Source organism: Wolffia australiana, chromosome 5 (genome assembly GCF_029677425.1).
Source record: "Wolffia australiana isolate 7733 chromosome 5, ASM2967742v1".
NCBI classification, from domain to species: Eukaryota; Viridiplantae; Streptophyta; class Magnoliopsida; order Alismatales; family Araceae; genus Wolffia; species Wolffia australiana.
The window spans coordinates 13138951-13280262 of record NC_135839.1 but is presented as its reverse complement, the minus strand read 5'-3'; the positions used below and the strand labels follow the sequence as shown (position 1 = coordinate 13280262).

At 40.0% G+C, this 141312-nt stretch overlaps 12 protein-coding genes and 1 long non-coding RNA gene across 14 annotated transcripts in view; 6 read left to right on the top strand and 7 right to left on the bottom strand.

Annotated features, from left to right (window-relative positions):
* Window positions 1-4993, bottom strand: part of LOC144703272 (28 kDa heat/acid-stable phosphoprotein-like protein) — a 5663-nt gene extending 670 nt beyond the window's left edge. The window contains exons 1-6 of one of the 2 annotated variants that reach the window (XM_078575404.1): window positions 4785-4993; window positions 3826-3863; window positions 1339-1419; window positions 1139-1250; window positions 565-637; window positions 1-65 (exon numbers count right to left, since the gene is read on the bottom strand). The exon at window positions 1-65 is cut by the window's left edge and continues 21 nt beyond it. In XM_078575404.1, coding sequence (XP_078431530.1) covers window positions 1-65; window positions 565-637; window positions 1139-1250; window positions 1339-1419; window positions 3826-3863; window positions 4785-4851 — 436 coding nt within the window. In that variant the 5' untranslated portion in view covers window positions 4852-4993. The remainder of the gene's footprint in view (window positions 66-564; window positions 638-1138; window positions 1251-1338; window positions 1420-3825; window positions 3864-4784) is intronic. The other variant, XM_078575405.1, reaches the window with a different exon arrangement.
* A 35772-nt stretch (window positions 4994-40765) lies between these two features.
* LOC144703672 (Polynucleotidyl transferase, ribonuclease H-like superfamily protein) lies at window positions 40766-43133 on the top strand. The gene is made up of 8 exons (XM_078575898.1): window positions 40766-40971; window positions 41037-41139; window positions 41217-41301; window positions 41492-41600; window positions 41786-41874; window positions 41958-42022; window positions 42705-42786; window positions 42887-43133. Exons 1-8 carry the CDS (start codon window positions 40833-40835, stop codon window positions 42986-42988), a joined length of 774 nt encoding a protein of 257 aa, XP_078432024.1. The 5' UTR covers window positions 40766-40832; the 3' UTR covers window positions 42989-43133.
* A 37678-nt stretch (window positions 43134-80811) lies between these two features.
* LOC144703331 (deneddylase) lies at window positions 80812-84599 on the bottom strand. The gene is made up of 9 exons (XM_078575479.1): window positions 84020-84599; window positions 83744-83947; window positions 83165-83656; window positions 82985-83095; window positions 81988-82167; window positions 81658-81900; window positions 81414-81534; window positions 81186-81322; window positions 80812-81084 (listed from the first exon to the last, which is right to left on the bottom strand). The coding sequence occupies exons 1-8, from the start codon at window positions 84458-84460 to the stop codon at window positions 81198-81200; spliced, it is 1917 nt and encodes a 638-aa protein (XP_078431605.1). The 5' UTR covers window positions 84461-84599; the 3' UTR covers window positions 80812-81084; window positions 81186-81197.
* A 747-nt stretch (window positions 84600-85346) lies between these two features.
* Window positions 85347-87236, top strand: LOC144703268 (phosphorelay protein). Its single transcript, XM_078575394.1, has 4 exons — window positions 85347-85812; window positions 86164-86261; window positions 86356-86448; window positions 86933-87236. The coding sequence occupies exons 1-4, from the start codon at window positions 85374-85376 to the stop codon at window positions 87182-87184; spliced, it is 882 nt and encodes a 293-aa protein (XP_078431520.1). The 5' UTR covers window positions 85347-85373; the 3' UTR covers window positions 87185-87236.
* Window positions 87177-87767, bottom strand: GRX480 (Thioredoxin superfamily protein). The gene has a single exon (XM_078575395.1). The coding sequence runs from the start codon at window positions 87720-87722 to the stop codon at window positions 87411-87413; it is 312 nt and encodes a 103-aa protein (XP_078431521.1). The 5' UTR covers window positions 87723-87767; the 3' UTR covers window positions 87177-87410.
* Window positions 87768-88749: 982 nt separating this feature from the next.
* On the bottom strand, window positions 88750-92546 carry LOC144703264 (auxin response factor 3-like). Its single transcript, XM_078575392.1, has 11 exons — window positions 92399-92546; window positions 91851-92306; window positions 91705-91761; window positions 91363-91548; window positions 91180-91264; window positions 91014-91104; window positions 90773-90922; window positions 90049-90168; window positions 89890-89965; window positions 89623-89788; window positions 88750-89542 (listed from the first exon to the last, which is right to left on the bottom strand). The coding sequence occupies exons 2-11, from the start codon at window positions 92094-92096 to the stop codon at window positions 88872-88874; spliced, it is 1848 nt and encodes a 615-aa protein (XP_078431518.1). The 5' UTR covers window positions 92097-92306; window positions 92399-92546; the 3' UTR covers window positions 88750-88871.
* Window positions 92547-93040: 494 nt separating this feature from the next.
* On the top strand, window positions 93041-97770 carry LOC144703267 (uncharacterized). Its single transcript, XR_013581513.1, has 3 exons — window positions 93041-93092; window positions 97569-97651; window positions 97730-97770. It is a non-coding gene; the product is annotated as an uncharacterized LOC144703267 (long non-coding RNA).
* On the top strand, window positions 93886-95218 carry LOC144703265 (uncharacterized). Its single transcript, XM_078575393.1, has 3 exons — window positions 93886-94347; window positions 94409-94656; window positions 94741-95218. Exons 1-3 carry the CDS (start codon window positions 93901-93903, stop codon window positions 94940-94942), a joined length of 897 nt encoding a protein of 298 aa, XP_078431519.1. The 5' UTR covers window positions 93886-93900; the 3' UTR covers window positions 94943-95218.
* Window positions 97771-106220: 8450 nt separating the features above from the next.
* Window positions 106221-113062, top strand: LOC144703262 (Guanylate-binding family protein). The gene is made up of 13 exons (XM_078575390.1): window positions 106221-106650; window positions 106798-106959; window positions 108185-108250; window positions 108412-108555; window positions 108670-108783; window positions 108899-109000; window positions 109085-109270; window positions 110041-110130; window positions 110211-110345; window positions 110504-110626; window positions 110745-110830; window positions 110916-111528; window positions 111602-113062. The coding sequence occupies exons 1-13, from the start codon at window positions 106390-106392 to the stop codon at window positions 112655-112657; spliced, it is 3138 nt and encodes a 1045-aa protein (XP_078431516.1). The 5' UTR covers window positions 106221-106389; the 3' UTR covers window positions 112658-113062.
* On the bottom strand, window positions 112655-114421 carry LOC144703263 (NAC domain-containing protein 73-like). Its single transcript, XM_078575391.1, has 3 exons — window positions 114228-114421; window positions 113969-114158; window positions 112655-113067 (listed from the first exon to the last, which is right to left on the bottom strand). The coding sequence occupies exons 1-3, from the start codon at window positions 114348-114350 to the stop codon at window positions 112715-112717; spliced, it is 666 nt and encodes a 221-aa protein (XP_078431517.1). The 5' UTR covers window positions 114351-114421; the 3' UTR covers window positions 112655-112714.
* Window positions 114422-123684: 9263 nt separating this feature from the next.
* On the bottom strand, window positions 123685-128815 carry LOC144703399 (protein AMEIOTIC 1 homolog). Its single transcript, XM_078575581.1, has 10 exons — window positions 128797-128815; window positions 128477-128553; window positions 128209-128341; window positions 128043-128134; window positions 127468-127973; window positions 126649-127035; window positions 126482-126566; window positions 126336-126419; window positions 125907-126245; window positions 123685-123901 (listed from the first exon to the last, which is right to left on the bottom strand). Exons 1-10 carry the CDS (start codon window positions 128813-128815, stop codon window positions 123809-123811), a joined length of 1815 nt encoding a protein of 604 aa, XP_078431707.1. The 3' UTR covers window positions 123685-123808.
* Window positions 128816-130393: 1578 nt separating this feature from the next.
* Window positions 130394-133060, top strand: LOC144703261 (putative 2-carboxy-D-arabinitol-1-phosphatase). The gene is made up of 7 exons (XM_078575388.1): window positions 130394-130561; window positions 131230-131441; window positions 131526-131645; window positions 131717-131816; window positions 131891-132030; window positions 132109-132188; window positions 132850-133060. Exons 1-7 carry the CDS (start codon window positions 130417-130419, stop codon window positions 132974-132976), a joined length of 924 nt encoding a protein of 307 aa, XP_078431514.1. The 5' UTR covers window positions 130394-130416; the 3' UTR covers window positions 132977-133060.
* On the bottom strand, window positions 133030-136464 carry LOC144703260 (Nucleotidyltransferase family protein). The gene is made up of 13 exons (XM_078575387.1): window positions 136107-136464; window positions 135632-135744; window positions 135487-135543; window positions 135158-135253; window positions 134989-135059; window positions 134826-134868; window positions 134374-134454; window positions 134245-134304; window positions 134069-134134; window positions 133860-133957; window positions 133732-133780; window positions 133588-133632; window positions 133030-133491 (listed from the first exon to the last, which is right to left on the bottom strand). The coding sequence occupies exons 1-13, from the start codon at window positions 136441-136443 to the stop codon at window positions 133159-133161; spliced, it is 1449 nt and encodes a 482-aa protein (XP_078431513.1). The 5' UTR covers window positions 136444-136464; the 3' UTR covers window positions 133030-133158.
* Window positions 136465-141312: the final 4848 nt, after the last annotated feature.

Here is a 141312-nt window from a genome sequence, read left to right as displayed (position 1 = left end):
CAGTTTTCCCTTGTTCCTGCAGTCTCATATAACGCTCGTGAGCTCTTTGTTTCTCCAGTTCTTCCCTGGAAGAGTAAATGGATAACGATACCGTTAGTGTAGTAGATTCATGGTTAAGTGAAGGGTTCAACAGTTAGAAAAAAATGTAGAAAAATGTCCAAAATCCGTTCGATGATAAAAACTGTAATCGACGCGAAATCTAAGGGGAAACAAGGAAAAAGCAACGACACAATTAATCAATCTACGAGGTTCTTGGTTTCGACCTGCGTAGTTGTGATTAATTGTCATTGAATCAAAGACAAGCAAGTCAAATGGCCAGCGAAATGTTTGGTTTGGTAAATTCCAGGTCCCATGGCTTCAAAAAAGGTAGTTCATTGGCGAGAACCAGTGGGACTGTTCCACATGTACCAATTCATCGGCACGAAACAAAGAATCGATTAGATTAACGTTGATTAATATGAGGAAAAGGAAAACATACGAGCACAAATCGACCCTTAAAAGCCATCGAAGTATATCGAGTAATTTATTTTTTTTGAGAAAGAAGATATATCGAATAATATTTACCTTTCACGCCTGGAGAGTTCAGTTGTTTTTTCCAACTGCAATAAGACAGCATGACCAACTTCAGCAAGATGATCTTCACGGTAGTTGGACAATAAATTAAACCGAGTAGCAAATGACATCTAACTAAAGCCTAGATATGGGTTATTATTCAGAACAATAAGAAAATGCGAAAACTAAATAGGGAAATAAATATCTCAAGCTCTTTAGACTCCAAAGATGTTAAGGAACTAATTCACATCCAAGCGAGTTTCTGCATCTCTTCCACGCTTGACTAAGAGTCAAAATGAGTTAGTTTCTTTCTTTATTTTGTAGAATGATAAAGCAGAATAACCAAAATCAGCTTGATATAATATTCGCGGCATAAAAAGATGAGAAGACATCTTGTGACCCCCCCATAGTATGAGAAAATCCAAAAAGCAAAGTTTGAAAATTACGATTAAAAGAAGTCAAAACTATTTTAGATATATCAGTTGAATTAACCATGGATATGTTTCTAGATATAGCGCGGTTTATAAGTTGAAAATCGACGCGACGTTTCTTCGAATCTGGACGTTGTACTTCTATTGGTAGGTACCAGTTACAGCAAAAAAGAGCGAACTCACATCAGCATCCTTAGCTTTCAGCGTCTTCGGTTTCACCAAATTAGGGTTTTCAATCTGAATGACTCCCTGTGCACCTTTCTTCTTCTGCGAGCACATGAGAGTTGCCCACATTATTCGACACATCAAAACAAAGAAAAAGAGGTAAGAGTCAAAAACAGCTGAGAGAAATTACGGCCGACTCGTCTTCATCAGAGTCTTCTCCAGATTCCTCTCCACTATCTTTTTGAGTTTCCTCCTCTTCTTCAACTTCTTCCTGAGAAAAAAATGCACTCTTATTAAATGACAACGGTTCAATTTTCGCCAAACTTTTAAATAAAATAAAACCCTAGTAAAGTATTTTCAGAGACCTGAAACACCAAATGTTTGCCAAGCTTAGAAAACTTGAACAGAAATTACGTGGTCAACGTTATACCTGAGAAATGTATCGGCAGCACCTACCAGAGTACTATCCCCATCGTCTCTATGGGAATTCCTATCGTTTACCGTCAATCTATTTAAAATATAAGTAGTCCTCCTCTGAGAATGGCTGCTTGCAGTTAATTGAATGATTGGGTTATCACCTCCTCTCTCCCTTGCTGTCATCTCTCTTTTCTCTCTCATCCTCTCGCAGACAAGCCCACCATAAGAATTGGCGACAGCACCGTCCTAGCGTCCTGCTGAAGATTTTACCGGAAGAATTGCCGGTTTCTCTCTTCCCCCCATTCAAATTTCTCATCGATTTCTCTCCCTAACGCTGGAACCCATCAGAAATGTGGTTAAAAGGCATCATTCTGCAGTTCTACTGAGGCTGGGAAATAAATATAAATCAAGATCATTGATATGACAATAAGGTACCATACCCCAAATTAATCATCAAATACTATACTCCACGTCATTATTTGGGCAGATCGGTACACATCACAACATAAATGCCTATAACCGGCCAAGAATCAATGATCAAACTTACTAGCGCACTAGCAGACCTAAGAAAGGAGTATACAAAGGATGATGAAATTGATATGATCCACCAGCGCGTCTATGTTCGGAGGAAGGAACGTCAACGACCCAGCCCGGTAATGTCGGCCCAGCCCACGGTTGATCCCATTTAAGGATTCACTCATGCGAGCCAAGAAGAAAGAAGAAGAAACTAACTGTGAGCACTTCCTCCCTACTCTCCTCCTAGCCTCTCCTCCGCTTCCTCTCCCTCTCCCTATCCCTCTCTGTGACATCCACTCGTTCTCGCAGGTGGACGCCACCAGTCTGCTCGCAGAATGCTCTCCATCACCGGCGATCCTTGGCTTCCTCTCCCCTTATCATTCCCATCTTCTCTTACCCCGGGAACACCCTCTTTCACCTTCTCTACTCTCCTTTAAACAACGATATCGAATTTGGATCAATTGCATTTCGATTATGGACGAATCACATTGTGAAGGTTACGGTCTCCGATCGGGATCGTAACAGTCCAAACTTACTAGCGCACTAGCAGACCTAAGAAAGGAGTATAGAAAGGATGATGAAATCCTTAATTGTTCATACACTGAACTTAAGGCCGCCCACTCCTTTCCTGAGCATCATACAAGGACAGAAGTAAACTTTGGAGTTTGATAGACAGCTGAAAACCGAAGCAAGTCAGTACACATGAAATCGTTAGTTGTTCATACATTATTCCTCGAACTCAAGACCGTGATCAAGTTCTGAGATGCTCCCAATCCCAGATATCCATCCTTGGCAAAGGACCCCAGTCAGCTCATTAGCTGAATTCAGATTTCGCCAGTAGATGCCCTTTTCTGGTCAAAATCAAGTCAAGTCTATGGCCACTCTTTATTCCAAGGACATCTCGCTACCCAGTGACACATCTCCTTGCCACCTACAACCTCCCCTGGCGGAAGTCATCCTAGAGTTATACACGATATAGGGTTTGAGGAAACATACAAAAGTCAATTATTTCTCACATGGTCTTCCCCTATATTTATACTCTTAAATATGAGGGTTCTAGAAGATTATAGAATTTTGGGTCTAAGAGGTTCTGGGGGATTCTAGAGGATTCTAGAATTCTTCGGCCCTTATTGGATGCCTCCATGGCACCATACTGAAGTCCTGGCCAACTGTTTCGTTCATAAAGAATCTCATCTAACGGCACATGACATGTTGGTGTTCTTCTTTGTCTGATCCCTTAAATATATGGCCATCGGTACCGTATCAAAGTATCTTAGTAGGGAGTAGACACCGCTGGGCAAAACATTTTTTGTATTTTGATGCTAATCGTCCCAGATTATGCTGATGGAACATCCACTTGCTTGAACTGTTGGGCGAGACCCTGGATTCTTATCCCGTTGTCAGTATTGAACACATCAAGAAGAGAAAATGAATTCCACACTGTGCCCTATAGGTTACCACTTTGAGGAAAATTGTCTCAAATAGATGGGCCAACTGAGACGTTAGTTTCTCAAACGGAACGCAGCTTGGTCTCTGGATGAGAATTGGAGAACTCGGGATTGGAATGCAGCTCAGACGAACACCAAGAATTATCAAAAGAGTGTTTAAGAAAATTAAAATCAAAGTCAAATGGATAACGACGCGGATCAAGCAGTTTCTCTGCTCACCACTCAAAAGAAAAACGAACATCAAACCGAACAACAAAAAACATATCGTGATAGAACCAAGTATGCAAAGAGAGTACCTTCTTAAAAGAACGAGGACGAGTGGAGGTGCCGGCAACTGTTTCATGAAGTTTTGAGAAAAATTGCTCAGGTTAGTTAAGAAAGTAGTACGCCGACAGGAAAATAACTCAATATTGCAGAGAGAACATCAGAGAAAGGAAAGATTAAACAACCCCACAATATATGCAGGAATCCAGCCGACAATCAAAGTGCAAGTTTTAAATAATAGCGTATGCCATTAATACAATTTCTAAATGGTTCAATAGCTTTGTCTTCAAAAAGAAATCATTGATTCCATTCCCCACAAATGAAAGGGAAGAAAAACAAGTTTGAGGTAGTTGGTTTCAAGCAGATACTAGAAAAAATGAAGTAATTTCACTTCACGTGATAAATGGTTGAGAAAAGAATCCAGTTGGAGAGCGCAAATCAGACGATGTCCAAGAGAAAATAATCTACGGATAGAAAAACGGCCGAAAAATTGGAATTTTACTCTGCGAGAAGATTTTAAAATTAAACTAGACACAACAGCTTCAGCTGGAATTTACAACTCGTATTCAAGAAACGGTTAGTTTCTCGAGAAATTTTTGTCTTCTGCCCTTAACCTCGAGGCATTAGGCATGGTATAGCAGCGAGAAATTAAAGGGACGTTTCCGACTATGTTGCCGAAAAAAATCGACTTTTTCAACACCATATCTAATCGAACAACTCTAACTAGAAAACATGAATCAATAATCTTTTTGGTCAGAGGAGACAGCATGAAGCCAATTTTAATAATGGAGGTACATAACGGCTCCCAAGACTCAGATATCATGGATATTTCGTTCAGGAGAGGCAAAAGGATCTTCTTGATCCATACGCGAAAAGTTCGAAAACAGAGCCGAAAAGTTGGTGAAGACACGATTCTAACATAACAAAGAGAGCACAACGACCATGATATTTGGCATCAAAAAATAACAATTAACGAGGAGAAGCCGCCCACCCATTTCTTCCGGCGTGGAAAATTGTCTTCGGCCGGTTGGCTTGCCCTTGAACTTGCCTCTGCCCATCTTCACCCGACGTTAATCGTTTAACAATCGTCTTGAACTTGATCGTTAAACCCGACGAACCCTAGTTTTCAAGACCACGTTCAACTGCTAAGAACTAATGTAATATCGGTAGTGAAGGCAGACGCCGGCTCAAATGAGAAGTTTCCGAGACAAGGGGCTGTAACCTAAGCCCTTTTGTTCTTTTGCTTATCGTGTACCAAATCAATTTTTGTAGGAGAATAAAGTCTGTAGGGTATCCATCTATGTCAAAATTAAATTTTGCTTATAATTACCTCAACTCTGTGATGTGAGAGTAACACTTGCTAACCTAATTTGGGACCTACAAATTTGAGATGACAAATCTAACGAGCCAATACATAACACTTGTAATCAGGCTGTGTATTAGCATTTAGTGTTCGCCCGTCCCGATACCGGTACCGGATGCCGGAAAGGCAATTTCCGGTATCTGGTTTTTTCGATATCTGGATACCGGATAGCAGGGGACAGATGCGGGTATCAGATATTGGATGTGGATATTGAAAACCGATATCCACATCAGATCTAAGCTATTTCTTAAGTTTCGTTAGGTTGACCGTGTACTTTTGATTCAAAATTTTTTAATCGAAAAATACATGGTCATTTGGTCAGAGGCTCAGAGCTTAGACGAAGGTGGACAGCAGAGGACGGCGGAGGACGGCGGAGGCGGAAGATGGCGACTGACGGCTGTGGCTACAGAGGTATGTCTCCTTATCTCTTCTGATTTTTAATTCTATCTTTTGATTTTCTTGCTTTTCTTGTCACTCAGATGTCGCTTTGTATTGCTTTTGATTTTTCTGTCTCCGCTCTTGATATTGAATTTATACCATGACAAATGCATACCAATCTATCTGAATCTTCTTCACTGTTGAGTGTTGAGCGTTGATCTTCTAAGTCTCCCTCTCTCTTCTCGTTCTCTCGTACTCTCCACTCTCCTTTCTTCACTCTCCAGTTTCCAATTCTCCCTCGCCCCTCTCTTCTCACTCGATCATTCTCACTTACCGAATAATTCTCCCTTTCCTTCCCCCAATCGACGTTACAATCTAATTCTCCCTCTATCCCTCATTATTTATTTTTCTCAGTGTTATCTCGTTCACCCTCTCTCTTTATTGTTCTCAGTGTTTCTCTAAATCTCCCTCTCCCCAGCAATTATCTCACTCTCCGGTTCCGTTTATCTTTTTATCTCTAATTCTGAGTCTCTCTCAGTCTCTCTTACTCTCTGATTTTTTCTCTAATTCCTTCTCTCCTTTTTATCTCCTTCACCCTCTCTCTCACTCCGTCAATTTTCCAGTCTCCCTTTCTCTCATTTCATTTCAGTGGATTTCTTTTTTAAGTTCTCCCTTTCTCCTTTAATTCTAACTCACTCTCCGATTCTTTTTATGTTTTTAGTTCACACTCTTCCTTTTTTTCCTTATTCTCTCTTACTCTCCTTTTTCTCTCATTCACCCTCTCACTCACTCTGTCACCCTCCCTTCTCAAATTCCATTTCACTGGGATTCTTTCTCTAATTATCCTCCTCTTCTCTCATTCCATCTCAATCTCCATTTCTTTCTATTTTCTAATCTCTAACTCTTCCTTTCTTCTCTCATTCTCTCCTACTCTCTGATTAATTCTTTAATTCTTTCTCTCAATGTTCTTTCTTTCGCCCTTTCTCTCACTCTGTGACTCTCCCTTTCTCTCATCCAACTCCAGTGTAATTCTTTCTCTAATTCTCCCTTTCTTATCAAATTCTATCGCATTCTCTGTTCCTCTTTATATTTCTATCTCTATAAGTCTCCCTCCCTTCTCTCATTCTCTCTTACTCCCTAATTATTTCTCTCAATTTTCTCTCTTCCACCCTCTCTCTCACTCTGTCACTCACCTTTTCTGTCATTCCATTCAAGTGGAATTCTTTCTCTATTTCTTCCTCTCTCCCCTGATTCTATCTCACTCTCTGAATCTTTCCATGTTTTTATCTCCAACTGTCCCTCTCTTCTTTCATTCTCTCTTAGTTCCTAATTCTGTTTTTTTACTCGTTCACCCTCTCTCTCACTCTGTCACTCTCTCTTTCTGTCATTCCATTCCAATGGAATTCTTTCTCTCCAGCAATTATCTCACTCTCCTGTTCCTTTTACCTTTTTCTCTTTAATTCTGAGTCTCTCATTCTCTGTTACTCTCTGGTTTTTTCTCTAAATGCTTCTCTCCTTTTTATCTCGTTCAATTTCTATCTCACCCCGTCAATTTCCCAGTCTTCTTCTTATTTATTTTCCTATTCTACCTTTTTATTCTGTTCTTTTTTCTCTTCCTCGTTTTTCTCTTCTTTGTTTTTTTTCTCCTCTTCTTCTTTTTTTTTATTTTCCTATTCTACCTCTTTATTATTCTTCTTCGTTTCTCTCTTCTTTGTTTTTCTTCTCTTCTTCTCCATATTCTTCTTCTTCTTATTTCTTCTCTTATGCCCATTAAGTTATCGTCTTCTTCTTTTTTTCTCTTCTTCTTCTTCTTTATTTTCCTATTCTATCGTTTTGTTTTGTTCTTTTCTCTCTTCCTTGTTTTTCTCTTCTTTGTTTTTTTTCTCTTCTTCTTCTTCTTTGTTTTTTTCTCTTTTTCTTCTTCTTTATTTTCCTATTCTACGTTTTTATTCTCTTCTTTTTTCTCCTCCTCGTTTTTCTCTTCTTCTTCTTCTTTAATTTCTTCCTCTACCCTTTTCTTCCCTTCTTCTCCTTATTCTGCTTCTTCTTGTTTCTTCTCTTATGCCCATTAATGTATCGTCTTCTTCTTTTTTCTCTTCTTCTTCTTCTTTATTTTCCTATTCTACCTTTTTATTCTGTTCTTTTTTCTCTTCCTCGTTTTTCTCTTCTTTGTTTTTTTTTCTCTTCTTCTTCTTCTTTGTTTTTTCTCTTCTTGTTCTTCTTTATTTTCCTATTCTACGTTTTTAGTCTCTTCTTTTTTCTCTTCCTCGTTTTTCTCTTCTTTTCTTCTTTAATTTCTTCCTCTACCCTTTTCTTCCCTTCTTCTCCATATTCTTCTTCTTCTTCTTGTTTCTTCTCTTATGCCCATTAATTTATCGTCTTGTTCTTTTTTTCTCTTCTTCTTCTTCTTTATTTTCCTATTCGACGTTTTTATTCTCTTCTTTTTTCTCCTCCTCGTTTTTCTCTTCTTCTTCTTCTTCTTTAATTTCTTCCACTACCCTTTTCTTCCCTTCTTCTCCATATTCTTCTTCTTCTTGTTGTTTCTTCTCTTATGCCCATTAATTTATCGTCTTGTTCTTTTTTTCTCTTTTTCTTCTTGTTTATTTTCCTATTCTACCTTTTTATTCTCTTCTTTTTTCTCTTCCTCGTTTTTCTCTTCTTTGTTTTTTTTCTCTTCTTGTTCTTCTTTATTTTCCTATTCCACGTTTTTATTCTCTTCTTTTTTCTCCTCCTCGTTTTTCTCTTCTTCTTCTTCTTTAATTTCTTCCTCTACCCTTTTCTTCCCTTCTTCTCCATATTCTTCTTCTTCTTCTTGTTTCTTCTCTTATGCCCATTAATTTATCATCTTGTTCTTTTTTTCTCTTCTTCTTCTTCTTTATTTTCCTATTCTACCTTTTTATTCTGTTCTTTTTTCTCTTCCTCGTTTTTCTCTTCTTTGTTTTTTTTTCTCTTCTTCTTCTTCTTCTTTGTTTTCTTTCTCTTCTTCTTCCTCTTCATTTTCCTATTCTACGTTTTTATTCTCTTCTTTTTTCTCCTCCTGGTGTTTCTCTTCTTCTTCTTCTTCTTTAATTTCTTCCTCTACCCTTCGCTCTCTAATTAGTGGTTCCAAACTCCAACTCTCCCTCTCTCTTTTCTCACTATCTTTAACTCTCTACCTCTACATCTCCCATCTCTTTTCTCTCTCTCATTCTAACGTACATTATGATTCTCACCCTCCCTCGCTCAGCATCTCTTACGTTCTCTCCCCCCCTCTTTAATTCTATAATTCTGCATTCTTCCTCTCACCTCAATCTCATTCTCCCTGACTCAATAATTCTTGCTTGTATATCTATCATTCTTCCTTTATCTATATATTCCATTCTCCTTTGATTTACTATTTATTTAATTGTCGTATTCATTGCATCCGTTACTTAATTCGGAGTTTAAATCACAGTTTGGCATCATGATGCCGTTGTATTGCATTTTAGCTTACCAAATTATGACTTCAGAAACATGAACCCACCCGGAGGCAATGACCCAACCCAAGAAAGATCTGGGTCAAGAGCTATAGGCCCCCAACGTACGGACGCAGGAACTTCTCGTGCCGCACAGAGTCAGCCTCGTTCGAATCGTTCAGTCATCATTGACTACTTCGAAAAGATGGAAGATGGATACTACACATGCTTACTGTGCCGGGAGTTGAACCCGCACAGTAAGAGGAAACCAATAAAGAGGCAAGCCGACAAAATCACCAACGTATTTTGGCGACATTTCAAATCCTGCCATCCAGCTCGCCACGCGGAGCTTAAGGGCGAAGCCCTACAAACCCTGATCAGCCACACATCACTGATAGAATGCAGAGCAAACAACAGGGAGAGCCTAGCCGACGGGGGCTGATTAGAGGGCACACTCCAGATGAGATGAAGAATTTCATTGCACGATTCGTATGCCTGACTGGTTCACCCTAGAGCATTGTTGACAATGTCGCCTTCAAGGATATGTGGCGTTACGCGACGCTTATCGACTTGGATCCTCCAAGTGCGAAGGTCATAAAGAAGTGGACCATCCAAATGCACGACCGAATGAAACATGATGTGAGGAAGCTCTAGGACAATGTGGCCCAAGTGTCACTCACCGTAGATGCATGGACTGCGGAGAACAGAACTTGATTGCTAGGCATCACCGTCCACTAGGTGGACGATATATGGGCGTACAGAGAGCGGGTACTTGCCATTCGAGAAATCGTCAGCAAGCACGATGGGGAGAACATGGCGTCCATTGTTCTCCAAGCACTAGATGAATTCTGTTTGTGGACGAAGGTCAGCACTCAGCATCTATCTCAATTTATTAGTTGAACTTGTGCCTTTAAATGTGGAACATAATAATGCAGGTCTACGCCGTGACTACTGACAATGCCACGACGAATAAGAGGATGTTGGCATTGATGGCGAGAAAGATGAAGAGTCTAAACCCGGCGTTTAGCGCCAGGAGGCACGTCCCATGTGTGGCACACATTCTGAACATTGTCATGCAAGCGGCAATAAAAAGCTTATGTATTCCTTCGGCCCAAGCTATGGAACTCGAAGAAGGCGACGTGACACGGATAGCAGAGCACTACGACAGCGACCAAGACAACGAACTCGGTGATATATTCTCAGCATCTGATGACAATGAGGGACCACACAAGCCGTTATGTTTGGGTGATGCACTTGCAAAGGTGCGCACACTAGTGCGGAGTATTCAGAGCTCTACGCAATGGAGAGAACTTTATACACATGCATGTGAAGACGACCCCAAAGTCAAGGACTCCAACATGGTCGTCTTAGACTGTCCAACCCAATGGAACAACACGTACACTATGTTGGCGGCCGCCTTGAAGAAGCGTGATGTACGTTGCCGACGTTGTCGAAGGACGAGTGGGAGTTGGTCAAAGAGTTCTACCGCATCCTTGGCCGTTTCACCGTATCAACTGATCATGTTTGCAAGACAGTGACGCCGGCGATTTGTAATGTTCTATATCTCATAGACGGCCTCAAGGTTCACATGGAGGAAGTGGTCCAACAAATCGAAGATGGCACATTCTTCACATCCGTACGACGGTTGCACGAAGGAGATCGTTCGAACATGGCTCAAGCGTGTAGAGCGATGCATTACAAGCTTGCACAGTATGCTGAGATATTGAGGGCGAATGAGGGGATCACTGCCGCAATATTGATGGATCCATTCCACAAAGGGTCAATGCTATGCCTGGGCATCCGAGAAGCAACCATCGCATACGTACGATCGTTGTTACCAGGTGACTCGTCGAGCTGTGGACCGAGAGGGGTCACTGAGGAGGGGCAGACAAGAGGTAAAGAGTTGGACGAGTGGCTTAAGAGCACTATGCGGCACGTGCAACCGACACCTGTGACAACAAGGTCGGCGTGGGTCAAATTCAATCAATTCCTTACAGAGATTGTGCCTAATGAAGGGTGTGTTCACTCCACTATCTTGGTGGGCCAGCACAGGGGCAAAACATTTCCCCTTACTTGCGGCTGTTGCAAGGGACCTATTATCCGTATGTGCGACGAGCGCCCCTGCCGAGCGCATGTTCTTGGTTGGCAATGCTATTGTCACGTACAAGCGATCGTGTTTGTCGCCAATAAGCATCGAAACACTAATCACTATGAAGTGTTGGCTCCGTGCCGACAACAAACGGTGGTACAATGACATTGAGCTAGATGAGGATGCTGACGACGGAGAAGATGGTGTGGTCGCATGTGCTCGAGGTACACATCACATAAATGAACTAGATTTTCTTACTTCTACATAATGATCGTTACTTATCTCTTATCTTCTGCAACGCAGGTGATGATCAAGTAAGCACAAATCTCTGACAGAGCCGTTGGGAGTTTTCTACGGGAACTGCGTGTTTTTGACAGAGCCACAGTCATATGTATATAGTGAATTTTGCTACAAATGTCGAATTAACGCCGTGTATAGATTCTTTTGAATATCCCTAAATTTTGATACATTTTCCAAAAATTCCTTTGAATATCCCTAAATTTCTATGAAGATTCAAATGAAAGTAAAATATAAAAATTCATATCAATTTAAATAGACCCTTTCAGTTCTTGTTATATTTTATATTTGGCATAATTATATTCCTCCTACTATCCAATAAATAATCTTAGTATCAATCAAAAAAATTAATCCCTTTAATTAAATATCATGCCAAGAAGTATACTTACTCCTCTATTACTCCTATTACTAACTATTTCAAGTATATATACCATATATAAATTATATCATGCACCTTTATTCTCCTATACATTTGCCATGGTATGCATTTCATCCTCTCATATATTTTTAATTCTACTCAAACCTTACATTACCATAAAGACTCAGATTAAAATTTGCACTAGTATCTTACACTCTACCCTTATTATTAAATAAGCAGTTTTATTATTCCTCTTACTAACTGCTTCGCTTATCTATTAAAGATGTTCAATATATTATGTAAAATTATTTTCTTAAAATTATGTTATATTAACTTCTGTCAAAAATTATTTGTAAGTATAAAATAACCATTCCACCAATATCTTATACTCTACCCTTATTATTAAATCGTCAGTTTTATTATTCCTCTTACCAACTGTTTCACTTATCTATTAAAGATGTTCAACATATTATATAATTTTATTTTCTTATCATTACATTATATTAAATTCGTCCAAAAATTATTTGTAAGTCTAAAATCACCATTCCACTAATATCTTACAATATACCCTTATTATTAAATCGTTAGTTTTATTATTCCTCTTACTAACTGCTTCACTTAATTATTTAAGGTGTTCAATATATTATGTAAATTTATTTTCTTAAAAATAATTTATATTAACTTTGTTCAAAAATTATTTGTAATTCTAAAATAACCATTCCACTAATATCTTACACTCTACCCTTATTCTTAAATCGTCAGTTTTGCTATTCCTCTTTTTAACTATTTCACTTACCTATTAAAGGTGTTCAATATATTAAGTAATTTTATTTTCTTCAAATTGCATCATATTAAATTCGTACAGAAAATTGTTGTAAATCAGAAATTACCATCCCACTAATATCTTACGCTCTACCCTTATTTTTTGACCCTCATATTTATTATTCCTCTTACTGAATATTTCACTTATCTATTAAAGGTGTTAAATATATTATGTAATTTTATTTTCTTAAAATTAAATAATATTAAATTCGTTCAAAATTTTGTTGTAAGTCTAAAATAACCACCCCACTAATATCTTACGCTCTACCCTTATTATTAAACCATCATATTCATTATTCCTCTTACTAACTGCTACTACTATCTAGTAAAGGTATTACATATTTTCTGCAATTTTATTCTCATAAAAATACATTGTACTAATTTCGTTAAAACATTAGTTGTCACTTGTCAGTCATTCTCATAACCATTCCACTAATATATTACACTCTACCCTAGTACCCTTATTACCCTCATATTTATTATTAAACTTATTAACTATATTACACAATTTTATTTTCTTAAAATAAAAATATATTTATTTCGTTATAACATTAGTCATTAGTTAAAAAAACAATTCTACAATATGCAATTTTACCCTCGTTATTATGAAGTTTTAGATTTTTTAGATTACAGTAAATTAATTTCAGTCCAACAATAGTTCAGGGCTTCAGGCCCACATAACTGTTGCATTTTTCACAAATAAAATTCGACATAGGACAACATTATGCGAAAAGGCCAAATTATTTTTCATTATGTAGCATCTATGGGCAGCGAGCCGACGTAGATGAGATTCAACTATAAGATGGCTGCGGCAAATATGACGTCCCAGAATAATTAGAAAATTTCCATATGGGATTGCAGATGACTGGAAAAAAATATCCGGATATCGAAAACCGATATCCAGATATCGAAAAACCGGTATCTGGCATCCGATATCCGCCTCGTCCCTCCCCCTTCGATATCTGGTACCGATATCCGTCTAACCCCTGATAGACGGATATCGCCCGATATCCGATATCCGATATCTGGAACCATCCCATTTTTTTCCGGATATTGGATATCGGTTGTCCGATACCAGATATCAGATGGATATTGGGACGGGTGAACCCTAATTAGCAACTTGACAAAAGATGCATGGTCATACTGACATAGAGTAGTCTCGGTATATTATGACTTAACCATAGGTGAGGTAGATTTGGATTGGTGGTGCATGGAAATTCATTTGCATGTATGTCCAGTATGAGGGTAGCAAGAGTAAGGCCTGTGGACGGATGACGAATAATGGTATGGAGTAGATACAATGGTGATGGATGAAGTTTCATTCTATCATCCGCCCATGGGGAAATTAATCAGTCCCATTGGCATTCATCCCCAACTTTATTAGTCTTAAAGATGTTTCATCCATGTTATTGTATCTACTAGAGTACTAGGTGAAGCTTGGCACACCACAGGTTAGAAACTCAACCTATCGATTTGGCTAAATCTATATGATGATATAGTCAAGTAATTTGGAAGTCCAATGATGGTTATTTAGGGTGTTGGAGATGTTAAATAGACACATGGGCCTAGAGGATCACACGCAAATGGTCTTCTAGATGTCAAAAGATGTTCTTAAGTTTTGGGGGGTTTTATGAAAAATAATTACTTAGTATAAATAGGGAAAGGTCCTACATGAAAGTCACCCAAGCCAGAATTGTTTAAGAGTCTTCCCCTTCGTCTCTCTTCTCTCCATAGCTCCACTCCATTCCTGATGCGATCAGGTCAGCGTAAAGACAACGATGGAGGTCCAATGAAGCTCGTCAAAGTAAATGAGGATATTTGACTTGTTGAGGGTCGCGTGCATATGTCTACAGGCTGCACACATGAGCAGCTCAACTTGTCACACTTGAGGATCCAAAAATTCACAAATGTGAACTCTGTAGAGGTTATTTGTTTCATGTTAAATGATGCCATTACGATTCCTTTCAAGTTTTCCACTACGAATCATTGAGTTCTTCATACCATTCCATGCTTTCAGAACCCAACATGTACAATGTGATTTGGAGAACGCATGGAGGTAATGTGATAGCGAGATATGGTATTGAAATCAATCTAAGCAACCGACAATGTCAAGAAGAAAAATTTAGGGAAAATATGCTTACCGTATATCCTTACGTTCCACTGATAAGCCTAGAAATGACGTGTAAATATGTCGTTGTTTGGGCTTTTAGACATATGCAATAAAATTTGTAAATACCCTTAATCACTAAATACAATGTATAGAGCAAGCAAGGGGTCGAACCACAGTGAGGCAACAAGCAAGAATTTGTATCCAATTTTAAATAAATTAATTCAAGAATGGATTAATTTTGCAATTAATAAACCTTAATTATATTTAATTATGTTTTTAATTAATCAAAATTAAGTAAAAACTTAATTTGGATTTTAAATATCTTCGGCCAAAACACTCAAGATAGGATAGTTTTAATTATAAGATCAGATTAATTTGGATAACTATTTCCCAATTATTATAAAATTTTAAGAAAATTTTTATGAATTAAAATTGGGAAATAATAATCAAGAAGGGGGTTCTGAAATCAGACTTCAAGATGGACGAATTTTTGGATAAAATTTTATTATTATGTTTTTTATATATTGAATTAAATTTCCAAATAATCAATTTTGAAATCTAGAGAGAGAAAATAGACGAACCAACCTAGAGAGAGAGTGAAGAATTTGGAGAAAAAGTGAAATCCGACCCTAATTTAAAAACTAAAAATGCAGAATTGTTCCAAATCTATTTAAAACTAAATATTAAAAATCAGATCTCGAATCAAAATCAAAATGCAATGCTAATTTCATTTCAAAACAACTTCAAGGGCATGTATATTTCAGCCATGCCTTCGAGTTTTAGAATCGTTCAAGAAGAAGTTCAAAACACAAATTAGAAACTTACAATTTTCAATGATGAATCCAGATCTGTCGACTTCCAAAGCAACTCATGTGTCCTTCTTGGCCAAATCCTTGGGGAGAGCTTTAAAAAGTGAATTTCTCGTTTTTCCAGACCTCTATTTAAAGATCTTACCGTATGGATCATAGAGGGGTAAAAGACAAGCATGCCCTCAAAATTTTCAATCGGACGTCTATATCTCGAGATATCATCATTTTACTTAGGATTGATCTAGGCCATTGGATCATTTGATTATTTAAAGAAAATGGATTTTTCTGATTGGCTGACACCTTTCCCTTGTTTTCACCACCCTTGGATCACGTTACAACACATGTTTGTGCGCTTCCACAGACCCAACCATTGAACAATCTATGCTCCATTTGAACGGTTAAGAATACGCCACGTCGCCCTCGTTAGCGCCCCAACCTTTAGCGGAGTATTTAAGGTCCTGTAAAAAATATTTCTTCAATGAAATGAGGTTAAATACCATGTAAAAAATAAGAAAAAATTAGAAATAATAATACAATCAAAGTGTAAGTCATTTATCTCCATTTATATATGACCATTAAAATATATGTACTAAAATATTCACCAATTAAACATTATAATTTGCAAGTTATCATCCACCAAGATCATGGCTCTTTGAAACTACACTTAAGCTCCCCCTCTTCTATGTTGCTTCTTCCCACATTCCAAGGCACCAAAACACACTTGGTGGAACTCAAAAACTCACTATCTTTTGATCATCCCACATGAGTACGAAGCAAGTTTAAGGATGAGTTTGACAGAGATTTACACCTTTATTTATAGATTATAGGGTATGGATAGAAAAGGGGTCAAGATGAGCATCCGTAAAAGTTTCAGCTCACTTGGACCTTTGGATCATCAGATATCGTGCTTTGAAGTTGGAGTAATCCTAGCCATCCATTTCTTCTCTCTCCTCATCATTGACGGTGACACTTCCTCGTTTTCTAATCAGTTAAATCGTAAAATCTTTAGTTATTAATCTTTGCCATGATTGCCTCGTCTTCCAAAATTGTGCGCTCTGAGAATGCCATGTGTACTTGTGCAGCGGAAAAGACAAAAAAGTAGATTTTATTATTCAATTATTACATGGTGTGGCTCTACGTTGTGGCGCGCCATGTCACGAGATTCCCCCCTTTCCCCTTTTTCCTAGTGAATGGCGCACAAAAGTGTGTCCAAGGTAGTAAACATATCAGAAAAATAATTTTGTGATGATTTTCTAAACACATAAATTCAGACTAGGATTATTTATTTGGTTTTGACAATTAACCATACCCTTGGTCCATCTAAGAGTTGCATAGTTGAGGGATTATACATGCATTTGTAACTAAGATAGAATGGTTCCATGAAAGAGCTCAGTTGTTGAGTATCTTCTAGATCATGCGATGCATCTTGATACGTAATGTGTTAGTGATTCAACTTATCAATTATGTTAATTCAATTCATGATTAATTAATCGATCTGTTAGATAATTAATTGTGTTGGGCAATAAATAGTTAGTAGGCTTATGAAGTCATCAACTAGACCAATATTGATGACATTATGTGACATAAAAGAATATTACACTTTAGTTGTTAATTTAGTTTAATCAAATGAATCATGTTCATTATCACTCACAAGAAATGTTTCTACAATTTTTATATAATATATTATATGATTAATTACTTATGAATAGGGCATAATATTTCAATCACTTATCTTTAAATTTTTATTATGATCATTCCTAATCATAGGATATTTGAGAAGTATAATAAAATATTTAAATAATGATGGATTTTATGTTGCCTTAAAGTCAATTACACTTTCATGTCATGTTTAAATTTATGAAAATAATTATTTATTCATTATTATTCTTGTGTGATGCTTATAATGAATTCCTTCAAGACATGTAATGGCTTAGTGAATTATGATGATAATATAGTGATCACTAATATTTAAACATGTATTCTAAATATTCTTATTCGAAGGATACTCAAGATGAACATCAACATATCCAGAAATAGTGGCATGATTTAATCATACTTGAACGATAAGATGGATGATATTTAGGCCATTACAGTAGAAGCTTTATGAAAAGTGATAGGTTGTCTTTGTGAAAAGACTCCACTGAATGTAAATGTATAATTTTCTAAATAGTATGATACCTGATTATCAATCAGGTAGGTTCATGTCATGGTCATGTAAGTGATCCTAAGACCTGAGACATCAAAGGCATGTTTTGGATGGAAGGCTATGTTATGACAAAGACTTGTGAGTTCCTAATCATGAGATTCAAGTTAGTGTTTTCTTGGATATAGTAACATGTACGCAAAGATTGTGGATTGGTCTAGATGGGATGTCTGCCCTCGGTATAGGAAGAAATTGGCTCGAGGAAGAAGATGTATTAAACCATGGACAAGGTAGTTGAGATATTGGAGAAAACATTCTTTAATAAATGGATTATATTTTGAAAATTAACCATACCCTAAACCATTAGGGAGACTTGTGTAGATAAAGAATCATATATATCTGGTAACAAATGACAGTAAAGATTTTATGAGACAATTCATTTATACTATATATCTTCTAGAGCACGAGGTGTAGCTTGGTACCCCATGAGCTAGAAACGGAGCCTTTGGATTGGGTTATATCAATCATTATTTAATTAATCTATATGCCCACATATAAATGATTAAAAAGGTTGGTTAGTAAACATCTTGAGCATTAAAGTTAATAACTATATTAACGCATTAGCTTGGAGGGTAACACAAATAAGATCTATCAAAGTTGGTGGATATACTTAAATTATAAGTGCTTTTTAAAAAATTAAAATTAAGCATAATTGATGGGAAGGAGCCATTTTAGGTGCCCATGCTAGCTATATTTGGGTGCCCCCCTTTCGTATTTTTCTCAAATCCCTCCTCTTGCTAGTATGACTTGATTAACAAGAACTTCAATGAGAGTTAGAGAAGTTAAAGAGGATAATCAATGTCACATCATACTTAAGTATTTAGAACACATGTTTAATGAATGATGCTTGCCGCATTACGATATCATCACAATTCTCTTAGTTATTTCATCAATTCATGAACTTCAATTATAAGCATCCAAGTGCATCAAACCCGTTGATATTGTTGGAACTATTTGTATCCTACCAGTCAATCACACATTCCACATCTCATTCCATCTTTATTGATAAAATATTAATGCACATGTGATGCTTATAGTTGAAGCCCATGAAATAAATGCAACAACTAAATGAATTATGTTGAGATCATAATAAGTCAATTACCAATCTTTAAAAACATGTTAAAAAATATTCATATTCGAAGGATAGCCGAGAATGTTATCAAAATATTGGATAGAATAACACTATCCAGTTCCACTCATGTGATGAGTATGGCTGATCCCGTTGCCATTAGTGTGGAGACATCAAGGACATATACTGGGTGTTCTTTGTGAAAATACCTAGTGTATAATATGGTAGATCATGTAGCCATTATTGTTGAGTATGATCAATCAAGTTGATTCATGTCATGGTTATGTAAGTGGTACTTAAATTTGAGACACCAAAAATACCTTTTGGATGGACGGTTTTTGTTTTGACTATGACTAATGAGTAAGCTAGGAACTATCCTTGCCTGGATGCACCAAGAAGTCCATGAAGGTGGTTGTGTGGTCAATATGGGATCATTCACCTTCGGTGTAAAGGAGATTAGCTTGATGAAGATGATGCAGTTACATGTAGTGAAACTATTAGAGAAGGTGTTCTTTGAATATTTCACCACACGTTTTTACTAATCAAAATGACATATTAGGGTTTGATGGTAAACCATACCTTAAGTCATTCAGAACTCTCGTGTGAATGAAGGATTATACATACACAATAACCGATGATGGTAAAGGTTCCATCAGAGAGTTGACATACTACTTAATATCTTCTTGGCAGCCCACAGACCAGCAACTTAAACAATATTTTTGGTTAAATTGATCCTTAATTAGTTAATTAATCTATATGTGATTGATTAATAAGGTCATCCAAATAAAGGTCATTGGGACATTATATTAATTGACTAGACTAATATATGGGCCTAGAAGTTTATTCACACAAGGCTTTGGATGTTGGTGGGTGTACTTTAAAGAACACTTTCACTCATATGATATGTATGAATTAGTAGATGATAATATACCTAGCTGTCTACCATGTCAATTCATGGCATGTTGTTGTATATGGTCCTAGAACCGAGACAACCAAAGATATCTTATGGATAAAAAGTTGTGTTTTGACTGTGATCCATGATTCCCTAATCACTTGAATTTCAATTGTTCCTAGACTAGATGCATCAAAAAGTATATGGAGGTGATTGAGTGGGCAAGTTGGGATTAACCTCTTTCATAATAAGATGAGAAAAATATAAGTAAGATGATGCAATTAAATCCTAAGATGAGATAATATAAATATCTTAGTAGTTCTCTAGTTATTTCCTAATCCTAATTAAAATGTCTGATCAGGGTTTGAACATCGAATCTGCCTAAGTCATTCTAGGTGCAGCGTGTTGATTAAATTAAATGTACATCATTACCAATGATAGTAAAATTTCATGAGAGAATTGATATATTATTGTATCTTCTAAAGTAATAGGTATAGCCTCGTGTCTCACTTACCAGAAACTTGACCTATTGGTGGGATAAATATATCCATGATTAATTAAGATATACATTCGATATCATTAGTTAATTAGGTTAGTCCATACAGAGTTATGGATTTTTAGAGTTATTAACTAGGTTGGAACATGAGTTTTTATATAAAAAGTAGACCCAAAAATTTTTATAAATTCCAATAGAGTGGTGGGGACACTTATTGAGTAGAATATGTCGACATTATTTGTATTGAGGGTCACACATATATGTATGGCGGCAAAAAATTATATGAGTTAAAGAAACACATTCAAAGACTTGTTGATTATGGATTCAACTTCACACAAAAAAATTTTATTTTCAGCATTTTTTATGTTTTATAAAATCCATTTCGCATCTCATTCTTTTTATTGCACAGATCAGTTTAGAATTCCATTCACTACATAAATCCCAAGAACATAAGCCTAGAGAGTCACACGTATAAGGTTTATTTGACATTTGCGGATTACATAAATATACGTATTTTATAAAAAAATCACATCAATTATGAGAGGATGTAAACTTTCAAAATGAAACACACACCCATGCAAGTATTTATTCTCCCTCTCTCCTTGGTTGGCCTTTCTCCTGGTATTACCAGAATGACAATAACATCATCTCGGATTGATGGAGGTACTTGTCGAGTGGAAAAATGAGGAAATTCTTCTTGTTGATGACCAGTGTGGATATATCAAAGATATATGTGCTGCTCAATATGATTCATTCAAGGAACCAGATTTAATTCCTTGAAAAGTGAGTAGATCATTGTGTTTTTGTATGGTTGAAATGGTTTGTTTCAATTCATTTTAGTCTGTAGTGTGAATCAGATTAGATGATCTACCATGGCCTCAAAACTCAACACAAAAGTATAGATTATTCTTTGATCAAATTGTGAATGTATAATACTAATAAACTAGCACTCAAATTGTAATTTTGAACCATTTTTATCTCCAAAGAAAAAATTTTGAAATTCTAAGTGAATACCAATACTCTTTAAGAGGGTTGAGGTAAGAAAGTATGGTACCAATCCCAATGATATCTTAATGTGTCATTGATATCCCTGCACAGTTTAAGCATTCCCATTGTTGGAACACACAAATTAGCTATGTTACCTCTATTTAATATAAGTCAAGACTAGTTGAGTTATATCTGTAAATCATCAATAGACGAGATCAACTATTGTCTCCTAGAGCCCTTGTAGGTCAGGATATTCCACGAGTGTTGTGAATCTAGTGTATAAATATTAAGTTCAGCTCTAGATGTGGAGGTCATATCCTGATCCCAACCATATGTATGGTCATGTGTATGGGATTCATCATTCTCATGAAACATGCCAAGAGAGTATTGGGGGTAGAACTGGTCATCATTATAGAAATGGTCATAGACGGGACTCAGAAAACCTCGTCCTTATATTGAGAGTGTGTGTGATAGTCTAGAGTAAAACCATACCAAGATGAATGATGGATATGATCATATTTGCAATACCCATAATATGTGGAAGAGTTGAGGGTAGGGTTGTGTTGTCAAACGTCTGAATATGTATAGGATGTGATATTTGAGATTCATTTAGTGACGCATACCCATTGATAAGCCAAAAATAGGGGTAAATTTTATGCAATTTTAAACCCCTGTCGTCGTCAATTTTAGCTTATACAATAAAATTTATAAAAACTCTACTTAAAATGTGTAGTGATAAGTACGAGTGTCATCCAAGGGAAGCTAGTAAGGAATCCAATTGGTGTTCTTGTTGAATAATTTGAACCTAATTGGGGTTAATTTAATCTTCAACAGAGATTAAATCACCCTAATTAGATGAGAAATTTGGAAAGGGGGGTAGAAGAGATGAGAGGAGTAGATGAAATAAGGGGCTCTTAAGTTGAATTAATTGATCCAATTGAAAGGATCAAAGAATTCAATTAGAGAGATTAAGAAGAAAATTTAGAAGTGTTTTGGTTGGTTCTTTAGGTTTGACAATCCAGTAATAACTATTTTAGAAATCTCTCAATTTCTCCTCTAAATCCTAGTCAGGGCTTGTACATTCCGCTCAAGCCAAGTGATTTAAAAGTTCAGACAGGGATCAAGAAGAAAGATTAAGAAATTCAACTAACAACATCCAAAATACACCAAAAGTTCAAATACAAAGAAGAAAAAGGGACCAAATAGGTTGATCCAAGCTGGAGCTCATCTCTGTCTTGCAGCTGTAATAGAGCACCATCAAGAATGAGCTCCCCCTCTCGAAATTTAGCTTTTATACTTAGGTTACATGGTCAAAATCACCATTTTACCCTTGTTTAGTAAATGAATTTTAAACCAATTTAAGCCATTGGATTTAAATTCATTTATTTATTCATTTCTTTTTTAACACACCATGACGTGTCGTCCTCTCATTGGCGGGCGCATTTTGAATTCTCCTTTTTGCGGAAAAGTCCGTTAGAAAGCTTGGAATTTCTGCTGAACGCCGCCCAAAAATAATTGTGTATATGGCCCTTGCGCATTCTCTCTCCTCTGATTCATCATAAAACCATTAAAAAATAGTAAATAATTGCAATAAAACCCTGTAAGTGTTTAAATAATTGCGACCGAGAGCTTTTTTGAGGCATAATTGCAACTAAAATTTACGAAAAGCCCCTAGAAGAGTAGAAATTGCTTTAAAACTCATTTTCTCATTATAAATATACCCTTTTCCTCTTTAAAAATTCATTTCTCACTTAAATAAATCTCGAAAAGTCCAATTAAATCCTAAAAAAATTCTATAAAATTCCATGAAATTCTAGAAAATTCAGTATTTCATCCCCATAATAATTAATCTCGAAATTAAATTTTAAACCTGCCATTTTCATTTAAAAATAATTATTTCAAGCTCAAATCAATCTCACAAATTCATAAAATTAACAGAAAATTAGGGAAAAATCAGAAATCACTTGGAAGCATTAAATTTATGTAAATATATGATAACAACACCATTTTAAGCTCTTTAAATGCATAAAATTGTACTAATAGCATGAAATAAAGACCGAATTTAGAGTGTTATCGCCCGTCATGTTGTCACAATGGGTACTCATATCCCCAATCATTTATTGGTTCATGATCAATCATGATGGAGTGAGTAAATATTTTTTAATAAATATATGCAAAAGATGTTTGATAATAAGCATCGTTACAAAAACAAAATTAATATAATTATAAAAAATTAAAATATTCAGAACTAGAAAATAAGGTTTCTACCATACTTTGAATAAGATTATATATTTGGATATAAATGTTCGGAATAACAGTAAGAAATGATAACTCTATGATCTTAACGTAAGTTAGGAATAGTAAGATGTCACCTCAAAGTCCTCCTAACATCAAAGGGTCTTTCCCCTTTGTGATGTTCGTCTCAAGAAATATAGATAGAAACCAGATAACATAAAGGAAAAAATATAACTAAAAAATAAACTACCCCAAGGGTGGCCATCCAAAGAGACAATGCTAATTTGTATGTAATTTTTATGTTGTCTCAACAGAGACTAGTACTGAGAAATAGAACTAATGGATGAATTAAAATGGGTAGAATATGATGGTAATAAGATGATAATGGGAAAGATAATAAGTACAGTATATATGAATAAGCCGAGTAAGATAGTGATAATAAATAGAGCACATGTATAAAAAGAATAACGCCAGAATAATTAGATTCTATATATACGAGATGATCAAGATTTTTTTGTATTTCAGAATAGATAGAGATAGAGGAGACAAAATGATAATACTGGGAATAATATTTTAGGAGATTCAATGTTATATGTTATTTTTATATGATAAGAAATTTATAAGTAAGAAGGATAGATATTTAGGATAATAGTAGGAAATCTATTTTTTGACATTAAAAAAGAAACTAGAGAAAGAAATAGAGAGGAATAGAAATGATGATAAGAGGAGTAATAAGATGTTTTTAAGGGATAGTAATGTGAATCAATGGAAGAAGGATGGTAGAATAGCTAAAGAGAGAGCAAATATAGATAAGTTTATTATTTTAAGTAGTTTTTATGGTATTTTAAATATAAAATAAAGAAAAAAAATAAGAGAAACAAATAAGAATTCATATTAACGCACTTTGTTTGATAAAATGCCTCAATAAGACTATCTCAACAAAACTAGCTCAGATACTTCTTCAATATGTATCTATCCAATTCAAAGATAACCAAGAAACATATATATCTACCAAAAGGAGCTCAGGAAGAGGCCAGATTAGCACTAATTTTACTGAGTAAGAGAAAGGGGTTCTGATCTCTGCCCCCTGATTTTGGTGTCTTCCGGACAAGAGCATTGTATTTAATACCATGAATTTTCAAGAAATAAAAGGCATAAGATATATATAGAGAGAGAGAAAGAAAGAGAGAGAGAGAGAGAGAGAGAGAGAGAGAGAGAAACTCACCTAGAAGATTTAGATGAGATAAGTGAGAGGAAGGATTACAAACTTTCAAGGAAACATCAATCAGTTCCAATTGAATGAAGTTCCTATCATTCAGCATCTACATGCAACAAGTTATCGGAATTATACAAGTACTCTTGTAGTAGAATCAAGTATGGTTCTAAAGATCAAGGATTACTGAATTGCAAACCTGTATCATGGATCCAATCTGTCTTGTTCATGAGATTGGGATGTTGATATCTTCTCGCCTTTGCCTGAAAGATTTATGGAACAACTCTTGCAAAATGTCTCTGATATAATAATCACAGAAGGCTTCATTTTCTAAAGAAGCAGACCATGTTAGGTATTCTCCTCGCTTTGAGAGAATGATATTTTGGGATTATAGCAGTGGTTACGATAGTTTGGTTCTCTGAGACACACACTCAGTCTCTCTCATCTCTCTCACTTTTTCTCATGCGCTGTAATTTCTTGCTCTCTATCTCTCTCTCTTACTATCAACGTCTTACACAATACATCCCTCTCTCTTTTTTTACCTTGTCTCTCACTCCCTCAATACATCATTTTTCTCTGAAACATTCTTATCTTCTCTCTCTCAATCTCTCTGTATTGGTCTCCGTCTTACTATATCGCTCTCATTCTTTTCCTCTTCTTTCTCTCTTTCCATCTTGTTCTATCTCTTCTCCCTCTATCACAGCACAATGGGAATTTCTTAACAGTACCACCACCACCCAACCTTTTTAATATTGGATTATTTTTAACGTTGGTTGGAAATATAATTATTTGTAATTGTGTCAGATGGTATTTGCATCTTTAGGTTTGGAAGATGGTAAAAAGATCCTCTTCTGAAGTAGATAGGATAAGTGCTCAACGATTGTTTCTTTATATATTTCTGAGAGATTTTTATTTTCTAATGTTGGGTCGCTTTAAAAATAAATGAAAACTAATTTTGTTGACTCTTCCAATGTTGGACACAGATCAGAACTCAAAATTTTGAATATCCAACTTTAGACTAAGCCATGAGTCAACTAATTCTCAAAGGTTTGAATTTCCAACTTTAGACTATGCCATGAGCCAATTAATTCTTGTTAGACACAGATCACAGCTCAAATTCTTGAAATTCCAGCTTTAGACTACCCCGTGAGCCAGTTAATTAATGATTTCCACTATCATCAGCTGAGAACCATTTCATGTTCAATTATTAATCAAATGTGATCTCCCTCTTTAGGAGAGAAAAAAGCATTTGAGAAAGGTGGAAGGAGAGAGATTGGATAATCATTTGAGAGCCATTACTCCCTTTTCAATTTTATATTTGGATCTCGCCCCAGCTCGTAATCCATTACACCAATTCTATTGGAGAAGAGCTACACCCCAAAGACATTGTTGATTCCTCTTGGAATTAGTGAAGCATTTTATTTCAGATTTGTTTCATATTTTCATTCAGACATTATTATCCATGATTATCGGGTGCAATGGATTCCATCGAGCTGCTTTTTAATAGACATGCAGAATCATCTCTTGGATATTCGTCTGTTAGCGATGATGAGACATCTAAAAGCTCATCTCCTACTGGTTTGCATCGTGATGGTGAGCACACAGGTGATCAAACAAATGACAACGCACTAGTCGATAGTATGCCGAGCAAGGGAACTGATCTAACAACCGAGCGGTCGACCACTACAAGCAACCACTATGCATCGAGGTCCACGATATTCCAGTTTCCACGAAAACAGGACCTCAGTAATATATATGTAAGGTATGCACGAAGGTCACCCCCCCCCCCAAGCAAGGGCATCATCAATAGGAACATGCAAGAAAGCACAACTTTATTTTGGAGGCATCTTGAGAAGTTTCATTGTGCTATACACGATGTGTTGAAGGGGTTACTAAAGAGAAAGAAATAAGTTGCTGAGCTATTAGGTGGTGACCCCGCATTGGGAAGGACCCTGATGGACTAGGATTACCCATGAAGCTATTAAAGTTGAGTTTGGACGGCTCGTATGCATTGAGGACTTACCATGGAGTATAGCAGAAAATGAGGGTTATGTGCAATGGTTTCAATCTTGTGCACAATTTGACATGCATATTCCAATTTTGTGAGTAACGAATGAGTCATTCACGGAAGCATATCTCGAAATGAAAAATCAGTTTGCCCAAGAACTCGCAAATGTCAACCATGTCTCCTTAACTATGGACGCGTGGACATTGGAGAATAACATCGAATTACTTGGCATCAGTATATATTGGATTGATGCTGAGTGGAAGTTGAGGAACCGAATATTGTCTATTTGAGAACTAGCCGATGACCATTACGAGGAGAAAATGAGGGAAGTCATCGTGTCAGTGTTCAAAGAATTCAAGCTTATGGCTAAGGTATATCATGTACCAATACTTCCAAGATGCTTTTATGTATTGTAATATTTTTATTGTGTCACATGTCTCTGCAATTATGACTAATTATGCTTCGTGCAACGATACCATGATCAGATAATTGGCAGATAAAGTAGTGGATATGGATCTGTGTTTCATACATGCCTGTCATGTTCCCTATTTTGCACACATCATTAACCTAGTTGTCCAACCTGGGCTTGCAAAGCTTCACATTCAAGAGCAGGCATTTGTAGCGGAGGATGATACTGACATGACCTAAGAGAATGATAAAATGAGGGAGTCATCTGGTACAAGCGCTAGCTTTATCTCTCTTTGGCAAGTTGAGACCTGATAACTATGATAAGGGGGTCTACGAGCAGAGCTAAAAAATATTGAAAAATATGTGCAACCCTTGGGCTTCCAAATTGCAACAAATTTCCTCTCGACATGCCAACAAGGTGGAACTTCACCCATAATATGTTGAAAGCAGCAATGGAGAAGAAGCAAGCCTTGTTCGCCATGGCCCTCCTCCTCGATCTGCAACAACGAAACCTTACCATTGCTGATGACAAGTGGGACGTGATTACCGAGTTTGTAAAGATTTTGAAACCAATTGTAGAGGCCACAAACTCATCCACCAAGACGATCGTGTTGACAACATCTGCGGTTGCAGGTGTTGTTACGTTTTTGAATGCCCACTTAAAAAGATCACTCTTGTACTTCTAAAACTATATTGGGATCTTGAAAAAAGTGGCACATGTTTTGCTCTTGGATGATATCAACTAAACCGCAACAAAGCTGTCAAAGTATACATTTATGATAAAACACAATATAGTCATAAATGTTGTCGCTATGCTACACCTAGTAGTGATAGTAGCATCAATGGATCTGTTACGACTAGTGTTCGCCCAACCGATATCCGCCCGAATATCCGATATCGGCAATAAAACCGGGACGGTGCCTGATATCGGATATCGGATATCGGCTGATATCTGTCATTTAATGATTGGACGGATATCGGTGACGGATACTGGTGATCTATAGACGAGGTGGATCTCGGATGCCAGATATCGGTTATCGATATCCGGATTTTTTTTCCAATCCATTGCAATCCCATATGGGAGATTTCTAAAATGGTTTCAGGTATAAAGTTGGTCTAGCCAGTTTTTTTATAAATTCTTCTATTAATTTTCACACGCAAACGACTGCTACATGTCACATTACTAGAAAAATGCCATTATGACTTTATAATGTCTAAAATTGTATAGGAGAACTCTAGGAAAATAAAATTTTATACATTAAGCCCACATAAATAATTTATTTTGATCCTTAAGTGGGCTACATTTAACCTATATTTATTTATGGTGACTAAGGAATATCTAAAATATTTACCTGATATGTATATTAGTGAATTATGTGAAAATTTACAATATGTATATTACTAATTGGGTAAGTCAATCTTTTTAATGTTGGAAAAAATCAATAAATTTAGAGGAAAATGTTTAAAATTTTTAATAAAACTTGTCCAGAATATTTGGTTCTTTAACATGGTTTATATACGTAATGTTTATATTAGTGAATTAAGTGCAGTTTTAAAATATGTATATTACTAATTGGGTAAGTGAATTTTTTTAATGTTGGAAAATTCAAGTAATGTATAGGAAAATTTTAAAAGTTTTAAGAAAAATTGCGCAGACTATTTGGTTCTTTAACATAGTTTATACACCTAATATTTATATTAGTGAATTAAGTGCCAATTTAAAATATGTATATTACTAATTAGGTAAGTAAATATTTTTAATGTTGGAAAATTCAAGAAATTTGGAGGAACATGCTTACACTTTTTAACAGAAGATGCCAACACTATTTGGTCCTTTAACATGGTTTATATACAAAATATTTATATTAGTGAATTAAGTGCCAATTTAAAACGTGAATTAAGTGTCAATTTAAAATATGTATATTACTAATGGGTAAGTGATTATTGTTAATGTTGAAAAATTCAAGAAATTTATAGGAAAGTTTTAAATTTTTTTAAGAAAAGTTGCCCAGACTATTTGGTTCTTTAACATGGTTTATATACCTTATATTTATATTAGTGAATATGTATATTACTAATTGGGTAAGTAAATATTTTTAATGTCAGAAAATTCAGGAAATTTGGAGGAAAATTTTTACAAATTTTAACAAAAGATGCCAACACTATTTGGTTCTTTAAGATGGTTTATATACATACTATTTATATTAGTGAATTAAGTGCAATTTTAAAAGATGTATATTACTACTTCCGGAAAGTGATTATTGTTAATGTTGGAAAATTCAAGAAATTTAGAGGAAAATTTTTAAAATTTAACAAAAGTTGCCCAGACTATTTGGTTCTTTAACATGGTTTATATACGTAATATGTATATTAGTGAATTAAGTGCAATTTTAAAATATGTATATTACTAATTGGGTAAGTGAATGCTTTTAATGTTGGAAAAATCAATAGATTCAGAGGAAAATGTTTAAAATTTTTAAGAAAAGTTGCCGAGACTATTTAGTTCTTTAACATGGTTTATATACGTAATGTTTATATTAGTGAATTAAGCCCCAATTTAAAATATGTATATCACTAATTGGGTAAGTGAATATTTTTAATGTTGGAAAATTTAAGAAATTTGGAGGAAAATGTTTACAAATTTTAACAGAAGATGCCAACACTATTTGGTTCTTTAACATGGTTTATATGCATAATATTTATATTAGTGAATTAAGTGCAAATTTAAAATATGTATATTACTAATTGGGTAAGTGATTATTGTTAATGTTGAAAAATTAAAGAAATTTAGATTAAAATGTATTAAATTTTTAACAAAAGATGCGTGCAATAAAATTGACTCCTTCTGTAATATTTAACCGTCAAAATATGCCCTTCGCCCGAGATTTCCCCACGATTCCGTCAAAGGTTTGTGCTTACTTGGTCATCACCTGTATAGCAAAAGATATCAAATAAACCAAGATGATTATGAAAAATATGCATAAAAGGTAGTCAATGTAGTTGATGTGTGCCTTGAGCAGATGCGACTACCCCATCTGGGCCATCCTTGCCATTCGAATCCAGCTCCACATCAGTGTACCATCGCTTGTTGATCGCACGCAGACAACACTTCACAGTGATGAGTGTTTTGATGCTTATTGGCGACAAGCGTGATCTCTTGTATGTGACAATAACGTTGCCCGCTGAGAACATGCGTGATGGAGGACCATCTTGCCGACGACAGCCTGACGATGACAATGACACCTGCCGGACGACCGACGACGACACGCCAACAGCCACGTCGGACAGCTCGTGCCGACGTCCGCAACCCGGGGTTTAAGTACTCCGGGTAGGTTCGAACAATTTACGCTTTTCTTATGTGTATTTCTTTTCATTTCGAATTATGGGATTGGGCCAATATCGTAGGGCCCATCCTCGTCTTTTCTTTTATTTTAAGATTGTATTTTGAATTTGTAAGGAGAGGTCGAACCACGTCTCATGACGGTTCAACCTCTCCCCACGTCTCCTTGGCACCCCTCCTCCCTATGTAAGGGGAGGGCATGCCCAAGGGACTACTTGGAAGTTTTTTGAATTGAAAAGTATTTTCAGAAATCTTCCCCCTTATCGTAGCTGTAGCGTAGGGGGTTTGGCTAGCCCCACCTCTTCGTCGAGATCACTCCGGAGAGTAGATCCCACGCCTTGTCCGTCGAGATCACTCCGAGCACGGCGTGTTCAACCGTGCCATCGAGACCACTCTGGTACGTCAAGATTTTCAAGAAGCTGTGCAGCATCGGGACATCTGCCTCCAGCGAGGAGGAACGCCCGCGAATCCCATCAAGAATCCACCCTGCCAGGTTCTTGATTCTCTCCTTCGCCATCATCTTTCTCAACCTTCCATCCCGACCATCTTCTCCCATCGTTCTTGATTATCCTCCATCCTCTCCCCTTGTTTCTTGAGCTGAGAACCCCTTTCTTGATCTTCTCCCTTGTCCTCCCTTCGTTCTTGAACCCCTCGTCCTGTCCCTGCCTTCTTGATCGCCACCATCACCACCTTACCATCCTCTTGATTTCTTCCTTCACCGCATACCCACTTCTTGATCGCCGTCGCCCCCCCCCCTTCCTTCCCTGATCGTGATCACTTCCGCCCCCACCCGATTCTTGGCATCCACCATCACCGCCCAGCCCTCCCGGTCGCGGCTCCTCCCGCCCTGCGGTCCCACTTCGCATTACGGCGCCGCTCGCGTGGTAGCCCCGCCCTGCGCCGCTTAACTCCGCGTCACGGCCGCCTGCCGCATCAAGGACAACGCCCACGCCGCGGAATTACCCCGCGCCGAGGCCTGTATTGCTTCCGCCGCGACCCCCCTCACCGCGCAGCGCAGCAACGCCGCGCCACGACCCCCGCGCAGCGGCCCGCGACATCCGCGCCACGACCTCCGCACCGCGCCGCTCCGCACCCCGCGCCGCGACCCCGCGCCGTGGACCCGCATTTCCGCTGCCGTCCACGCCGTGGTCCCTTGCCGCGCCGCAGCCCCGCGACGCGCCGCTACTCCGCCTGCACCGTGAACGCCCGCGCGCCGCCGTGATCCGCCGTGATCCCCGCGCCGTGGCCTCGCTGATTCCACGCACTGTCATCACCGCCCTGCCAAACTGCCGTGGACTACACGACTCAAGGTTAAATCTCGTCTCCTCTCCATCTTAATCCAGTATCATTACCCCTTGCAGTCCCGTCGTCCGCTATCGCGTCATCTGCCCAGATCTCCGGAACGAACATCAAAATAGGCATAGCCACCGACGTCGAGAGCATGATTCTTTGGAGGTAAACGGACTGTCTCTGATTGTTTAGATATCGAACTCTCCAGGGCCGTAAGACGCCCCTCCCGTCTTAGTCATCTAGTAGATTCTGCGGGTCATCGGGAGTCCGATCTCTGGATCGTTCTACCCCGTAGATCGTCCCAATCTACGACGCTTACTCCCCCGCGTCTTATCTGCTCGTTTATAAAATTCAATTCCGAATTTCAACAACACATAACATATCATCCTTTTCACTTGTGACGCGAGACGCGCCGTTCGATCCCGGCCGCCGGCGTTTCGCATCAATGCGCTCAATAGGAGTGCTTGTTGCACATACGGACAACATCTCCCTTGTAATGGAGGCAAGTAAGGGGAAGAGCTTCACCCCTGTGCTGGCCCACCAAGATAGTGGGTTGAACACTCCCTCAATAGGCACAAACTCTATTAGGTATTGGTTGAACTCGTCCAATGCCGACCTCGTTGACACAGGTGCCAGTTGGACTTTTCGCATGGTGCTCTAAAGCCAAAAGCCCAACTCTCTACCTTTTGAGTGCTCATATTCAGCATGTCCAATCGCTTCATGCTTCGGTGAGTCACATGGCAACAAAAACTGTACATATTCAATGGTTGCTTCTCTGATGCCCTCACGGAGCATTGCCCCTTTGTGGAATGGGTCCAGCAATTCCACGCCGGTGATTGCATCATTCGCCCACAAGATTTTTGCATACTATGTTAGCTTGCATTGCATCACCTTACATGCTTGCGCCATGTTAGAACGATCTCCTTCGTGCAACCGTCGTATGCAGGTGAAGAAATAGCCCTCTTTGATTTGCTGGACCACCTCCTCCATGTGGCGCATGAGGCCGTCCATGAGAAATAATACATCACATATGGCCGGCGTCACTATCTTACAAACATAATCGGTGGATACAACGAACCGCCCAAGGATGCGACAAAATTCTTTCACCAAATCCCACTCATCCTTTGACATCTTCGTCGCCTTCCCCTTTCGGCCAAAATTATTCGACACTTCATTAATGACATCATGTCTCTTCACTGCAGTAGATAACATAGCGTAAGTGCTGTTCCAACGGGTCGAACACTCCATTACGACCATGTTAAAGTCCTCAACTTTGGGGTCATCTTCACATGCCTTCGCATACTCCTCTCTTCATTGCATTGAACTCCCAATACTGCATACTAGTGTCTGCACCTTCTCAACTGCATCACCCAAATATAACAGCCGACGTGCTCCATCATTATCGTCGGACGCTGAGAATATATCTCCAAGATCGTTGTCCTCGTTGATGATGTACTAGTCTGTTGTCTTGCTCACGTCACCTTCGTCGGGCTCTAAAACTTGGGTTGAAGGAATGCCGAAGCTTTTTATTGCCGCTTGTACAATAGAGTTCAGAATGTGTGCAACGCATGGGACGTGCCTTCTAGCGCTTAACGTCGGGTTGGTGCTCTTTATCTTCTTCGTAATCTTTGACAACATCCTTTTATTCGTAGGGGCATTGTCATTAGTCATAGTGTAAACCTGCATAAATACCGGTTACATGTAAAATCCCATTTTTAATTACTTAGATAAGTTTGATGTTGAATGATGACCTTTGGGCGCAGACAGAATTCTTCGAGGACCTGGAGAATGATGGACGCCATGTTGTCCCCATCGTGCTTGTCGACAATCTCTCGGATGGCAAGTACCCACTCTCGATACACCCATTTCTCGTCCACCCAATGAACGGTGATGCCTAGAAGTCCAATACTGTTCTCTACAGTCCACGCGTCTATAGTGAGGGACACTCGGTCCATGTTCCCCCAAAGCTTATTCACCTCTTATTTCATGTGTCCATGCATTTGGATCGTCCACTTCTTCATAACCTTTGCACTAGGGGGATCCAAGTCTAGTTGTGTCGTGTAGCACCATAGCTCTTTGAATGTGACATTCTGAACAATACTCCATGGTGAATCAATCATACATAAAAAACAAGCAATGACATTATTCGTCTCATCTAGCGTATGTCCTCTTATCGCTCCTCGTCAGCTTGGCTCTCCCTGTTGTCTGCTTTGCATTGCATCCATGATACGCGGCTGATCAAGGTTGTCCACCACCAAGCCCTTAAGATCAGCATGATGTTTAGGATATGTCTACAAAATACATTGGTGCTCTTGTCAGCTTGTCGCTTGATCGATTTCCTCTTATTGTGTGGGTTCTTCTCACAGCACAGTAAACATGCATAGTACCCATCACCAATGTGTTTGAAATAGTCAATGAAGACTGAATGTGTTCAAAATAGTTAATGATGACTGAACGGTTCGAACGAGGATGACTTTGTGCGGCACGAGATTTCCCACGTCCATACCTTCAGTACCTTCACGACAATTGGGTCCTGCCCTAGAGTAGTCTTGGGGTTTGGCACTACCTCCAAGTAGGTTTATGGTTCTGAGAAGCATAATATGGTTACCAACGATTGTTTCATACATCAATGCATGTTGATGAGATATGGTTGAAACTATAAAGAAATGCTTAAAATGATTGTTTTGTTGTTTCTCCTAAAAAGGAAGAATTCAGTGATCCTTTTTTTTGCTTCTACATTCTTCTGTCACAGATGAAGGTCGCAAAATTCTTCTGTGAATTTTTGTTTCCAACGTAGATTCAAGCAATAAAGAAGCAAGGATGGCAGAGTGAGAGAGAGAGGGAGAATGAGAGTTAAGTAAAATAAGAGAGGGGGGGGAGAATGGGAGCAACTGAGACTGAGAGAGATATAGAGAATCAAGGAGTGACATTTTAAGAGAGAGAGAGAGAGAAAGAGAGGATTGAAGGGGGATACAATTGCAGAGTTAAAGTAGAATTGAGAGAGGGGGAGAATGGGAGAAATTGAGACTGAGAAAGAGAGAGAGAATCAAGGAGTGACAGATTGAGAGAGAGGGAGAAAGAGAGGAATGGGGGGAAAGAATGGCAGAATTAAGAAAAATGATAGAGGGGGAGAATGGTAGCAATTGAGACTGAGAGAGAAAGAATGGAAGAGATCAAAAAAAATTGAGAGACAGAGAGTTTCTTTTGGGAGAGACAGAGAAAGAGAGACTTTATGAGAGACAGTTAAAGAGATGGAACTTTTTTGAGACTGAAAGAGAATTTATTTTGAGAGAGATTGAGAAAGAGAGAACTTATGTGTGTGTGAGAGAGAAAGAGAGATTTTACGAGAGTTAAAGAGATCACGTCTAGGGGGTGGTCTGGTTGTAAATTGGGGAAAGGACTACTGTTCTCCAATTTTTTGAGGGAAGACTTATTGGGACCCTTTGACTGTTCTTTTATGGGACTTCCTAATATTGAAAAATAAAAACTAACTGGTCCACTCACAATAAAAATATGGAAACTTTTCACGAGAAGTCAATAATCGAAACATAATAAACTTATAGACAATAACTTTAAAAATCAGGAGAGTATTTACAGCTTGTGAGGTAGAAAAAAAAATTGTAGCAAATGAATACAATTACTTAAATTTGAAATATAATTGTTACAATAATTGCAACCAAAATGGAAATTACAACATCTAAATGATCAGGAACAAGATGAAATTTGAGAATTGGCGGACGGTGAAGAATATGAGAATTGAGAAATAGCGCAAGATGAAGAAGAAGAAGAAAAAAATTCCACGGCGAAGGGGAAGACTGAAGAATGAGGAAAAGAACTTACCCTCATCCGCCGTCCACCATCCGCACTCCGCCGATTCAGCCGATGTCGTCGTCTGCCACCCTCCATCCACTGTCTGCCAGCCGGTCTGCTTCCTGTATTTTTTATTCAAACTTTTAAATCGAATGAGATTCAAAAGTTTCGAATCGAAATACATGAACTTAATGTTTTCGATGTTGGATATCAGAATTTGATATCCAACATCAAAGACCGATGTAGTCATCCTTGAGATGGAGGCGGATGATGACATCAAGATGAATATTGGTATCGGATATCGGCAGTATGGTGACCGATATCCGATACCGATATCCGATATCCGGATATCAAAAAAAATGGATACCAGAAATTCCATTTCTGGTATCTGATACAGCATCTGTCTCGAAACTGTCATCCAGTACCTGTATCGGGACAGGCAAACACTAGTTATGACACTCAACCATCTTGAGCTATGTGCAACATATGCTTAAATAATGGCAGAATGAAGACTTGATAGTGCATGCCAAATTGGGATGACACAAACATTATCGACGCCAAGCCTCTCCATTGATATTTTCTCGCAAGGATTGAAGCTCTACATGATGCAGGATTTGGATCATGGGTCTACATGCTCTACGAATGAATTGGACGGCTACATTTCTGCTTCTTTCTACCCTATGAAATATGCATTCTCATGGTGGAAGGAAACTGTAGAATGATAGTTCCCTCTACTGGCAAAGATAGTGAAACAATTTCTATCAGTTTCGCCAACCTTCGTCCCAACAGAGAGATTGTTTCCGCTGGTTTGGTCGTTGTCACATACAATGAATAGAGTAATAATGCGGAAAGCATTAAGGCATTGACAACTATGATGTGACCATACAAAACCAAGCAGAGGGAGCATAACAGTACCACTGACGAAGATTTATCATATGATGAACCTCCATTATCATGGCATACTACCAAATCTTTGTAATGCCTTTCCATCTTTTTTAATATCATTAATTCATCTCATTCTTGCAGATGTGCGAACCCCCAGTGGTGTTATATGGGAGCACAAAGCGAGGGAACCACATACAAGAATGGGGTTGGCTGACTACTAGGGAATGTTTTACAAATGAAAATACAATATCTCTTTGCCACGCCAAACAAAATGCATGTCCTCATTCGGGCTATCATTAATTAGATGATTTAATTTTACTTATATTCATATTGATCATATATCGCATCGTCTCGTTCGCGTACCATACCAACGTAGTATCCATTGGGGACATCACCCGGCCGTGTGGTCCACGTCGTCATTGCCATGTGACATCCTCTCACTCGGTCCCATCACATCGTCTTGTTCAGTCATGGCACATCGTCTCATTAGCGTACGGAACTGACATGGTCTCAACCGAGGACGTCACCCGTCCACGAGGCCAATGAGGTCGCTCCCATGTGACATCCTCTCACTTCATTGCGTCATGTCGTCTCGTCTGATCAGGCACGTCGTCTCATTGGTGCATAGTAATGATATGGTCTGGACCGGGGACCTCACCCATCTGTATGGCTGGCAACATCGCCATCATGTGACGTCCTCTCACTCAATCCCGTCATATCGTCTCGTCCGATCACAACACGTCATCTCGTCGGCACATGATAAATAAATTGTCATGATCGGGGATGTCACCCGTCCACGTTGCCCATGACATTGCTGCCATGTGACATCCTATAATTAGAGATAATTTAAATAATAATGGCTAACTTATAATGCCTACTTCCAAACTTATGCCTCAGTGTTTCAAAATTATTAGTCATATTTTGTGTACCTCATTAAATATAATATTTGGTAAGTAAGAGTTCCCTCATATGGTTTTCTTCAAAAAAAAATTCTATTTTATTTACATATTGTTTGAACGAACAAACTAAATCGATCAAATAATTTTTTCAAACTTGATTTAATAATTTGTTGGATTAAAAGATTCGCTATGTTTGGTTTGAATTTTGAATTGATCATTTGAAACATTCGATCAGGATTCAAATGATCCGATCTGATTTGAACCCGATCCCTACTTCTTGAAACCATTTCCCAGCAGGAGAAAGATTAGGATAGGGGTGGAGATTACTAGATCTACCTCTAGTCGTCAATGGGAGGGGCTAATGACTATGAAAAAATCATAGTCTTGGGCCCCCTCTTCAATGGTGCATCCCCTGTGTCATTCAATGGCTAATCATTATCTACAATCCTCATACACAATCGGTGTCCACGACAGCAGCCACCATCCTCTCTGATTTGTCAACTGAATAAAAGAGAGGGAGAAAATATGAAACAAATATAAAATGGTTTAAGGTACTTGATCTCACAATCCAATCTTATTGAAAAGATTGGATGAATGAGATCATAAGTGCATTTTAAGAAAAGCCTAGCCCGTTATGATGCGGGCTTCGAGCAAGTTTGGCTTCAATCCCTATCATTATTCATGTCTTGTTTCTCTAAGGTCATGGCCTGTTGGGCCATGATCCTATCTCTTGATATTCATCAGCCTTTCCCGCACTATGACTAAGAAAATAAACTGGCTAATCCCATCTCAAGGAGTTGTGGTTATATAAATGGTCAAGCATGATATCTTTTGAATAAAAATAAACATCTCCCATCTGTGCGGGCTCCATGGCTATGTGCTTGTTACAACTCTAATTGAGCATTTGCGCTCACTGGTCAAGCACCCCAAGTGCTATGCATCTTGGTTGAGTGCTGATGTGCTCGCTGGGCTGCTGCTGGTTTGAGCAATGTTGTGTCCACTTGCCACTGTACAACCCACCCCTTTTGCTTTTTTCTTCCCTATTTAACCCCCTAAAACAAGATAAATTTTAATTACTTAGGCCCAAAATTAAAAGCAAACGTTTAAACACAAGTTAAACATGATATTATGTTTATAATGCATTTAGTCTAGAAAACATGTAAATTTCACAGTAATAGTCAAAATATTATAAAGAGCCAATCAATGCATGAAATGTAATTTTTCCTCAGCATATAGATAATATGACACATATGCCAAAATTTTCTTAAAAATGTATGATTAAATGTCTATTATTGATTGGTCAAGAGGCCCACTGAAAAAACCATTAGTAAGGTTTAGAAATGACTCTCTTGGCAGTTAGTCCTGAGTGATGATGATTAGAACAATATAGAGAGTGAATTAAATAGTGAGAGTGAGTGAAGAATTCATCTGTGATGTGTTCTCTTTTTTAATATTGGTTTGGTTGTTATTATTGAAAATTATGGATCAACTTGGTTGATCATGATCAATCACAATCTTCACCAATCCCTTTGCATTGAGTAAAGACCTACATATTCCTTTGATTACTAAAAATGGTCCATTTGACATACACTTTTATATGATATTATTTCCTTTTTTAACTTATCATGTATAATCTGTTTTTCATGTACCTACTTATAAGTTGTACCAACTTATTTTCTATGTAGGCCAAAAGTGTTGGGAAATAATTGGAAGATAATTTGGGCTTGTTAGTATTGTCCGGCATAAGTATTTCTTCATTTTTCTTCTTGTACATAAAAAATAGAAGATGATAATATTTAGGTTACATAGGCCTCCACAAGCTAATATATTCCAACTCAGTCTTACATGCTTCCTCCATATTTTAAATTTCTCCATTTTATGACAGGAGAGGATGAGCCCATAAGCTAATGTATGGACTGTTGAATTCTGTCTATCTGTCCCTTTCAAAATTATTTATATTTGATGAATTTTAATTTCCCAGACTCCAATTGAATACTCCACATATTGTCCAGAATTAGTTAATTTAAATCATATTCATTATTATTCACATGAAATTTTAATAATGAAGCCCAAGGATATGTGAGATGACTAGTGAATTATGATGAGGTTAGAGTATAGTGATTACTTATATGTAAACATGTATCCTAGATATTCATAATCATACAATATTGGATAATGACATCAAAACATCCAGATAGAATAACCATTTGTGTCGAGACTTTAAGGAGGAATAGTGAGTTCACTTAATGAAACATTTCACTAGATTGATATGTATGGATACTTTGATGGTTTTATTCCTAACATTCAGCCAGGTTGTTCACCAATACCATATTGTTGATGTATGTGTGTATTTTTACTATGACCTAAAAGAGCCCCATGGATGGGATTCCAAACAGTGTTAGCTCAAATCTACCAAAAATTCTGTGAAGGGGATTTTTTGTAATAGATGAAGTTATCAGCCCCTCAACATAAGAGGAGATAGACACAAGGAATACCCTGCAATGAATTCATTGACCAAGGCAGGGAAAATATCAAAAAAAAAAATTTGATGATCTCCTAATCCACAAGTCATAATTGGAATGACCAATTAGGGTTTTATTGTAGACCATGATTGGCATGTGGATGAGATATTATGTGTGTGAGAAGTAATGACAATTAAGTTCCATCAAAGTTTTGATGAAGTCCTTAATACATTTGAGTACAACATGAGGTGGAGTTCTGTATAAAAAAGTGGATATGGAACATTCATTAGTTGAAAGACCTTCTATGACAATATCTTCAAAAATATATATTAAAAATTATGCAGTATTTTAGTTTATTTCTTAATATGTGTTATGCTTTTTATTCACTATTGCAAACTGACCAGAACTAAAACCATATGCATCCTAATTTTTATTTAATTAATTGAAGTGATGAGGAACTAACAGAAATTGATAAGCTTACTTCGTATGGAAGTTGTAAATAATCAATTATTTGTTAAATAGAGAGAGTAATCTAAGTAACTATGACACAATATTTACTTGTGCGTGTGTGTGTTATTTCTTAATTGATTACATAAATATCAATATTATTTGCTATTTCAGTTGTGGATGAGCAATTATCTCTTGAAAAGAGAAAGTAATCTGAGTGCCTTTAACAGTCAACATAATCTTCATTTTATGTAGTTGTTTGATGATTTTAGGAACTGAGAGAAAATTATCTAGCTTGGTCCGTATTGAGTTCTCAATGACCAATACTCTTAAAAAGAGAAAGTAATATTATTACCTATACTGTCAACGCAATCTTTAATTCTGTCAGATGTTTGATTAATTGATGATATTTGCGAAAAAGAAAAAAATATTTATTGTATTTGCTCTTGCGGTTGCAAGTAGTTAAATATTTCTTAAATGGAGAAAACAATCTTAGCCAGTACCTATTACAGTGAACCCAGTTTTCATTTGTTTAAACTGTTCGTTAACTTAATTTTTGGAACTTGCAGATATAGTACAGCACTTGTGAAACAAACAGTTATTTCATAGAGAAATGGCTACTTAAACCTTCATCATAGTAACTATCTGTAAGCTTTTAAGAAACAAATCAAGAAACTTAGCTTATTTATTCAGAAAGAGGCTGTGCAGAAGCGAAATCATTCGTCGGGAAATCGAATGGGAGGCGCCGCTGCAAATCCCGGTTCTTCATCGGTGAATCCCAACTGGGTTTTGTTGAAGAAGAAATTGGCAGGCGGTCGCTCGGATAATTCTCACAACGATCATGGTGTCTCCCCAAAGTCGCCATCTGTCCTAGGTACGCGACTGATACTTCCTCTCGTTCAAGTTCCATGTTCAATCATCGTTCCTTCGCCCGCGCAGGGAAACGCAAAGAGAGGCCTGATGCTCAGTTGGAGGCCACTCCTGCTGTAACGCCCACTCTCACCGCTGCGGAACTCTTGAAGCCCAGTTCTTCGGATTGTAGGTAAAATTTCAGTCTTTTTCTTCTAGTTGTGTTGTCTCTATTATTTTCAATTTCTGGTCTGACATCGTTCGACTCAGCTTGACAGATGCACTTGCAATGGATTGCGAGATGGTTGGGGTTGGCTCTCAGGGAACGAAGAGTGCTATTGCAAGGGTTGTGCTTGTAAGTGCTTAATTTCCGCTTAGGAAAGAGAAATGATCAAGTATTTCTTGTCGGCAAAGAACGTTTCTCTTCTACGATCTTGAAATGTTGTATACATTATGAAACATCTTCTAGTTTCTATCTGTTCTTCAAGTTCACTCTAGCGATTCGCGACTGTCACATATGCTGTTTTACTTCCACATTTATGCAGGTAAATACATGGGGAAATGTGGTATATGATGAATACGTCCGCCCTCTTGAGCGTGTTGTTGATTTTCGAACGAAGGTCAGCGGCATCAGGCCGAAACACTTACGAAAAGGTCAGTTTATATTTTAAACGCATGATTTAAGATTTCCCAAAAATTTTGAGTTTCTGTTATTGGGATTGGAGGATATTTCTCCAATGTTTTGATCAAAATGTCTCTTCAATGTCACCCAGGTGATTAGTCTGTGCTCCGAAAAACTTTAATAATCAATATTTTTTTATCTTCTGCATTCAACGCAGCTAAGGACTTTAGAACAGTTCAAAATGATGTGTCGGCTCTCATCAAAGGGAGGACGCTTGTTGGTCACGCATTACATAATGATCTCAAGGTGTGCCTTCGAGAAGTTCGTTTTGCTGGTTCTAATGCCAGCATCAACATTTTGGAAGTGATATATTTCTGTTCTTGCTTCAGGCTTTGCTCCTGAGTCATACCAAGAGCGATATCAGGGATACTGCTCAATATCAACCTTTTCTCAAGTTGGTGACCCTTTTCTTCTTCCTTGAGCTTGGTTATATTGCTTTTATTATGGACATTTTTTCCATATCTCGTTTCCCTCATAAATCAACAGTTTCGTGTTAGGTATGGAAATTTATTTCTATCTAGTATTCGGCCTCCAAGATGACAATAAAGAGTGAACCAATGCGATAATAATGATGAATTATCATCATCGTCATTTCTCCAAACATGGGTATAGATGACGATGGTGAGATTTGTGAGTGGACGTACACATTCGGTCATCGACATCATCACCTGACTTCCAAGGTTCAGCATTGTCATTTTTCTAGTCGACCCATGGATGATGATGACGATGATAGATAGTGGTGATGATGAATCATCACTGTCGTTTGTCCAAACATGGTTGAAGATGCGGAGGGCGAGATTTGTGACATTGAGATTCATGGGTGAACAAGGGCATTCAGTTATTGACATCATCACCTGACTTCCAAGATTTGACATTGTCGTTCTGCAAACCCAGCCATGGATGATGATGACGATGAGAAAGTTTCAGGAAGGTGACGATGATGACATATCTTTCGTCATCTGCCAACCCTATTTTCATCTTTTCCTTGTTTCAAAAAAAAAATTTCATCTTTTCCTTCTTTGTTTAAGTGCATGCCTTTGAGAAGATGTATATTTTGTGCTGCAAATTTTACACAGTAAAGAAGGTCGCAGAAGAGCTCTAAGGGATCTTGCTGCCCAGATTCTTGGCGTCAGTATTCAACAAGGAGAGCACTGTCCGGTAAGTCTATCTGATTGTTGATTTGATTTGGTGAAGCTGTGATCACTGGCTGAGACACCTGTCCCTGTTGATAGTTCTTAAAAGATGTATTTATGTCCAGGTTGAGGATGCAAGAGCTGCAATGATGATTTACCAAAAGCATAAAAGAAACTGGGAGAAGCAGATGAAAAGGCAATTGAGGCATGCAAAGAAAAAGCGATGATCATATGAGAAACGAAAAGTTAAGAGTCTGAACTTGATTCTTTAGACGATTGGGTATATTTATGTGGCATGAGTTTTCCCCTAACTTATCAATTTTGTCTTACCTTTTTCTTTCTTTTACTCAAAGTGCTCTTTCAATGTGTCAACTTCGTTTCTTAGGGATAGTTATTGCATGTGAAGACAGTCTATCCTTCAAATTATACTTTAACTAGAAGTGAAATAAAAGTAAATGTACGGCCATTAGTCCACAAGAAAATTATACTTATCAAATATAATCCTTTTTCTAAAGATTATATTTGACCAGTATAATTTTCTTGTGGACTAATCCCCCTACCTTCACTTTTTTTCTTTCTCCAGCTTTCTCCTGGTTTTTTAAACAACAAAAATATTTTAAAAATACAATAGCCTTTTGGTTGGGAACACGAGATAGACTTTTGAACTGCCCTTCAAACCACTGAATTTGTCTATGAGAGTGACACATTTTAGCTACATCTGGTCACAAGCCTGTCAATGAGAGACGAATAATTCGTAGAGCTGGTCAGGAAAGACACAAATGAAGAACTATGCAATAGAGTAAGCTTAAAATGGTTAGTCATAGCCCACTTCATGTTGTGGGATCACAACGACTTCATGTCATAAAAAGATCAGAGATGCAAGTCACACAGCTTGGGGTGAACAGCAGACCATTGAAGTCACTACTATTAACAATATTCTTGCAACTCTTCAGCGGCATAAAAAGAGAAGAATTTTACAATCTACGGATACTTATTCAAAGCTAATGTTTGAGATGTTTAGACTTAAACATCAAAATACTTCATTGAGGTCTTAGGCAAAAATACGGGACTATAATTTATTTCAGAGAATGTCATTTCACAGATTTTTTGGCTTGAGTTATCTTATGTGGTACTCCACCTCATCATTTTGTATGATTCCGGTTCATCAAGTAGAGAAATTGCTTCTAAAGGCCAGTCCAGGTTAATTGCTTTTAAAGGCTAGTCAATGTGGAGACAACCCCACTCCCATTAAAAAAATTTGAGAGAGTTTTCTATTATAACAAATTTGATTTAGGCAAAATTAACACACATAATTTGTTCTTATCAAATTTCTGAGTAATTTTAATTTGCCTAAATCAAGTAAACTTGATAGAAGCACATTATGATGTTAATTTTATTGTGGAGATTTTAATTTGTTTAAACCAAATAAGTTTGTTCAAATGGAAAAAAAAGTCACTCAAATGTATAGTAAGAGCAAGATTGTCTCCACAGGGACTGACCTTTAGTGGTGAATTTAATAGTTGAGTTATAGTTAAGGAGGAGTAATAATGATATTAAAGATAGTGAAAAGAGTAGAAGATAAGTAATTTGTAGGTGGGAGGAAGTATTTCATGAATGAGATAACTAAGTTAATACTTAATAGTAAGGAATAGTAAATGGTGTGAGGGGGAACTAGAGAAAGAGAGAGATATTATGAGATATTATTTACATCTTTTAAGAAATATTAGAGATCACAAAGAAGTAGGATATGGAAGTGAATTAACAGTATTATAATTAAGGATGATATTATAAGTAGTGGGAAAAGCATATAAGATCGCTAAGATTGATATAATAATAATAGACTATTCTTAATACAAGATAAGAAGTTGATTTATTTAATTAATAGTTAGTTATATGTAAGGTAGGAGATGGATGTAATAATAACGGATATTAAGATTTAGCAATATGGTCAAGAAAATTATTGTATTATTATAAGATGTAAGAAGAAGAATGAAGAATAAAGAGATAAGAATTATGCTAGATAGGGAGAAGTAGGGATTTTTTAATCAGATATATATTAATTGAAGTAAGAATTTTTATATATGACATGAATTTCAGATTAAGAGAAATAGAGAGAACATAACTTTTTTTTTTAATTTTAGAAGAAGAACTTGGGTTAAAGAGGAAAATGAATTGGAGAGAAAGAGAATTAGTAAGAGAGCTATGGAATTAATGATGTGTATCAATCAATAGCTAGAGAATTTTATATATAATAGCATAATATGGTTTATCTATTTAATATATTTTAAAGTATTTTTTGATGAGGCAAAATATGGAAAATTCGTGTAAAATTTCTGCAGCACAAATGTGTTCAATAGAACACCTCAAAGAGGCCGATCCATGAAAATTTGATGAAATCAAGTTTCTCTTCTACTGAAATCGAAATGAATGTAATCAATGATGTTCATAAACTAGGTTTCTCTCAGATTGAATCAAGATCATACCAGAGCTGCCCTCATTCGAAGAAAAAGTGTGGGACGCTGATTGCTGCCACCTAACATCATTGTGCGCTTTCCCTGGCTCTTCTACTCTATGCTGGCACAAATCTTGGTCATCCTAGACTCTCTCTAGTGGCAGCTGTCAGAGAAATCTCACACTCCTATTGCTTGCTCCACCACTAGAGAGGTCTCCCATTGCTGATTGTGTCTCGGTCAATATGCGTCAAATTAGGGGGCCGTATTACCCCTTAATGGGCTTGGGAAGGACCTCACTTGGCCATTAATGCAGTGGAACGGCCTTGTGGTTCTCTGATGCTGTCAGATCACCCCTAGTGGTCCCCAGCTTGTTGAAAACCGCAGTCTGGCTAACGGAGCCTACTGCTAGGGGCAGAGATGGATGGAACTTCCCATGGTCATCTGATCTCCTTCATATGGGGTCCAACAGCTGAGATTAAATCACATCTGTGGACCCCTTTAAGTTTGGTGTATCCCCCCCCCAGCCACATCAGCAGCCTGGTCAGCCTGCCCCATCAACGTTTACTCACAAGATTCGCCAACAAAGGGATCCAACTATCCTTGCTAGGAGGCCTGGTCAGCCTTTTATGTGATTTTGATTCGCTTGTCAAGAGCCCCGCCATCCTCATCAGCAGTTGCGGCCAATTAGAACCTTGTAAAATAAAAAGGAAGAAAAATTAATAATAATAATAATAATAATAAGATCTCGTCATCTGATCTTCCTTAGGAAGATCAAACGGTTGAGATTATATCAGTATACTTAAATTGGCCCGTTATGACACGTGCTTCAGGCCACTTTGGCTCAAAGCACGGTCATAATTCCTTTAAATTTTCTAAATATTGTGCCCCAATAGGATGTGATCCCTGTTGTTGCTTCTTGGCCCGACTCGAAACCATTCTAAAACTTAAAACACCATCATGAATCCCATATCAAAAATTATAGGGAAAAAAAACCATCCCCCTTATATAAATGTTGAGTGGAACTTAGAAGTGAATTAAGTAAATCATTCCGCCATTGCATGTGTGGGGACCTTTGACTCTGTCTTGCATCTGGAATTGGGCCTTCTGCTCTGCTAAGAGTAGCACTTCTAGTCGTGTACCGGTACTCTCTAGCGGCAGTCAGGTGTGAGCACTTTGCTTTTGCCTGCCTTCAGTAGGCTTGCACGCTGCCGCACTTGAGATGCTCCATTGCTAGTGCTCGTTATAGGCCAAATTTTTTGTTGTTTCCTTCTTTGATCAGTCTCTTTTGATTTTTTTTTCTAAATTTGACTTCAGCCCTCCAGAATATATGATAACATAATAGAGAGAGGAATTGAAATCCTTAAATATAATAAGACTTAAATGTATTTTCGATGGGAATTAATGGGTTGGTAAAATATGCAAAACATTATGTTAAAAAGTGTTGTTTAGAAAAATATCCTATTTAATGCATGAAATGAAGACCCGTATAAAGATGGAGATAATATGAATAAAATAATCCCAAAATGGCCTTAAGATGTGTATGTTTGTATGACTCATTTCGTCTTCATCACTCCACTTCATCATTTTGAATGAGTCCATTTCATCTAGTAGATAAATTGCTTTTCTGTCTCATATTTATTCTTGATGGCTTCAGAGTATGTGTTCTCATAGTGCAATCTTTTGGGAGTAAATATTCTGCGACAAGTGTTTAAAGAGTCTATTCAGTGATATGGATCATACTATTTCATTAAATTAGTACTAATAAAAATCAATTTTTTTGTTTAAATTAATATATTTATTATATGTTTTCCAAAAAAGATACACCTAATCAACTAAATCATCCCAACATAGTACATAACTTAATTAACTATTCATAAATATTTACTCAGATAAACTGATTTTTGCAAATTTTTTAGCACATGTTAGATAGACTCGCCATATAATTTTGGACAAATTATGCAAAAAATAGACATTCAAATTTTCTCTTATGTTACGACCATCTAATATTAACCTTCAGTCTTGTTCTGGGCCAGTTGATTTTGAACATTGAATCCCAGTCTATGATCAATGTTCAAAGTTAAAAAAATTGGGAAAATATAAAATTAGAAATATTATGAAAAAGCTAAATCAGTATATGAATAGTGCGGTCATCATCTCAGATTTTAGTTTGCTGGTGCAGGATGAAACGTGATGATCATTCTAGTATATATAAATTAAATCATGTGAATAAAATTATTTTAATCCTTTGTCAGCCAAGATTTAGACAATTTTGTGTAATTTCACAAGAACCAACGCCTAAATATTGAGAGGTTTGATTATATCTGTATAGATCACTTCATTCTTGGTTATAATTCAAATTTTATCACAAAATAGAGGATCAACTAGAAAAAAATTAACTTAAGAGGATTCACATCCAATTCAAACAATTAAGAAAGAGCTACATACAATCAATAAAAAAGTATTTCCAATTGATAAATCATTTTCCATCTAATACACGTGCAATGTATCCATCGCAAAAAAGGAGGAACAAAATTTTGCTCACTAGGAAAGATAGTACATAAGATGAGATCCAGATGAATTACGCAATAATACCTTTTAATTTTTAATTTAATTTATAATATGTGTTAACATTTCTGTATATATAAACAAGTATGCATTTGGAGAAGGGAGAGATTAAGTTTTAAAAAATACTTCTATTTCTTATTTTATTGATTACATGTCTTATTAATTGTACATTAAAAATTCTGTATTAGGAGAAGGATGGTATTGAGTGATAGAAATAAATGATCAATTACTGGCATGGCCTAACCCCAAGGTAAAATCTTGATGGGAGGCTCATTCCATGTCATTTATTATGCTCCTCTCAAATTCCTAACCAAAGACAGATCATTTTTATGTTTAGTCTTCACAAATGATCAATAATAGCCTAAAAAAATCTAAATAATTCTGGTAGTCCACTCATATCCAAACTCAATTATAATAAGGAATTAATAAATGTAAGTATTATACATATAATAAGTAATGAATAAAGATACATATTATACAACTAATAAGGAAAAAATCTATCATAGATTTTATGATTTAACTTTATAAATTTTCAAGAGAATTTAGAAATTCTACAAAAAATTTCAATATTTTAAGTATTTACTTTTTATTAATTCAAAGTGGAATTTTAAAAAAAATTATAATGATTTTAAATGTCATTTAAGAGTATTAACATTGATATGTATAGAGAGAAAATTTTATCTAGAGACATCAGATGGGGAAAATATTTTCATGATTTTCACTAATTTTTCGGATTTTTCTTGAAATTATTCAGTGGAGAACATGAATAAAAATGTTTTAAAACTTCTCTCAGTAGACTTTGAAGGCATAAATTTCTAATTTCATTAAATAAATTTCTAATTTTAACTATTACTGCAGGAATAGTGGGTTGTTTCATAATTTTTCAGATAAAATGGGGGAGAAAATGTGATGTAATACGACGTCGGCCGGGATCGATCGGCTCGTATTACGTCACAGGAATTACGATGCGAGGACGTGAGATGTAATTCAACGCACGAGAAAATAGCGGATGAGCAGTAGAGGGAATCGGCGGATAACGGTGTCGGCCGTGCCGGTCAACGAGAGAAGAATGATCCCTAGATCAAACTCCCAATGACCCGCGAAATCAACTAGACGTCTAGACAATGAGGGGCGTATGACGGCCCTGGAGTGTTCGGCGTCTAGGCCAAAGAATATCCGTCAACCTCGAGAATTCCTACACTCGACGATGGTGGCTATCCTATCAGTGAATTGTAATGAAAATAATGGCAGAGGACGCAATAGCAGAAGACAAGACTGGAAAAGATAATAATGCTGGTAAACAGAGGGGAGACGAGACTAACCTTAAGTCCCGCTAATCCACGGCGTCAAATCTCGTTCTGGCAGGTGATGTGGTATAGATGGTAACGTGTCAGTGGACGACTTTGGTGAGATCGCTCGGACGTCGGACCGATGAGCGCAGGAGGTGATCAAGTCAACCGACCTTGGGACCACGGCAAAGGAAATGGCAGCAGACGGGCATGCACGAAGGTGTTTGGTGCGCGCGCGCACGGGCTGGCGCGAGGAGCACGACGCGCGCACTGGCGAGCGGACGCACCGCGCGGTAGTCGCAGGCGAGGGCGCATGGACGCCTGCAGCGGCGGGCGGAGAGGCGCGCGGGAGGGGTACCCTCTCGCGCGGACGCCGGGCAATGTACGGTGGAAGGGTGATCGAGCAGGAGGCGAGGGCGAGGGGCCAAGAATCGAGAGGAAAGAAGTGTGAAATTGAGGGTCAAGAATGGTAATGGGGAAGGGTCAAGAACGAGATGGGGAAAGGACCAAGAACGAGATGGGACGAATCAAGAACGAGATGGAAGGATCAAGAACGAGATGGGAAGGATCAAGAACGAGATGGGGGGGTTCAAAAAAGTGAAGGGACGGATCAAGAACGAGATGGGTAGGTTCAAGAATGTGATGGGAAGGATCAAGAACGAGATGGGGAGGGTTCAAGAACGTGGAGGGGCGGATCAAGAACGAGATGGGGGGGTTCAAGAACGTGAAGGGACGGATCAAGAACGAGATGGGTAGGTTTAAGAACGTGATGGGAAGGATCAAGAACGAGATGGGGAGTGTTCAAGAACATGGAGGGGCGGATCAAGAACGAGATGGGGGGGTTCAAGAACGTGAAGGGACGGATCAAGAAGTTCAAGAAAATGGGTGGGGCGTGGTAGAATCAAGAAACGGGGCGAGGGGAAGGAATCAAGAAAACGTGGGGGAGGGGAAAGAGGGGAAATTCAAGAAATGTAGGAGGGTGTTCAAGAACGGTGGTGGGGTGGATCAAGAACGAAGAGAAGGGGGGGTATGGATCAGGAATGGTGGAAGGGTGGAAAAAGGTACCAAGAAATGGCTTTCTTGAACTGTAACAACCAAGAACCCTCCAAGAAAGAGGAGTTCTTGACGGATCTGGGGTGTGCTCCCTCGGCGGAGCAGATTTCCCCGGTTGATGGCGTGTCAGCGACGCTTCTTGAATTTCCCAAGACCCCCGAAATAATCTCGATGAAGGCCTCTTTCGATTCTTGATGGCGGCGGCTTCTTGAAACTCTTTCCTCGCACCGGAGTGATCTCGACGGCGCGCTTTAACACATCTCCCTCGGAGTGATCTCGACGGGGAGACGTGGGCTCTACCCACGGAGTGATCTCAACGTGGGGTGGGGCTAGCCAAACCCCCTACACTACTCTCTACGATAGGGGGGGAGACGAATTGTGAATAAACTTTTCAACAATGACTCCAAGGTGTTCCTTGGGCATGCCATCCCCTTATATAGTGAGGATGGGTGCCAAGTGAACGTGGGAGAGGACGAACCGTCGTGAGACGTGGTTCGGCCTCTCCTTACAAATTCAAAATACAAACATAAAAAGTAAAAACGACGAGGACGGGGCCCAACAACATTGGCCCAGTCCACGAATCCGAAAATACAAACACACATGAAAATGAGCATAAGTAAAAAGATAAAAGTTCTTACGCGGGGTACTTAAACCCCGGGTGGCGAGCGTCGGCGCGAGCTGCTCGGCGTGGCTGACGATGTCCCGTTGCGTCATCCTCGAGATGGTTCTTCGTCATCGTGGCATCATCCTCGAGATGGTCCTCCATCATAATGAGGTGGCAGAAAAATGGAGGGCATATATCCAAATATTTCTAATATATGTGTCCAAATGAAGTTTCACAAAACTGGAGGGTTTTTTCTGAAAATTTCATGGAACTCAAAAAGGCCAAAAGAATCCAAGTGCTTGGATTGCTCCGAACTGAAACCTTGATATTTGGAGATCCTGCCATTGGATTGAGCAGAAAATTTGAGGGCTAGTTCTTGATTGTATCCTCTTTCTATCTGTACAGATGGACTGACTAGTAGAATTCTAAAAATACATAAAATTGAGGAAAACCTGGGTGCACAAGTGGAATAGTCTCACCCCTCTAAACTAGGTATAAATTCCCATTTTTTCTCCTTCTCATTCTTGGATGCTTCACCATGGTTTGCACTCAGAGGGGAGCTCTCCTTGGATCAAAATTTATCCTGGTATTGTATATTATTTTCAATTTCTTTCTTCATTTATTTTGTTTTTTTCTCTTCTGAATCAAATTGACTACGGTGAAATGTATCAACCCAGATCTTGATTCAATAAGGAAGTAAGCTAATGATGAAATTCCATTATTTGACACAAAAATGCCATAAAATTTAGATATATTATATATCCATCACCTTCCTCTCAATTCCTACATGCATCACTAATCCTTGTTGTAAAATCCTATGCTAAGTACTCTCCTTATATCATTTCAGTCTTGATTCTAAATCATATTTTTAGAATCGGGTTGAACAAAGTGAGGACCTATATTATCTTCCTATTTTCTCATTTCTCCTACCTCCATCTTCTCAATTATTTTACCTTATGATTTCTAAGATCCACTCTTTATTTAGAAAGTAAATCAAAAGAGATCATCCACATTTAATCTTAGAGATTTTGTCTTCCCTGAAGATAAGATTTAATCAATATTAAACATATTCAAACTCATTTTAGGAAGCTTGATTTAAATCCTTCAACCCTGCCTATGTGGATGACCCCTTTACTCATCATGTACATCTTAAGATAGAGGTTCCATTAAAAATATTATTCTACAAATTGATTGTAAGCAACGATAGTGATTATCATCAATTAATCATATCAAAATTCAACTTTAAGTTTGGAAGGATGTACATAGCTTTGGAACTAGTCCCACCAAGCTTCTAAAGACAATTTTTCCACATTTCTTTGATTGATGTTTTGAGTTTCTTCTTGATTTCTTAATCTCCTTTTTTGTTTTTTGACCAAAAATCAAGCATGGAAAAGTTTTGCATGCTCTACGAGAAGGTTATTTAGCTAGAGTCCACAAAAAATTATCTAAAAATTTTAGATAGGTATCCATGCTTTAGCAAGATCATTAAGGAGTCTCAAACACCTAATATTTAACCTCTAAATACATATTATTATTGATTTGTTCCAAATGGTCGTGGTCTCTTCAAGGTCCAATTTCTCACTCTCTCCATGTTATATTATATCTTGATCTTTCAAGGAGGCTCAGTATCTAGGAACCCCTGTTATTCTCTTCTTCATCCCAGGTTGACCTAAATCTTTTAGAGAATATTTAAATCAGTAAGATATCCCTAGCCTATCTCATGCTCGCAAATCTCTTCTCAATAACTCTATATTTCTTATTAGTCTCTCTCAGTCTCTCCCTCTTACTCAAGCTGTATGTCAGATTTTCCTCATCATCCTCGCTGCAGAACAACCCTTCTCTCACTATAATCCTATTTATTTTTAAAGATAATTTACAAATATTCTTGTATAATTCAAAATACTAACACTACAAGTAATTCACATTAGCCATTTCAAATTCAGGTGTTTTCAGTTATCATCATATGCATAATTACTGATATGAAAAAAATCTATGATCTGATGTTTAACACATTAATGAAGGGCTCACTTGGCATAATCCACTACTAACATTCATCAAAACACATACTTTAGCATTTTCACTAAAATTAACTTAGCCTTGATCCTCATAAATTATATCCAAGACTTAGATTCATTAATTGTGGATCACTTAAACCCAATCTATAAGTTGAATCACCAACTTGTGAGGTTCTAAACTACACATCATGCTCTAAAATAGCTTCATCACACCTCTCTTGGAACCTTTCTGCCATTTAGTAACATGTAGATATTATCCATCATCCTCATGATTCTCCTTGAGTAACATATAGATATAATTTTAACTTAAATTTTTATGAATCATGTGATTCAAGAATTGTAACTCAAAGCTGAAATAAAAGTGTATTTCCACAAGTTGTCTTTGGTCTTGGATCCAAGAACCTCTTAAAGACATTTGGTATAAGTTGATCTACTTTAAAGTTCGTTATAATAACATGTGTGGATTTATATGGATCAATTTCGATGAATCTTTCATCAAAGAGCAATGACTGTTTATCATGTGTCTCAAATTTAATGCTTAGAGAATTAACCATACATAACACAGGAGTGGGATAAGACATTTAATCTATATGCATGTTTCTACTTCCTACTCAAACACCTAATGAATAGGACTGATTATTATACATATTAAAGACAAGTGATCACCACATTATGATATCATTCATAAGTCCACATTTAGGGCTTTATATATTACTATATATATATATCATTTAATACTCTATAAGTAATCCAGGGTTAGTGATGATTCGATCCAAGTGGAGGAATTTATTCAATTTCCACATTTTTCTGTGCTTGGAAATTAAAAACCTAAGCTACAAATTCATACACATATATAGGACTTTTTTGTTTTTATTTATTTATATTCAAACAGAAAGGTAGGCAAAATGTTTAAAAATATTTATGCAATTTATCCTAAAATTATTTAATTTTATAAAGGCAAAATATATATTATTTGGATTTTTATAAATTTCCCTATAATTAAATGAAAAGAAAAATGACTAGAAATGGTAAATAATAATTTTAGATAATTTATCTAGAATTTATTTGAAGGCCAAAATAATTAATATTAATTAAGATGATTTTACATTTTATCTGTTTTCCAATTATTTTTTAATGCAAAGATCTAAATATGAGATATCTTGAATATTGTTGGATGTGGATAACAGAATGGAATGGAGTGCCCTAAAATTGGACTGAAATTTGAACATAATTTTTAGTTATGAAATGGGATGTAGATTAGATAAAGTAAATGAATCAATGTTTCAACGGAATTTTAGGTGAAGAAACTAGAGATAGTAGTCAAGTTTTCTAGTGAGAAAATATTGGATTCTAGAGAGATAAAATGAAAAACATGGATGGATAGAGAGAGAAAGTGATGTAAAATGAACAAAAAGTACACAAAACGGATGGGATTATGATGAAACTTTAGATATAGATTCATTAAGTGTTGATGCTCATTTCTTGAGCCCCCCCCCCATGTCTGTCCCTTTTTTTATTGGCAAAAAATATGGTGTCGGGTATGGCCAACCCCAAGGTTGTGCCCGCAGCCGTCCCCTGGACGCCACCAAGAGGATTTTTATTTATTAGGTGGATTGTTCATCGGCATTTATAGGCGCAGAACGAGCGTAAATGTTCCATGTTGGACCCCGGCCGTAGTGGTGATGCATGGAGTGTGCAGAGCTCTTCCTGCTTTCATTAGGTGTCAACATTGAGGTGTGCAGCGGGTACAGAAATCAGGCAAGAGGGCGAGCGCTCCCACCTGATTGCTACATACAATACTCCAGTTATGGGGGCCATTCTTCGGTAGGGAGCAACGCGTACGAAGAGCCGGCAGGCCGAGGCGCTCTACGTAGTGGCATCCCTGAGCTTCCTTAGGAAGGTCCTCCAAAGAGAGTTAAAAAGAGGAAGGGGCTCGAGTGCATACCGCATGGTTGGCAAGGGCATCCGCTGTTTGGTTGTCCTCACACAATTGGTGGTAGATACTAGTCAAGAGGGGGCCACACGCAGCATGATGACCTGCCATACACTCTACAAGTGCCACTAGCAGCATGTACCTGCATGAAGCATATCGACTAACACATGTGAGTCTAATTCTATGACAATATTGTGAAGGATTCGATCCTCGTAGTGGAGCAAGCCATCACGTATTACCATAGCTTTAGTTGTTGTGTCCGTTAGGGCTCAAAAAATATTAAAGGGCATAATGGTAACATGTCAATAGTCAAACACTTATATGTATCGATTATGATTGGAAATTTTGAGATATTTATTATTTTCAGAATATTTTATTTATTATTTTGCCATAATTTCAATATTGCTTTCAAGTGTTAAGAGTAAAAACTAGCCATTATGCCAACGATTTCAGATTTAAAATATTCTGAAAATTTCAGGTATGTCTGCTATATATTTAACTCAAGATATCACCATTTAATATTAATATCTTCATGTAACTAATCTTCAATAAATCATCAATAAATTTAGCTTTAGATACTTGAAGGTCGTAAGTAGGAATTTGAAGAAACTATTAAACAAATAAAATGAGGTCAAATTCATAAAAATATTTGAATAATATTAGAGATTATTTTTATCTTCATTTCATATAAAATCCAAGTCCCAAATTAATGATTTGACTTGTTCACTATATACTCAAATTGAGTACCATTTTACTATAACTATGGATGGCTATTTAATCTTCACTTAAATAGTCAAATAGTTGATTGTGAACCTTTCGTGCTTCATCACAACCCCTAGTGGGGCATGCATTACTTTGAACATTCACCAAAATACGTATGTGGCTGGCAAGCCAATCACTCATTCCATATATCGTTCCATCTTCATTAATATAACATATTAATTATCATGCACATGATGCTTAGAATGAAGTTCATGAATATGTGATTGGATTTACTGAATTATGATGAGATCGTAATACAGAGATCACTAGCATTTAAAGCTTGTGTTAAAAAACTATTTATATTTGAAGGATACTCGAGAAATTCAGATAGAATAATGCTATATACCCTCACTCATATGATGAGTATGGTCGGTTGCGTAACCTTTCGTGCAGAGACACTAAGTATAGATAGTTGTTGCTCTTTAGTGAAAAGAGTCCACTGAATTGATCTATACGAATCCCTGAACTTTATTGTACCCAATTGTCAATCAGGTTGATTTATGCCATGTTTGAGTAAGCGATCCTTAGACCTGAGACACCAAAGACGTCTTGTGGACGGACGGTTGTACTTTGACTATGGCCAACGAGTCTCTAATCGTGGGATTCTACACACTCTTAGTTCTATTACATTAAGAAGTTCACGAAGACGATTGAGTGCTCAACATTAGATCGTCTACCTTTGATATTAGAGGAGACAACTCGAGGAAGATAATGTGAAATAGTCATTGGCCACTGCAATAAAATATCAGAGAAGAGTTATCCGATGTGTGCAAAACATATCAGTACTAGGATGACCGATTAGGGTTTCATAGATGACCATACCCTAAGTCATCGTAAGAGCATTAAATATACGAGGGACTAGATTACACATTAATCAATGAAGGAAAGGTTCCATGAGTGAGATAATATAAACTCATTTGTATTTTCTAGAGCATGCGGTGTAGCTGGGCACCCTAATGGCTAGAGACTTGACCGATCAACTAGGCTAAATTGAGCCAAAATTGATTAATCTATATAATGATATATTTAATTATTTTTTAGGGCCAATAAAGGTTATTGGGACATTATAGTCCTTAGCTATACTAATACATGGGCCTAGAGGGCCACATAAAAATGGTCTTATGGATGTGGAAAGATGTATTGTAAGTTTGAGGGGTCTCATAAAAATTGTTGGCTTTGTATAAAGAAGGGAAGGCCATGAAAAAAATTCACCAAGAACAGAATTTTTCAAAGGGCTTCCCCTTCTTCTCCCTTTTCCCCTTATTTCATCTCCATTGCCGATGTGATCAATACCGCATACTAACAACAATGAAGGGTAAATGAAGCTTGTTAAGGTGAAGGATGAGATTCGAGGTACATATGATCACATGGATACATGTAAAGGGAGTTAACATGAGAGACTCGATTTGTCTCACTCGAGGATTGAACAAATCACGGATGTGATACGTGCCCAAGTGATTGAATTCAATATTTAATGATTTTGATATGATTATGTTTAATTTTTCCATTGTGATATGTTATAAGCTTCCATCCAGATCAAGAACCCCACAACCCAAAAGATTCATCTTCATTTCTTTCTTCATAGTTTCTGCTAATATGCACTGTCCATTAATTGAAATATAATACACTCCATGTCGGTAATAAAAAGAGAGTGAAGAGAAAATGATCATTCAAGATAGAACAAATGATTTATCAGAATGAAATAAATTAGAATTCTCACTCTCAAAGAAAAATGTAAATATATTTCTGGCTTATTAGTTTCTAAGGTTCTATTAAGACATCAATAGTTTAATTTATATTTTTATACTAAAAGGGGGAGGGGATTCTTTATTTCTAACCTGATTGAAGCATATCGAATGATCATTGGTTCTATAAGAACTTATGTCTTTACTTCTGGAAGAATAATAATTTCATAACCCTCACTCCCATTCCTGAATTCACACTGCTCATAAACTCACACTATAAAGCTTTACTCTAATGCTCACACACACTTATGATAGGCCTGATGTGGAATTCATGGTAACACATAAGATCCAGAAACTATAAATTTTAGGATAGGAACAAAAAGAACAATAAAGCTTTTTACCTAGTTGGTTTGAGTGATTGGGGTTACCTTCAAGACTGTGATGATCGAAAGTGCGCCATAGGGTTTATGTTATTTCTTGGTATTAAAGAGGTTCCTTGGAGCTTTCAGAAGCATAAGATCCTGACTTTATCCTTGTGAGGGTGAATAAATTTCCCTTTCAGCCTCCACATGCCACATAATATTTTTGGGAATACTCATCACAGAATTGGCCAAGATAGAGCTCAAGCTGGTAAATATCTCTGTTGAAAAGATTTCAGAAATAAAACTATTGAATAATTCAGTTTTTCTCAACTTATTAAAGCCATTGATGCTTGGTATAGTTATGTCAACGCATGTGTGGAGGAGAAGAAGATAATCCTCAACCATACCTAGTCGAAGGAACAAAGGACATATATTTTTACCAAATGACTTGGGAGGGTGAATTTATCTAAACTATCATTGAATTATTCAATATTTTGAGGACAATAAAATTTAAAATTTTTGATTTATTTTTAAATCTTATGCAAAGAGTAACGATGAGTGAAACCATAGGGAGGAGGAGCTGGAAATCCAAGCTGAGTTTAATCAAGAAAGAAGAAGAAAGGGATAAGGAGTTGGAAATGGACAAGGAATGAGATTGAGTAATGAAAAAGGATAATTATATCATAAGCACATATTGTATTTCAAAATATAGGTTTTTTTAATTGAAGGAATTTTGTGATTAATAACAAGGAGGACTACTACAACAGTATATATATACAACTTGATGAAATGACTCTCTCGGGTATGTGTATTCCTCCCAAACCAGACTATTTGCATATAACATGAAACAATAACAGGTAAAAAAAGAAAATTCATAAGATTTAAGTTTCAAAAACCTTTTGACCTAATAGGAGACTTTATCTTTTGATGAGTCACTTCTAACAGAGTGCTAAAAAACTAGGAGAGAGAGGAGTTACGATTTCTATGTGAAGATTGAAAAACATGAAATTTTCCATCCCACTCTTCTGAATTATAATAAAATCCATTCGCCATATCCCAATAAGTTTATTTATCAGCCCCATTTGTTGCTCCCTTTAGTTACAATCCAGATCCCCATTTGTACTCTGAAAATTGTTGTCGTTGCAGTTGTATCATCCAGAAATGGATTTGGGGCCCATGGATCTCATTATTGAACTGAGAGGAAGGATTGGAATGAAATACAGTAACATCAAGACAATAATCTGATGATGACATGAGGACAATGACAATAATCCAATGATAATAATGATACCAATAACTTTATCCTTATTGTTAACTGCTTCAGTGGGAATGATGAACCAAGTGTCAACACAGTTTTCTAATACATTTACACACCTAAGTAGCATATTTAACTAAATGTATGATTTAACCTGCATGTTATCATACATTTTTTTCATTTTTAATGCATCACAATTTTTTTCCCAAATTTTTTATTATTATTTAACTACTACTAATCATGAGAACCCATTTGTCTTGATGTTATTGTATTTCATTCCAGTCCATTTATGTTAACACTACTTAGGTTAATGTATCCAATGTCAATAATGGATCATATAGGTAAAGCCTCATCTCCAAAGCTCAGTCCGCCTGTTAAAAAAATCAATTTTGTCCTATTCCATATTCTATAATCTTTATTTGAAACTCAATTCTTGATCTGTAAATGCACTGATTTTTTACTCGTCCAACTTACCAGGTTTCTGTTGAATAAGTGATCTTTAACTTTGAGAATAAACATACACTTCATGCTTATGTTTATGATGTCTTTTGAGGGTAAGGATTTAAGTAATGGTTCCCTTTATATACATCCTGAAAAAAATGTTTGTAGTGAATTGATAAAAGTAAATTAACTTCATGACAAAATTATGATTTTAATGGTGTCATGTATTAGATTTTATGATTTTGAGCCCTTGGATGATGATGGTTTTGATTTATCAAAATTAATATTATAAAACTTTAATATTTTTACTATAATTATCAAATAACTAGATTATTATATTTTTATGAATTATAATTTTCATTATTATGAGAGCCCTACTAATGAATATGCCATGATATAACTAATGTTATTCCATTATGCCATGATGTTTTTATTCTTGGAATAAAAGGATAAATAGTGTGGAGAAATTTAAGAAATTTATTATTCTAAAATATTTTAAAATACATTATATATAAATTAATACTAATTGTCATATTACATATAATATGTTGCCAAATTATATAGAAAGTATGGAAAAAGTAAATTGAAGGGAAATTAAAAAATTCCCTGTAGTAAAATTATGACATGATGGTGGAAATTAATATTTAAAAATTAATTAAAATATTTATGAATACATCATTAAAGTATTTGTGCATGTGTGTCATTATTCATGTACATAATAGTACATATACATCAGTAGCCACTGAAACTTTCCTAATTGGATGTAGAAGGTCTTTAACACTTTTACACTTCCTCTCTCTACTCTCGTTTTCTTAACCATTCCCTCTCTTCAACCATAAAAGTATCCAAATTGAATTTTGTTCATCTAATGATAACATTCTAATATACTATGTTTTTTAATGGAGATTCATCGATTTTAATGGAGCTTATCACATATTAAAATTTCAAATTATGGAAAGAAGTAAAATTAAATGTAAAATAGATCTCTTTATTTAATGGAGCTTCATATATATAATGTAGCTTCATCTATTTAATGGAACATTATGTATAGTATCTTCCATTGTTTGATGGGGATTCATCTATTTAATGTAGCTTATCACATATTTGAGGGGGATTCATCAACTTACTGAAGAGAATAAAATGCTTCCATGAGCCACCAATGGTACCTAGTATAAACATGTGCCTACCAGTAAATAAATAAAAATCACTTCTTATGATTCCACAATTTTATATGCAATAAGTTATGTCATTGTCCTCTCCCAAGTTTGTTTTATTTTAGATAATGAAAATGATGTGAGTTATTATTTCCATAGACATTATTCCAAAATTCTTCTCCATTGGTATTCCAAAATTTACTTCTGAATTGCATCTTCGCAACAATCTTCTATTAATTAAAAGTTGACAGCCTAGTTAATGGCGGAATTCCAGTCTACTTAAAATAATCTTTTTAGACAAGGTATTTTGATTTTTTTCTTTTGACTTGGTATTGACTAGTTTGAGTTTCTAAGAGAAAAAAAAAAAATTGTTTATTTAAAGGATATGAAGATTCTATCAATCGAAGATAAAAACCTCATCTCAACTGGATGACATGAAAAGAAAGCCTAAGACCTTAATCACCTTAATCTCAACTAGATCAAGATAAACATAAGACTTTATTTGCTGTGTTACTGGAAGAAGTCAGAGAGGAAGAGTACCCATCGTGACCTTCATGTACACCTTTGGGAAGCATTTTCAATGATGCGAATGGTAAATCTAAGTCATCATAAATCTACGCATAGAAAGAGATATTCAGATACCAAGCCAAATGGATAAACTGTTTAATAAAGAAAATACGAATAGGAATTAACAACCACAACAACTTGGAACAACGGTACTCTGAAGTGAACGGCAATTGCTGAAACCTGTTGAGGATTATCAACCTTATATCAATATAAAATTCATTTCTCCAATGAAGTTTCACAGATGTACATACTTATAGGCTCACCACTTGAATTCATAAAAGTTTATGTTTTGGCAATCATAGCTAAAGAATTTCCAATTTGTCCTGAAGAAACGAAAGGTATATCATGAATGTAATTTTTTACTAACTGGATGTGAATTTTTTCAAAAATAATGGAATTTTAAAATATTCCGTATTTTGAACAAAGGAAAAATAAACTATTACATCAACTATGCGTCGAATAACAAGCTGTGAACCACCAATTATCCTTTTTATTTGACAAAGATTTGGACATAAGAAACTACTTTCACCTCAAATGATCTTAAGACAATGAATTTATGATATAAAACAGGTGCCAGTGGATTGAAATGGATCTGGAAGTCTAGTAAATCTTTTGATTTTAGGAACTCCATTGATTGTTTTTTTTGAATTGATTGTTAGATGTCCAATTATGCATGAGATAAAAATTTTATCATGCCTAATACAAGGAGCAAACAAGGAAGTCAGAAGGAAGTTCGAACTTGTGATGGCACAACATCACGGGACGTCATCGAGCCAGCACGCGAGGAGCCATCATCGTCATCGAGCCCGCCACCGCCACGTGTCCAGCCGACACGACGAGCCACCGCGGCGACACGCGACCCCGAGTTCAAATACTCGGCATGACGCACGCGCACATCTTCATCGGAGCAGCCACTATTCCCCGTTGCTTTCTTTTCGTACTTTCATTTCCTTATCTTTTGTCTCGTTACTTTTCATCATCTTACATGCCGTCGCGTATAGTGAGGGGAAGAGCCCATATGAGGACATCTTCCCCTCACATATGCCTGACAAGCCCATTATCTCTTCTAATTTCTTATCTTTTCTTTGTTGTTAAAAGGGGGCCCACTTTCACCCATTATATAAGGGGGAGAGGTGGGCGTCCAAACCACTCTTGAATTTTGGAAGTTATATTTTAAGAAGTTGAAGAGTCACGTACGTGAGAGGAAGGAAGAAGAAAGAAGGAAGAAGAAGAAGAAGAAGAAGAAGAGGAAGAAGAGGAAGAAAAAGAAGAGGAAGAAGGAGAGGAGAAGGAAGGGGGAATCGTCGCTACCCCGTCGTCCGTCCGCCGGCAACCCACAGCGCCACCGTTGACCTGCCTACGCCCGGTCGCGCCGGTGCCTAGTCGCCGGAAACCGCCGCGCCGCCGTTCCCGTCACCTTCCCTTGACCGCCCGACTCCCCGCCAAGCTGCCTATCTCTTTCCCGGCCGCTCCCCTGCCACCAGAGCCACCCCCTGCTATCGTTCGCAGCCTCACCATCGCCCAGATCTCCGCCCCATGCCCAAGTCCATCGCCTACTTCGCCAAATCCCCTTCCGATCACCATTCCCGATACCGTAGCCAACCCATGTCACCTGTGCGCCGTCCCACCATCACCCCTCCCTCCGACGTGCCGGTCACGCCCCTTCCCCCCTTTGACCATAGCCCGCTGACACTCGCTGAAGTCGCGGGATATGCCGACGCCCGACTCGCCGGAGACGTCAGTCTTCCCGTCGTACACCCCTGCCGCCGGGTGCGATCTGCTCCTCTCACGTCCGGTCAACTGTTCAACCACCGGCCCGTTTCTTCACTCGCTGAGCCTTCACAGGCCCCGCGCCGCACTCGTGCGTGTCCTACGCGCGCTCGGCCGATTGGAACGCTCACCCAGCGCACGCAACGCGCGGCGTGTTGCCGGTGCCCGCCCCACCAGTTTCCTCGGCCAACGCCCGCGTCGCCCTGGTGTGCCCCGATTGTGCACCCGGTGACTGTCTCGCCAAGCACCCCCCCCCCTCCACGCCCGCAGTCATAGCCCGGACCGTATCAGGCGCCACTATCGCCGGCCTCCGCCACCCGCGACGCCCGCTGATCACATTGTTTCCACCTCTTCCCCGCACGCAACTACTATCGGCGACCCCGCTCCTGCCTCCTCCGAGTTTTGGTATGAGAAAGACGTCGCCAGCGCGACAAAGGTACCCCATTTCCGCACTCTTTGCGTCTCTTACTTTCTTCAGTATACTTTCGCGTTGCCTCCTCCGTACTCGTGTTAGATAGGTGAGCGTGAGACAGGTTGAGAGAATGATGAACATTTCACGAGAGTCTTTACCCGTCCGGTACGAGTCGGGAACACCCAACGCGTGTGAGCACTTCAGCGGGAATTTCCCGTTCGGCGACGTACTCGCCCTCGACCCTCTCGGGCGAGGTTCAGGTGGCCCATCAGGCTTCACTCAGGCGACCCGTCATTTCTCTGGAACGGCAATCACTGCTCGTCGGCGCACGCACGTACGATATTAGGACTTTCATTCATCATCCCGTCATTTATACCTGTTCACTCGCATCCATCGGACTACGTCGAAAGACGTCGTCCGATTAGTTAGCGATACGACACCGAGCCCGTACCCTCGGTGATGACCAGACGACGTCGTGACAACGTCCGGCATCAAGTTGTCTCACCATAAATTCACTTTTGATTAGTCCTTAGTCTAAAATTTTCTGGCACATAATCAAATTATTGCAACCTCAAGTAATCATTTTTGGTACAAATAGTTTTACCATGTCAGAAAGTATTCTTTGGTTTCACCTTCAAAATTTTCAAACCATCGGGAGAAGGAATGGACGGCACATAATCTTTGGGATCAGTTTCTTTGCTATTATACTCTACATCTTCATGAGATTCTTCTACTTCTTGTACTTTTTAAGAATTATCTGGAAGAATTTTTCCACTTCTTAACTTAGAAATAGCATGCATGGTTTCATAATAATTTTTGGTAGAGATATGACTATAAATAGAATGTAAATTTATAGGGTTAATTTTCATGATGAGTTGGGAGTCAACTGTGTTCATGGTTGTGGGAACCATTATCGTCCAATTTACCTTTTTGTTTATAGTCTGTCCTCGCTGCTTGCTCTTCTCGCATCTGCTCCATCTCCTTCTTGAACTTTTGCATCATCCCCAACATTTGAGCTTGCATTTGTTCCATCTTATCTTGTTTTTTCTGCATATTTCTATACAGCTCATCATAAGAAGGGTTAGGGTCAGTGTTGGGCTGAAAAGAGTTCTGTGGACCCCGTGGATAGAAATTTTGTTGCTCTTGTTGCCGGAAAGAAAAGGGGATAGATGGATAAGATGGCCTTTACATGTTAGGTCGGTTGTATGTATTATATCTAGGATTCCAAGAATTTTGACCCATAGGTCTATTCATTCTTGTCCTATCAATAGCCATACTCTAATCATGTGAAGGATAATCTACCTCCACATGATCGGCCCTAGAGAAATGATGGCATAATGACATGTCTATTTAACATGGTCGAGGTGCCTCATGAGTGCTCATCTTATCTAATCGACTAGTTAAATCAGAAACTGCTTCTACTAATAGATCAGTACGTAGTCAGATTCAACTGCACTTACCTCGATCATTCCACCTCTTCTAGCATTTTGGTTTCTTCCATGTCAGTTAAGGGTGGCATAATAAGTGTCATTTTCTACAAGGTTTTCTAAAATTTCTATTGCTTCATTTAATTATTTGTGCATGAACGTAGCTCTGCTAGTTGCATCAATCATCTTCGGATTTTGATCTTGTAACTGTGCATAAAATGTTTGGACAATCTCACATTCTTCTATGTTGTGGTGTGGATATTTTCGTATTAGTTTGATGGCACGACACAGCCCAAGCCCCAAGGAACATCTTCAGAGACGTCACTGTTCCCAACGACACCACCGCCGACTCGCGTTCAGCCTGCCCGGCAAGCCAAAGCGATGGCGCAAATGCCCGGATTCAAATATCCAGGGTAAGGGACATATCATCTTTGTTTTTCCGTTGCTTTCATTCAAGTCTTTATCCATGTTTTCCCGCATTTTCCGCCATCAGTGTTCGTCTTTTAATACCATCGTCCCCCCCTTCTTTTGTCTTTTATTTCTTTCCCCTTTTATTTTGGGTTTTAGTGAGGGGAAATCCATTCTATAAGGACTTCCCCCTCCCCTTTTCCCCTAATGGGCCTTAAACCCCCCCTGTTTCCTCTCTTTTGGGTTGTTAGGGGCCCATTCATGTCCTTCCCTATAAAAAGGAAAGGATGGGTGCCCTAACAGTTTGGACTAGTTATTTTTCATAAGAAATTTTGTGTGTGAAGTTGAACAGGTCCCGCCATAGGAAAAGGAAGAGGTTGGAGGAAGAAAGCTCTGAAGTTATCCAGTTCAGAAGGGGAAGCGAGGTGCCGCCAACGCATCCCCCAGCGCGCACCCACCCTCTCCCCTTCAGGCTCCCCCTCGCAGCCGCCGGTGCAACTTTGGACTCCGCCTACGTCACCGCCGCGCTTGATGCTCACGGCAATCCCCGGCATCCGATTGTTGATGACCTAACCGAACCGCGCGCAACCTCCAGGAGGTGCGCGTAGCTGGGTGGAGGCCCTACTCTTCTCACTGCAGCCTGCCAAGAGCCCGTCGCTGCCGGACCGCAGGGGTCAAACAAGACGACCCCTGCCACGTCCTCGTGGTGTTCGGCAAAGGTCCCCGTTGACCCGTTGTGCTCGCCCGGCTGACCGATGTGAACACTTCGACCGGTGCATGTTCCAGACAACGGGCGGACCGCCTTGGTTGTCGCCTGCCCAGACGTCCAAGTTTTGTCTGGTGACTGCGCCCCCTCCCCTTGTACTAGGAGCCACGCTGACTCGACCTCAACTGACCCCCGTAGCCAACATAAGTGTCCACCCTGACCAATATTGCATGCTGACGATTGCCACCCCGCAGCCGCAACCTCCTCTGTCATCCTCGACTACCAGCTCCAGCCCCACGGCTATCATACCTCGCCGTATTTCCTTCTCCGGCTTCCTTCGCCACCGATATTGCTCGCGCACGCTCCGTACGCACGAAGCAGAGGAGAATTGATTCACATGCGCCGACAAGGTATGCCTTCTCCCCGCTTGCCCATCTCTTATTTTCTGCCGTACACTTTCATATTGCCTCCACCACGCTCGGGTTAGATATAGGTGAGAGGGACAGGTTGAGCGAGAACTACGACGTGCTTGAGCGTCTATTCTTGGTACAAGTCGGTTTGGCCCGTCACGTGTGGGCAACATCCGGCGGAGCTACTCTGTTTGGCACCGTAGTCATCCTCCTCCCTTAGAATGAGGTTCAAGAGGTTTACCTTTCCACCGTCGGTCCTGGGCGTTAGTAGTCCTAGCTAGTCGGCACTTGCATGTACCATATACTGCGCATCTTGCATTGCCTCGTAACCCATTTTCTGTTTTAAAATTTTTGATCAGACAATGCCACCGTCATAGTCCGATACCATCATCATTCACCGGCATCGAACCATCATATTCGGTGTCGACTGGACGATGTCTCCGACGACGTCCGACATCATAGTTCTTTTAATTTCTCCCAACCATTAAAACTTACAAATAAAGAAGTAAACCATGCATGAGCTTTATCATGAAGGCTTAAAGGAAATAATCTCATTTTAATTACTTCATTAGTGATGTTACAGAAATGGAAGGTTTGACACGTAAGAGTGAATTCTTCTAAATGCTTATAGGGTTCCTCTTGGGATAAATCATGAAAGGTAGGAAATAATCTCATTTTAATTACTTCATTAGTGACGTTACATAAATGCTTATAGGATTGAATCATATGATGATCTATTCTAGAATTTGACCCTTCAGCAATCGGAGCATTAATCTCGTGAGGGGTTCATATCCTAGACGTGTAGAAAATTCATTTAACCTTCGTCTCCTATTGATTGGTCCTAAATTCTCATTTATAATGTCATCTTCCACATAATCATTTGTATCTCTATTATTGGAGTTTCCCTGTTCAACTTCATCACGTTGTACGTTCACATTTCTTTCGGTCATTCAACTAGAATTTAAGGAAAGTTCAAAACTAAATATCACAACTAAAAAAATGAACAATATTATCCTAAGAATACATAAATTTAATCAGGACACTACATGTTTTGATATTTATAATCCAAAATGAATAAAGAAACAAAAGAAAATCACCAAGTAAGAGAGCAAAATCCCTAACGGCAACCATTCCCTGGCAATGGCACCTATTGATAAACTCAAAAGTTGGATAACAATTACGTCCTTGAGAATTTGAGTTTAATAAATAAAATTCATACCAATACTTACAAGTAATTTAATTAGTTAGCGATGATTACGGGTTGTCTCCGAAGGGAACAAATACTAGGGAAAGTACAATCTCAATTGGGTGAAGCGAAGATGAGAGGACTTATGTATATGGTAGTGAATGTGTGATGAGAGTAGATATTAATATAATAAATGGCTAATTAAGGTTTTACTAATTTGGGATTAAAATGGACAACAAAGAAGAGCAAGATGAAATCGTAACAACGGTGTGGTAGGCGGCATAAACGCAAGTGGATATAGTGATAAAAATGGCGCGAATGAGGTTGTGTGATGGTAGAAATGAGAGATGTAGTGATATGTGTTGGTTGAAATAGGAAGGAGAGAGATGTGTGACGAGATCGTCACAGTTTAGAGAGCATATGAAATGAAGGTTAAGGCGACGATGGGTATGGGACGATGATGGAGTGGATTGAGGATGGTAATGGATGAGAGTGATGGATGGTGAAGATGGATAAACTAAACGTGTTGGAAATGATTCAATGTAAGGCAAAAGGTTAACCTTTGATCCCTATATTCTGCCAGGATCACAGCACCTTCCTGTTGTAGATCAACCTCCCCACTTCTCGGTTGAACCTCCTCTAGCACTTGAGACACCAAGGAACACTTGATGGACCTTCAAAACATTACTTTCTTTTAATCTGTCTCACAAGGAGGATGTGAGCTTAAAGATGTTTTTTACAAAGATCAGGGGTTCAATTTATACCTATATGGACAAAAAGACAAAGCTGCCCATAAAATTTTTGCTCGATCTGAATTCTGTATTGTTGGATATCAAGCCTGGAAATTGGATAATTTCTAGCCATCGATTTACTTCAAATATTTCTCTCTCCTCGTCCTCGTCAGCCCTGTCACATAATTTGGTTAGGGTTTTGTCTCTTCTGGATATTAAATGTGATGATCGGCTGAGATTCCTCCTCATCATCCACGATCAACAGCTCTTGTCGCGCCACGTGTCACCCTGGCAAAAAGACAAAAAAAGAATAATGGTAGTTTATTATTTAAATATATTATTTAATAGCTTTTATTGCAGATGACGTGATGCCATGTAAGCGCACGCCCATCAGTAATTTCTCCTTCTAAAATAATAGAAATGTGACATGTATGCGCCATGTGTACATGTGTTCCCACTTGTACGCGTGGCACTCTATGGTGCTGCCACGTTGCCGACCGTCACTATTGACTATTCCAACAAGAGAGAGAGGAGAGAGAAATATTAATATTTTAATCATCTCTTTCTCAGGCTACAAAATAGATTTATTGCTAAAAAATAGCTCCTTTTTCTGATTGGTCCATGTCATCTACACTAGAAAAATTTTAAAATATCCAAAATATATTCTAAAATTCATATTTAATAAATTAAAATCCAAAAAATACAAATAAAAATATTTTCTGACTAAGAAAATTCATATCTTTCCAGATTTAATGTCAAAAAATTCCAAAAAATCATATTCTGACTCAAAAAATATTCTCTTTCAGAATTTGATGTCAGAAAATTTTCCAAAAATATTAAAATTCAGAATATCATTATAAAAATTAATTTAATTATTTTAATCTTGATAACATGCATATATGATTAATTCAATGCAAATAAACATGTAAATGTGGTCATATTAGGCTACTAAAAATGCATGTTATCAAGGGGTACCCCATCGATGAGGCCAATCTTCGTCCTCAGGGTCATTACAGGATAGATCTTAGTCCCCATGAAGGGACAGTAGCCGTCGGACAAATGCCACAACATCATGATTGACGCTAAGATCGAGTGATGACCCCTTGTTGAAAGGATTAAGAATAGCCACTTTTGTGGTCGCACGGTTCTTTGATTAAACCATCTCATACTTCAATAACCTAATCTTCGTACTCTCACAGGCTTGTTGAATTGATGCGACTTGTCCTGTAGTCAACTTTCTTCACGAGGTACAGTAGACACATCAAACTTGTGTATTACATTATCAATATATTTCACCAACGCCTTCAAAATGCAAAGCACTTCCACGGCTATGTCTTTGAGAGAGTAACATAGTTTGTTGTCTTGTAAAATGGCCTTAGGATGTCGCAAAAGATGGCCAACATTTCCCATTCATCGCGAGAAACTCTCATGACCTTCTTTGTTCCAGACAAGATTTTTAAAGCCTTGAAATTGATGACATTTCACTTCTTCAATGTAGTATGTAACATGTCATGCATACTATTCCATTGTGTTGGATAATCCAATGAGATTTGGTTATGATTTTTTTGTCCAATGTATTTGCATGTCTTCACATACTATTGGCATCATTGAGTCAAAGCTCGGATGCATGTGACTAAGGCTCTAAGATGAGAAACCGCAAAGGACAAGATCTTGAATGATTATGTCTCCCCAGATGGCCACAGCCTTACAAATGTCCTCCAAATCATCTATGTCAACGTCATAAGCACTATCATCTCCTTAAAAACTATAGTGTTATTCGCAATCCTAGGGGGAGGTAAATTAACTATTACAAGAAATGACTTCAAGGCAGCTTTATTACATCATATTACATCGTATTCAAGATAATGTTCAGCACATAGGCGGCAAATGGGACATGTCAATCCACTGTGAAATGATCATTCACCTCCCTAACCTCTTTCACTAGTAGTGATATCATCCATCCATTGCTTGAGACATTGTCTGTGGTGAAAGTGGGAACCTACATTGAAAAATGGTGACATTTTTAATAAAGTAATATAAAATATACTTCAGATGAACTGGGTCATTCAACCCCTAGAACATAATTTTTCATTTATTTCCTTCAAGCCTAACGGGCCAACAGCCATCTCAACGGCTTACTACCACATGATCTTGAAGCCCACGTTGTCCACGATGGTCCACGGGAGTTTGTAAGATAAACAAATTGCATTATAATTTCCTTCATTCTCTCTATAGTCTTCATCACTACACCACGCAGCCCGTATGCATCAGCAATTGAGCATTGACCACTAGGAATGCCATTCAACTTATCATGGATTAAAACATGATTTAACTTCACATGCCCCCAGAATATGGTCATAGATCCATCTTTACGCCTCTTCATCTATTCCGTAACGGGTCAACTTTTTGGTCGTTGATAAGCCTAAAATCGGTGGGAACAAATGCAAGCTTAGGTGTATCGTTTCGATTTCAGCTTATGCAATAAATTTATAAAACTCCATTTTTCAACATATAGAAAGTATAGAATGAGGAAATGGTCGAACCACAGTGAGGAACTTCTAATTCTTATCCTAATTTTATCAATTAATTCAAGAATGAATTAATTTCTGTACTTAATGGGCCTAAATTGGGTTTAATTTTGTTTTCTAATTACTCAGAAGTAAGTAAAATCTTTATAGTGATATTAATATTTTTATCAGAACACACTGGAGAGGATAATTTTGATTCTTATGTTAGAGTAATTCAGATTACCAAGATGATTTATCAAAACAATGTTTTATGTATTGAATTCTGAATTAATAAGCAAGAAACGGATTTTGAAATTTCCCTTCAAGATGGATGAAATTTTGGATTTAGGTATTTTAGATGCGATATTGAATTTTCTAACAATAAATTTTAATATCTAAAGAGAGAAAGTAGGTGAGCTAACCTAGAGAGAGAAAGTGGAAAAAATTAGGGAAAAATGAATTATAAATGAAATTCGACTCTAATCTAAGGATCTAAGATGGTATATGAGGTAAGAAACAATGTAGAACTAAGAATTTTAAGTCATATCTTGAATCAAATTCAAATTGCAATGCTAATCACCATTAAAATCATCTCCAAGGGCATGTAGATTTTGCCCATGCTTTTGCGTTTTGAAATCATTCAAGAAGAAGTTCAAATAGCGAAGAAGAAACTTACAACTTTGATTTTTGAAGCAAGATCTGTCGACTTCAGAAGCAAATCATGTGTCCTTCCTAGCCAAACAACTTGGGGGAGAGCTTCCTCAACAGTTTTTCCCCTCTTCCCGACTACGATTTATAATCCAATCGTGTGGATCGTAGAGGGGTAAAAGACAAACCTACCCTCAAAATTTGGGCGCAATCGGACGACTAGATCTCAACATATTGTCATTTTACTAGCGATTAATCTCAGCCATTAAATAATGTTTATCTCTCCTCCACACAGGTGCCAGCCAGACAAAAATGTCACATTTTGAGTCGTCAGGGCTCTCTGCCCTCGGATCGCGCGGTACCACATTTTTGCACGGAAAACAATGCATTAATTCTCGTGCAAAGGAGAGAATAAAAATTACCTTTTTGAGCGGTTGGTAGTACGCCACGTCGCCCATTATGTGTAAGGACACCTCATTTTCAGCGAAAGATTAATTAAAAAAGATCTTACTATTTTCATGATTGCACGCGGAGTATCGATTCGCCGCATGCATTGATTGCACACAGCTATTGATTCTTTGCATGCATTTGTTGCACGAAAATGCCAAAAACAGATTTTACCTTTTCCCCTCGCCACCCGCGCCCAGTAATCATCGAACCAATGATTCGCTCATTATGGCATCGCGCATTGCGATGCCATAATGAGCATATCAAAGGATGATATGGCCCATCCAATCATTCGCCCAAATTTTCGCACGAATGACATGGACCCCACGTAATTTAATAAAAAAATATTTTTAAAATGCCAAATAAATCCTAAACTGTATTCTTTTAATTTTAAAAAAAAATTCTTGGCTATATAATGGTCAGAAAATTATAAAAAATATGGGGAAATCCAGAAAAATTGGTAAGAGCATTAACAACCTCTAGCCAAGTATTTTATGCTCTAAAAAAATAATTCTTCAATGCACAGAGGTCAAATGTAATGTAAAATACTAAAAAAATTAAAAACAATCATGAAATTATTGTGCAAGACATTTATGTCCATTTAATTATGATAACATGCAAATATGGCTACTAAAACACATATATGTATGTAATATTCATCAATTTTACATTATAAATTGCAATTTATCAGGTGCCTTATATGCTTGACCCAACCTTTTATGAAATATTTCAATATTTCTACCTTTCCTTTACATTTGGTACGAGACATTCCAGCCAAATGCAAAGGGGTTTGCTCAACATCATCTGGCGATGACTCTCCACACGAGTCAATGCACAAGTTACCACATGCAAAAGCCATTATAGACTATATAATGCACATGTTAGTATGCTAAAAGATAAATACCTAACAATTAAATTAGTGTGCGTAAAAGATAACCCTACAATGATGTTTACCCAAAATACATTACAAAGTCTTAACAAGTCAATACATAATTAAAATGTAAAGTTTCTCAAGTAACTAAAAGTAATTTAGTTTTTCCACCTCAATAAAGGTAATGTTTCACTATCCTTGAGGACAAGCTTCCCACATCAGAGTAATATGATGATAATGTTTATCATGGTAATTAGTATCACAATACATACTTAGAGCCGACATTGGGAAGGCCCATGAAAAGGAGTTATGCATAAAATCCAAGGCCTTTAACATCATATTGTGTTGCATAGAGCCAACTAATGAATATAATTAATTGAGTTATTATTTGATGGCTATGGAAGATGTTTTATAGAAAGATAGAGATAAGGAGAGATATTCATTGGGATAGAGAGAGCACATAGGGAGAGAAAGAGAGAGGGAAGAGAGGAAATATATTGGAGAAAGAAAGTGGAAAGCGATAGAGAAAATGAAAGCAGAAAGAGAGAGCACAGAGAGTTTCAAAAAAAAAGAGAAAGAGAGTGCAGCGCGAGAAAAAAAAAAGGGTTGGAGGAAGAGAAAATGCAGAGGGATAGATAGTGAGAGAGAACACTGAATTACAGTATAGAAGTGAAGAAAGATAAAATTAAAAGAGAGAAAGAGAGAGAGAGAGTAAAAAAAAGGAGAAAGAGACTGTGCAGGGAGAAAAAAATTAGAGAAAGAGAATGTACAGAGATATATATATAGAGAGAAAGTAGAGAAGGGGAGAAAGAGATATTGCATGGTGAGATAGATAGTGAGAGAGAACACTGAACTACAGTACAGAAGGGTGGAAGAGAGTGTGCAGAGAGTTAGAGAGTGAAAAAAAGGAGAAAGAGAGAGTGCAGGGAGAAAAAACGTTGGAGAAGAGAATGTCAAGAGATATAGATAGAGATAATAGAGAAGGGGAGAAAGAGATTTATAGAACTTGGTGAATTTTTCATTTTAATTATTAATAGAATATCGGCATGAACATGGAACAGTTCGTCCACATTCATCCCCAAGAATGCAAGAAATGTAATGTTGTGGGGGGAAAGAACGAGACAATAAGATACATGTCTAAAGTTTAACAATGAAAAAACTTCCAAAACATTTTAGAATTGAATGTATGAACGCAGCTGGTACACATCAAAATCAAGTGTTCAAGATGAGTTGTCTAAAATACAAGACTTCTTGTCTCTTACTCAGGATTTTTTTGTAGTTTATGCACTTTAGATGATAAATCCTTGTAAATAGATGTTGAAATGCTATGAATGATTTGTTAAAATGTCAATGAGGCAATAATAAGACCATGTAGATTTCATGGAAACCATTCCCACGAATGCAATGGAAGATTCATGGGTTGCAAGTACTAAAACATTATGATTCATAAATAATTAGTTTAGTTCTCAGCTCCCATTTTGAGCTAATAAAGACCTTTAGATAGATCAAGAAATCAAAAGACAACAATACAATGCTACCAAACTCAGGCTGATCAGTAAAATATATTGTGACTCTAAATTTGATAACAAGATGAATGTGTCACAAGAGTACTTACCAGTTGATGAAATTTAAATGCAAAAGAGCGTCAGTAACTTACCAGTTATTCCATCACTGAGTCCAACATGAAAGAGCACCGAGTTTTTGCTGGACGGCCTGGACCTTCACCCGATGAGTGACGAGTCACCAATGAATATGCCAAAGATTTCTTGATCAAAAGGTCATTTGGTCATCGAGTTTTTGCTACATTTGGTCATGGGTAAATGCCATTTGGTCTTTTTAATCTGGGTTTTTAATTTCAGGTCACATATTTCTATCATGTGTGACGGTGATGCCTTCCAGTGACGGGACGAAGACGGTAGGATGGAGTCGGTGACATATGACATAAATGTGATGGATTTTTCTAAAATATGAGGATTCGTGATAGGATGAGAGGCGTGACGAACTTCTCGTTGCATCCCATCCATCACCACATGTCATCTGTCTCATCACGTTTGGGCCGTCACATCCCAGACATGTCATTCCCTACTTCCTCCTACAGAGGTAGAATGAAAGAAAATGAAGTTTTGAAGGTCCATCAAGGGCTTCTTGTTCACATCATGTTCCATCACTTTTGCATCATGTTCCATCCACTATCATCCACTATCTAGAATCCACTATCATCCCCGTCATGTTTCCTCCTATGCCATTATCATCTCGTCACCTATCTCTCCCTTTTGTTTAAAAAAAACATCCTTCACTATCTCTCCCATTCTAATCATCATTCTATCTCATTCTCATTAGCCATATCACTACACCTTACACCATAGTCTTCATTAATTCTTGTATCTCCATCCTCCTATATTATAAACCCTATCTTATAGAACCCTAATTAACCACGTCTCATCATTCATTCATTCATCCCGTCTCACTCCCATCTCTTCCTACTCTACAATCCACTACATAACATGATCCTCATCCATCTTCTTAGATTCCTCCAACCTCTACCCTAATCACTATTTTTACCCATTCACTAGCTCATAAGCCACACATAACTATTCTCATCTTCTCAAATTCACCAGAACGAGAGAGTTTCTTCCCTAATATCCATTCCCTGTCAGGGATTTTAGGGATTTTACTCTCTTTTTTGGTGAATATCATTTTAATGATTAACTTCTTTTTAGATGAAAATTAGTGCATTAAATTGATGTTACATTCGATAAGAACATACATTTTTGTGTTGTCTATTTTTGAGATCTAGTAATTTTGTCAAAGTCTATGTGAAATGGCCGATGGAAACACTGATATGCAATGTGACTTAGGAAATGAAGTTGAGGGGGGGAAGAAACATCATCCATAAATCTTGAAGGAGTGATCAACTGAGAGAAGTTAAGGTAAGAAGCACTAACAAAAGAAAAGAAATAAATTTCAAAAGGTATAGAGTCTCAATTGAATCTACTCTGAGAAGCTTGTTGATTGGTTTTAAGCATTAAAGAAACTTTATAAAGGAATCTTTGCTGAACCATGTAGAATTGACAGATTAAGAGGATATACTAATTATTTTGAGCTCATTTATTTTTATTTTCTTGTTTTTGTTATTTGATTGTGTAATCTTGAGAAGTCGACTGATATTGTGAGAGTTTCTTGGACTAGTGTAAGGGGGCCACTTCAGTAACTTGCATGGTTGACACCGAGGTTGTAGAATCTGATGGAAATATATGTGGCCGGCAAGCCAATCACACATTCCACATCTCGTTCCATGTTAATTAATAGAACATATTCATTATAGTGCATGTGTGATGCTTATAAAGAAGTCCATGAATACATGACCGGACTAAGTGAATTATGATGAGATCGTAATACGGAGATCACTAGTCTTTAAGCATGTGTTCTAAACATTCCTATTCGAAGGATACCCGAGAAGGACATCTAAGTATCCGGCTAGAATAGCACTATCTAGCCTCACTCATATGATGAGTATGGCCGGTCCCGTGGCCATTAGTGTGGAGACACTAAGGATAGATAGTGGGTGACCTTTAGTGGAAAGAGTTCACTGAATTGATCCATACGAATCAATGAATGGAATTATACCAAACTACCAATCAGGTTGATTCATATCACAGTTGTGTAAGTGGTCCTTAGACCTGAGATACCAAAGATGTCTTGTGGACGAATGGGTGTACTTTGACTATGGCCAAAGAGTCTCTAATCATGGGATTCCAAACGATCTTAGTTCGGGTGCATCAAAAAGTTCACGAAGATAATTGAGTGGACAAGATGGGATCGTCTACCCTCGGTATAAGAGGTGACAGTTCAAGGAAGATGATGCAATGAAGTCCTTGGCTAAGGCAGTGAAATGTCGGAGAAGACCTATGATTTCCAAATGCATCAGTACTAACTCGGAGGACCGATTAGGGTTTGACAATTGACCATACCCTAAGTCATCCAAGGAGCATCAAGTGGATGAGAGATTATACATACATGGTGATCGATGGCGAACAGGTTCCATGAAGTGAGTCGATACACACTCCTTTGTATCTTCTAGAACACGAGGTGTAGCTTGGCACCCCACGTGTTGGAGACTTGACCTATCAATTGGGTTAAATTGATTCGATATTAATTAATATATATGATGATATAGTTAATTAATTTGGAAGGCCAATAGAGGTTATTGGGCCATTGGAGTCATTAACTAGACTGATACATGGGCCTAGAGGGTCACACGCAAATGGTCTTTTGGACATGGGCCTAGAGGGTCATTAACTAGACTAATACTTAAATTTTGAGGGTTTTTATGAAAAACACCCACTTAGTATGAATAGGGGAAGGCCCTGAATGAAATTCACCCAGGTCAGAATTGTTCAGGGGTTTTCTCCTTCTTCTCCACTCTCCTTACACCCCTCTCCATGCCCGATGTGATTGGAACGACGCAATGATGACAACGGAGATAAAACGGGACTCATCAATGAGAAGGAGGATATTCGACGTGTTGAGGATCGCGTGGATACATCTAGAGGCTGCACACTTGAGCAGCTCGACTCATCTGGCTTTGGGATCCAAAAAATCACAGATATGATCTGTGCAAAGGTACTTCGTTCATGGTTTTAATGATGTCATTTGATTCGCAAATGTCTTCCACTGTGTATCATTTTCCATTTGTTCATCCATGTCAAGGCCTCTAGAACCCAACAGAATCCTGGTCCTACAACGGTTCAAGGGGCCAAGTGAAGTAAGCCGAGTGATCTGAAGAAGAGAAGGTGGAAGAGATGTGCATTTGACACAGCTAAGGGGCATGAGGAGGCATGAGTTCTTCACCTACTTTTCTTTTATTTTGTATCCTTTTATTGCCCTATTTCTAAGCATTTTCTCAGGGGGCTTTGACCTCAGGATTGGTCTTTATTGAACCCTAGGAATGGATATCCCCCAAACAGAAGTGTGGATTGTCCCTAACCTCAAAAGATCATCTAAGAATATATTTAGAAAACTATCAGAATAATTATATATCTAATCCGCTCCCTCTATCTTAGGTATAAAACCATAATAAAATACAATATTTTGTGTCTTCTACCTGTAATTTCAAATATTCCATAAATATTGATTTTCCATAAAATTTGTAACACGTGTTGATAATGAGAATATGTACATCTTATCATTTTTAAATTATTTCAAATAATTCTAAAATTCTGCCTATTCCTTGGTATTTTTCATATGTTAATGAGTTTAAATTATTTACATGTCCCAAAATATTTTATAGGACTATCAAGGACATTATTTTTTGGATTTCTTGGTGTTTTTTGATATTTTGATGACTTTTAATTCATTGAGAATTAATTTAATGTGGAATAAAATATTTATCTACAATAAAGGTCTTGTTATTGTTGGTATTTAATTACATTCTCTCTTTGCATATGTCACAGTCTCAATCCTCAAATTTTCTAATATTAATTGCATTGACAATCAATTTGGGCACAAACCATTATGAAATTCTCATTTTGAAAAGTATAATGGTTCATTCATGAGTCTTATCATGAATCAGAATTGTGCACGAACAAGTGGTATGAGAAAATCCAGAAACCTTGTCGCCAATGGACATGTCATTCAACGAAAAAAGGCGAGACTTTTATTGCACCCATTGTGATTAGATAGTGTTTACACATTGGCCAATGAAATATAGAAGAAATTTTGACCATTGAATGTTTTCTGACACCTGACACATGCATGTACACATGACAGAATCCAGCTTGATAAAAGATAGAAAGTAACCTATGTGGTGTCTCACGATTGGCAACAATGCCAATCATGAGTTCACTGATTAAATGATTATATTTATAAAAATATTCCTTTTGAAAACATCATTGGAAAAATATGTAAAATGAAAAAGGGGTGAGGACAAATCAGGGCATCGAATCTGATCTTGAGGGCATCTGCATGGAGAGATCAAGAAGATAGAAAGGCTGACATTATGCCAAATTATTTATATAGTATCTAGAGATTCAGCCATAATATTGGGCTAAAATTTTGGGGTCAGTTTATCTTTCTTACCTTCTCTTTAGCTATACAGTTGGATCAATTTAGAGAGACTGAAAAGTTATGAAAAAACTACCTTGAAAGTTCAGCCCTCAAAAAAATGATAAGGATAGCTTGCATCTGGAGTCCAATTTCCCTTGATCGTAAAATTATTATCCAAACTTATTCTCATCATTTGATTTCCTTCTAGTTATTTTCCAAAAGACCAAGCCATATGTGGCACACATATACCCTTGGAAGATCTTTGTGATCAAAAGCATTTCAATTCATTCAAAAATAGTAATTAAAATGTATAAGTTTTTCTATCATGTTTATGATCAACATCAATAGCTTATATTTTTAGATAAGTCTCGAGTTACTTAAGAATAAGTTTCCCCAAAAAGTTCAACATTTCTTCTCTGCACTTTACTTTATTTTTTTTTTCTCTCGAATGCTGAATGTTACTGTTTAAAAATTAAATCCAATATCTCTACTCTCTTCTCAAATTTTCATAAAATTTATTATACAATTTTGCATCACGTTTTTTTCTTTGTTCAATCTTTGTCTATCTCTGTTCAAAATGGCACTATCCGCTTTGCTTATTGTTGTGATCTTAGGACTATCTTCAGACTAAGCCAAATATTGTATAACTAAAGGACTCTTCCCCTTGATGGCCGATTCGGTCCAAACTCTGCGCATGGCTGCAGATGCTCTGGCTCGGCTCATTACCAACCATCGATGGTAATTTTATTTATGCATAAAATTACATTAAATTAAATTAGTAAAATATGTCATGTACATTTCTCGTCTTTATGAATAACTAAAATATTAAAAATATCAAATCAAATTCTAGAAATCCTAAAAATATTGTTTAGAAACATTTCTTCCTTACTACTTTATTTCATCTTTCTAGTTGAAGTTAAATTCAATTTTTTTTTGGAAACTTTCCTCTCTGACGTCCATATCCTTTCTAATCATACAATTTTCATGTAAAGTATCAAAACAATACTTGATAATTTCAAACGCTAACAACATATTTTTCATTTGTTTACTTTCTTGAACTAATTTTGGAAAGTACATAACATAAACAAATGAGGGTAAAGGAAGTGCCAAGTAGATGAATTATTTCATTTTTATTTTGATACTTTACACTTGATATTGTGTATTAAATTTTAAACTAAAAATCATGAATATGAAATGAAAGCATAATAATTATGGTAGAATCTAACATCAACGCTCGTTTCCTGAAAGGTGTTATAATGATCAACATTTTTATCAAGATCAGAAATTCCAATTTTAAGAAAATTATAGAAAATATTTTTTCAATATTATGGTATTCATATTCTAACATTCATTATCCTCACTCTGATTTTCGACCTACAACTAAAAACTATGAACATTCATGAATATGGTTAAAATAATAATGGTCAAATATTTTCCCTTCAATCATACTATTCATTATCTTTAGAAAAAAAAGGATTCTACAATATCTAAAAGTCACTAATTTTGAATTATGATTTATGCAATCTAGATATAATGAATGCCATGATGATGATATGCACGAAGATGAATATTATACTACTTAATAATTTTGGATGATATGATGTCAATCTCTAATTGGCTAGGTCATTCAGGGAGTAGGTAGGAAACAGGACAAAAGGATTGAACAACAATGACTTGGATGTCTTATACAAGGCCCACTACATCCACATTATCATTGGCCAGATCCTACTTGGATGTCTTATATCTTCAGTAGGTGAATTCTATTCCAGGTGAATACTAGGCGAATCCATATCCTGTAATCTGAAAGCATTCTGATATTATTACTAAATATACTATAGAATTTATGCTATTAAAAGTATTGAATTGTTTTTGTTATTCCTGGAAACAAATTGCTGTCCATCTGAGTCTTCGTCAAAAATAAAATATTTAGTAACCACTATCGTAATATCATTGAAGAAACGCCAACTGATTGCGTTGGAAATCCGTTAAAGCAAATTTGAATATTATTTGATCTTGAGTTTTGAGTTGGTTTGACTTCATTCATTCAAAATCATGACCTCTCCATAGACTATCCTATTAAGTTGTTGAGATCTGATATTATTGTCGTTTTTGTGGTTGTTGAATCGAGATCAAGGGTCCGGAAGCATCAAACTGATGGTGTATGTAGGGATTAGATGACTATTTTTGGCACCGATAAGAGATGCGGATCATCACAATAACAATATACGTTTGATGAAGTGAACATCTTATTGAAGGAGATTGCGCTTGAAACTTAATGATGGAATATTGAATTGAGATCCTATCAAGGCAAAGAAGTTTTGATTGAGATGAGAAACTGTCACTCTTTTAATAGATTCCTTTTAATAGATTGCCATTCTTCAGATAGGGCTACATAACAAGGAACAGCAGGTAATATCCAATGAATTGCATGAACACAGAAGCATCAGAGCTTTTCAATTTTCTAAGGGCTATCAAGATACCTCCTTGCTCGCAAAACTTACTGGGGAACGAAGAGTTCAAGAATTGACAGTCAAAAATGGAAGCAGATATCTGCAACTGTACAGAATCATGGACATGTTGCTGATTCCTTCCGAAAAATGGTCACTCAACTTGCAACCTACGATACAGGAAAATTTAAAACTCTTTCAGAAAAAAATATTTCATTGAAAAGCAATCATCTAATCTTTGGAAACTTAAGGAAATGAGAAGGAAGCTAACCTCATAACCTCACTAAACAGTAGGCTGTTGAGTTGGCCTTGATAAGATAAACCAGGAATCAGGGTTTACTGACAGCAAGAGCTCAACAACCACAACCTCCTGTGGCCGAGGTATTTTAGCTGTTGGCTCTAGAATGCCTAGTAACAAAATAACCATCAGAGATAAATAAATATGAAAGGTTCCATCGGTCTATATTTTAATAATATTAAAAGTTCTAATCCTATTCACCTGGAGAAAGTTTTTTTCCTCTGTGGAGAGCCGCTGCTAGTGGATTGGAAGCCCAGTGAGGAACAGCAGTCCGACTCGTGGGCTGAAAGCCGAGTATCGTGCCCTCCCTCGATAGAACAACCTACTCGCACGCAGAAAAAATGAAAAATAAGCAAAACTATAGAAAAGGGGTCGAATGAGGTAGAAGATAAATGCAATAATTCTGCATAAATTCAGAAAAATATAAAATGATCAACTAAATTACCTGATAACTGGCAATATCCTGGGCTGGGTTTGTTTCCTCGCTGTTCTGGGATAGAGATGGATCAAATATTAACGATTCTTCTCTCTCTACGACTTCAACTACAGACTCTGCAATTGTTGATTTTCTCAGACATGTCGGAAGTTCTCCAGCCCACACTCCGATGTCCTTGTCCACTGATATGGCTTCAGGCCGGCCAAGAGCAACTTGAACTCTCCGAACAACAGAGAGGCATAGATCATCAGACTGCACAAAATCAATGCTTAGAAAAAAAGAAAACCATTAAATAAATCAAAATGACAGAGGGATAAAAGTATAGCATGGAATATGTGCCTCGTCACTGTATATAATTGAAGGGTGTTCGAATGGAGTCCCAGATATTGATGCTGCTGGGACCAGAGGTGTTTTTGCCTTGAAGAAACTTTGTGGGCTTATTTGGGCCATGATTCTAAGAGAAACGAGAAGGCAGCCGCCAAGTAGAATTGCAGACGCCAATTTCCAAGAAAATTTTCCCTGCCATAGATGGGGATTTTGGACATTGTATCAGTGAATTCGTATAAGTTAAAGTATAATGATTGTGCATGAAAATAAGCACACAAAATGTAGCGACATTGCAAGAGGATTCGGCTTATCTTAGAAATAATTATGGGCGATGGCGATGAGGATTCCATGATAACTTATCTTATCTTATCCTATGATTCAGAGATTTGACCTTATCGATCGGATTGGCAATTCAGGCAGCAGCCAATCAAGTTCTTAGATGTTGGGTCCACAAAATATCCAGTCCACAATCGGACCCAATTAATCAATTGAGTATCCCAATTGGCCCTAGTAGATCCATCGGCATATCACAGACAGTCTGATAAGCCATCATCCTGGATAATCAATCGTCTGGACAGACTGCCATCAAACTCACCATTTTCCATGCCCCCTATGGTTGCATGAACAGGGCCCTTTGGCGTCATGGGTCAGCCAATCGATCAAATTGATCCATTTGATCTGATATCCAATCCATTGCAGATCTGTCCTACGAAGTGGTTTGGCCCATTCCCATGAGTTTGATCAAGATATACCAAATACAACCAATTGAACCATTCGGTCTGATTGCCACATGGATTGATGGATCATTCTAATCAATCGACCAACCAAGAAGCAATCCACTCTGATTCGATCCAATCCCCAAACCATAGCACAGTCATCTCATCTGATATCGTCATCTTCCTTTGTCCAGACAAAATAACAGATGGTGATGAGGAAATCGCCATTAACTGCCAAATCCGTATCTTCCAATGACCAAAATTATTAAGTTCAACAGATTACAGGTAAGTACCTCGTTCTTGTTGCCTCCCGAAAGTGGAGCAATCAGACCAGACGAAAGCTGTTTGGTAGGAAGTGTATACTGATCTTCGAAGAACATATCAAGGATGTCTGCCAGTTCAACCTGCCATGCCAGGTCAAATGATAACATGAAAAACAAGAACATTCCGAAGTAAAATAAAAAAATACTTACCATTTGGAAATGGGTAAGAGGAACCTCCCACTTATCTTCAGCTAACTTTTCCCAGCCTCTGAGCTTCACATCCCCGAGTTTTTCACCATTAATTTGAAGCCTGTACGCAGGAACATACTCATTTGCCCACTCACAAAGTGCAGGCCCACCGATCTTGCACAGCCGAGAATATGTTGGCTGTCCCCACCAATTCTGCATCTTCTTTCCCATCTCTCCTGCTGATTTCGCTTTCGCTGCAATAAAATCAACTTGATTTTGCTGCCCAGTCTTGATGATCTCATCCTCAGGAATTGCATAAACACAAACCATCGAATCTGAAGAGGTATAAACTCTGGGCTTCTGAAACCAACCCGAAAACACACTCGCACTTTCCCCATTTTTATTCTGAATGTATCTGCTTTTGGTGCTGTCAAGCGCACAAGAACAAATAGCCTCCGCAAGAGCGACGATCGCCGACAGATTTTCAGAGCTTAAAGAAATCTCACTGGAAATCTGGGCCCCAAAACAGCATGTCAATCAATAGAATAGAGAAAGAAATCACAAAAAAAAGGAGAAAATTGAAATTAAAGCAGAGCTGACCTCTCTCGGCGTGGAGAGATCTTCCATGTTCCTCTGAACTCCGGGAGCGAACAACTCCAACTCAAAACTTAGAACACGATGAATCATTACTTGCCTAAAAGTCATGGCGAGAATATTCCTGCTTGTAGTGCCGGAGAAAACGTCTTCAGAGAGACGAAGTTTAATCTGTCTGGCCTTCTCCTTAACCTCTCTGGACGGCAAAAACTGTTGAACAAGAATAAATATCAAATTACTCAAGAACATAGACAAAAATTCGAGAGAAAAAAAGAGACCCACCAGCCTAGTGGCCACCGTGCTTCGAGGGTTTGAGCCAGGGTACAGAGTTTCGATGACCATGGTGGACAGGCCGGAGGAGAGGTGCTCCCTGGCCGTATCTCCGCCGTCGGCAGCAGCGGCGATGAGGGCTTGATCAAGATCAACGGCCCCGATTAAGGAGAAACGGGCGAGGTCGTTCTCGTAGGTTCTCACCGCAGGGAGGTGGCTCTTGGGTTCATCTTCAGCGCCTTCGGCACTGATCAGAGCTTGAAGAAGCTCTTCGTCGGATGTAGAAGCGGAATTAATAGATGGGTCGCGCGATTTGGAGGAAACAGAGAGAAATTTCCGGACTTGGCCAAATCGATGAACGCCGATTCTGCGAGGGCGGCTGCCGCAAAGAGGGAAGAACAGAGGAAGACTGTTCGCGACGCTAGTCTGAGGCTGGGATAGAGGCAGCGGCATAGCTCGAGATTGGTTTTTCCTCCCGCTCGCTACATGGGTCGTAGGGTTTTCTGTCGAGATTGAAATTCTCGTGGGAAGATTCAAGCTTGCGAGCAAAATCAGAAAACCCACGAAGGAAGTATTTTTTCCCCTATTTTTCTCAACTACCGGTCATAACCCCTTCAAGATGAAGGTTTTTGGGAGGGTTTTTCCCCTAACAAAACTGAAATTCGCGTGGAAAGGACTCCAATTTGTATAAAGAAAGCATTTTTTTCCTATGTTTTCCTATTTTTTGGGAGGGTTTTTCCGTAACAGAACTGAAATTCGCGTGGAAAGACTCCAATTTGTGAGCAATTTTGGGAATGGAACAAGCATGATTCTTTGAAAAAATAAAAAAGAATTCTTAAGTTGTAGCTAGTGAATGGCAGGCTTAAGGGACATTTTAATTTTCTTTCATCTAGAGTTCCTTTTAAAGAAACCTCGCAGAAAAGGCTATAAAATATCCCTCCCTTGATGTAGACAACAGTGAATTTTGAATTCGGGCCGCTGCCCTATAAGTTGTGTATGCCATAATCCTACTTACACGTGGCTCGTCTATAGCAAGCACGTCACCCCACCTCCACCCGCCACAGCTAGCCTGCGGTACCCATCAATTGTCATCACCGCCCACACCGTCATCGACATCACTGTCGCTGATGTCACAATTATCTCCGTCTCTGCCATCACCGTCGCCGCCGTCGCCGTCAAATTCCTCACAGGCCACTGTCCAGCATCAGAAGACTAAAACTTGTTCTAAAATTGGGGAACCCACAGTGCAGCAAGGTGTAATTTTTTTTTCAATTAAAAAAATATACTTTTTTTTTAATTTTGTCAATTACCTGTTTATAAAACAATGGGGTTTTACTAGGGCTACTGTTCTTCGTTCTATTTGGGAATGGATCCGAAGGCTGCGGCGAAGTCGAAGAGATCGCAATCTCTGCAGGGGAAGAGGAACCATCCCACGCCGTCTACGCTCAGCGCGCGATCTCTGCAGAAGAAGAAGGAATCGATTATCCAGCAGAAGAAGGATTCCATTTCACAGCAGAAGAATCCGCCGCAACAAGGCGATCAGAGGGCGCGGAGAGATCAGCGGGATCTTCCTTCCAATTGGGATCGGTACGAGGACGATGAACCGGTAATTGAGCAAGAGGGAGGTCCGATTGCGTCGGAGAGCGCAGAGTTAGTCGAAACTAGGGTTTCGGTGGTGAGGAAGAGTAAAGGAGCGGACTTTGGCCGATTGATCGAAGAGGCTCGCTCAAGAACACTTGATCGGGGGCGTGGTGATTCGAAAGCTTCGATGGCTTCGGGTGATTTGTTCGAGGAAGCTATGCCCGGTATGGTGACTAATTTTTCTTGCTTCGAGCAGGATAATTTAAACCCAGTCTGCATGAATTCTTCAATCTCCACTAGTTCAAAGATTGGAAGAATGTTCAAGTATTAGGGATTTCTTTCGATTGGTGTACACTCGAGAAAATCTTCTGGATCTTCTTTATTTGTACGACTGGATCTGCTGTAACATGACGGTTATGTTGTGATGAATTAGGCTTGAACTGCTTCAAGAACAAATAAACTACTTCATTCATAAAAAGTATTGACTAGTTCGGTCGCAAAAACTGCAAGCTGTTGTTCAATTAATCCCTCTTGCTATTAATTATAGCTCCGGTTTTTTTTTCTCCTGTTTGCAGATTTAAGTTCTATTATTTCGGTGAGAGGGACTAATCTGGTTTCATGGTGCGGGAACGATAACTTTTCCGTGGATAGCGCTTGTAGACCAGCTTTCGAGGTCAACTCTTTTTAAATCAGCAACCAACAATCAAACTTATAATTTCATTAATTGAATGTCAGCGAAATCGAATATGCCAATACCACTGGCACAGGTTCCGCTTCTTTCCCTTGACTTGCAGTGTCTGGCGGCCCAGATCTCAAAGCTCACTCTTGCAGAGCGGCTCTTCATGCAAGATGATTTAGAGGTCAATTATACCCTCCCCTCTATATATCAGTCCCTTCATCTATCCATTCATCTATCAATCAATCTAATCACTCCATCTATCCAATCTATATAATCCATCCATCAATCTATATTTCTCGACTAGGGGTTTGAAGGTCATAGTTAAGTATCAATTTAAACTGTTTTCTAGTATCCCCTGCCACATGTTTGAACTGCTCAGGCATTAACTAGTCCTCTGGAAGACTGTTCTAATGAAACATTTTTTTCGGACCCCCCAGTTAGATGTGGGCGGTTCTTTTTGTGCGAATTGTTAGTTCTGTTTGGCTTTCCAAAACAGAAAAAAAATGAACTCGAACAGAAGATCGCACAGACCCGTGTGCAGTTCTTTTGTGCGAATTTTGTTCTAATCTTGTTCAAATGTTCTAATTTTGGTGTTAAACGAACAGAGCAGAACCACCATGTCTACCCTAGTGTAGGACTGAAAGAATTGGTTTCTAAAACTGCAGCCCGAGCCCGAGTCGTCGGAAGACCATCCAACGGGGACTGAACGGGCAGCCACACCGGAGCCCGAGGGGGAGACAGCGGCGGCAGCGGAGCTCGACGATCTCCTCCTATCGCTGAACCAGCGGGCCGACGAAGACAAACGGGGCCCGTTAGGCATGGACGAGCTGCTCGCGGAGCTCGACTTCCTCTCAACAGGGCCGGCATTATCCGGCATCGACGCATCGATCGACGACTTGCTAGCCGAGACGCAGTGAAAAGACGATAATTTGGATAATTCTTTTTTTAAAAAGCGGCTTTTTTTCCGGACTTTTTTCTAGTTCTCGCGGATTGGCGGACAGGAAGCATGAAACGGGGAGCCGGAGTCTCTTTTGTCTCCGTCGTCGAGAACAGAAAAAACCGGGAAACGAAGGAAAGGGGGGAGGGGGGCCGTCGGATCTGGATCAGGGGGGGGGAGATGGACGGCGGAGATGTGAGGAGATGTCAGAGCCAGAGAGCGCCGGCGGCCTTGAGAGAGGGGACGAGGTCGCCGGAGATGTGCACGGCCATGAGGCGGTCGAGGCCGCCGACGAAGCGGCCGCCGATGAACACGGCGGGCAGCTGCGGCGGCGGCGCGGCCAGCTCGGCCATGAGCGCCGCCGCGTCGCGGGCGTCGGCGAGCTCGCAGACGACGGGGTTAACGCCGAGGCCCTGCAGCAGGCGCTTCACGGCGTGGCACATGCAACAGCCCGCGCGGCTAAGTATCAGAACGGGGTTCTCCTCCACCAGGCTCTTGATGCCTCTCTCCTCCTGCATCGCTCCTCCGCTGGGATGGGGGAGATAAACGCGAGGAGAGCTCGGCTTTTATCCCCGCGGGGATGACGTCACGGGGCTGTAGGCCAGGCCCGGCTCGGCCGGGGAGATGACGCCGGCGGTGGCGTGTTGGGCGGGCGCTGGACATGCGTATGACGTCAGCCGTGGCGGCTTACGCGGCTACAGCGCGTTCCTATTGGCCGTCACCATCGTCTTCTTCGACCCACGCCTTCAACTCCTCCGCTGTCTCTGTCGCCTTGGAAACAAGATTGAATGACACCCCCCCCCCTTTCTCTCTCTCTCTCTCTAGATTATCTTATCCGCTGTCACGCCTTTTACGATGATATCATCGACGCTTCTTCACTCGAGTCCCCCCTTCTCTGTGAATCTACCCGTTTGTAAATCTCTCTCTCTTTCGACCCATATCTCCTGATCCGAGCTTTACTCGAGTCCTTTCGATATTTACCGTTTTATACTATAATAAATCCATTCTATGTCTCTCTCTCTCTTGCCCGTTTCTCTGAGTTGGCCGGACCCTTCTCTGCTCTCGCAACCCTTCACGATGAGCTCACTCGATTACGCGATTCCTTTCACTATCCCGATCTCTCTCTCTTTCCGTCTATCCATCGCTCTCCTTCGATATTTACCCATGTCTATCTCTTCTGATAATCTCATCTCGCCCAGTCAAACAAATTTTCACTTTCGTGGGAAACTGGTCAAAGCCACGTGACCGTAGGCCCCCCACTAAGTCGTTGGCAGACGTCAGCATTGACGTCATCTCGCTGCAAAGTGGGCCTCGTGGCGCCGTCCCACGGCGAATCTAAATTGTCGTCCGTGGGGCCCGGTAGCTTCTAATGCCCCCAAGAGGCAAAGCTTAGAGCTGTTTTTGTCTCCAAGCCCATGTTCAATCCCAGCCGTCCATTTCTGTAGATTTTCTTGCTCTCCCAGACGAGAGCATCTTTCCAGAATTGGACAACGAACGAGATGTTAAACAGCAAAAGCAGAGAGAGAGAGAGAGAGAGAACATGGGTGGTGAACTGTTTGATGAGAGATATTAAACAAGGAAGCAAAATATCTGATGAGAGAATCTTAAGACAAATGAAAATGATCTGAAAAATCCAGCGGGTAAGTCAGGTTCTAAGTAGTGGCCAGTCAGAGCAGAGATAGGAAGCAGGGAGACCTGGAGAAGGGGGCGACCGTGCAGAGGTCGATAAGCGCGCTGACCGTCGTGCAACTTCGGGCCATTGTCTTCGTCGCGGTTGGTGGCGGAGGCGGCGGCGAGGTATCGGGGGCGGTCTCGTTCAAGGGGAACCCGAAGAGGCGGCAGCCGCTGCCATTGCTGGATGGGGGAGAGTCTGGGCCTGTCCTGGGCTCAACCTGCATGCCGAGAAAGTCGGCCGACGGTTGACGGGGGTAGTAGTCGGCGAAGGCAGGCTGCTGAGGTGGTGGCTGGTGAAACATGAGCACCGAAGACGGTGACGAGGCTTTCGCCGCAGACGGGGATGGGGGCGGGAGGTGAGTCGTCGGCGGCGGCCAGTTGGCGGCGAAGACGGGGCTGAACCCAAGGCAATTGCCCTCAGGCCGGCGGCCCGGGGGAAACAATTGCTTGGACGGGAGAATTTCTTGACCTTGCAAGACCTTGTGGAACCTCGAGGATTCGCCAAAGGCTATGCGGTGGTAGGAGTCGGCTTTCTCGCCACTCCTTGTTGCCGCCATCATCGGGCGGCTGCTGTTGAAGCCGGGGATAAAACCCAACACTTCTTGACCTTGCAAGACCTTTTGGAACCTCGCAGATTCCCCAAAGTCGGGGCACCCGTTACCGCCTGTGCAGAAAATACTACAGTTTTAAGCAAAATAGAGAAGCGCCAAATATAGATGCAGAGAAAGACAGAGAGATATGTACCGGGGGCAGGGAGATGAGGGTTGGCTGGGCTGGGATGGCCAGTCTTGGCTCGTTTTGGGTTTGGCGAGGATGAACAGTTGGGTGCTGAGACTGGTCCAGCCGGTTCGATCTCCCACGGAGACACCCGATCCTGCCCATCTGTTCCACCCTCATCATCCCACCTCACCTGATAATTTCGGGATAAAAGTTAAATACAATTCATCAAAAATGAAAGTCGATAAAATGAAATATAATTCAAATTTCTTATGAGATGAATTACAAACATACCCGAAGGCATTTCCATTTTGAGCAGGGCCACCTGGAAGGATCTTTGTCAGAGATGCCGGTGATCATTCCGGTGAGCCTGCACAGGATAAAATTGAGAACCCATAATTGAATACTAGAGAACAAATAGTTGATTCATCGGATAAAATTGAAGGAACGAACCTACTGTCAGCTGAATCTTCCCCTTCCACAAGGGTCTTGAACCTCATTCCAATGGCAACTGAGCTCTTAAGGCTCTTCATGAACAGTCCGTATGGCACTATAAAATCAGAGGGTCTCGTCCTGGCAGATCATAGGGACAATCAAGGTCACAACTTTCGGAGAGCAAAGCTAAACGAAAAGGCAGCGGTTTGTTTCAATCCGCCGATTCGAAAGAAAGATGGCAGTACAATAAGATGACATAATCAAACTGTTTTCAGCGACTTCATGTACAGAGAACGGGGTTCGTTCATCACTATCATATCCATCGCCAGTGCAAATAATAGGACAAAAATGAGACAATTGTACAATTAAGACGGGTTGAGTCGTACAAGAGTTTATTTAGAATAACTCCAATGATGCGACCCCCGCTAAAATGGACTTGAAAGCTTAGAAACCAATTCCAAGAAAATTCAATAGATACACGTACTGTTGAGGAAAGACCTCCACTGGAGAACCCTAGGCCTCACTTCCATTGATACGATATTCGAGAACCCACAAGGCTAGATGACCAGACAACCTTTCTACTGCCCACGAGGTCGTAATAGAATCATCTCCCAGGGCAATGAAATATAAGCAGAGAAGACAAAAAATCTCATCGAAGAGAAAATAGGTTTTCAAAAAACATTACAGTATACAAGTAAAATGTCTACAAAAAGGAGGCTGGAAGAGAGATTTCTCCAAGTACCTCGGGTTGTAGTGAACTTGGAAGACACTCTTTGAGGCAATAGCGTTGACCGCAGTCGAAAACGATATGGGACTCGTGTTGTGCCCGTGAGCAGCAACCTTTAAAGGAGTCGCCCTCCGGATTCCAAGCCTCAGTTCCCCGTCATTACCTCTACCGGAATAGATGAATAGATCAAAATAAATGCCACCCAATACATTACTCAATTGGGTTTTATAATAAATAAAATTAAAACAAAAACTACCTTAGGAAGAGCACAGCGTCCCCAGAAACGAGCTTCTTTTTGTTGACGAACGCGCTCCATCCCGTGGTGAGCAAGTGCCTGCGAGGTTGACCTGAACAAAAAAACGAAACCCACCGACTAATCAGCCAAATTAACTAACAAAATCAATAAATAAAGCGGTGCCTACCCCGGTAGATATGCCGAAACCTCCATTTCGTACCGTGCAAATCCTTGGCAACAAGCTCATGAGAAGGCCTCTGCTGCTTATAATCCTGAAACGGACAGCAACCAAAAAAAAAAGATCAACAATCAGCCCCGAAAACAGGATCAGAGAGAAAGGCAAAAAGATCTGATCTTTCGATCTGGGTACCAGAGGAGGGAAACAGTCTTCAGCGGCTCTACGCGGGACGGAGAACCCGCCGTGCGTGCTAGTGTCGGACGCAGTAAGCGTCTTGCAGAACATATGACGGGTGACGGACAACTTCAGGGTTCCACCGGCGTCATCCGCGTCCCCATCGTCTTCAACCTCGGCCTCCGGCATTCGCTTCTCAAACTCCTAAATCATAAAACCACGCCCAGATCGAACACACCCCGCATTCAGATCAAACCCCCTTTAAAGATCTCTTCTTTCGCATCAAAAATTTCAAAGCAAACTAGACGCATTTCTCAGAGATCAACAGATTTGAACGAGGGAAACAGATCAGATTCTAACCCCGCAATCTGGAACAAGGGAGAGCTGGGCGTAGACCTCGTCTGTGGCAATCTCGGCCTGCAACGAAAACCCTAATTGTCAGAGAAGCAAAAAATCAAAAAAAAAAGAAAAAAAAAGACGGAATGAGAGCTCGAGAAGAAGCAGACATGGAGAGCGACGTCGACGACTCGGCAGAAAACATGAGCGGGGAAGTCCGTCGGAAGGGGCTCCAAAGACTCCAAACCCTCGCTCTTCAGCTGCGCCAAATGCCCCTGCGGGAAGTAAACAACAAGGCTGCCCTTGCGAGGAAGAGAAGAGAGCGGGCCAGCGCAAGCATGCCAGAGCTCCAAACACACTGATGAAACCCCCTTCTCCTCTTCCTCCTCCACGGCGTTGAGGTCGATCCCGTTCATCACTCACATCCAAAGGCAAGCCAAGAAGATCAAGATCAAGATCAAGAGCGAGAGCAAGAACAGGAGCAAAAGCAAGAGAGAGAGATTAAGCAGATAACCCAGAATCGGGTATGGTGGAGAGGTCAAAAGAATCGGGCTACTCTTTCCCGTGGCGGTCACCCTCCTCCGTACCACTGCAGCTCTGTTACCCTGCTCTTCCTGCTCCCCCCCCTGCAGCCCTTGTTATCACTCTCTCTATCTATCTATCTATCCATATATCCATCCATCTCTATCTCTAAATCTGTCATTTTTTTAAACTTTACCTGTGAGAGAGAGAGAAGGGCGGTGCTGACTGGGCCGGAGAAGATGGGCGCTTCCCGCTGCAGGCGCTGAGCATCCTCTGATGGGCATCTGATAAAATAAAAGCCTCCGACTTTCTTTTCCTCGCGTCCTCTTCTGCAACTCCATGGCTGCCTGCCTCCCCAGCAGGCAGTAGGCTGCAGGCACTGTTTTGCATCTTTCCCCAAACTACCCCAACCTTGTCCTCTTGAAAGAAGAGAGAAAGGGCGATCTTGGGAGGGAGAGAAGCGAGATTCCGGTCTTTTCTCGGCTGAAAAGACGTACAGCCGTTCTGCTTTCCCGGGCGATGCTTGGATTTCTTTATATTTTTCTTGGGCGATTTCTCTCTCTTGTCTTCTGATCTTCCCCCGTGCGCCCGCAATTACGACTTGTCCCTGGCCCACGGCCTTTACCGCGGCCCATCAATGATCGGCCTTCTCGAGCTTCTCCCAGTTCCGCGGTTCTCTCTGTCATTAATGCCCACTATTACTGCTCCCCCCGGCGACGGCTTGAGACTGCGCCATGCACATAAGACCCGTCCATGGCAGCTCCCCGGGGATTTAAAGAAGCCTCGCCGTTAATGCAGCCCTCAGTTATTGCTGCGGGGGCCGCCTGAAATGGGGGGGAAGAACAGGAGCAAGAAGAAGAACAACAACAACAACAGCAAGTTCAGACGATGTAAAAAGATCGGTTATTTCTTCCTTTTTTTTCACTCTTTTGGATTGTTTCAATCAAAGGAAGGTTTTTCCGTTTGCGCAAAGAAAGGGGTATGGCGATAACTGAAAGGGAGGGAGTGAAAATGGGGAGAAAGAACAGGAGCAAGAACATACGACGTAATAAAATGAGTTATTTCCTTCTTTTTTTCCGCTCTTTGGGATTGTTTCGATCCACGGGAAGGTTTTTCCGTTTGCCGGAGGAGATGGGTATGGCGATAATTGAAAGGTGGGGGAGTGAAAATGGAGGTTAAGAACAGGACAAGAACAACAACAATAGCAAGATCAGACGATGTAAAAAGATCAATTATTTCCTTTGTTTTTAACTCTTTTGGATTGTTTCAATCCGAGGGAAGGTTTTTTTCCGTTTGCCCAAGGCGATGGGTAAAGCGATAACTGAAAGGGAGGGGGAGTGAAAATGGGGGGAAAGAACAGGAGCAAGAACAACAACAACAACAGCAAGACCAGACGATGTAAAAAGATCGGTTATTTCTTCCTTTTTTTCCACTCTTTTGGATTGTTTCAATCCAAGGGAAGGTTTTTCCGTTTGCCCATGGAGAAGGTACAGCGATAAATGAAAGGGGAGGTAGTGAAAACAGGGGTTAAGAACAGGAGCAAGAACGACAACAACAGCAAGATCAGACGATGTAAAAAGATCGATTATTTCCTTTTTATTTAACTCTTTTGGATTGTTTCAATCCAACGGAAGGTTTTTTCCGTTTGCCGAGGGAGATGGGTACTGCGAGGAATTGAAAGGTTTGGATGTTACCTGGATGGATTCGAAGTGGGCCGGCCCAAAAGAGCCCAGTTTGGAGAGGATAAGCGGCCTGGGACTGCATCGTCTTCTTCCTCTCGGAGCGAAGATGCTGCGGGTGGCCTCCGCCTTGCGGCCGTTCGAAAGATCGCCGCCATCGCCGCCGGGAAGCTCGAGCTTTCTCCTTCCTCGCCGTCGCCAGCTCCGGATTGATGGAAACCCCCCAAATCGACGGTGGATTTGCGCTTTGAAAGAGGATGACCTCGCGGCTATGGAGGAAGGAGGAGGGGAAGGGGGACCCGTCCTCCTCCCTCCTCGATCGTCTTCTTCGCTGTCCTCCTCCCTCTTCGCCGACACCGACGATCCATCCCCTCTCCAGGTCTCCGCCAGCGTTCTCCTCACCGGCGCCATCTCCATCTTCCTCTTCCGATCTCTCCGCCGCCGCGCCAAGCGCGCCAAGGAAATGGTGATTTCTCCGAGTTCTACTTAACCGATTGAATCGTTCCTGATTCCAATTTCCTTTGTAGAGGGTTAGGTCTACGGGATCGACGAGCACGAACCTGAAGGAGGAGGCGTTGGAGAGCTTGAAGGCGATGAGCACCGCCTCCGTCGCGCCGGGGAAGCCGCCGTCGCCTCTGCAGGCGCTCCTCGGCGGAATCGCCGCCGGCGTTCTTGCCCTAATCCTCTACAAATTCGCCACCACGATCGAAGCCTCGTTGAATCGCCAAACCATCTCCGATAACTTCTCCGTTCGCCAGATCACCATCACGATAAGGTCAGCCTTCCTGATCGATCTCTGATTCCGCGAGCCTGCGGATTATCTACTCTCGATCGATCTTTGATTCGTCGATTGTTCCAGGACGATCATCAACGGGTTGTGCTACCTCGCGACCTTCGTCTTCGGGATCAATGCCGTCGGCCTCGTGCTCTACGCCGGGCAGCTCGCGATCGGCTCGGCCATGGCGCCGCCTTCCGAAGATGGCGGAGCGCCGCCGGCGGGCGGCGGAGAGCAGGCGGAGATCGCCGGCGATGGCGGCGACTCGAGCGAGAACAAGCGTTGACTCGACTGTTCTTTGCTTGGGGAGCAAGATTATTAGCTCACACTCCTCTTTTCTCGTTCAGATTTGTATTAACAGCCGGTTTATATAGTTATACTAGGTTCAGGTCAACATATGGACGGAGACTGTGACTTGACTGATGTTGACCAGGTCGTCAACATCATCTGTCTCCAGAAATGATCAACTCTGAAGTCATTTCCGTCTTTAGTCATCTGTAATTCGACGGACGGCATTATTTGTAAGGATTAAATGATGGGTCGACTACACTTTTGTCTGTCATTAGTCATCAGTCATTCGGCCGAGATGGCATTACCCATTAGGATTAAATGACGGGTGGTCAACACTATTGTCCCTATCTGCCATGAGTCGGTCATTCGTCTGAGACGACATTACCTGTTGCCCGAGCTAAAAGCTGGGCTTAAATGATAGATCATTGATAGTTTAGTCCCAGTCTGTTGTCTGTTGGAGGGGATTAAATGACAGATTGTATGAAGTCTTTTTCGTCAATAATTGTCAGCTATTTGACCAAGATGATGGATGACTGATGACTGAAAATTGGGGAAATGATGGATGAATGGAGAGGGAAGCTAAGTGATTATTGGGAGAGGGAGAGAGTGCTGAGGAAAAGAGAGTGAGGCGGATGGAGGAGGAGATCAAGAGAGAGAGAGAGAGAGTGAATAATGGATTTGGAGATAAAAAGAGAGCGAGAGGGAAAAAAAGGGGCGGTCCAGAGATCATGTGGATTACTGAGGCAGCATTGACAATAGCAACAGCCCCGATGTGTACCAGGTTGGCTAGAGGGAAAGGGAAAAAGAGTCATAGAACTTGAGAGAGGGGGGTAATCATCTCCATCATTTCAATGATTTTCGTCTATTAAGCTCTTCATCGCAGATGAATGACTGAAAGGGACAGTCGATGAAATGGTTGTGACGATGAAATGCAAAACGATCAATGTGGAGAAATCACTAAGTGAATGGAAGATCATTTTGTAGACAGCATAATCACAATTTAAAAATAAGTGTCATCTTCCTCATCAACAGTGTTCAATTACCCTGCTATCACTTTTTTATTAAAATTGAACGACAACGTCAATGGTTCAATGACCTTCCTCATCACTTTGTATTATGATGGAGGGTAGATGGAGTTGAGGTTGATGGGATGGATGATCTGTGCCTAACCCTCCGACACTACCTCTCTCTTAATGTCTCATATGCTCTCACGCACATCACTTTCTCTCTCTCTCTCTTACTCTTTCTCTCTAACACACACTCACTATCTCTCTCCCCCCCTTATTTATTTCCATCTCTCTCACTCACTCACTTCTATTGGTAAAACAAATATACGGATGAAGTACAGTGTGATGTTGTTGATGTGAATGCATGTCACGTCATCCTTGGGTGGCCATAGCAGTCTGACTGTGATGCAACCTGTAGATGTAGAGCTAATTGATTTACCTTCTTCAAGGATGGCCAGAAATTTATGCTTAATCTCATGACAAGTAGATCTACTACTAGCCGGAAAAAGCGAGAGACGATGCTTATTGATATAAATGAGCTATTTGGAGCATTAATCATAACTCTGATGTTTAATTTGTTATTTATAGCTCTCAAGTAACCCCTGAACATGTGCATAATCTCTTGCTTGAGTTTATAAGGATTCAAGTTACGCCTTTGATAACACTGCATTGACACCATCCTAGGAGCAAGTTTGCAAATTTTTGCTCACTACAGAATGAGTCTGAAAGAGAATTAAAATTTTCAGGATCAAGTTTAAGAGATGTTTAAGAGTGAATTCATGAGAGAGGGGTATGAGCCCTTGTGATTTTCCAGCATAATTGGTTCCAAGGGATGATAGAAGCTACATAATGTGCTTTGATAGCTGAGTTATTGACAAAATAATGGTTACATAAGTCTTTCCCATCTTGCAACTCGATCATATGCTTGATATGTTATGATGGATCCAAGGTGCTCTCCAAGATCAACTTGAAGAGCGGATACCATCAACTTTGGATCAACAAGGGGACAAGTGGAAGACTACATTTAACACAATGGCATGATTGTATGAGTGGTTTGTTATGTCGTTTGGGCTCTGAAACGCATCGAATACATTTTTGCAAGTGGTGTATCATGTTCTACAACCTTTTATTGAAAATTTATGGCTGTTTTCTTACAAGACAGATTAATATATAATATCATTGAGGGTTAACACTTGGTGCATCTGCACGTGGTTTTGAATGTATCGCAAAAGAACGAGATGTACGTCAATTGCAAAAGGTGTTGCTTCATGACTAGAAGCACAGTCTTTTTTGGTTACATGGTTATTGGAGATGAAATGAAAGTATATGAAGAGAAGATTAATGCAATAAAATATTTTTCAGCTCCTCCCAATATCCATCAGGGGTAAATTTTTGATGGAGTACCCTCATTTTATTGATATTTCATTCACAATTCTAGGGTTGTCATGGCTCTAATAAAGGAGTGCATGAAAACGGGAAAATTTTTATGGGGTGAAGAAGCATAGAATATTTCTTAAGAAAATCAAATTATGTTATGCTCTAGTTTTTAGCTCCATCTGATTTTCAAAAACAGTTCAAAGTTAATTGTGATGATTCAGTTGTTAGTGTTGGCAGCTTGGCGCAATATTATCGTAGCAAGGTCATCTTGTTGTTTCCTACAATGAGAAGTTATCTGATTCAATATAGAAGTGGACAACGTATGATCTTGAATTTCATGTAGTGGTGTGAGCATTACAAATACGAGAGTCCTTCCTAATCAAGCATGAGTTTTTCAGGTTCACCTACCGCCAAGCGCTGAAGCCCCTAAATAGCTAGAGTACAGTCCTCATGCACTCTTGTGGGTTTTCTTCGTCTAATATTTCACCTTTGATAGCAAGCACAAGCACGGGAGCTATATGTAGTTGATTAAGTTTTTTTTTTACCTTGAGGGTTTGTACAGAGGGAGGGTTTTCATTTCCACGATGATTTCTTGTTTCATGGAGATCAATTGTGCATTCCACGCACTTTATTGAGGAAAAATTGGAAGCTTCGCTCGGGTGGATTTGGTGGACCTTTGGAGACGACAAGATCATTCAACTACATGAGGTGAGATTCTATTGTTGGCAGATGAAGGAGGATGTGGATAACCTTGTGTGGTGATAGACCCAAAATGTGGCATCCAATTATATAAATTTTAAAGTCATTTTAGGATATCATATCAAGTGTATTATCTTCAAATTTACAAAAACTTGCATCTCATGTACTAAATAGATAAAGTGTTAAAACAACAATTTTTTAATGGAATTTTTACATGATTTACAATTCAAAGAATTTCTTAGTAAAAATGTGTTTAAAACATTGTTAATATCCATGAGATTGATGGTATTTTAGTATGTCATCTATGTTGTTTCAGCGGTGAAATAAAGGTTGAAGAAGAAAGTAAAAGAAAGAAGGAGATAGGAATAACGTATATACATACATATAAAAGAATAAAAAAAATAAAAATAAAAAAGTAAAAAATGATCTTTAAGTGACTAGGCTCGCTGAAGGAGGAACTGACGGCACTCAAGCTAGCCACCAGCCAGCAAGCACACATCGCTCAAGCCGGCCAGCGGCTTGCAAGCACCGCCGACAGAGAAACATCCGCTAGCTCACCAACGCACATGAGGCACCCGCATAGAGGACACATAATGGCCCAACATTCGGCCCGTGGATGCCCATCGACATCAGTTCGCAAGAGAGGAAAGTGTTTTATTTTCAATATAGATAATCGGTTGAGATTTTTATAGCCTTTTACGTTATTTAAATCTTGTCGATATGGGGTTATGCTCCAGTGCTTCTTTCAGCTCCGCGTCAGACCGAGCTGCCAAGCAAAAAGATAGATCACGGCCCAACGGGTGCAATCTTAGGAAATGAGAGAAGTTTAATCGGGCTTCGAGTTTCAAACGGCCCAAAGCCCGTACAATTTGGGGTTGTTTTAGGTGGACGAACATGATCTCACCCATCCAATTTTACTTAAGATCGGACGGCTTGATCTGTTTACGATATTTAATATTTTATTAATTCTTTTTCATGAGGGGCCACCCAACCTGGCAAATCACAAAGAAAAGTGTTGATGAGGTGGCTAAACGGGCAGGTTGACGAGGACGAAGTGGTGCACCATATGGATAAGGGTCCACAGCTGCAATTTAATCGCAGACGTTGGATCACTAATGAAGAGGATCAGAAAGCCAAGGGCAATTCTATCCACCTCCGGCCCAGGCCGTCAACGTTGTCGCCATATGACAATTTTCAATCATTAGGGGGACCACCAGTGCATCCGATGGCCTGGGAGGATCCCTAGGGCCCTCCCCTTTCATCAACAACACTAGGAGGTACTTCCCAAGCCATTAAAGGGGCCCAAAGAGCTTAATTTTGTCATCTTCTGACTGAGAACCACAGAGACGGGGAAGACCCTTCTCAGGCTCGTCTGACCAAATCGAAAATGATGACAGCTCCAACAAGGCTCGACCAGCTTAGGACAGGCCCCATAGAGCTTTAGATTCTCCTAGGAGCGCTTGGGGCAGAGGAGAAGAGCGAGGGGAACTGCACACCGAAGCTAGGCAGCGGCAACCAGCACTGCCACTCTCATTCCTCAAATCAGGGCACTTACGATGAGGTACTGCACTCTTGGGTAGATATTAGGCATGATTTTCCAATCTTACATTGTGATTTTAGTAAAATATTATATTTAGATCGAAGTTCATCATGTTTTCGTCATCACAGCCTCTTTGAGGTATTTTAACGAACACCTTATGTGCTTTCGAATATATCAATTGACTTATCTAAGTTCCTTTAAAATATAAAAATATCTCCCTATTTTGACATCTCTCAGGCATTCTGTCAAACACCCCTGGGGTGTCAACAGAATTATCCTTATAACTCCTGATTTTCTACCTTAAAAGATATATAAACATGTATAAAAGTAAATATATTAACTCTATGATGACTCTCAATAAGTCATCAAATATTTAGACTTTTAAGTATCAAAGCATCAAGAATATTTAGTTAATTCATGTGAGTTGTCATGCATATGCATTATTTTATAAAATTACTAACCCCACTTGATTCTTCGAATCAAGTGGATTATATTTGACATTTTTTTGGTTAGTAAGTTCAGAAACAGGTTAAGACAACCAAAGGAGGACGACAAGAATCAAGAGGAGTTGGCAAAAATTCAAGAAGAAGAAAATTCCGAAAATGCCCCCGGGGCATGTGTTAAGAGAAACCTATAAATACTCTCTTGAGAGTTCATTTTGAGGTTGTCCAGAATTTCCACTTGAACATGCCAGGGCTTGGAGAAGAAGAGTTCTGCACCCTCCATGAGCTGATGAGCATTGGAGCTGGGGAGAAGGAGCAAGCTGAGGAATAACTTGGGCTAGACGACCTCCACCTTGCCGCAAGGACCGTGACACAAGGACAGAGCGATTCTCAAGTTTCAGTAACTGTGTACTTCTCTTCCTATAGACAATCTAAGTTGGGTTGGAAGAAAAACTCCAGTGATCTTCCAACAATTCCAACTGATATTGTTTCATCTTCTAGTTTGATTTCCAGTTTACAAAAAAAAAAAAATTCATGGATGATAGAGTAGTTATGCATGCAACTCAGGCGCGCAGGAAGCTGCCTGCGCACAGGAAGCTGCCTGCGCACAAGAAGCATTCCGGCATGCAGGCAGCCGCCTGCGCAAAAGAGGCAGCCGCACGCAGGCTGCCTTGCGCCGCAAGCGCTGCGCGCAAGTCTTGGCCGCGCACCGCAAGTGCAGTGCGCAGGCAAAGCCTGCGCGCAGCAAGCACTTCAGGCGCGCTCGCGCAACCTGCAGGCACACCGGCAATCACCTCTGTAGGCTGCCAAGCTGCGGGCAGAGGTGACCATAGGTGCGCCTACCAGGTGTTTGATATCTTGCCAAATCCACACGAATAGGTTTGTGGATAAAGGCGTTTCTTAAAATAAGTGCTCAATCTTGAGGTTTAACCCTGAGTAGTAATTTGCTATTCCTAAGAGGATTATTCCATACATCTTTTCTGAGGGAAAAAGAACTTTACTGAAGATTATTTCTTTGACTGTTAAAATTGAATGTTCAGAACTGATAATTTAAAGAAAACTGAAAAGAACTAATATTGTTTTCCTTGCTCCCTGCGGATCGACCCTTACTCGCGTTAAGGCTGTGAGGTTATAAATTGTGTTGCATAAGCTCAATCCTCACACAACCAACTGATAAATAACCAGTAAAAACACCCCAAATTTGAGCTTATCACTCTATAATAAATATTATACCTAGATAAATTGTATTCTACTACTATATGCCACTTTATAAATATATACTCCCCAATTACCTTTAGTAGCCCCTTTATTCTATCTAATTAATTGAACCCTCAAAAACTATATAAAATCTATTATCTTACTGTCTCCACCTATATGATTAGAAAATTACTTACTCTCTTCCTAGCTATCTTATTCTTAAATTCTTAATATATATAAATACTTCTCTAGATTACTCATAGACACCTAATTAAATAATCTTTCTCTGTCTATCAAATTTCTACTTCCATTCTTCCTCTTTTTCTTTCCTATTAGTAATATAATTACTCTGATTAAGTTACTCCTTACTGCTTACTAAGGATAAAGCTACTCTTCACAATATAATTAAATATTAATATTTTTTACTATTATACATATTTTATCAATAGTATCTAACTATTATATGTGTCTTATTAGTCTCATATATTTCTTCACTACCTGTACTACTATCATCCTTAACTATACACTATTAATCCATCCCAACATCCTAGTTTCTTATTATCTCTAATACCTATAAATATTATTAATAATACTTGGTATTCCCATCTGCTTCATATTTTATCACTTAATGACTACTTATCCCTTACTATGCTTATCATTAATACCTCTTCTTCACTACAACTCGGTATTAAATACAGCTCTAAAGGCCAGTCCCTGTGGAGATGACCTTACTCTAACAATATGTCTGAGTAAGTTCTTTTAATCAACTTTTATTTGATTACGGTAAATTAAAAATTACAACGACATTACAATTACACACACAATTTACCTTCATCATGTGGCAGTAAAACATTCGCCAAAGTATCAAGGGCCAAGTTCAAAAAACTCATCTTTTGATTCCTGAACATCCGTGGACTGATAGATTGCTGGATTTTTTATTGGGGTTACCTTGAACACAATGAGGTGCATACTCTATTTTTGTTGCTGACAGGTTTTTCAAGATGGCACATGTCATATTGCGCAAGAAGGCAAATGATGCGGTTCAAGTTGTGAACCAATGATGTGTATGCTTCCATGATGCGTCAAAAATATTACTTATTGTAGTGATTCCAAATTTTTCTCCCACTTTTGGGTGACGCTTTGGTGCCGTTCCAGAAATGTAAATATTTCCATATGAGAGTATTATTATGATGATATATGCAAGTACACACAGAAACATGTGAGTCATTAGATGACGATCATATGATCAAGACTTGGAACCCCAATAGAACCCACACTATGCAGGATGTGACATCTCTTGTGATGCCACATGGCATCATCTCAGCTGTCCAATTTTATTCATAACAAGTGACGACTGAGATCTCTCATGTTCATGTGAGTTTATTTAAGCATTCTCTCTTCATAGGAAAGTACCTCATAAATCCTCGATAGATCGAGTGTGTAGTCATTTTTCTTTGGTAAAAAATAGAATCAATTGCATTGTTGACTTAGGGCCACTCGTCCTGGTGCAGAAATCTCATTATTCTATGGAAAGAAGAGGGAGGATCATCTCCAACACATTGGAATACTCCGAAAGCAAAAAAGGTAATTAACAAACTTTGCACTCGACTTAAGCCTTACATTTTGCGGGTTTTAGGTTGGAAATATGGAATGTTCATTTATTTTTATTTGGAATTAACTAAGATTGAAATTATATTATAAAAAATAGAGATTTTGATTGAATCATCTCCGTTTTTTCCTCAAGTTTACCATGATTTTTGTGATAACTTTGGTCACATTTTTCTCACTTATTACCAGAACTAATATCACGATTCTAATGGCAAAAGATGCGGCTTTGAGTCATCTTTCTATTAACATATAATAATATATATTATTTTGAGATTTCAACCCGCAATCGCAGATTTTGTGTGCTGAATTGCGATGCCCATATCTTTACTCAAATCTTGAAATTGCGTTATTTTTATAAATTTGGAAACATCTTTTCATCGGATTTCCATCCAAAACTCAATTATTAATTATTACATCAGTTTAATTCTCAATTTCTTCACATTGATTGGATGGCATTAACCGTGCCATTTTCAAAGCCTTGACATTGAAAAATTGATATTAATTTTATACTGTCTAGATAATTTACCAAATACACATAATAATTATACTATATCTCTAGAATCGGTTGAGAATAATTTTTGTAAAATTTTATTACCATTTCAACCCTCAATTCATCTAGAATCAACGGGTTGGTGAAAGTTAACGGTCTGAACTGTCCATTGATTTCTTCTTATTTTAAAATTATAAATTTGCTAAAAAAATTATGATAATCTTTACATTATCCTATTTCTGAAAATATAAATATCGGTAATTTTGTACCTTAAAAATTTATGAGTTGGCTTGGTCAACACACTCTCATGAGTTGACTTGATTATTAATATCAATAAAAAATTGATATGTTTTCACTTAATTGGATTGGAATACTTCTTAAATTTAATTGGATAAATTTAATTATAATTATTATGTCCCTTTCCATATAATTTTTCCTACTTTGAATGAATGAACTAATTTTTGAAAAGTCAACCCTTGATCTTTGTCGATCTGACCCATACTCATCATCGTACTCAATATACATGTTTGAATGAGTTTGAAAGTTTATATGTTTTTTGATTTACGATTTGTGTGCTGAATCGACCACACTAGTTGCTCCCGTCATGGGATGGGAATGAGGTTCTTCTAGAAGCTCACAATATATGCATGGAAGTTCTTAGAGACCCACGAAATCTTTTGACAACTTTTTTGTTTTTGTCCTCTAATAGAATCTTCTTCTGTTAGAATATGTACAATATCTATACTACTACCCTTTTAGAGGTGCAGTTCTTTTGGGTTGTCTTGTCAATATCTTCTTGACCCATAAATATCTTTTGGCAAATTCTATGGGCCAGATATGTAAAAAATATACTGTCTGATGCCTGTTTGTCTCCCAATCTTTGTTTCATCTTGTTACAATTGTTCTTCTAAATATTTTAAGTTGCCTTTGATGATTATTGTCATTATAGACGACCCACACCTTTGGTGGCCTATATAAGGCTCCATTGTACCCTTGAAGGATGATTAACGAAGTAAATTATTTTTTAAAGAATCTTGTTTTTCCCCTTTGTGTGTTCTCTTTGTTAGAGTGTGCTCTAGTGCTTTTGGACTCAAGCGCAAGTCCTTGTGGACTCGAGGGTCGGAGAAGCTAGTTATGTGGATTTATGACTTGGCAGCTACAAGTAGAACAATGTTTGTGCATTTAAGTCATGTTTTACAATTTTCATTTACTAAGGCTCTATTAGTAATCTCCATCATTAATGTCATTTTCATCCATAAATTCTGTATGACAGATGAATGGCTGATGGGGATAAATGACGAAATGTTCGCGATGATGAGATGCAAAAAGATGAAATGTTTAGACAAATGAGCAAATGACTAAGCTGATGGTAGATAAGTCAGACAATTTTCTGTTGTAATGATTCCACTGGAGGGGTGCCCATTTTGTAGACAACATAATCTCAGTTTAAAAGTAACTGCCATCTACTGGACAGCAATGATCAATGTCGTGATGTGGACACGGCAATGGCATGACTATCATTTTTTACTATAATTAAGTGACATCGTCAACAATGCAAGGCATTCCATCAGCCGATGGAGGGGCAATGGACTCGAGGTTGATGCGTGTCGAATCCACCCTCCCTCCCTCTCTCTTAGCTTCTCACACACTAACTCTCTGTCTCTCTCTCTCTCTCACTCTGACACACACTCTCTCTCTCTCACTTACTCACACACACACACACTCTCTCTCTCATTCTCACTCTCCCCTCTCACTTTCCCTCTCTCTCTCTCTCATATTCTCACTCTCACTCACTCCCCCTTCTCACTCTTTCTCTCTCTCTCTCTTATTCTCACTCTCACTCAATCTCTCATCTCACTTTCTCTCTCTCTCTCTCTCTCTCTCTCTCTCTCTCTTTCTCTCTCACTCTCACTCAATCTCCCATCTCACTTTCTCTCTCTCTCTCTCTCTCTCTCTCTCTCACTCTCACTCTCACTCTCACTCTCACTCTCACTCACTCTCCCCTCTCACTTTCTATATATATATCTCTCTCTCTCTTTCTCTCTCACTCTCACTCTCACTCTCACTCACTCTCCCCTCTCACTTTCTAAATATATCTCTCTCTCTCTTTCTCTCTCACTCTCACTCTCACTCACTCTCCCCTCTCACTTTCTATATATATATCTCTCTCTCTCTCTCTCTCTCTCCTGTATTCTCACTCTCCCTCGCTCTCCCCTTTCTCTTTCTATATATCTCTCTCACTCTCTTTCTCCCCTGTATTCTCACTCTCACTCACTCTCCCCTCTCACTTTCTATATATCTCTCTCTCTCTCTTTCTCCCCTGTATTCTCACTCTCACTCACTCTCCCCTCTCACTTTCTATATATATATATCTCTCTCTTTCTCTCTCACTCTCACTCTCACTCACTCTCCCCTCTCACTTTCTATATATATATCTCTCTCTCTCTCTTTCTCTCCTGTATTCTCACTCTCACTCACTCTCCCCTCTCACTTTCTATATCTCTCTCTCTCTCTTTCTCTCCTGTATTCTCACTCTCACTCACTCTCCCCTCTCACTTTATATATCTCTCTCACTCTCTTTCTCCCCTGTATTCTCACTCTCACTCACTCTCCCCTCTCACTTTCTATATCTCTCTCTCTCTCTTTCTCTCCCGTATTCTCACTCTCACTCACTCTCCCCTCTCACTTTCTCTCTTTCATTCTCATTCTCGCTCTCACTCACTCTCCCCTCTCACTTTCTCTATTTCATTCTCATTCTCACTCTCTCTCACTCTCACTCTCACTCTCTCACATTCTCTCTCACACAGACACTCTCCCTCTCACTTTCTCTCTCTTTCACACAATCTTATATCTGTCACACTATATAAGTACATTCCTCTTATATAAATCAATGTAAAAGAACTGCCCCCTTCACAGTTTTTGATTTTTAAAATCCCCGCTTCTCCCCCTTTCTCTCATTTCTTCAATCTGACCCACCGCGCGCGCTGCTGCCGTCGTCTGCGCTCTACTCCGAGGGTTAGATCTTCGCCGACGGCAAATTCAGCGAGGAGTTGCCAACGATCGATCGATTCTACGTAGAAGATGATGCAGATGCTCGGCTTTCGCGGGGTTGGATCTTCTCCCTCCACCAAGGATGGAAACCCTACCAATTCGCCGGGCACGCCCTCTCCTTCCTTCTCTAATGGGCCTGCCAGGCCGCTGCGATTGGTCTACTTCGACGACAAGGGCAAGTTTCAGATGGATCCCGAGGCTGTCGCCGCGCTGCATCTCGTCAAAGGCCCCATCGGCGTCGTCTCCGTCTGCGGCAGGGCTCGGCAGGGCAAGAGCTTCATTCTCAATCAGGTCCTTAACAGTGGAATTCATGCTTATGGAAAAATTAAAGTTCGATTCTTTTTTGGTGGGGTTGGGGGAATTTTCCTTGTTTTTTATGATTCTAGCTTTTGTGTTCTTTTTTGAATGGTTGATTGATGATGTTTTTGAATCGTGTAGCTCTTGGGAAGAAGCAGTGGATTTCAAGTTGCGTCTACCCACCGGCCGTGCACGAAGGGGCTGTGGATGTGGAGTGCACCGTTGAAGTTGACTGCTCTTGACGGGACGGAGTACAGCCTGCTACTCCTGGACAGCGAAGGGATCGACGCCTACGATCAGACGGTGTGTTTTTTTTTTCTCTTTAATGATAACAAGTCATTTAAATGCCGAGTTTTTCTATGACCTCTGATCATGGCTATTTTTTACTGCGAGAAATGATGTCTCGCGTGCAACACTGTTAGAGGATTATTTTTCTGTGAGAGAGTCAAATGGTTTTTGGGCCACCATTTAAATTCCTCTTTTCAACTGTCGGGTTGGGTTTTCAAAAGTTCTTTCCACAATAATTTCAACATGATTCGAGGTGGGCGTTGTCAAAATTCTCGCGGTGATTTAATTCCCAATCCTTGATTCTAAAAAACGTATGTGCTCGTATAGATCACTAGCCGCTATTTCGCATGGACTTTGATTATCCAGCAGACAATTGTTTGTTATGTAAAGGAACTCACAACGGGCATGTCGTATTAACTGCTTTTTCCCTCCTCTCTCAGGTGTTTTCTGTTAGGGAGAAGCATTTCTCTTGTTGCTAAATCTTGCCTTCAATTTCCTATTGTTTGCTTGAAAAATCCCTTGCTTCGGAAAGTTGTACCTTCATTCGCATTTATCTATAATTTCTTCCGTCCGACCCATACTTAACTGCTGCCTTTTAAACTTTTACGTCTTTTTATCTATGTCTCTCTCGGATAAAGTATGGATCACTGATAAAAAAATACTTCCGTTTTCACTGAGTTGATCTTTGACAGATATTGTCGAACTGCTTTATTCTTTCCGCTTTTACATCACAGCGATTTTGAAAAATGAAACTTTTTTGCTGCCTCAAGAAGCTTGTCCAGTATTTTTCCTTTCTCCATGAAAGTCTTTCTAGATAGCCTCTTGGAGATAAGTGCCATTGAGGAACCACATACTTAGGTTGTCAACCGGCATCCACTATATTAAACGTTGAATTAAAACCCATAGGTGAATTAATCAGTTGGGGCAGCAGCTGAAGCAAAAATTAATAATACTTCTGGAAATCTACTGGCCTATTATTTTTCACGTCTGATTAATTATGTTAATGTTGGAAATTGATGTTATCCTCCCTGGAGATGGTTGTTGTGTATTTTATGCTGATGTTTGTTGTTTGGTCATTATTCCCAGTGTTGTTCTATGTTGTCTACTTCTTGATTTTCTCAAATCTCTTTTCTTATCCGTGATTTCACTGTGCTTCTTTCTCCGCCGATATATTCCATTCAGTTTAATCTCTCGTGACAACTATCTCAACACCCTCACAACTCTTGTGTTTGATTTTCAGGGAACATACAGCACGCAGATATTCTCTCTTGCGGTTCTCTTGTCAAGCATGTTTGTTTACAATCAGGTGTGGAATCAGAAAGATGCTTTTTAGTTATTGGCGCAGCTAACCTTGACGTTGTTATTTCTAATCTTAAAAGTATAATCTAAGTTGTATTCTAATCTAAGTTTATACTGTTGATTTGCATTTATCGTTTGTTGCTCTGATTCAGCTTGGATTTAATTCAGATGGGTGGTATCGATGAAGCAGCTCTTGATCGTTTATCTCTTGTTACCGAGATGACTAAGCACATACGTGTTAGAGCATCTAGTGGAAGATCCACAGCAACTGAACTTGGGCAATACTCCCCCGTTTTTGTGTGGCTCTTAAGGGTAAAACAATATCTAGTATCCTGAAACGTTTTAAGAGCATTTTACTGACTTAAATCAGAATTTCACAGGATGTTTGTAGAGCATTATCCTGAAATGTTTGTCTTGATTTTACAGGATTTCTACCTGGATCTAGTTGAAGATAACAGACGGCTTGCGCCTCGAGATTACTTGGAGTTGGCATTGAGGCCTGTGCAGGGGGGAAGGAAAGATGTCGCCGCAAAAAATGAGGTCCAAATACTTCATTTGCGTCCATATCTACGTAAAAAATAGTGATGATATATTTTTTCTGAGGACATATTTCTGCAACTATTAGTTTTTAGACTATGTAATGTTTTGAATGCAGATTCGAGAGTCCATCCGTGCCCTTTTTCCTGACAGAGAATGCTTCACGTTGGTTAGGCCTCTAAACAATGAATCTGATCTCCAGCGCCTTCATCAAATACCCGTGAGACAAAAATACTTTTTTGTCAAAATGTCTTTTTCTCTGATTATCAACTTAAAACTTTTTTTACGGTTACATCACCTGCAGTTGGACAAGTTGCGCCCGGAGTTCAGAGCTGGACTGGATGCGTTTACCAAATTTGTATTCGAGAGGACCCGACCGAAGCAAGTTGGGGCCACTGTTATGACGGGTCCCATTCTCGCTGGAATAACGCAGTCCTTTCTGGATGCCCTCAATAATGGTGCTGTGCCCACTATATCTTCATCATGGCAGGTTGGTCGTCAACTATAGATTTATCCTGTGCTCAGGGATTTGATCTGATGGATCAAATGGTTGATTGGATCTACAATCTGATACGGTATGCAACTGGACCCATCTGCTGTGGATTGGGTCCACAATCGGCCCATGGGATCCATCTGCTATCTCGACCTGGCTGGTAGTTCGATTAAGGCAGCCGATTGTGGGTTGATGTGATCCGTACTTAAATCTTCAGATCTAATTGCACGATCAGTGGGCCTCCATGAAGACGCTAAGTGATCACAAAATGAAGGAAAAGACTATGTTTTGCTTTGGACTTCCATGGACGTGTTTTTTGTCTTTTGACGCGTTTCGGCGTCCCATTGGTCTGTGGCAGTTCTACTAACATGTGGCATTACTTAGACATATGGGAGATTTCTGTTGGACGTATGGGTCCTTCTGCTCTAATCAGCAGGCTGATTAATCATATCAATCAGGCTTGACGAGATCAATGATCCTCGATTGGATTGGCCCATTGGCAGCGATCAAGATCCAGCCTATCTGATCGATTAACTGATCATTCCGATGGACTCTTTTGAATCACTGTGCAAATCGCTTGTTGAGAGCGATCAAAGGCTAGTTTTATCGTGTGGCTATTTAACAAACGAGTGCTTGATCAAATGTGGATATCTTTTCTTAGTGGAAGTATATTTCATCTGATATGCCCGTTGTAGATAGTTGAAGTGTTTGTTTGAGAGGAGGTTTTAGTCGTTTCAATCTTGTGTTTGTGATGTCCTTTTTTCCAGAGCGTTGAAGAAACTGAATGCCGTAAAGCATATGAACAAGCTACTGAGGTGTATATGTCTTCCTTTGATCGCTCCAAACCACCTGACGAGGTTAGCATGCGTGGTTGTCATGAATCTGCTGAAGGATTTTCCCTTTTGTTATGCTGATGTTTGCGTGCCTTCTAATTCAGGCCTTTCTAAGAGAAGAGCACGATGAAGCTTTCCAGAAGGCGATGGCTGCGTTTAGCGCCTGCGCTGTTGGATCCGGACAAACACGTCAGAAATTCGAAAAGCTTTTCCATAATTTCTCACGGAAGGCATTTGAGGTGAGGTTTCCTTTTTCATGCGTTCAATACAGACGTCTTTTATTTGAAGAATCAAAACAGTGGATACTATTTCCGTATGAATAATTGCTTTGTAGATATTTTGTTCTTTTATTTGTAATTTTGGCCCAAATTTTCATAGTACGCGAACTGTGATGTAGGACTACAAGAGAAATAGCTATCTGGAAGCAGAATTGGGGTCCACCGAGACTCTCCAGGTCATGGAGAAGAAGTTGCGTGGTGCTTGTCACGTTCCTGATGCAAAGATTGAGGATGTGATTCAAGTAAGAACGATATGTTATTGCGGAGCCAAATCTAAATCACTTTTCTTTGTGTTACGCATTTAAAATTAAATTTGACCGTATTTCTGGAAAAGTCAAACTCCCTTCTTCAAAATTGCAGCTGTTGGAAAACCTCTGTTCAGATTATGAAAAGGTATCTCACGGTCCTGGCAAGTGGCAAAAGCTGGCGACATTCTTGTTACAGTGGTACACAACCTTGTTTTAATGATTATCCATCGTTTCATTCTTCTTCCTTTCATTCCTGATGCACTATTCTTACTGATCTTCGCAGTTTGAACGCATCGATTCTGGACCTCTTCAGAAAGCAGATGGGCAGAATAGAATCAGAGAAGAGTGACATCGCGCTGAAGCTCCGCTCCAACGAAGATAAGGTGGCATTGCTGCGTAAGCAGGCGGAGTCCAACGAGAAGCACCGTGCTGAGTACATGAAGCGCTACGAGGAGGCGATCAGTGACAAGCGCAAGGTCGCAGAGGACTATTCAGTGCACTTGGCAAATCTACAGAGCAAGAGCAGTACGCTGGAGGAGAGATGCTTGAGCCTCTCCAAAACGCTCGGTTCCCTCAGAAACGAATCCTCTGAATGGAAGATGAAGTACGAGCGCAGTATATCAGAGCTGAAGGCCGAGGAGGACCGGCACAAGGCAGAAGTTGCAGCATTGAAATCAAGATTTAGCGCTGCGGAGAGCAGGCTGGCAGCCTCTCGAGAACAGGCTCAATCAGCCCAGGAAGAAGCCCAGGAGTGGAAGAGGAAGTACGATTCGGCTGTCGGTGAAGCAAAAACTTCTCTGGAGCGGGCTGCCCTGGTGCAGGAACGATCCAGTCAGAAGGCCCGAGATAGGGAGGACGCGCTGAGGGCAGAATTCTTAACCCAACTAGCTGAGAAGGTAGGTGACCACCATGCCTTGTTTTTCTTTAATTTTTTCTCGGGTTTGGGCTGAAGTCTGAGTTCCATTCCAGGAAGAAGAAATCAAGCAGATGAAATCGAGGGTTAATGAGGTCGACGCCGGTTCTTCCGGTCTCATCGCCAAGTTGAAGGTCGCAGAGACGCTGTTGAAGAACTACGAGATGGAAACTCAAGACCTGAAGAAGGAGATGATCACGATGAATGAGAAGCTTGAGGCAGTTAGCAGCAGGGCCCAGTCGTATGAAAGAGAAGCCAGAGTCCTTGAACAGGAAAAGACCCACCTTGAGGAGAAGCACCTGTCGGAGATGAAGAAGCGGGAGGAGGCAGAGCTCCGGTGCCGAACCGCGGAGGCAGAGGCCAAGAAGGCCACAGGACTGGCAGACGATGCCCGGGCGGACGCGATCGCCGCGCAGAGGGAGAAGGGTGAGCTGCAGCAGCTGGCCATGGAGAGGCTGGCCATGCTGGAAAGAATGGAAAGGCGAGCCGAGGGTCTGGAGAGGGACCGGGCGGGGATAGAGGGGAAGCTCGTCGCGGCCCAGGCGGCAGAAGCTGCCGCTGCCGCCAAGCTCGGTGAGCTGGAGGCAGCTCTTGGCAAGAGAGAGCAAGAGATGGAGGAGATGCTGAGCCAGAACAACGAGCAGCGCTCGAGCACGGTCCAAGTGCTGGAAGGTTTGCTTGAATCAGAGCGGGGCGCCCGTGTGGAGGCCAGTAGCCGCGCCGAGGCGCTCTCCCTCCAGCTTCAGGCGACCCAGGCGAAGCTCGACCTTCTGCAGCAGGAGCTGGCGGCGGCGCGTCTCAACGAGGGCGCCCGGACCGGCTCCCACGGCAAGCGCGCCAGGACGGAGGACACGGACATGGTAGATGTCGAGGCGGCAGGAGACAGCAGGAAGAAGAATAAGAAGAAGAAGAACTACTACGACAGCGGCACCTCCTTCGAAGAAGCAGAAAAAGAAGAAGAAGAAGAGGTGGATCCCAGCAAGTTCACGGTGCTCCAGTTGAAGCAGGAGCTGACCCGGCATGGTTTCGGAGCAGAGCTGCTCCAGCTCAGGAACCCGGTGAAGAAGGATCTCCTCTCCCTCTACCAGAGGCTCGTCCTCAACAACAAGTAGACACAAAGAGAGATGAAATATTGACTGAGTTTTAGAGATTGAAGAGGGATGATGGGCTCATCGGGATTCAGAGCAGGGTTTTAGACGTGCAGGAGTCTGGAAGAAGACTTTAGAAATGACGAGCTCGCCATCTTTCTCGTCAGCGGTGGAGCCCAGATGGTACTGGTGCAATACCCAGTTGGTCTTCTCCGGTCTGGTCTGTTTACCCTTCTTGCTGTACAGCACAAGTATTTTCTTGAAGCCTTTGAGCTTCCCTTCGGAAACAACCGGCTTTGTCTTCCCCGTCTTGTGCCATGTCGTCTCCCCGTCGTTATCGTCTGTCAGCACCTTCCTCCGTTTCCTCGTCCCTCTCTTGTAAGCTTTTGATGATCGATGGAAGAAGTGTCTTACGTGACCGTCTCTTCCTACTCCTGTCAAGAATCTCTTCCAGTCATTATCTTTTGAAGCAAAACAGGAAGATCAAGCAGTATATCAAAAAATAGAACTCAATCTTAGTATTTAAGTTACAATTTATCTGCATGTAATTTAGAGAGCAAAAATCCTGTAGAACCCATATCCGGTTTTTTTGCATCTAAGTTCCGATCTTTTAACATTTTTCGGTTGGAACTGTGTACAGTTCAGGAACGCGGGTGGGACGATTTTTTCGTCCCTGGACAAAAAAATAGTCCTGTCCGAGCTTCCGGACAAATTTGGGGATGAAAATTTGTCCCGTGAACCACCAGATGGGACGGTGTTTTTATCGTGGGATGAAAAAACCGTTCCTCCGGAGGTCTTAGATGGATGTGGATGAAAAGCAGCCGGATTCACGTCCGACGGTTGAGATCTTGCCCTGTGGCCTCGCAATGCTAATTTGCATCAAGGTCCCTGTACTTTTTTGCGCTTGCAAACTGACGCCACTCATAATTAATTGTACATATGTCCATTTGCATTCTCTCTCCTCCATATTTACTTTAAAACACTTAGAAAAATCTATATTAATATATTAAAAATATTAAATGGGTTTTTTTCGTCCGGGACGAATTTAGGGACTAAAATTCGTTCCGGGAGGACTGGACGGGACGAAACCGTCCAGTCCTTCGTCCCTGAACTTCCTCTGGACGTTGGACTGGACGAAAATCGTCCAGTCCCGTCCACCGTCCACGTCCAGGACGATCCGGAATCATAACTGTGTTCTTGGGGATTTTGGGTTCGGTCTGTTCTCGAAATTACATGCAAGTAGATTGCCTACGATGGTGCAGTTTACTTCTATCACTTGATCAGTTCATTGGGATGTAAAATGAAAAGAAAAGAGAAGAAAAGATGGAAATCTACCAGGGAGCTTCTCCGGGTGAGCATAGCAGATGCCGTCGTCTCCTGGAAGCGTAGGGATGAATTCGTCGACAAGAGGGTGAAGCTTTCGAGTCTGTGGCTTCGTCTTTGCTTCTAGATGATCGAGAAGTTCTTGATCGGAAGGATCGAACTTCACTCCCGCTGGAAGCGCCGACAGAACTCGCATTATCGCCTGGGATAATATTTAGATCGTAAGGATAAACTCATTAGAAATATGAAAAAGATTGAGAGTGGCTAAGACCTGTTCCCGAGTCTGAATTGGATGATTGCACGAAGGGCAAAGCTTGGCCTCAAACGGCGAGGATTCTTCGTCCTTTGATTTATCCGGCGAGCGATTCTCTCTGTTGTTGCTGTTAGACGCCATCTCCTTGGCATTCCTATCGTGCTTGATTGAAAGGAAGAGATGGATAAAGAGAGAGAGAGAGAGAGATTTTGAATGTTGGAACGAAGATTACTCGGCGAAAACCAGAGAGAAGAAATCCCTGCGTTTTTCTCTCGGAGATTTTGGTTGGGTTTTGAGCAACGCTCTCTGAACCTGTTCTTCTTCACTCGGGGCTTGCTTCGGTCAAATGCTAGTCACGTATAAACATGGGCGAGAACAAAAGAAGTAAACGTTTTAAGAGATATCATGGAGAGATAGAGATTATATAAAGATAGGAAGAGGAGAGAGAGATCTGACACTGGCCTCTCACTTTCTTGTTCACCAAGCTTGCCTTAATCCGTCTATAACTACTGCTCATTCAAAACTGGGATTTTGCGCCTCCGTTCATTTTTCTTTCTAGAAAATTCATATGTTCGTACGCTACGTATAGACCTGGAGCTTAAATGGCTAGATCGCTCTGCTGGACTTCTTTCTCTCTCTCTCTCTCTCTCTCTCTCTCTCTCTCTCTTTTATCTATTAATCTACCTAGCCATCTATCTATGTATCTATCTATCTATCTATCTATCTGTCTATCCATCTATCTATCTATCTATCTATCTATCTGTCTATCCATCTATCTATCTATCTATCTATCTATCTATCTATCCATCTATCTATCTATCTATCTATCTATCTATATTTCTGTGGGGCAGATAAAGACATTTGAAGTGGCAGTGAACTCCCGAGCATTAAATGACGAAAAGTGAAAGAGTTTCTGCTTGTTTGGGACGATTATCCGCGATGATGAACGATCCATTCCCGTATCCATGACGCCTCCATGGAAGTGAGTAGGTTGACCTCACATCAGCCTTACATACATTCATATATGCATCTAACATACCCACATGAAGGTATGCATTTACATGTACATAAAGAGAGAGAGATCGTATGTTTTCTTAGTTCCTACATGGTTCATGCATGGCGTCTCCCGGAAGGCGCGGCGCGTCACATCTTCTATGGTAGGTAGCCACGAGTCACTTCACCCACCCCACGACAGCCATCCATCACATTATCCCACTATGTATCTGGGTATTCAGAATCATACTTTCTCAAAAAGATACATTATATGTTCTTGAATCATAGGGTAAGACCTAGACAAATTCGACCTTTTCCGATGAATAGTATCCGTTGATGATTATGCTTGAATTTTGAAGTTAATTAAATGCTCTAGATATAGTAGTTTTATAAACTGCCATATGAATCAAAACATGCACCATTTTACTATTCTCTCTCCAGTGTATTATTTCTGATAGTAGATTAAGTAGTAACGTTTTCTAATCATGGTAAATACACCAAATCAAACCTTTTTCCATATAAAAATAAAATAAAATCATATTTTTGAATTTACCAATATTTATTTATTGTATTCATCATTTCTTGTTTTGGTATATTTCACCATGCAGATTGATGGGGTCATGTGTTATTGATGCTGAATGTACTTAGGCGTGCAATCATATTGAACTGAATATATTTAAATGGATGTTCCTAGAATATCAAAATTATGCTTCTACATAAACCTATGTGCGACGGCGTTTTGATAATAATTAAGTCTAAACCAGTATGTTGACATTAGTTCATTTCAGGTTTTATATAACTAAAATCAAACATGTATGTCCAGAATTTCATTTTACTTTCAGAATACTAATTATAAAGTCTAGCCTCATCACAAGGAGAAGACCATGTCACATTCTGGTAAACAAGATCAAAATTTTGATCAACTTGGTTCAGCACCAAAGTTTTCACGTAAAACCGAGAGAGCTGCAAAAGCCAATGTTACCCAATTCACCTCAATGACTAACCATGAAGCATTTAATAAATTTTTAGAACCCTTACTAAGCTTAAAACATCGAAATTCCAATACTTCATTAAATCATCATCAAAACTTAGATATTTTTATTATTTTTAGCAGCATAAGAAATCAAAATGTAGCCGATGTACTGTTAAATACTTAATAAAGATTTAAATTTAGGAATGCTTTAATCTGGTCTATAATATGATATGAAACAACTAGTTATACGTAAATGATAACTGAATATCCATAGAATATAGTTTTAAATCATTATGGTTGAACATATCATAGAACTTCTTGAACCATAACCAATCAAAGGAAATGGTTTCTTAAACATGCCATCATGTAAAAGTATTGAATAATACTTATTGGTACAAATAAAAAGAGATCAATTCACTTTATTATATACAATGGCACACATAATCTTGTAAAGTTCAAAGATAATGTCTGATTAATTTATTCAATACTATAGACCACATAATATAGTACGCGTGCATACATTCTTTTCACATTATATGGAATATTACTATCTATTAGCACATATATTATTCACTTTATTCTTATCACATACAAGAGTAGATTTACACACTAATAGAAACAAGTCACAATGGACCTCAAAAAGAAAGTCGAAACACACAATAATTGTATTGCCTAGCATATGATAGAAATTGTTAACATTTACTTCCTCACATAAGTCATCTTAATCTGCACATGGTCAACCTCTAGATTTATCCACATAATCTTTGTACATTGGACTTGCTTGTCTTCTTATTGATCAACATTGCCAAAGATCTGTGAAGATATACTTACCATTTCAGTCACAACATGATAGGAGACTGCTCAAGGATAGGAAGTTATTCGTGTCCAATAACATAATACTATTTCACTTCAGATTTTTGGTGATTTTAGACTTACTAGAGTGTTTCATAAAAACACTTACACTAGCGAGTATCCAGATAGAATAAAAATCTTAAGTCTCACTCATATCATGAGTATGCCCGATTCCATAGCCATTAGTGTAGATACACTAAATATATATAGTGGGCGTTCTAGTGTCACTCATATCTGTAGAATCCCTTAATGATATTATATCAAATTGTCAATCATGTTGATTCACATCACTATTTTTTAAGTGATCCTTAGATTGGACACACAAAAAATGTCTTTTGGACGAACGATTGTACCTTCACATCACAATTTTGTAAGTGGTCCTTAGACCTGAGACACAAAAAATATCTTTCGGACAAACGATTTTACCTTGACTATGACCTATGAATTCCTGATCATGGTGTTCTAAACAGTCTTAGATAGGTGCAAGCAAAATTTTGGGAAGATGATTGATTAGTCAAGATGGGGTCGTCCGCCCTCAGAATATGAGGAGACATCTCAAGGAAGATGATATAATGAAATCTTTGGCGAAGGTTATGAAATATAATAGAAGACGTCTCAAATGATCTTAAAATGCGTCAGTACTAACTCAGACAATCAAGTAGGGTTTAACAGTTGACCATAGTGTTCGCCCATCCCGATACTGGTACTGGATGCCGGTATCGGGACAGATGCTGTATCGGATAATGGATGCCGGTATCGGGACGGATGCTGTATCGGATACCGGAATAGGAATTTCCGATATCCATTTTTTTCGGTATCTGGATATCGGATATCGGTTATCGGTTTCGGATATCGGTTGCTACAGTGCCGATATCCGATACCGTTATCCGTCTTGATGTCGGCATCCATCTTTGTCTCAGGGGAAAGGATGCCAATATCGGATATCGGGTTTGGCTGTCGGTTTCGATATCCACATCAAATTTAATTTACTTAAGAATTTTCATGTATTTTTTATTCAAAAATTTGAATAAAAAATACACGAAAGACTAGAAGAGAGCTGAAGGCGGCGGATGGCGGAATCGGTGGACAGTGGACGGTGTCGTCGGCGGATGGTGACATCGGCGGAATCGGCGGAAGGCGGACTCGCGGGTACGTTCCAGCATTTTCGTCGGTTTAATCTATGAATTTTTCGTCGGTTTAATCTTATTCTATGCAGATCAATATTTCTAAATTTTCTTTGTTTTATGTTCCTAATTCATTCGCTGATTCTCACTTCTGTAGTTAAATTGACTATAGCATTGCATCCCAATGCTATAGTGAAATAAAGAGATGTTATTTCTAGAGATCATTAAAGATGTTGTATGTTTATTCATTTGCTGATTCTTCTTCAATTTTTTACCTCTAATTCAAATCCATCTCATCTCATTCTCTCTTAGTCTGTAATTCTTGCTCTCTTTTCTCCTCTCTTCTCTCTTTCTCTCTTACTCGCTAATCCTCCGTCTCTCCTCTCATTCTCTCTTACTCTCTGATTCTTTTTCACTGTTTTACCTCTAAGTCTCCCTCTCTCCTCTCATTCTCTCTAGCTCTCCAATTCTCCCTCGCCCCTCTCTTCTCTCTCTCTCATTCTCCCTTACTCTATAATTCTCCCTCTCCCTCTCCCTCTCTCAGTCTCTCTTACAATCTAATTCTCTCTCTCTCTCTCATTCTCTCTCACGCTCTGTAACTTTTTAACTTATAGTTCTAACTCTCCCTCTCTTCTCTCGTCCTCTTTTACTCTATATTTCTTCCTATCTCCTCGTATTCTCTCTCACGCTATGGTCTTTTTTAACTCTTACTTTTAACTCTTCCTATCTTACCTCACTCTCTCTTACTCTATAATTCTATCATATTCACTAACTCTCCCTTTCTCATGTCCTCTCCTTTCTCGCTCTCTCTTCTTGTTTACCTCTTTACCACTAATTCTCCCTACAGGGATAGTATATAGAGCGGGCATCTAGGATGCATGCAGGTGCACTTGAAAAGGTGTACCCCTTTATTTATATTCTTTTATTTACTAGTTATAAAACCCCATATATTACCATTATCTAGGAATAATGATAGTCTTTGTACACCAAGCACCATCCTTACTAGAGGAAGGCGGTGAGTGATCTATGCTTGAGTTGAGATGACTTTTTTCCCCTCCTTATAATGTAAATTTTATATTATAGTAATTGAAACACCGAAATGCCTGCTGGGGGTGACAAAGTGGACTGAAGTAAACACTTGGGGAAATTCCTTTATGCTTCTGGTCCTATCTTCAATCACTCACATAAACCTTTAAATCACTTTGGGTGAGATGGCATTCACCTGTCTTGGTCAAATAAACCTTTATATTATTATTATTTTATTTTAGATCAATTTTAAGGTATTGATAGAAAAAATAAAATATAAAAATTTTGAAGCTTTCCTATGAAGGTAACTCTTGGTATGATTATAACAACATGCATGCACACATGTAAGGCTTACATGCCTGGCGGGCTGAAGCATGAGAGGGGTCAAGGGAAAGAAGAGAGGTTATGGTGGGCTTATCACCAACGTGATGTAAAGTTTGCTAATGATTTATAGTTATTATGTGGTCGTCAAGCCAATTACACATATATGTAATGCTTCAGTTCATTGAAATATTTATAATTATCATTCCTGTGGGATGTTTATAATGAATTCTTTAAAAATATGCAATCATATAGTAAATTATGATTAAATCATAATATAGTATCAGTAATATCTAAATAAGTATTATAAATATTCTGATTTAAATGATAATTTTATGTGTTTATTTTCATTTAAATAATTATAAATTCATGTTATTAAATCTTAAATTTATTTATTTCATTTATAGAATAAAGTTCATATTTTAATGTATTTTATGGTATTTTAACATAATTTTATGTCCTATATTTCATAAAGAAAGTACTTTCATGCATCAGAAAATACATATTCAAATTTATTTAAATTTTTATGACGTTTTAAATATTTCAATTATAAAATCGTATTTCTTTAGATTTTGTGGTATTTTTGACATTGAATCTTAAAGAAAATAAAATTGAAGTTAGAAAAGATAATTCATTAAAAAACTTCAATGAGTTGTTTCAATTTTTCACGTTTCTCTAAAAAATTTTGCCACTCTGGCAATGCCCCACATGGATTAAAGAGGATAGAAAGTTGGATGGCTTAGATTACTCCAGCTTCAAATGCTGATATCTAATGATCTAGAAAGAGGTTTGGGCTGAAATTCTGAGATTTGTTCCTTCTTTAGCTTTTCTATTAATCCACCATCTGGAATATGTCAATACACCCTCCTATTCTTGTAAAAGTCACCCTTTAATTTTTTTTTTGTAATTACCATAGGCCGAGTGATTTGCTCACCCAAAATGTTTTTGCATTTTAAGATTGAAGGATTGAAGGAGTGATGTTCATATCAAGACACATGAAGAAAAGACATGTCTTGGACTGTTGGGCATGTGACGAGGAGGTTAGTGTGTTCTTCATCATTTTCTTACTCATGTCGTTGTCTTTTTTCCTAAGTTATCGTCACACACCACCTCTAACGTTGCCTCTATCTCCGTTGCCACCAGAAATGGTAAAAATCACCATCACTCAGGCCCCTCTATTTCTCACTAACGCAAGTCTGCCATCATCTCCGTTGCAATCAGCAGTGGTATTTCTTTCATATGCTCCACTTCACTTACGTCCACTATCATAGCCTTCTTAGGTGCTGCTGAAGTGCCAACTAAGGTATTTTAATTACAAATAATTAATCTTTCCAATTGTATATCTCTATAAAAATTCCCAAAATTATTCCAAAAAATTAAGTAATTTAGGTTAATTAGGAAATTGATTTTATAATAAATTTATAGCTTCTAAATTTTCTGTTAGTCAAGTTAATTGTTATTAAAATTAATTTTAATCAGTTTGATATTATTAAAATTGATTTACTTACTAAAAATATAACAAAAATCCATAAAAATTGAAAATTAAATTTAAAATTCACATTTCAACACCATTTCCATGTGGATTCCACCCTTACTTGCTTTGTGCTTGTAATGAATCATAATAACTATTGGTGCATAAACCATAAGGCGTTCAATGACATTATAAACACTGATTTTTTTGGTTCATTGCATCTGAGTCCCTTATGATGATATTCAAATTAGTCTTTGATATGATTCAAAATATTTGTGGGTAGTGTCAAAAGAGCTATTTTGAAAAAGGTTCTCAAAATCTTTGGCATGGAAGATTATAGACACGTTATGAGCCCAAAGTTTAGACAACTTTCATCCCAAGATATACAGAATATTCCTTATGCATCAGTTATGGGAAAACTTATGAATACACAAGTTTATACACAATGATAGATGTATTTCCTTAGCATAATAAATCAAAGGGATATTCAACAACTATATATTTATCAGAAATACTGAGTGAGCCTATGAAAAAACTCAAAATTTTCTTAATGTTTTTACTGGGGTTTGTTTTTACTATTCACCATAATACTCATGCTCTTGTTGAAGAAAATAATTTACATAATATATCCAGAGAAAAATGTTATAGGGGGGACTTCTATGATTTTCCCAAACATTGTGTTTTACCTGCCCCCAATTAAAATAAAATCACAAAATTAAATTAAAAACCAACATGTAATAGCTTAAACATAAGCAAAAAACCCAAATCTGAGGGGACTAAAGTCCAGAAAATACTTGAACATATTTAAAAATGATGAAAACCAAAATATAAACCTGAATGTGGGCCAACCCTTCCAGATATGGTAATACATCTAAGAAATTATACTATTTGATGGCGAGGACGCCAACACTTCAGCATCGAATGCGTCACCACGGTCAACTGGAGTCAACACGCCCGCTATGGACCACAGTCAACCGGAGTCAACCGAAGTCAACACGCCGCAACCGTCGACAAGCACGTCTCCACCCACGCACGTCCTTACGCGCGTCATGACACGACGCCAGAGGCAGATCCACAACTGCCCTTTGGCGTGACACGGCGCACGTCTTTATTTTCTCGTCATTTTCTCTTTCCTCCAAGGCCTATATATAAGCCATTGTTTTCAAGAAACATTAGGCAGTCATTAATTCAAGAATTGAGTTTTGTTAACTCTTCTTGGAGGACTGCCCAGCCTCCCCTATCCTTCTTAACCCTAGCCGTCGTCACTGTCGCCGTCGCTACTGCCGCCGCCAGAGCCGCCTCGCGACGTTGGCCTCCCACCTCCCCTCCATTCTCTCTCTCTCTCTTCGTTCGCCCAGCCTTGGCAGCCCAAGCAGCCCCGCCAGGGCCGCTCAGGCAGCCCCGATCAGGCCGCCCTAGGCAGCCCCACCAAAGCCGCCCAGACAACCCCGTCGAGGCCGCCCAGGCAGCCCCGCCAAGGCCGCCAAGGCAGCCCCAACCAGACCGCCCAGGCAGCCCCGACCGAGCCGCCCAGGCCGCCCCGCCAGAGCCGCCCAAGGCAACCCCGCTAGGGCCGCCCAGGCTGCCCCCCCGGGCCGCCCTAGGCAGCCCCGCCAAGGCCGCCCAAGGCAGCCCCGCCAAGGCACCAGGCAGCCCCGCCAGGGTCGCCCTAGACAGCCCCGCCAAGGCTGCCCAAGGCAGCCCCGCCAAGGCCCCAGGCAGCCCCGCTAGGGCCGCCCAGGCAGCCCCGCCAAGGCCACCCAGGCAGCCCTCGCCAGAGCCGCCCAAGAGCGCCCAAGTCGCCCAAACCGGGCCGCCCGAGACCGCGTTCAGGCTGCCCCTGTCCGAACGCCGTCGGCGCTTCAAGCCACGCGCGCGCGGGTGTTCGCCCACGCTTGACTTTCCGCCCACTGCACTCAACCAGGGCCGTTCAACGCCCGGAACGTCCAGCCTCGTCCTCATCCACTAGGCCGCTCAACGCTCGGATTCGTCCAGTCGCATCACGATCAGAATTTCCCGCTACCTCTTCAAGCACTACGGTGCAGAGGTACGCCTGAACCCTCTGGTGTCGAAGTGTTCTCCGTCCAGTGTTTTCTCGAGAAGTTTCCACCGCCGTCGGAATCTGAATTGGTTTTGAGTTTTTGCTTCTTCCACCTCCCTCTCGAGTGTTTCCTCGCGACGCGAATCCGACGTATTGATTTCGGTGCTTAGGCATCGTCGCGGTGGGGGAAGACAGTACTCCCGCCCTCGATAAGGGTCGGAGCTGCACCACCAGATTTTTCATCGGTTTTAAAGTCTGGATCCGACCGTGTGGATTTCTGTGGATTGTTTTATCCCTCCTTATAAACCCAATTCCCTTCTTCAACCTGTCCGTCGTCCTTTCCCCTTTGTCATCCCTCACACATCCATCCTACCCTTACCCATATACCCAGTCATTCCGCCCTTCCTCGTCTACCCCGTAGTCATCCTACGTCACTATTAGACACATTGCCCTCCAGATGCAGGAATTGCTTTCTCCCAAAGTCATGACAAATGATCATTAAGGTGAGATTCAACATTTTTAACCAATATTTTTGCCCTGAATATTAATTTTTGATAAACTGCCACAAATTCTTTGTCAACTTCAGGTAAATCAAAAGGTATAATTTCTCACATTCTGCGAGAATATTTTTTTAGAAAAACTAAAAACACTATTGGTTGACACCACAAATTCCAGCCCAAAAAAACATTCATGGACTGTGCATCAACTATAAGGATTCACATCTCAAGAAGAAGAAGAAGAAGAGGAAGAGGCTGGGCAACGGCCCTCCTCTCAACTTGCAACAACAATCACTCTCCGTCAACGGTGATAGCAAGGAGAGGACAACGCCAGTTCCGTACTGATGCTTCTTCCCCACACTCCAGATTCCCAAACCCCTGTAGCCGATGATCCCTGCATCATCCCTAAATATCTTCAATGCTGATAGATTGTATTATATTTTAATATATTATCTTTCATTCTAATGAATTAAAATATTGATACATACTGAGAGAGTATTAATTATACAAGGTTAGAGAGATGTATAGATAGAGATATTTATACATAGATCTATAGATAAAATAGAAATATAGACAGAGAGGTAGAGAGGGATTGACATATATGTAAATCAATTTATGTAGATAGGGAAGAAGAGAGAGATATTTACATATATGTAACTAAATATATACGGAGGAAGAGAGAGATATTTACATATATGTAACTAAATATATAAGAGAGAGAATTACATAAATGTACATAGATAGATAGATAGAGAGGGGTAGATAGATTTTCATTTATGTCAATAGATATATAGATAGGTAGGGAAGAAGAGAGGGAGAGGTAGATTGAGATATTTATAGATATGAAGATACATACATAGATGGGGGGGAGAGAGATTTACATATATGTAAATAGATATATAGGGAGGGAGGGAGACATGGAGGGAGATTTACATAAATGCAGACATATAATTAGACAGGAAGGGAGGAGAGAGAGACATGCATATATGTAGATGGATACATAGATAAGGAGGGAGGGAGATATATATAAGATACATATATATATATACATATATGCAGATAGATACATAGATAGGCAGGGAGGGAGGGAGAGAGAGAGATATGTATTTACATATACGTAGATAGATAGGTAGACAGGCAGGGAGGGAGAGAGAGATATGTATTTACATATATGTAGATAGATACGTAGATAGGCAGCGAGGGAGAGAGAGATTTACATATATGCATATAGATACATAGATAGGGAGGGACGGAGGGAGGGAGACAGAGAGGGAGATTTACATAAATGCAGAGAGATACTTAGATGGGGGGGGGGGAGATATTTACATATATGTAGATCGATAATAGATAGGGATGGGCGTAGAGAGAGATATTATTTCTACATATATATAGATAGATAGGGAGGGAGGAAGAGAGATTTACATCTCTGTATATTATATACATAGAGATAGATACGTAGAGAGAGAGAGAGAGAGATATAGAGACAAAGAGAGCGTGAGAGATGGAGATATAGAGAGAAAGAGATAAAAAGATAGATAGACGGACCGACCGATAGATAGCTAGATAGACCGATAAATAGATAGATAAATAGATATATATATATATATATAGAGAGATAGAGAGATAGATAGATAGAGAAATAGCGATAGATACTGATAGAGAGAGAGAGAGAGTGAGATAGATAGATCGATAGAGAGAGAGAGAGTTATAGAGAGATAGATAGATTGACAGACCGATAGATAGATAGATAGATATATTGAGAGAGAAAGAGAGAAAGAAAGAGAGGGAGAGACAGGGGGGAAGGAAAGAAAGAAAGAGAGAGAGAGAGAGAGAGAGAGAGAGAGAGAGAGAGAGAGAGAGAGAGGTAGAGAGAGGGAGAGACAGGGGGGAAGGAAAGAAAGAAAGAAAGAAAGAGAGAGAGAGAGAAAGAGAGAGAGAGAGAGAGAGAGAGAGAGAGAGAGATAGAGAGAGGGAGAGACAGGGGGGAAGGAAAGAAAGAAAGAGAGAGAGAAAGAGAGAGAGAGAGAGAGAGAGAGAGAGAGAGAGAGAGAGAGAGGGAGAGAAAGGGGGGAAGGAAAGAAAGAGAGAGAGAGAGATAGAGAGAGAGAGAGAGAGAGGTAGAGAGAGGGAGAGACAGGGGGGAAGGAAAGAAAGAAAGAGAGAGAGAGAGAGGTAGAGAGAGGGAGAGACAGGGGGGAAGGAAAGAAAGAAAGAGAGAGAGAGAGAGGTAGAGAGAGGGAGAGACAGGGGGGAAGGAAAGAAAGAAAGAGAGAGAGCGAGAGAGAGAGAGAGAAGTAGAGAGAGAAGTAGAGAGAGGGAGAGACAGGGGTGAAGGAAAGAAAGAGAGAGAGAGAGAGAGAGAGAGAGAGAGAGAGAGAGAGAGAGAGAGAGAGGCGCACCTTGCCCACAACTGGAGAGCAGAGGAGGTCGGAGCAGCCCGTCGTCTCCCCCTCGCGATGGGCGACGACCACCACCTTGGCGCGATGAACGGCGGAGGCCGCCGAAAGATCCGGAACGGACGGCGGCGATGTAGCGGAGCACGCCGAATGGGGCGTCGCCGGAACCGCAGCCGGCTCTTCTCCTCCCGTCGTACTGCTGTTCGTCGTCCCCTCTCCCCCCACACTCGGCCACAGAAACGTCCCCTCCGGCTTGCATATCCTAAACCCGCTCCGCCGACCCATCTTCTCTCCTTCTCTCTCTCTCCTCCCCTCCTCTGACTTCACCCTCTGAAGCTCCTCCTGCACCCCCCCCAACCAACCCCCCGTCAGCCCCTTCACAACATATACAGAGATAAATCCCAGCCGTTCATCTCTCTCCCTCTTCTCTACCTGCACAAACTGCAGTTGTCTCGCCATCGCCGTTATCTGCTCCTCCAGCTTCCCGTTCGACTTCATCAGGCTTTTGCAGCTCTCCTGAAAGACCAGAGAAGCCTCCTCTAAAAATTGAAAATTGGGGACCGTAATGAAAAACCCACCTGAATTTTAACCGCGCTGGCGGCGTCCCCCCTCTCCCTGGCGTCCTTCTCCTCTAGACTCGCCGATCGTAGCCAGTCCACCTCCCTAAAATCAAAAAAAAAAAAAAACCTTAGAAATAGATAGAGATAGAGAAGTGTGTGTATGGGGGGGGGGGGGAGAGTTGAACCTTCGGAGAGAGGAGAGTTGGTCCTTCAAGAGGTCGATTTCTTTGGTGCAGACGAGACCGCAAGGAGAGATGAGATCGCCGGGCTTCCAGCCAGGAGGGGGCATCCAGAAAGGGTCGGAGACGCCAGAAGAGCGTCTCAGATCTTGCAGCTCGGCGGGTTCGAGCCAGTATTCCATGGCGCCTTCTGGGTTGTGGCGCCTTCTAAACCTCTCTTTCCCTTCTCCCACCACCTTCCCAGCCATGTGTTTTAGGAGATGATCTAACAAACCCGTATCTCCTATGTGCTTCCTCGCCGCCTCCCTTAGCTCCGGCCTCAGTATTGGGCTCCCCAGCGCTGCCCCCTTCTCTTTCATGATCTCCAGCAGCTTCAGCTCCGCCGCCAAGTACCTGTTCAATCCAAATGGGTAAAAATTCTGATTCAAATCGATTCCCAATTGAGTGAATGAACTAAGCTTTAAGAAAGAGTGGGATTCTTATTCAAACCGAATCCCAATAGAGTGAATGATTTAAGCTTTAAGCAAGAATGGGATTCTGATTCTAACCGAATCCCAATTGAGTGAATGATCAAAGTTTTAAGAAAGAATGGGTTTCTGACTCAAACCGAGACCCAATAGAGTGAACGATCTAAGTTTTAAGAGAGAGTGGGATTCTGATTCAAACTGAATCCCAACAGAGTGAATGGTCTAAGCTTTAAGCAAGAATGGGATTCCGATTCTAACCGAATCCCAATAGAGTGAATGATCAAAGTTTTTAGAAAGAATGGGATCCTGATTCTAACCGAATCCCAATTGAGAGAATGGGCAGAGAGTCTCTTCTCACCTTTCTGAGGACCATCGATCGCTGGAACCCTTGCACGCCCTTCCTCTGTCGAGCTTCGATTTCTTGAAGCTCTTCTCCTTCTTTACCGTCTTCTTCCCGGGGAGCTCCCGCGTTCTCTTTCCGGTTTCTCCCTTCACTAGAGAGACGGCCTGAGAGGAATTATCGACCCTGTGGCGGCCAAAGTACCTGATCTTACGTTGAACGCCCCAGCCGATGGCTCCAGAGCGCTTTAGAATGACAAGGCAAGACTCCGTCACCACCCCTCTCTCTTCCTCTTCTTCTTCGTTGAGAAGGGTAGAATCTGAAACCCAGAAGCGACCCAGCTGCCCTTCTCTCTCAAACTCAGCAAAGGAAATCATCCGCCTGAGAATTTTCGGCGCGTGATCGAAGTCGAAGACGAAATGCTCGTCTAAATCTGGATAATCCGCCTTCTCTTCGAAGAACTTGCTCAGAGAGATCGAGCTGGGGAAGCTGACGGTGATGTTCAGGCCGTTTCTCTCAGTCACCTGCGATAATTTAAACCGGAATTTAAAAAAAAAAAAGGATTTCAATTGATCGATGTTTGAAGTACAGACCTTGACAACTCGTACGTCTTTCAGATGAGCAGGGAATGTCGGCGGTAGCTGCGCGTGGTCGATCTCGTAAAACCCGCCGAGCTCGAACGTGTCTGCAACAAGCGAAGAAGAACGATGTGAAGTGTTTCCGTTTCAAGGATTCCGCTGGTTTTAGATCAGTGATTACCAAAAATGGTTGAATGCGACGGGTAGGCAGTGTAGTTCGTGGGGATTTGCACGATTTGTCTGCGCGGCGGCGACGATGGCGTCTCAGCGATCGTGCCCACTGAGAAATTCCTCTTAGAGTAGTACTTCAAATCCTGAGAAATAGTTCTAAATCAGACTTATAATATCGGGTTTATCTTCATCTCCGAAGAGAGAGGCATAATCAGATGAAGAAAAGGAGATGACACATGATGATAGAGAGGAAGAGAGAGAGATGATGGTTCCATTACCGTACTCGGCTGACCCATAGCCGCCAGCATGTTTTCATCAGAGACGTCCATCATGGAAATCCTGACAGCGTAAAGATCTGCGTAGACGTAAAAATGAACAAGGGAAGCGGGATTAGTGGAATGACGCGATCTTCGTTGGCGATTCTGATTTCCAAGAATGAAGATCGAACGTTGCTGGATAAGTTCTTGGGATAAATCAAGCGAAAGGCACGGAAGGGAAAAAAATCAGTCCTTCGCGGTAGATTAATGGCCGACGGGATGCTGCTTTCAAGCTTGGAAATCAAGATCAAGCCGTCCATTCCAGGCGAGTTACACTAAACCGCTGGTTATAATCGTCATCGACGATAAGAAACACATAATTTTAAGCCTGTTGTTAAAAAAACTTGCTGCGAAGGAACAGACGGATTATAATTTCAAGAAAGCGGATGAAGCGAAAAACGAACACCGAGATCAAAGATCAGGTTGTTGAGGAGTTGAAAGCAGAGGTTCATCGAATTGCAAAAGATCAAGAGAAGCGAGCGGCAGAAAACAAAAGCAAGAAACGCTGCCATTGCACTCCGTGTAATCAACTCCCGGAATTATCGTTTCCAGCGCAGAATTTCATCGCAAAGAAACAGCAAGATTATAAAACTCTGGAGGAAGAATTCCACAAGAGTAATGTTCAAGAAAAATCAGATTTACCTCGGGGGAATCGCAGCCCGGTTGAAAGTGAAACAGCAAAGAGAGATGAAGATCGGAAAAGAGAAGCCTTGCTATGTCTGTTTCTCGAGCACCAGCCTTATAAAACATTCAGCAAAGGCCCTCCTGTTTATCCTGCAAACTGACCCAGAGAGAGAGAGAGATAAAGATAGAGCGTAGAGAGAGATTAGAGACAGAAACTTAGAGAGAGAAAGAGAGACAGTAGAGAGAGAAAGAGAGAGATTAGAGAGAGAAAGAGAGTACGTGCGGGGGCAGAATTTGAAAGGCTGAGCAGAGGATAATCCGTGCATGGCCGCTGTTTACGTCGGCCATCAGATAGAAGGAAAGGACAATAATACTCTTGTAAAAATTGGAAAATTACACTGGACTGCGTAAACGGTTTCCCAGCCTCTTTATACGGCTGCCGGCGTCGGCGAGTCAGTTATAAACGGTAGGGGCAGAACCGTCCTATCGAAGAAAACGTAGTGGAAGGTTGTTATCATTGCTCTGTTCGCTGAGAGGTGGGACCCACCGTTGTTCTTCCTTCTCCCGCCAAATCTGGTTTTTCTTTTCTTCCCGGGATTCGAGCTTTCGATCTTTGATGTTTTTCTGCAGATGAACAATCTCTTCTGGTTTTCATCTCGATCGTAGATCGAGATCGAGAACATCATCAGCATCATCGAATCTCAACCTTCGAAGATCAATCAGAGGTGGCGCACAATTTCTAGCTTTCTCATCGTTCGTACTTCGTAGATTCATGCTTTCTTCTTCTTTCGATTAATCTCGCTTTTCCCTCTTGCTGATCTCGATATTATCAGAGATTCACGTCTCTGGACCGAGAGAACGATGTTAACTCGTTTTCAACCTGATGAAATGAAGAGGACGAGTTCATCATCGTTCATAGATGGCGATTTGTATGCTACTTCAGATGACGAGGACGATGATGAACTCGCACGCGGCGATCGTCCTCTCCATCTCTTCCCGATCGTCAAAACTCCTTGGAACGGTCTATCAACTTTTCAATTTTAAATTTTAGTTCGCAGTATTGAGTCGAAGATTGAATCACGTTTTCCGTTTTCAATTCCATTTCGAACGTGGTGTAGGCAAAAAAATCAGCGGATACGTGCACGAGGAGTCTGGATGAGATCTGAGCCGTTGAATCAATCTTGTGCCTGAGGCCTCTCACAGGCTTATCCGCTACCGATTGAAGGTAATAAAATAATCCAGGGCTCTCGAGAGAGAGATTGAGATAGAGAGAGAAGATGGGATCTGCTTCGCTGATTGCGAGTCCAGTCTACGCTTCTCCAGATCTTCGCTGCTCCCGCCGGAGAAGATCGCCGGCGATCTTTAAACTACTCCGCAGTTCATGCCGATGTGATGCTGGTGATGGCTCCACGACGGCGACTGGTCAGTGTGAACATTCATATTTCTAATTTTCATCTCTCCTTCGGTGGATGTTTTGCGTGAATCCGATGATCTGCAAGGAAATTTACAATGTTTACATGCCCCGGTTCTCCGTTTGTTCGCTGTCTTTTGAATCGGATGGTCTATGATCGGATGAAATAGCTGAAATCAAAGTCCCAGAAGAAGTAGCTGTTCATTTTTGCTGTTTGTGTTGATGAACTGAAAGAAATAACCATTCGCTTCCCAACTGTTAAATAACTTTCGTGTCCAAGGGTGTCTAACCTTCTTAAATCTCTTGAACCGTTTTTCAAACGCAACTGAAATCGGAGTTAAGCTATTGCGTGTGGCAGTCCGGCACTGATACCCTAATCATCTCACTGTCGCCTTAACTTATTCAATGGCTAGCGCATTCAGCATAGATTTTCCGTATCAGACTATCGATTTTGAAGTCTCGAGATTCAAATTCGACAGCCGCTACGCAAATTTTGCATCGCAGCATCAATCTTCTCGATGAAGTACTTTCATCATTAGGAGACACTGTAAACAAACAAAACAAACAAAAAAACCTCTTCGTGATTTTCAAAAAGAAAAAGGAAGAAACTGATGAGAAAGTACTGATGTTTGCGTCGATTCATCATTTTCTGCCAATCTGATCATGTAAATTTACGCAGGGCGAGTGGACAACCGGATTTCCGAATCTGAAAACGGCTACCATCGTCTCTCGGCGGTGGAACAATTGGAAAGCGTCTCCTCCATGACGGGAGGCGCGTTCGATTTCAAAGGGGCGACTACTTCCCTCACCGATAAACCCCTGCCTTATCCCAAGACAGTTACTCTCGTCCGCCACGGGCTTAGCACTTGGAACGAAGAAAGCCGAGTTCAGGTTTCCCATCTCCCCAATAAGAACACGATTCATCAATCATATAATATAAGTTTTATCTGTATAATTTATTTTATTCGCACGCAGGGAAGCTCGAATCTCTCCGTCTTGACTGAAGTCGGCATTCAACAAGCCGAGAGATGCCGGAAAGCTTTATCGAACGTGCACTTTGATCAGTGCTTTGCCAGCCCGATATCACGCGCCAAGGTTTCCCAATCTTTTAGTTACTTGATATATTTTATATGAATCTGAATCTGAATCTTGTTTTGGGGTTGCAGTCAACGGCAGAAGTAATGTGGGTGGAGAGGGAGGAGCCGCTGGTGTTCCTGGATTCCCTGAAAGAGGCCCACTTGTTCTTCTTGGAAGGCATGACGAACGGTATACATTGAAACTGTATAGTTATAACATTGTTCTACGCACACATAAACAAATTCCCCAGAAACTGTACGCAGCCGAAGCGAAGAAGAAGCACCCTGAATTATACCACTCCTGGCGAGAAGATCCCTCAAATTTCCACGTCGACGGGGTGTACCCAATCCGACGGCTGTGGGGCACCGCGAGGGAAGCCTGGCGAGAAATCCTGGCCGCCCAAGTTAGTGATACATTTCTTTCTTATTTTCCTGTTAATTTAAATGATGATTCTTCCCTTGATCTATCTTCTCTGTGACAGGGAGAGAGCTTCTTGGTGGTCACTCACAAGTCAATTTTGCGAGCTCTCATCTGCACTGCCCTTGGCCTTGGACCGGAACGGTAAACCAACCAGTTATAGATCAGGGACGAGGACGGGACGATTTTTTCGTCCCGGGATGAAAAAATCGTCCCGTCTAGGGGTATGGAAGAAATTCGGGATGAAAATTCATCCCGAGGACCACCGGACAGATCGGTTTTCGTCCCGTGGGATGAAAAACCGTCTGTCCAGAGGTCTCGGACAATGGACAGACGAATGTAGACAAAAAACTTCCGGATTCACATGCAATGGTTAAGATGTAGCCACCTTGCTAGGACAATTTGCATCAAAATACATGTATTTTTTCGTGCATGCAAACTGATGCGGCTCAGAAATAATTGTACATATGTCTACTTGGATTAAATCTCTTCCATATTTCCCTAAAAAACTTAGAAAAATCCATATTGATACATTAAAAAAATCAAATGGTTTTTTTAGTCCGGGGCGAGGGACAGGACAAAAATTTGTCCCAGGAGGACTGGACGAGACGGTTTCATACCGTCGGATGAAAATTCGTCCTGTCCTTCGTTCCTACACTGGATCCGGACGTCAGATGGGACAAAATTTGTCCCGTCCCGTCCACGTCCAGGACGATCCAGAACTATACCAACCAGAATGATCTAATCACCAATTGATAATCGAATCAAATGCAATAATCACTTGTTCAATGACGTATTAATGCAGATTCCGAGCAATTGACGTAAATAACGGCGGAATCTCCACCTTCTCATTCAACAGAAGAGGCGAGGCCATGCTGCAGTCCCTGAACTTGACCGCCCACATGTACAGTGACCACACCTACCAATTCTAGAAACACCTGCATTATTTTTTATTTTTACCTAGTATTGAAGTACAACATCCTGCTTAAAGATGAAAAGGAGCGTCCTTGCTATCAGCTATAGCTTTCAACACAGTTGGTAAGCTTATGAATCCCACATGAAGAAACAAGCAGAAAAATGAATTATAAATAAAAAAAGGGTTTGACAGCCTATCTCAAACCCGGTTCTGATGAAGGGCCGCCTCTTTTCGTTGTTTTCTCCTGGCAAACTTTTCCTTTAACCGGGTTGTGTTCGACTTGAGTTTCTTTTTTCTTGGGAGAGGTTCTTCCTCCGTTAATTGCCAGTTGCAGAAGATATCGCCCACGCCTTGGAATCTCAGGCTGTCGGGTTGTTCTAGAGGCAGGCCGCCCCCTTTCGAACCCTCCATGCGATTTACCCATGCCGGGTCTCGTCTGATGATTAGCCCTAGAATGCCCTTCTCCGTTGCCTCGCTCATGATTCGTGCATTTGTCAAGGTTGCATAAGCCGTCGCAAACGCCGATTTCACCTGATAGTTAAACGAGGCGTAAGTGATTCCGGCTCCGCTTCAGCAAGATCTGATTTTATTAGATTTTTTCTTGCATTGACATAAAATCCCTCTAACCTTGCAGTACTTGAAAGAATTCTTTCCAATGTCATTCCCTGGTTGCTGCGAAATGGCAGTAAACATGATCCACTTTGAGTTATAATGGTTTATTTATGGGATTGAGATGGGAAAAAATTGGAAGGAAATTAACTCGGATTTCACCTGGGGGTCCTCTATTGACAGAAGATTTGGATGCGAATCGTTGAAGAATCTGAGAAGTAAAAAAAAAAAGGTTATGTGCGGGTCCAGAGAATTTGAAGTAAAATGGGAGAAATAGTTATTATAATTACCCCCGTATGCTCTTTACATAAAAGTTGCCTGGTGATTGGCAGGATACACCCACATGCCCGTTGTTTAGTTTATGGCCGTAGAAGTCAAAAAAACTAACCTGGTTTGCATGAGATACAAGAAAAACATGCTGAATATATTACCTCTGCTTCAGGCATTCACCATATTTCCCTTCTTTCCAGGCAATTCTTAAATTAGAACTAAGACATACCAAAAGAGTTCCCAGATTATGCTCCTGCATCGTCTGCGACAGTACGCTCTGCCCCCTCCAATGTATCTATTAATGATTTTACCGGATAGTTCATAAACTATAATTATTTTTATTTCATGAGAAAATAAGACTACTGATGGGAAGGAACAAATATCGTTGATTTTCATAACAGTTACCTGAAGATGCGCGATGAGCATCGCGGTGAGCGCATACGAACCTACCCCACCAGAAAATACCTAAAAAATAAAATAATAACTTGGACATTGAAATCGATGGGAAGTTTGAGTATCTTTTCAAAAGCACACCTCGTTCAGCTCTCTCTGCTTCAGGAACACTTTTAAGATTAGGCAGAGAGGTTTCAAAGGAGGCATCTTTGATACAGCTTCCTGAAAAGGCACGCAACCCCGTTAGAGATAAACCTAGCAATGTTGCTCAACAAAATAGTGGCCAAAAGGAATAAGCTTACATTGTAAATGATGAATGTTTTTGCTAAAAGAAATTCCAAGCACATCGGGCTAATTGGAGGCAGTAATAAAGATCATGTGATTAATGGAAGGGTGACATCACCATGGTAGAAAAGCATAGATGATAATTCGAATTCAAGTTTTAACATTACTTTAAGATGATAAACAAAAAAATGCCCATTAACGTAGGCTTTTTACGATGGAGAAATCAATTATGAGAAAAAATGCCCACCTCATCGTTAACAAGAAGCAGAAAGGATGAAGAAGAAAAAGAAGGGAACAGGTATGCACACCTTTATAAAATATGCCGCATCCGGGCCGCTATGCATATCGAAGCTGAAAGAGAGAAAACTCTTTCAAACGTAGAGAAGAATTCATGACAATGAAGAACATTAAATTTTTTTTGATTTAATCCAATAAGCGAAGCAATGAATTAGTCCAATGATGAGGAATAACCTGATGTCGAACGCAATTCCACTTTGCTTTTCAACAAACTTTATTATCGGTACGCGGGCTTTTCCAATTACCTAAGACAGGATAACAACATTAGAACTGTAAAACTGTATTAATGATTCAGTAAAAGACAACAATGATATTGAGCAAATGCTGGAGAGAAAAAGGGCACCTGAATCTTCGTAGCAATACTTTTCTGGGACAATGCTCTAGAAAGAGCCTTGAGACCCATTTGAGGAGTTTGCACTTTTGAATTCAAGATCACAGCCTATGTGAAAGAAAATCAGAGAAGCTGGTTATTATTTAGAAAGTTCTCCAGTTAGAAGGAAAGGGTGGACAGCTGCATTAGCCAAAACCTCGATCATGACTAAAAAAAACGTAGAAGATTGAACCATTTCAGGATATATTTGGAAGACAGTAAATCGAAATATTAAGAAATAAAATTACAGTATCTTGAGCGAAGAAAGAAAATATCAAGGCAAAAAGTTTGCAAGTACCTACATCGACATCACTCGTCGGCAAATAAAGCCCTGTTTTGTAAGATCCGAAGACATCAACCTAGGAAATTAAAAAAAAAATAGAGCCCAAAAAAGTGGAAGATTGAGAAATTGGAAAATAATAAATGGTGTTTATGTCGACATCTTACAGTACAGTGCGGCCAGATATACTTGATGACCTCAAAAACTCGTTTTACTGCCTCGTTCCGAATTCCTTCCTCTTCGGGCGTTGGAGAAAGAAAGTCACAGAAGTCGAGAATCTCTGTATATAAATCAAACCCCTCTCATGAAACAGGCATGGAATTTCTATCCACAACAAAAAAATTAAGAAGCACTACAGATTTTCTAATAATCGCATTGCATCTTACAAATTCGATTCAATACGCTAGATTATAGGAACATTCAGATGCAAAAAAATAAATTCAAAGTTGGATACAAGAACCCCTCGAGGCTAGTCACGCTCTATCAACCATTAAACCTTGCATTTTATCAGTACCCAAATTTATTTCTTTCAAAACACAACAACTTCACTCTGTTTCGATTGCCAGAGAAATTCCAGGGGCTCCGAAAACAGAATCGAAAAAATTCCCAACCTTCCCCAAATCGGTCAAAGCAAGAGCGCACCTTGGTGCAACTGGACCATGGGGCTCCTGAAGCGGCTGCCAGCGCGCAACCACGCGAACTCCGGAGAGAAGTCACCTTCAAGAGTACTCCGGGAAACAAACTGCGACGGAGTGTTCATCTCCGATGGCTCATGGCAAGCTGTCTCCTCGCCATTCGGGGACAAATCGAGAGAGAAAAACTCCGTCGCGGGGGTACCGGCGGAGACCGACGTCTGCGAGGAAATCTGGCGACGGAAGATCGCATACTGCTGCAGAGGATCGTCCTCAAAGAAAGGCACTGAATCTAGGGTTTCGTAGACTACTCCCTCTCCCGCCATGGAACCTTCCCTCTCCGCCATGACCGCGCCGGAGCGAAGAAACTCAACCAAACAAGCATAAACTTCAGCGACAGCTCTTTAAAATCTTCTTATTGGGCCGGTCAGCCCAAAACGCAGGCCCATTCCCTATTGATGACGTCAGATGAAGCTCGTCAGGCGCAATTCTCGAGGAGCGGTCCACGTGTCAGTTACTAATCCGTGATTAAGTCCATTAATTAGAGATTCTTTCCGCCGAGCTGTGCAAATCATCTGAAACGGTTACATGGCCGGAGATGATTGGCGGAATCTAGAAACTCAACCGAATGGACAAAATCTTCTTATTGGGCCGATCAGTAAAAAACTCAGGCCCATTCACTATTGTCAACGTCACTTAAAGCTCGTCAGGCGCAATTCTCGAGGAGCTGTCCACGTGTCAGTTACTTATCCATAATTAAATCTATTAACCGGAGATTCTTCCCGCGGGCTGTCCAGGTCATCGAAAAGGTTTACATCGCAAGAAATGATTGGGGAAGTGTAGAAACTCGACCGAACAGCTCTTTAAATTCTTCTGATTGACCCAATCACCCCATTGGCCCAAAACTCAGGCCCATTCAGTATTGCTGACATCACGTAAAGCTCGTTAGGCGCAATTCTCTAGGAGTAGTCCACGTGAAAGTTAGTAATCCATAATTAAATCTATTAATTAGAGATTCTTTTCGCAAAGTTGTCCACATCATTGGAAAGGGGTTATGTGTAGCCTTTGACATTTTGGACCAGGGACTGGTTGGCCTGGACCGAACTACGACCGGCAGTCCACCATTTCCAGGGGGGACTAGCCGGTCGATCCGGATCCGGTCTGAAGGTCAGACCGGACCAGTACCGGTTTATGTTATATTTAAATAAATAAAAAAATTGTCAACCCACACACTCCCAATCGCCCCCACCATCACTACCTCTACTTCGGGCGCTCAGCGCATCCGCCACCCCCGCGCTCCTCCGTTGCCCCCCAAACTAGTCTGGTGCCCCTCCCCCTCCGCGCGCTCAGTGCTCTTCCCCCCCCAGCGTGCTCGCTACCGCCGCCATCCCCCACTCCCCGCACCACTCGCTCGGTGATGGAAATATATGCGACCGGCAAGCCAATCACACATTCCACATCTAGTTCTATGTTCATTAATAAAACATTTTCATTATAGTGCACGTGGGATGTGTATAATGAAGTCCATGAATACATTATCAGACTTAGTGAATTATGATGAGATCATAATATGGAGATCACTAGTCTTTAAGTATGTAATCTAAACATTCATATTCAAGGGATACGCGAGAAGGACATCGAAGTATCCGAATAGAATAACACTATCTAGCCTCACTCATATGATGATTATGGCCGATCCCGTAGCCATTAGTGTGGAGACACTAAGGATAGATACTAGGTATTCTTTATCGGAAAGAGTTCACTGAATTGATTCGTATGAATCCCTGAATGATATTATACTATACTGTCAATCAGGTTGATTCACATCACGATTGTGTAAGTAGTCCTTAGACATGAGACACCAAATATGTCTTGAGGACAGATGGTTGTACTTTGACCATGGCCAACGATTCTCTAATCATGGGATTCTAAACGGTCTTAGTTTGGGTGCATCAAGAAGTTCACTAAGATGATTGAGTAATCAATATGGGATCCTCCACCGTCGTTATAAGAGTTGACAACTCAAGGAAGACGATATGATAAGGTCCTTGGCCAAGGTAGTGAAATATTGGAGAAGAGTTCTCCGATGATTTTTGAATGCATCAGTACTAACTCGGATGACCGATTAGGGTTTGACAGTTGATCATACCCTAAGTGGTATAAGGAGCATCAAGTGGATGAGAGATTATATGTACACGATAACTAATGGTGAACAGGTTCAATGAGTGAGTCGATATACACTCCTTTGTATCTTCTGGGACACGAGATGTAGCTTGGCACCCCACGTGTCGTAGGCTCGACCTATCGATTGGGTTAAATCGATCCAACGTTAATTAATTTATATGATGACATAGTTAATTAATTTGGGAGACCAATAAAGGTTATTGGGCTGCTGGAGTTGTTAACTAGTCTGATACATGGGCCTAGAGGGTCACACGCCAATGGCCTTTTGGACGTCGGAAGATATACTTAAGTTTTTGGGGTTTTTATGAAAAATACCCATTTAGTATAAATAGGGGAAGGCCCTGAACGAAATTCACACATGCTAGAATTGTTCAGGGGCCTCTCCCCTTCTTCTCCACTCTCCCCACACCCCTCTCTATGCCCGATGTGATCGGAACGACGTAATGACGCCAACGAAAAGAATGGGGCTCGTCAAGAGAAGGAGGAGATCCGACGTGCGGAGGATCACGTGAATACATCTAGACGCTGCACATTTGAGTTTCTTGACTTGTCTCGCTCTGAGATCCAAGAAATCACGGATGCGATCCGTGGAAAGATATTTCGTTTAATGATTTTGTTGATGTCGTTCGATTCGTTCAAGTCTTTTGTTACAAATCAGTTTCATTTATTCATCCATGTCAAGGCCCTCTAGAACCCAACACTTGGCGCGCCCCCACCCCCTCCCCATGCGCTCACCGCTGCCTCCTCTTCCCCCCCAAAACCCACACCACTGCCAACACCCCACCCTCCTCCCTTGCAATAGCCGAGGCATCCCCTCTGCCCCCATGACGAGCAAAAGCTTTGATGAATATATGCTCTAGCTGATGAAATAAATGATGGAGCAACTAAAAAGGATGAGGTTGGACCAGAAACAATAATTTTAGAGAGGATAGAATCTCTCGTGAAGAGACAAGGGAAGCATAGCCAACCTGGATATGATCAAGCCTGATGTTAGGGAGTTGAGATTGACTCCCCAAAAACTCAACTTCTACCTCCAGCCCTAGTTAATTTTACAAGATTAGAACGCAACATCTATGAATATAATCTCTAGTGAATGCAAATTTTATTTACGTGATTGTCATGAACTACTTCGCTATCAGATTTTGAGAAAAATGTCTAAGGCAATAGAGTATTATAGAGTTTTTTCATATATTAACTTATATATGATATGCTCCATTCGTTTATTAGATAAAATTATGGAGTAACAAATTTACAAATTCATTTGAGTAATTTAATATTTTGGAATAATTAATTTAAAGCTCTTAAAATGGGTGTAAATATTCTATGACAGTCGAAGTATAAACAGAAAGAATAACTTGATATATGGTGTACGTATTTTATAGGATATATTCCATCATCAAGTGGAAGCGATATATCTTGATGATATTTTTATGGTTATCAAAATTGAAAGTATTCAGCTGTATTAGGACCGGACTGGACTGGGACCGAACAAGACGGGACCAGAACCGGACTGAACTTCATGTAAGTTTTAGGTCCATGTCAAAAAATCGGACCAGACCCGGAGTGTCAAACCCTAGTTACGTGGCTTAGAAGGATTGGCCGTGTGTAGAAACTCAACCGAATATACAAAAACCTCGGCGATAACTCTTTATAATCCTCTTGTTGGGACGGTCAGCCCAAAACTCAGGCCCATTCACTATTGCTGACGTAACGTAAAACTCGTCGGGCACAATTCTCGAGGGTGGTCCACGTGTCAATTACTAATCCATAATTAAATCTGTTAATTAGAGTTTTTTTTCTAATGTAGGATTACTATGACTGACGCAAGCAGGATTGGCTAACTCAACTAGGGACGGATAAAACATACCACAAATCAACACAATCAACTTCGAACATTTAAATCCGATAAAATATTGATGGTGCGGCCCCTTTCCTCGGTCGAGGGCGAGAGGATTATCTTACAACCACCGCGATGAAAAAAAGCTACAAATCCAATATCTCAAACAGTCGATCACGAGAAGATTCAAAACCTATTTTGCTAAGTCAAACTGTGGTGGAAAAACACGCGAGAAAATACTAGATAAAATGATGCGGATCACCAAATAGGGAAGGGTGGACCTTTAGCGTCGGTGTAGCGCAAGAGGGCGATGCAGAAGTTGTTAACATGTTATTGGTAGGAGTGAATGACGTGAGCTTCGTCAAGGTGACACGGATCCAACTACCGGTTAGTTGGCGGGGGGTCAAGGGGGGAGTCGCCCCCTTGCAGGGTTTGGGGCAGCGCTGGTGGTTTCACGCGGCGCATGAGGGGATAGGCGGCTACATGTGGTGTGCACGGGCGGTTGTGCGCACTATGGGCACGAGAAATCGTGCGTGTTGTGGCCGCGGGCAGCCTTGCGTGCAGTGGGCGCAGGCGACGCTGTTAGCTGTGAGTACGGGCAGCGCTACGCGTAGTGGGCCTGCGGGCAGGCGTTGTGCACGCGGTGCCCGCAAGGGTATGTGCTGCGCATGGGTGGGCGATGTGCATGGTGGCGGAAACGGCGTGCGGTGGATGCGCTGGTGGTGGCTATGGGCAGAAGATCTTCTCTCAACAGCTTCAGCGATGGCAAGCGGCGGCGAGGAGATTAAGGCAAATTTCTCTTAGAAGAAATTTCAATTCCAAAAGAAAATCACCAAGTAATTGAATACATCATTGGCCTATGCATATGTCTTGGATGAAAGAGAAAATTTAAAATAACTATATATTTAAATATAGTTTTAATGACGCTCGGATCCCACGTCTGAAGTTGGTGGTCATGACACGAGACGTCTATTACGGCAGTGGTGTCACACCCGGTGATGGTGCGTGGTCGTGTACGCCACCACTTTCCGTCGAGCTGTCCACATAATTGGGAAGGGGTTACGTGGCGAGAAATGATTGGCAGAGCGAAGAAACTCAACCGAACTCACAAAAATCTCAGTGACAACTCTTTAAAATCTTCGTATTTGGCCTGTCAGCCCAAAGCATCGACCCATTCACTACTAGTGACATCATG

What these genes read in the sequence shown, in the direction of transcription:
- LOC144703672 (XM_078575898.1), top strand. Translation starts at nt 40,833, where the DNA reads ATGGGAGGCGCCGCTGCAAATCCCGGTTCTTCATCGGTGAATCCCAAC. An exon ending in AAAGTCGCCATCTGTCCTAG is followed by an intron (nt 40,972 to 41,036) that starts GTACGCGACTGA and finishes TCGCCCGCGCAG; the next exon opens with GGAAACGCAAAGAGAGGCCT. An exon ending in CAATATCAACCTTTTCTCAA is followed by an intron (nt 42,023 to 42,704) that starts GTTGGTGACCCT and finishes AATTTTACACAG; the next exon opens with TAAAGAAGGTCGCAGAAGAG.
- LOC144703399 (XM_078575581.1), bottom strand. An exon ending in GATCGATGGTCCTCAGAAAG is followed by an intron (nt 127,036 to 127,467) that starts GTGAGAAGAGAC and finishes TGGATTGAACAG; the next exon opens with GTACTTGGCGGCGGAGCTGA. An exon ending in CAACTCTCCTCTCTCCGAAG is followed by an intron (nt 126,567 to 126,648) that starts GTTCAACTCTCC and finishes TTTTGATTTTAG; the next exon opens with GGAGGTGGACTGGCTACGAT.
- LOC144703260 (XM_078575387.1), bottom strand. Translation starts at nt 136,443, where the DNA reads ATGGCGGAGAGGGAAGGTTCCATGGCGGGAGAGGGAGTAGTCTACGAA. An exon ending in TGCCGACGAGTGATGTCGAT is followed by an intron (nt 135,254 to 135,486) that starts GTAGGTACTTGC and finishes TCTTTCACATAG; the next exon opens with GCTGTGATCTTGAATTCAAA. An exon ending in ATTCTTTCAAGTACTGCAAG is followed by an intron (nt 133,492 to 133,587) that starts GTTAGAGGGATT and finishes TTTAACTATCAG; the next exon opens with GTGAAATCGGCGTTTGCGAC.
- LOC144703262 (XM_078575390.1), top strand. Translation starts at nt 106,390, where the DNA reads ATGATGCAGATGCTCGGCTTTCGCGGGGTTGGATCTTCTCCCTCCACC. An exon ending in ATGTCGCCGCAAAAAATGAG is followed by an intron (nt 108,784 to 108,898) that starts GTCCAAATACTT and finishes TTTTGAATGCAG; the next exon opens with ATTCGAGAGTCCATCCGTGC. An exon ending in GCGACATTCTTGTTACAGTG is followed by an intron (nt 110,831 to 110,915) that starts GTACACAACCTT and finishes TGATCTTCGCAG; the next exon opens with TTTGAACGCATCGATTCTGG.
- LOC144703264 (XM_078575392.1), bottom strand. Translation starts at nt 92,096, where the DNA reads ATGAACGGGATCGACCTCAACGCCGTGGAGGAGGAAGAGGAGAAGGGG. An exon ending in CCCTTGTTCCAGATTGCGGG is followed by an intron (nt 91,549 to 91,704) that starts GTTAGAATCTGA and finishes TTTATGATTTAG; the next exon opens with GAGTTTGAGAAGCGAATGCC. An exon ending in AAGACTGTTTCCCTCCTCTG is followed by an intron (nt 91,265 to 91,362) that starts GTACCCAGATCG and finishes TGTCCGTTTCAG; the next exon opens with GATTATAAGCAGCAGAGGCC.
- GRX480 (XM_078575395.1), bottom strand. Translation starts at nt 87,722, where the DNA reads ATGCAGGAGGAGAGAGGCATCAAGAGCCTGGTGGAGGAGAACCCCGTT.
- LOC144703261 (XM_078575388.1), top strand. Translation starts at nt 130,417, where the DNA reads ATGGGATCTGCTTCGCTGATTGCGAGTCCAGTCTACGCTTCTCCAGAT. An exon ending in TGGCTCCACGACGGCGACTG is followed by an intron (nt 130,562 to 131,229) that starts GTCAGTGTGAAC and finishes AAATTTACGCAG; the next exon opens with GGCGAGTGGACAACCGGATT. An exon ending in GCCCGATATCACGCGCCAAG is followed by an intron (nt 131,646 to 131,716) that starts GTTTCCCAATCT and finishes TTGGGGTTGCAG; the next exon opens with TCAACGGCAGAAGTAATGTG.
- LOC144703268 (XM_078575394.1), top strand. Translation starts at nt 85,374, where the DNA reads ATGGATCCGAAGGCTGCGGCGAAGTCGAAGAGATCGCAATCTCTGCAG. An exon ending in GTTCGAGGAAGCTATGCCCG is followed by an intron (nt 85,813 to 86,163) that starts GTATGGTGACTA and finishes TCCTGTTTGCAG; the next exon opens with ATTTAAGTTCTATTATTTCG. An exon ending in CTTGTAGACCAGCTTTCGAG is followed by an intron (nt 86,262 to 86,355) that starts GTCAACTCTTTT and finishes CCACTGGCACAG; the next exon opens with GTTCCGCTTCTTTCCCTTGA.
- LOC144703263 (XM_078575391.1), bottom strand. Translation starts at nt 114,350, where the DNA reads ATGGCGTCTAACAGCAACAACAGAGAGAATCGCTCGCCGGATAAATCA. An exon ending in CAATTCAGACTCGGGAACAG is followed by an intron (nt 114,159 to 114,227) that starts GTCTTAGCCACT and finishes ATATTATCCCAG; the next exon opens with GCGATAATGCGAGTTCTGTC. An exon ending in TCACCCGGAGAAGCTCCCTG is followed by an intron (nt 113,068 to 113,968) that starts GTAGATTTCCAT and finishes GATTCTTGACAG; the next exon opens with GAGTAGGAAGAGACGGTCAC.
- LOC144703331 (XM_078575479.1), bottom strand. Translation starts at nt 84,460, where the DNA reads ATGCCGCTGCCTCTATCCCAGCCTCAGACTAGCGTCGCGAACAGTCTT. An exon ending in ATCTCTCCACGCCGAGAGAG is followed by an intron (nt 83,657 to 83,743) that starts GTCAGCTCTGCT and finishes TTTGGGGCCCAG; the next exon opens with ATTTCCAGTGAGATTTCTTT. An exon ending in CAATTATATACAGTGACGAG is followed by an intron (nt 81,901 to 81,987) that starts GCACATATTCCA and finishes GATTTTGTGCAG; the next exon opens with TCTGATGATCTATGCCTCTC.
- LOC144703265 (XM_078575393.1), top strand. Translation starts at nt 93,901, where the DNA reads ATGGATTCGAAGTGGGCCGGCCCAAAAGAGCCCAGTTTGGAGAGGATA. An exon ending in CCAAGCGCGCCAAGGAAATG is followed by an intron (nt 94,348 to 94,408) that starts GTGATTTCTCCG and finishes TTTCCTTTGTAG; the next exon opens with AGGGTTAGGTCTACGGGATC. An exon ending in CAGATCACCATCACGATAAG is followed by an intron (nt 94,657 to 94,740) that starts GTCAGCCTTCCT and finishes CGATTGTTCCAG; the next exon opens with GACGATCATCAACGGGTTGT.